The sequence below is a fragment of the Aquarana catesbeiana genome, linkage group LG10 (assembly GCF_042186555.1).
Source record: "Aquarana catesbeiana isolate 2022-GZ linkage group LG10, ASM4218655v1, whole genome shotgun sequence".
NCBI lineage: Eukaryota > Metazoa > Chordata > Amphibia > Anura > Ranidae > Aquarana > Aquarana catesbeiana.
The window spans coordinates 164,383,290-164,527,468 of record NC_133333.1 but is presented as its reverse complement, the minus strand read 5'-3'; the positions used below and the strand labels follow the sequence as shown (position 1 = coordinate 164,527,468).

Genomic DNA, 144,179 nt, shown 5'->3' with positions numbered 1-144,179 from the left:
GAAAGGCACTTGAACACAAGCGATTTTGGATCGAGGGTAGATTCACAGCGAGATCCCAATGTGAATGGGCCCTAATCCCTAGTCGTAAGTCAAAAGTGAAAATAGACTGTTCATAATTCTAATTTTATCCCAAAAATAATAATAACATAAAAGACAGATACCACCCCAGATGGGACTCGAACCCACAATCCCTGGCTTAGGAGGCCAGTGCCTTATCCATTAGGCCACTGGGGCACGTGGTTATACTGAATGATAAAACAGTCTGTAGTATATCGCCGTGCACTGAATGTTACAACCACTGGAGAACTCTAATTTTTTCTGTTTATATCACCTTAAAAATATATTATACTGTATCACCCTCTGGATTTATTTTGGATGAATTCTATTATTACAGCAGTAATAACGTACAATATATACTACAATGAAAATAGATAATCGCAAACTATAAAGAACGCTTGGCACCTCTTTGTTCTCACAATTGTAGGCACAACATTCACTAACCAGCTGGTAGCGTGGCCGAGCGGTCTAAGGCGCTGGATTTAGGCTCCAGTCTCTCTGGAGGCGTGGGTTCGAATCCCACCGCTGCCAAGGAATCTTTTACCCGATAAAGTGTGTGTCCTTCTTAGTGAAAGAGCAAATGCCGGGCCATCAATTCTTCAGACAAGCTATAGTGAGTAACTATGGGGCAAAGCAGAATATTGACAACATTTTTTTTTACCTAAGAGAATGATATTTGGGAAGGAATTAAGATTACATCACACAGAAGTCATGACTTATGACAGAGCAATTACTTAAAATGCACTTAAAGGGCTTGTAAACCTTTGTGTTTTTTTGAGTAAGTATTTTGGCCACCACTGAGTGGTAAAGACAGTTACCTAGGGCCATGGGTGAACAGGCAAGTAATCAGGCCACCACTAAAAGCCAGAAACAGGTAGCGATGGCTCTGGATGAACTGGCAAGTGTTCGGGCCACCACTGAAAGTTGGAAGCAGGTAATGAGGGCTGTAGGGAAACCGTTAAGTATTTGGGCCTCCACTGTCAGTCGAAGGCATGTAGTGAGGGTCATGGGTGAACAGCTACATTTTGGGGCTGCCTGACACCTCACCCCTCAGTGATCAGACTGTACTTTGTAACTTTGTAGCAAGTCACAAGGTGGGAGGCTGCAGCAGATTTGTATCAGACATTTGTAAAGACAGACAATAATTGCACAGGTGCGGATTTACAAGACTTTGTCACCTCTGCTTCTGCTTCAGTTTCTAAAAAAAAATGAAATAACTATATAAACAGCAGGGCTGCACCCTATATATATCCTGCATAATAATAAAAATAATCAGATCAGCTTTAACTGTCACTCCCAGGTCTTTTCAGGCTGCATTGTCTATTAAGTCGCTATTATTGCTCCCTCCTTTATGGCCACAGCCTGTTATGAAACCTTTAACATGCCATGTGACAATAAAATTATCATAAATGAGCAAACTAACTTCATAAAAAATGTCCGCACACCCACACCCACTCTATGATTACACCCAGGTAGATACAAAGTGTTCCTGATGGGCTGTGCTATTTGCATGAGAGGTGAATGAACCCAAGGACATTGAAGTACTCATACCTCCCAACATTTTGAGATGGGAATGAGGAACACCTACTAGCAAACGTATGTAGGCATAGGACACACCCCTTGTCACACTCCCTTAAAGGAGATATAACCATAAAAAAGGTTAATTAAATCCACAAGGGCTTTTTTTTCCCCACTACTATTCCTTTATATCGGCTTTTAAAATTTACAAATGCAGCAATTTATAATTTGTATGAAAGGTTTAACACTGGGAGACACTTTTTGAAAGATAAAAAGTGCATTTTATATACAACTATATAAATCAGACCAAAATGAGGGGGAAAGAGGGACAGAGGGACATTGCTCAAAATCAGGGACAGTCCCTCGAAATCAGGGACAGTTGGGAGCTATGAAGTACTGAGTTTTTCTTTTCTACACCATTATTTATTTATTTATTTAGCCTGATAGTGGTTTCCTTTATCTTCCCCTCCAGGGGGTTCTTCCATTATTCTAGTCTAGGAGTTCTTAACCATTTTACGATTACAGGGCACAATTGGATTGCCCAATATGTCCCCTTACCCCCTTTACCAGACTGTCCAAATCACCATTATTATCACCAGTCTTATTGGGTACAAGAATAACTTAACAAATTGTCAATAACTTTACATATGGATAGCTAGGAACAGAACAGCTGAAAGAATTTCATATTGTGTCTGTGTCTGTGCCTGCTGTACCATGTATCTGTATGAATAAATATCCGGTTCTCTTTGTATTGCTGGCTTTGTGTGAAATCCCTGGTTCCTGGTTCCCCAGTCCCCCTGCTTTCTTATTGAAAACTGACCACATTAGGCAGGAGAACACGGCGTGGTCAGTTTTCTAGCTGCACTGTCTGTTCTTCTCCCATGATCAAATTTGCATGCCTCCCAACTGTCCCTGATTTTGAGGGACTGTCCATGATTTGGAACAAAGTCCCCCCAAAAAAACCCCATCAATTGCAGCCTCACTATGCCATCAATCGCAGCCACTGTGCCATCAATCGCAGCCACTGTGCCCATCAAATGCAGCCACTGTGGCATCAAATGCAGCCACTGTGCCATCAAATGCAACCACTGTGCCAATCAAATGCCACCACTGTGCCCATCAAATGCAGCCACTGTGCCCATCAAATGCAGCCACTGTGCCCATCAAACGCAGCCACTGTGCCCATCAAACGCCGCCACTGTGCCCATCAAATGCCGCCACTGTGCCCATCAATTGCCGCCACTGTGCCCATCACCCCTTTTCGGGTGCCGGGCGCCTGAATTACAGTGGCAGGGTTTTTTTTTTTTTTTTTGAAGCACCATAGGCTCTAATAGGCGTCAAAAAAGGTGACCTGCGAGCGCCATGCTGGGCGCTCGCAGGTCACTCAGCTGTGTTAGAAAAGCGAATGAATATTCACTTTCCTAACACTAAACCTCCCCTCCGCCAATCAGGTGCTCGGATCTGTTACCTGTCACCTGATTGGCTGAAACGACAGGCGCTGTGATTGGACGCCTATCAGGTGTCCAATCATAGCAGAGGACAGGAAGAGAGGATGGAAGAAGACATTGAGGAGCTGTCCCACCGCCACAGAAACGGTAAATGGGCAAAGGGTAAATACAGACTGCGGGTGGGGGGGCACACTGGCAGCATTTGATATGGCACAGTGGGAGCATTTGATATGGCACAGTGGGAGCATTTGATGGGCAAAGTGAGGCTGCATTTGATGGGCAAAGTGAGGCTGCATTTGATGGGAACAGTGAGGCTGCATTTGATGGGGCACAGTGAGGCTGCATTTGATGGGGCACAGTGAGGCTGCATTTGATGGGGCACAGCGAGGCTGCATTTGATGGGGCACAGCGAAGCTGCATTTGATGGGCACAGTGAGGCTGCATTTGATGGGCACAGTGGCTGCATTTGATGGGCACAGTGGCTGCATATGACGGGCATGGTGGCTGCATTCGATGCTGCACAGTGGCTGCATTTGATGGGGCACAGTGGCAGCATTTGATATGGCACAGTGGCAGCATTTGATATGGCACAGTGGCTGCGTTTGATTGGCAAAGTGGCTGTGTTTGATGGTACAGTGGCTGCAATTGATTGTGTTCAGTGGCTGCGTTTCATGGCACAGTGGCTGCCTTTCATGGCACAGTGGCTGCGTTTGATGGCACAATGGCTGCGATTGATGGTACAGTGAGGCTGCAATTGATGGTCTTTTTTTTCAGAATTTTTCAGTTGGTTTGCGCTCCCCCAAACATTTTGGGCACCAGCGGCCACTGCTCACCGAGCACTTTATTAGGAAAACCTAAACATCCTCTTGTTCATGACATTATCTAATTAACTTATATAATCTAATAATAATGTGGTAGCAGCTTATTGTATAAATTATGCAGGAACGGGTCAGGAGTTTCAGTTGTATCTGAATCAAAAAAATATAAATGTAAAATATTACAGATGATTGGTCCTTGGCTGTGATGACTGCATTCGTTTTCTGTTTAACCACTTGCTAACTGGGCACTAGGGATGAGCACCAGAACCTGCGAACGGACCGAAAGTTCGTGCAAACTTTAGAACCCCATTAAAGTCTATGGGACTCGAACGTTCGAAATCAAAAATGCTAATTTTAAAGACTAATATGCAAGTTATTGTCCTAAAAAGGGTTTGGGGACCTGGGTCCTGCCCCAGGGGACTTGTATCAATGCAAAAAAAAGTTTTAAAAAGGCCGTGATTTTAATGATGCTTAAAGTGAAAAAAAAAGTGTGAAATATTACTTTAAATATCGTACCTGGGGGGTGTCTATAGTATGCCTGTAAAGTGGCGCATGTTTCCCGTGCTTACAAACAGTAGAACGGCATGGGTACCCCAGGCCCTATATACTCTGAACAGCAGTATACAGGCGGTGCAAACAAGACAGGGACTGTAGGTTTGTTGTTAAGTAGAATCTGTTTGTAATTTTGAACTTTTTGGAAAATATAGGGAAGGGTCATCACCCCTGTAACATTTGCTTTGCTGTCTGTGCACCTCTTCAAAAGATTTCACCTCACTTTCTGTCCCAATGACAAATGTTTTTTGAAAATTTGGGGTTTTTAGTGAAACAAGGATTGGTGATAAAGCATCAGTGAAGAGGAGACACGTTTTTCCCATATTAACTCTTACAGGAGAGAATTTCCCTTCCTGCGGGGTAGATTTCATCTCACTTCCTGTTGTCTCCTTCCGTTTGCAAGTAGGAGTGGTTTGTAAGTTGGATGTTTGAAAGTAGTACCTGTCCTATGCAGAAATTGGGGCCTTGTGTTGTGTGTTGTCATAACACTGTAAGCCCTCACAGTTACTCTTGGTGTTCGCAGGAACGGGCCGTGCTGTGAAATATTAGATCAAGAATTGTAATTACATGCCATTGTTGAAGAGTGGTAGAAAAATTGGGCCTTTGGTGGTGCCACAACACTGTAAGTTCTCATAGTTACTCTTGGTGGGTGCTGAAACGGGCCCTGCTGTGAAATATTAGATCAAGAATTGTAATTACATGCACCTGTTGAACAGTGGCAGAAAAATTGGGCCTTTGGTGGTGGTGGTGTTGCCACAACACTGTAAGCCCTCACAGTTACTCTTGGTGGGCGCAGGAATGGGCCCTGCTGTGAAATATTAGATCAAGAATTGTAATTACATGTCCCTGTTGAACAGGGGCAGAAAAATTGGGCCTTAGGCACTGGTATCACAACACTGCAACCCCTCATTGATGCTATAGTTGGAGTGCAGGAATGAGCCTTGCTGCAAAGTATTGCATCAAAAATTGTACTTATACGCCCCTGTTAAACAGGGGATGAAAAATTGGGCCTTGGGCACTGGTGCTGGTGCCACAACACTGCATCCCCCTCACAGATATACTAAGTTGGAGCACAGGAATGAGCCCTGCTGCACAGTATTGCATCAAAAATTGTAATTGCACGCTCCTGTTAAACAGGGGCAGAAAAATTGCCACAACACTGCAACCCCTCACAGATGCTATAGTTGGAGCGCAGGAATGAGCCTTGCTGCGAAGTATTGCATCAAAAATTGTAATTATATGCCCCTGTTAAACAGGGGCAGAAAAATTGGGCCTTGAGCACTGGTGCTGGTGCCACAACACTGCAATCCATCACAAATACTATAGTTGGAGCGCGGGAATGAGCCCTGCTGCAAAGTATTGCATCAAAAATTGTAATTACAAGCCCCTGTTAAACAGGGGCAGAAAAACTGGGCCTTGGCCACTGGTGGCGGTGCCCAGAACCAAAAATGTTCTTACAAGCTATCAGCATGAAAATTGAGGTGGAAGAGGATTGTCACTCAGCATAACAGGATAGTCACTCAGCATCAGCACAGGCAGTCTCACATTAAAAAAAAAAATCAATCGGTTACATCAGCATCAGGTGCTTGGTAGCTGGTGATCCAAGACTGATTCATTTTTATGAAGGTCAGCCGATCGAGTGATTCAGAGGACAGGCGCACCCTGTGTGATCGGTTACAAAGCCTCCAGCAGCACTGAATGTGCGTTCCGAAAGAACACTGGATGCAGGACAGGCCAGTAGCTCAACTGCATACTGTGCAAGCTCTGGCCAGTGATCCATCCTCAAGACCCAGTAATCCAGATGATTTTCGGTGGGAAAGGTGTCCAAGTAATCCTGCACCATGTGAATGAGACGTTGCAGGATCAGGGACGCCATGCAGCGTAGGTTTGCTGAGGCATTCGATCCAGAGTCCTCTGGGTCACTAAGGACGACATGATTCGCAGCCACCTCCTCCCAGCCACATACAAGTCCATGGGTTTCTTCGGACTGTAAATGATCTCTTGAAGACTGCTGCTGATGCTGAGTTCCAGGCTCCACCTCCATGCTGACACAATCCTCCTCCTCCTCTTCCTGTGTGATCCGCGGGCATGCAGGAACACTGTCTGGATAAAGGGGGCCTTGAGAGGTAAGGAAGTCCTCCTCTTCCTCCCTCTGTTCTGCCTCAAGTGCCCTGTCCATTACTCCATGCAGTATGGGCTCCAACAGGTGGACAAGAGGGACAGTGTCACTGAAGCATGCACTGTCACTGCTCACCCTTCTCGTGGCCTCCTCAAATGGTGACAGGACAGTGCATGCATCCATGATCATAGCCCACTGGCATGGGGAAAAAAAACAAACTCCCCTGACCTTGTCCTGGTGCCATAGTTGCATAGGTACTCATTAATGGCCCTCTGCTGCGTGTGCAGCCATTGCAGCATGGCCAACGTTGAGTTCCACCTGGTGGGCATGTCACAGATTAGGCGGTTCTTGGGCAGGTTAAATTCCTTTTGGAGGTCAGCCGAGCACTGGCATTATATGACCCGCAAAACATCCTGTAAGCCTGGGTACCTGCCCAAGAACCGCTGCACCACCAAGTTAAGGACGTGAGCCAAACAGGGCACATGGGTCAGTTGTCGCTGTCGGAGGGAGGAGAGGAGGTTGGTGCCATTGTCGCAAACCACCATACCTGGCTTAAGCTGGCGTGGCGTCAACCACCTCTGAACCTGCCCCTACAGAGCTGACAGAATCTCTGCCCCAGTGTGGCTCCTGTCCCCCAAGCACACCAGCTCAAGCACCGCATGGCATCTTTTTGCCTGCATGCTTGCGTAGCCCCTTGAAAGCCTGCGGAGCACCGCTGGTTCAGAGGACAAATCAGCACAGGAAGAGGCCATGGAGGAAGAAGAAGAGGAGGGGGTGGAGGAGAGAGGTGTGGCAGAATCACCACTAGTAGAATTTTGGAGGCGTGGTGGCGGAACAACCTCCAACACTACTGCACCCTGTCCTGCATCCTTCCCAGTTGCCAGAAGAGTCACCCAGTGCGTGGTGAAAGATAGGTAACGTCCCTGTCCATGCCTGCTGGACCATGAGTCAGCGGTGATATGCACCTGACCGCCCTGTTCAGCGAGGTCAAGACATTGCCTTCCACATGCCGGTAGAGCCGGAATGGGGCAGAGTCTACCAACTGAAAAGGCAGCAATTGAAGTGCTAGCAATTTAGCCAAGCTAGCATTCAACCGCTGGGCATGTGGATGGGCGGGGTGCGAACGTCTTTCGGCGGTGCAGCAGCTGGGGCAGGGAAATTTGCCTGGTACACTCTGACGTGGGTGTACTGATAGCAGATTGCCCGCAAGTACTTGGCTGTGACACACCTAATTCTGCATCTTCATTCCTCTCAGTGCAGGTTTCAGAGAGTACTGAAGGTATAATGGGGTTGGAGATCCCAGCTGATGAGGAGCAAGGAGAGGTCCGCTTTGTTTGTGGGTCTTTTAGGTACGCTTGCCAATGAACTGCATGGCAGGTTGACATATGTCTGGTCAAGAATGCGGTGCCCAAGCGGGTGATGTTTTGGCCACGCTTGAGACATATGTTGCAAATAGCAGAGGTGGGATCTGATGCACTCATCTGCAAAAGGGCCCACACCAAAGATCTTTTGGAATAACGTGCAGAGACAGCAGTGCCCTGCACATGCAGAGCTCTGTGGTGCGATGCAGTCAGTGTGCTGCCCTTAAGCTGGCCCCTGGAGGGCATCCTGCCTCTTTGGAGATGTGCCTCCTCCTCCTCCTCTCTCCTATCAGGCACCCACATGGAGTCAGTGACTTCCTCCCCTCCCTCCTCATCACTGGAGCAAAGCTGGCAGTATACTGCAGCTAGGGGAACATGACTGCCAGATTGCTGTCCTTCTTGGGCATCCCCTCTCTCTGGGCTCACGTTACTGCCTTCCTCTAGCTGGGTACCATCATCGGAGCCTTCAAAACGCTGGGCATCCTCCTGGAGCATGTACCCAACACTGTGGTCAAACAGTTCGGGGGACTTCTCAGGAGGACATGGTGGGGCTAGGGAAGGAGTGACTGATAACATTGAGCCGAAAGGAAGAGGCCGCGTTGGCAGCTGCTTTGCCATACAAAGTACCCTGAGCCTGGGTGAGAGAGGATGAGGAGGATGAGGACGGCTTGGTCATCCACTCTACCAAGTCTTCGGTATGTTGCGGCTCAACAAGGCCAGCTGCCGAAAAAACGGACAAGCATGTCCCATGGCCATGTGCTGATGAGGATGCACCGTCTCCACGACCAGCACTGTTGCCTCTAGACACAGAGCCTCTTTTATTGGCTTGTGCCTGTCTGCCTTTCCTTGTTGGCCTTCCAGACATACTAATGGCCTGCAGTGAGATGTAGCTGCACAAAGCTGGGATGTATATATATATACTGATACTGCAGCTAGCAGAATCAACTGCCTGCCTGTAGTATTATTAGTATGAGAACACCAGCAATTGTCTTCAGGTAGCTTTAGGTGCACACTGTGCAGAGGACGCAGTGCACTAACTGTAAATACTGCAGCTGCCTGCCTGTGGTACTAATAGGATCAGAAGAACACCATCAATTTTCTTCAGGTAGCTTTAGGTGCATACTGTGCAGAGGACGCAGTACACTAACTGTGAATACTGCAGCTGCCTGCAGTACTAATAGGATCAGAAGAACACCACCAATTTTCTTCAGGTAGCTTTAGGTGCACACTGTGCAGAGGACGCACTACACTAACTTGTAAATACTGCAGCTGCCTGCAGTACTAATAGGATCAGAAGAACACCACCAATTTTCTTCAGGTATCTTTAGGTGCACACTGTGCAGAGGACGCACTACACTAACTGTAAATACTGCAGCTGCCTGGCTGTAGTACTAATAGGATCAGAAGAACACCATCCTATTTTCTTCAGGTAGCTTTAGGTGCACACTGTGCAGAAGACACACTACACTAACTTGTAAATGCTGCACCTGCCTGCAGTACTAATAGGATCAGAAGAACACCACCAATTTTCTTCAGGTAGCTTTAGGTTCACACTGTGCAGAGGACACAGTACACTAAATGTAAATACTGCAGCTGCCTGCCTGTGGTATTAATAGGATCAGAGCAACAGCAATTGTCTTCAGGTAGATTTAGGTGCACACTGTGCAGTGGATGCAGTACACTAACTGTAAATACTGCAGCTGCCTGCCTGTGGTACTAATAGGATCAGAAGAACACCACCAATTTCCTTCAGGTAGCTTTAGGTGCACACTGTGCAGAGGACACAGTACGCTAACTGTAAATACTGTAGCTACCTGCCTGTGGTATTAATAGGATCAGAACAACAGCAATTGTCTTCAGGTAGCTTTAGGTGCACACTGTGCAGAGGACACAGTACACTAACTGTAAATACTGTAGCTGCCTGCCTGTGGTATTAATAGGATCAGAACAACAGCAATTGTCTTCAGGTAGCTTTAGGTGCACACTGTGCAGAGGACGCAGTACACTAACTGTAAATACTGCAGCTGCCTGCCTGTGGTACTAATAGGATCAGAAGAACACCACCAATTTTCTACAGGTAGCTTTAGGTGCACACTGTGCAGAGGACACAGTACACTAACTGTAAATACTGTAGCTGCCTGCCTGTGGTATTAATAGGATCAGAACAACAGCAATTTTCTTCAGGTAGCTTTAGGTGCACACTGTGAAGAGGCCGCACTACACTAACTGTAAATACTGTAGCTGCCTGCGGTACTAATAGGATCAGAAGAACACCACCAATTTTCTTCAGGTAGCTTTAGGTGCACACTGTGCAGAGGATGCACTACACTAACTGTAAATACTGCAGCTGCCTGCCTGTGGTACTAATAGGATCAGAAGAACAGCAATTGTCTTCCGTTAGCTTTAGGTGCACGCTGTGCAGAGGACACAGTACATTCCTGCGCTTCAGATGATTTTCGGTGGGAAAGGTGTCCAAGTAATCCTGCACCATGTGAATGAGACGTTGCAGGATCAGGGACGCCATGCAGCGTAGGTTTGCTGAGGCATTCGATCCAGAGTCCTCTGGGTCACTAAGGACGACATGATCCGCAGCCACCTCCTCCCAGCCACATACAAGTCCATGGGTTTCTTCGGACTGTAAATGATCTCTTGAAGACTGCTGCTGATGCTGTGTTCCAGGCTCCACCTCCATGCTGACACAATCCTCCTCCTCCTCTTCCTGTGTGATCCGCGGGCATGCAGGAACACTGTCTGGATAAAGGGGGCCTTGAGAGGTAAGGAAGTCCTCCTCTTCCTCCCTCTGTTCTGCCTCAAGTGCCCTGTCCATTACTCCATGCAGTATGGGCTCCAACAGGTGGACAAGAGGGGCAGTGTCACTGAAGCATGCACTGTCACTGCTCACCCTTCTCGTGGCCTCCTCAAATGGTGACAGGACAGTGCATGCATCCATGATCATAGCCCACTGGCGTGGGGAAAAAAAACAAACTCCCCTGATCTTGTCCTGGTGCCATAGTTGCATAGGTACTCATTAATGGCCCTCTGCTGCGTGTGCAGCCATTGCAGCATGGCCAACGTTGAGTTCCACCTGGTAGGCATGTCACAGATTAGGCGGTTCTTGGGTAGGTTAAATTCCTTTTGGAGGTCAGCCGAGCACTGGCATTATATGACCCGTGAAACATCCTGTAAGCCTGGGTACCTGCCCAAGAACCGCTGCACCACCAAGTTAAGGACGTGAGCCAAACAGGGCACATGGGTCAGTTTTCGCTGTCGGAGGGAGGAGAGGAGGTTGGTGCCATTGTCGCAAACCACCATACCTGGCTTAAGCTGGTGTGGCATCAACCACCTCTGAACCTGCCCCTACAGAGCTGACAGAATCTCTGCCCCAGTGCGGCTCCTGTCCCCCAAGCACACCAGCTCAAGCACCGCATGGCATCTTTTTGCCTGCATGCTTGCGTAGCCCCTTGAAAGCCTGCGGAGCACCGCTGGTTCAGGGGACAAATCAGCACAGGAAGAGGCCATGGAGGAAGAAGAAGAGGAGGGGGTGGAGGAGAGAGGTGTGGCAGAATCACCACTAGTAGAATTTTGGAGGCGTGGTGGCGGAACAACCTCCAACACTACTGCACCCTGTCCTACATCCTTCCCAGTTGCCAGAAGAGTCACCCAGTGCGTGGTGAAAGATAGGTAACGTCCCTGTCCATGCCTGCTGGACCATGAGTCAGCGGTGATATGCACCTGTTCAGCGAGGTCAAGACATTGCCTTCCACATGCCGGTAGAGCCGGAATCGCCTTCCGTGAGAAAAAGTGGCGTTTGGGAACCTGCCACTGAGGAACCGCATATTCCACAAACTCACGGAAGGGGGCAGAGTCTACCAACTGAAAAGGCAGCAATTGAAGTGCTAGCAATTTAGCCAAGCTAGCATTCAACCGCTGGGCATGTGGATGGGCGGGGTGCGAACGTCTTTCAGCGGTGCAGCAGCTGGGGCAGGGAAATTTGCCTGGTACAATCTGATGTGGGTGTACTGATAGCAGATTGCCCGCAAGTACTTGGCTGTGACACACCTAATTCTGCATCTTCATTCCTCTCAGTGCAGGTTTCAGAGAGGACTGAAGGTATAATGGGGTTGGAGATCCCAGCTGATGAGGTCAAGGAGAGGTCCGCTTTGTTTGTGGGTCTTTTAGGTACGCTTGCCAATGAACTGCATGGCAGGTTGACATATGTCTGGTCAAGAATGCGGTGCCCAAGCGGGTGATGTTTTGACCACATGAGATACGCTTGAGACATATGTTGCAAATAGCAGAGGTGGGATCTGATGCACTCATCTCCAAAAGGGCCCACACCACAGCAGTGCCCTGCACATGCGGAGCTCTGTGGTGCGATGCAGTCAGTGTGCTGCCCTTAAGCTGGCCCCTGGAGGGCATCCTGCCTCTTTGGAGATGTGGCTCCTCCTCCTCCTCTCTCCTATCAGGCACCCACATGGAGTCAGTGACTTCCTCCCCTCCCTCCTCATCACTGGAGCAAAGCTGGCAGTATACTGCAGCTAGGGGAACATGACTGCCAGATTGCTGTCCTTCTTGGGCATCCCCTCTCTCTGGGCTCACGTTACTGCCTTCCTCTAGCTGGGTACCATCATCGGAGCCTTCAAAACGCTGGGCATCCTCCTGGAGCATGTACCCAACACTGTGGTCAAACAGTTCGGGGGACTTCTCAGGAGGACATGGTGGGGCTAGGGAAGGAGTGACTGATAACATTGAGCCGAAAGGAAGAGGCCGCGTTGGCAGCTGCTTTGCCATACAAAGTACCCTGAGCCTGGGTGAGAGAGGATGAGGAGGATGAGGACGGCTTGGTCATCCACTCTACCAAGTCTTCGGTATGTTGCGGCTCAACAAGGCCAGCTGCCGAAAAAAAGGACAAGCGTGTCCCACGGCCATGTGCTGATGAGGATGCACCGTCTCCACGACCAGCACTGTTGCCTCTAGACACAGAGCCTCTTTTATTGGCTTGTGCCTGTCTGCCTTTCCCTGTTGGCCTTCCAGACATACTAATGGCCTGCAGTGAGATGTAGCTGCACAAAGCTGGGATGTATATATATATATATATATATACTGATACTGCAGCTAGCAGAATCAACTGCCTGCCTGTAGTATTATTAGTATGAGAACACCAGCAATTGTCTTCAGGTAGCTTTAGGTGCACACTGTGCAGAGGACGCAGTGCACTAACTGTAAATACTGCAGCTGCCTGCCTGTGGTACTAATAGGATCAGAAGAACACCATCAATTTTCTTCAGGTAGCTTTAGGTGCATACTGTGCAGAGGACGCAGTACACTAACTGTAAATACTGCAGCTGCCTGCAGTACTAATAGGATCAGAAGAACACCACCAATTTTCTTCAGGTAGCTTTAGGTGCACACTGTGCAGAGGACGCACTACACTAACCTGTAAATACTGCAGCTGCCTGCAGTACTAATAGGATCAGAAGAACACCACCATTTTTCTTCAGGGATCTTTAGGTGCACACTGTGCAGAGGACGCACTACACTAACTGTAAATACTGCAGCTGCCTGGCTGTAGTACTAATAGGATCAGAAGAACACCATCCTATTTTCTTCAGGTAGCTTTAGGTGCACACTGTGCAGAAGACACACTACACTAACTTGTAAATACTGCAGCTGCCTGCAGTACTAATAGGATCAGAAGAACACCACCAATTTTCTTCAGGTAGCTTTAGGTTCACACTGTGCAGAGGACACAGTACACTAAATGTAAATACTGCAGCTGCCTGCCTGTGGTATTAATAGGATCAGAGCAACAGCAATTGTCTTCAGGTAGATTTAGGTGCACACTGTGCAGTGGACGCAGTACACTAACTGTAAATACTGCAGCTGCCTGCCTGTGGTACTAATAGGATCAGAAGAACACCATCAATTTTTTTCAGGTAGCTTTAGGTGCACACTGTGCAGAGGACACAGTACGCTAACTGTAAATACTGTAGCTACCTGCCTGTGGTATTAATAGGATCAGAACAACAGCAATTGTCTTCAGGTAGCTAATAGGATCAGAAGAACACCATCAATTTTTTTCAGGTAGCTTTAGGTGCACACTGTGCAGAGGACACAGTACACTAACTGTAAATACTGTAGCTGCCTGCCTGTGGTACTAATAGGATCAGAAGAACAGCAATTGTCTTCCATTAGCTTTAGGTGCACACTGTGCAGAGGACACAGTACACTAACTGTAAATACTGCAGCTGCCTGCCTGTGGTACTAAGAGGATCAGAAGAACACCACCAATTTTCTACAGGTAGCTTTAGGTGCACACTGTGCAGAGGACACAGTACACTAACTGTAAATACTGTAGCTGCCTACCTGTGGTATTAATAGGATCAGAACAACAGCAATTTTCTTCAGGTAGCTTTAGGTGCACACTGTGAAGAGGCCGCACTACACTAACTGTAAATACTGTAGCTGCCTGCGGTACTAATAGGATCAGAAGAACACCACCAATTTTCTTCAGGTAGCTTTAGGTGCACACTGTGCAGAGGACGCTCTACACTAACTGTAAATACTGCAGCTGCCTGCCTGTGGTACTAATAGGATCAAAAGAACAGCAATTGTCTTCCGTTAGCTTTAGTTGCACACTGTGCAGAGGACACAGTACACTAACTGTAAATACTGCAGCTGCCTGCCTGTGGTACTAATAGGATCAGAAGAACACCACCAATTTTCTACAGGTAGCTTTAGGTGCACACTGTGCAGAGGACACAGTACACTAACTGTAAATACTGCAGCTGCCTGCGGTACTAATAGGATCACAAGAACACCACCAATTTTCTTCAGGTAGCTTTAGGTGCACACTGTGCAGAGGACGCGCTACACTAACTTGTAAATACTGCAGCTGCCTGCGGTACTAATAGGATCACAAGAACACCACCAATTTTCTTCAGGTAGCTTTAGGTGCACACTGTGCAGAGGACGCGCTACACTAACTTGAAAATACTGCAGCTGCCTGCGGTACTAATAGGTTTAGAAGAATATCACCAGTTTTCATCAGGTAGCTTTAGGTGCACACTGTGCAGAGGATGCACTACACTAAATAAATACTGCAGCTGCCTGCGGTACTAATAGGATCAGAAGAACACCACCAATTTTCTTCAGGTAGCTTTAGGTGCACACTGTGCAGAGGACGCACTACACTAACGGTAAATACTGCAGCTGCCTGCAGTACTGATAGGATCAGAAGAACACCACCAATGTTCTTCAGATAGCTTTAGGTGTACACTGTGCAGAGGATGCACTACACTAACTTGTAAATACTGCAGTTGCCTGCAGTACTAACAGGATATGAAGAACACCACCAATTTTCTTCAGGTAGCTTTAGGTGCACACTGTGCAGAGGACGCACTACACTAATTTGTAAATACTGCAGCTGCGTGCGGTACTAATAGGATCAGAAGAACACCACCAATTTTCTTCAGGTAGCTTTAGGTGCACACTGTGTAAAGGACGCAGTACACTAACTGTAAATACTGCAGCTGCCTGCGGTACTAATAGGATCAGAAGAACACCACCAATTTTCTTCAGGCAGCTTTAGGTAGACACTGTGCAGAGGACGCACTACACTAACTGTAAATACTGCAGCTGCCTGCAGTATAAATAGGATCAGATGAACACCACCTAGCTTTAGGTGTGCAGAGGATGCACTACACTAACTGTAAATACTGTAGCTAATAGGACTAATGGGATCAGAAGAACACCAGCAATTTTTTTCAGGTAGCTGTAAATACTGTAAAAACAAAACAACCCATAATGTTCGAAATTCGAGGAACGGTCGAAAATGAAATGTTTGAGTCGAACATGGGTTCGACTCGAACTCAAAGCTCATCCCTACTGGGCACTTAAACTCCCTTCCTGCCCAGACCGAGTTTCAGCTTTCAGCGCTCTCACACTTGACATATGACAATCGCACGGTCATGCAACAATGTACCATATGACATTTTTATCCTTTTTATCCCACAAATAGAGTTTTCTTTTGGTGGTATTTAATCACTTCTGAGTTTTTTATTTTTTGCTAAAAAAAAACAAAAAGAGACCAAAAACTTCGAAAAAATACCAAAACAGTTTCATAGTTTATATAAAATTTTTCAAACAGGTAATTTTTCTCCTTCATTGATGTGCGCTGATGAGGCTGCACTGATGGGTACTGATAGGTTGCACTGATAGGCACTGATGAGGCTGCACTAAGAGGTGGCACTGATGGGCACTGATAGGTGGTACTGATTGGCAATAATAGGCACTGGTAGGTGACACTGATAGGCAGCACTGATAGATGGCACTAATAATGAGGCACTGATGGGCATTGATTGCCCAGCACTGATGGGCAATGATAGATGGCACTGGTGGGTACTGATAGGCAGCACTGGTAGGTGGCACTGGTGGGCACAGATGAGGCGACGGTGGATATTCGTGTGCGGGAATGATGTCCCTCTGACAGAAGCGGATGATCGGCTTTTCTTTTCTCCTCACGCTGTCAGCGTGAGAAAAAAAAAAGCCGATTATGATCTTTGTTTACATCACGTGATCAGCTGAGTCTCATTGACTCGCTGATCACATAGCGCGCTCATGCATTTGAGGACGTATATGGATGCCCTGCCGGCAATTCAGGCCCGCGCTGTAGCCGTTTTTTGGGTATAGCGCAGGCAGGAAGAGGTTAAAGCCTTTTCTCCTACATGTTCACCTGGTGAATCTGCCAGTAGCCTCCTACACTCCTCTTCTTTATAATATAGGGGGTGGTGTTCTTCACTCCAGAACAATGTGACTGGTAAGAGTGCCGCAGAGGTAGAGAGCAAAAGAAGGGACCAAAGAGATGTGATGTCCATTGTTAGGTTTCACTTACTCTTCATTACTCACATCAAAATTGTGATCTCAGTGATTTTTGACCACAGTGTGTTGGTGCTAGACAGGTTGGTTTGAGTATTTCTATATCTGCTGACCTGCTGGTCAATAATCACAATTTTTATTAACAGCCGTCTCCAGAGCAGTGGTTTCCAAACTGAGGCCCTTTGAGGCCCTTTGCTTGCCTTTGTTTGGCTCTTGGGACACTTTTGCTCCAGCTGACACCAATGACAAGGCATTATTCCTCCCACTGACACCATTGATAAAGCACTATTCCTCCTACTGATACCAATGATGGGGCATATGTTTACTCCCACTGACGCCAAGGCATTTTCTACTCCCACTGTCCACAGTCCAGCCCTACTGTCAGGTCACCTTGAGGCTAGGTGACAGATGCACTCTGTAGGAGTCAGAAGTGCACCGCTAGGTAGTGGACCCTAGGACTGACTGCTGCGGATTGAACCCTGGGAGGTTCAGGAAGCAGGTCTACTGGATCACTGACACAGATCCCACTGGGAGCTAGAGCATAGATTCCCCAGGGCGCGGAGTCTAAGAGCCAGCAGGTGTTCACCAGAGCCTCCAGTGGTGAGGATGGACTGCGCTGCAGTCTGGCTCCAGGTCGCGGCCCCCAGGGTCTCACAGCTCACGCTCACGGTAGACTACAGGAGAAGAGGAAGGAGGCAGCAGGCTGGAACAACAAGGAAAGTAAGGGACAAGCCAAGGTTGGGGCCACAAGCAGACAAGGACAACAGTGTTCACACTAAGGTTCAGGGTCACAGGCAAACAGGGATGGTCGGGGACATGCCAAAGGTCAGGGTCACGAGCAGACAGGAATAGTTAAGAACAGGCCAAAGTCGGTAACTTAAATCAGATGTAGGAAACACAGCTAGTACACACGAAAGCTAACACACAATGGTTGATCAGCACTGCTGGCTTGCAGTGCACAGGTTAATATAGGGTTCACTGATAGGGCCTTGGGTGGGGCCATGCTTAGAGGAGAGGTTATAAAACCAGTCAGGTGAGAGGCAGCTGGTCTTTAGAGATGAACACATGGAGACAGGTAAGCTGACAGAAAACTCTATTCCATAACCATAACACCTACAAAGTCTGAAGGACAGTAAACTTGCCCTTTGTTTACAAAGTTCGGAGACCCCTGGTCTAGAGCATTGGTGGTCAACCTGGTAAATGCAGAGGGCCTCAAATGTGGTCCTGACATGTGCAAAGGGCCACACAATAGAATTTCTAGTTAAATTACAGACAAACTGCAGGGAGGTAAAGAAACAGAAATAAAAGTGTGTAAAGGTGCTCTGCTAGAAATTGTCTATGCGCCATTTTTAGTGCATTATGATGCATTGGCACCCCATTCATTTTGAAAAAGTGACCTTAAAGCCCAAATCATCAACTCAACATTTTTGTAAATATTTTATTATATCTTTTCATGTGACAACACTGAAGAAATTACACTTTGCTATAATGCAAAGTAGTGCGTGTACAGCTTATATAACAGTAAACATTTTCTGTCCCCTCAAAATAACTCAACACACAGCCATTAATTTCTAAATTGCTGGCAACAAAAGTGAGTACACCCCTAAGTGGAAATGTCCAAATTGGGCCCAATTAGCCATTTTCCCTCCCCGGTGTCATGTTACTTGTTAGTGTTATAGGGTCTCAAGTGTGAATGGGTAGCAGGTGTGTTAAATTTTGTGTTATCACTCTCACTCTCTCATACTGGTCACTAGAAGTTCAACATGGCACCTGATGGCAAAGAACTCTCTGAGGATCTGAAAAAAAGAACTGTTGCTCTACATAAAGATGGCCCAGGGTATAAGAAGATTGCCAAGACCCTGAAACTGAGCTGCAGAATGGTGGCCAAGACCATACAGCGGTTTAACAGGACAGGTTCCACTCGGAACAGGCCTCACCATGGTCGACCAAAGAAGTTGAATGCACATGCTCAGCGTCATATCCAGAGTTTGTCTTTGGTAAATAGACATATGAGTGCTGCCAGCATTGCTGCAGATTTTGAAGGGGTGGGGGGGCCAGCCTGTTAGTGCTTAGACCATAGGCTGCACACTGCATCAAATTGGTCTGCATGGCTGTCGTCCCAGAAGGAAGCCTCTTCTAAAGATAATGCACAAGAAAGCCCGCAAACAGTTTTCTGAAGACAAGCAGACTAAGGACATGGATTAATGGAACCATGTCCTGTGGTCTGATAAGACCAAGATAAACTTATTTGATTCAGATGGTGTCAAGCGTGTGTGGCGGCAACCAAGTGAGGAGTACAAAGACAAGTGTGTCTTGCCTAGAGTCAAGCATGTTGGTGGGAGTGTCATGATCTGGGGCTACATGAGTGCTGCTGGCACTGGGGAGCTACAGTTCATTGAGGGAACCATGAATGCCAACAATGTACTGTGGCATACTTAAGCAGAGCAATGACCCCTCCCTTCAGAGACTGGGCCGCAGGGCAATATTCAAACATGATAACGACCCCAAACACACCTCGCAGACGACCACTGCCTTGCTAAAGAAGCTGAGGGTATAGGTGATGAACTGGCCAAGCATGTCTCCAGACCTAAACCCTATTGAACATCTGTGAGGCATCCTCAAATAGACAGTGGAGGAGCCATTTTCGCAGCCATTAATGTCTAAACCGCTGGCAATAAAAGTGAGTACACACCTAAGTGAAAATGTCCAAATTGGGCCCAAAGTGTCAATATTTTGTGTGGCCACCATTATTTTCCAGCACTAAATAAATAAAAACCCTTCGTGGTACTGTGATATGTTCAAAAAATAAATAAATAATCACTAAACAAATATATCCACCGCAAATCTGTGGTGAAAAATAAAGTGCAGTATATTGCAATAAAGATGTAGTGAATACTGTCTGCAGCAAAATCTAATAGTGTCCACATCACACATTGAATATAATATAAACCAATAATGATCTTGCGCAACAGAAAAAACACACTCAATAAAGGATATAACCTAAAATCCAAATATAAATGATAAGTGAATAATAATAAATCAATAATAAATTAATAGTAAATAAAGAAAGTGATCTGAGACATCCAAAATGAATAAAATAATAAAGAAGTCCATATAGTGATGTATTAATCCTCTTCTAATCAGGCATCTCTCTCTATGGTAATTATCTAAAAATAATGTTGTCATAAATACACTAGGTTGCCCGCAAATCTTTGTGACTAAAAGAAGAGATATATGCAATCCAAAAAAGGAGCTCACAGAACTCTCACCTCCAATCCTTAGATCGTCAGCATAAAAATTATTGGATGATTTTTCCTCCTATTCCAATAACCGCCACCAGGGTGTCCTCTGTCCCAATATAGGTTATACCTATACGGATGTTCCGTATCCGGGTCTATACACCTCCGTGATAATGCACTCACAAAGAGGGGGTGGGGGAAGGAAAGAGACCTCCGATAGTGTAGTATGTCAAAATAATCAACTATTTATTAAATAAAGTGAATTGGACTCTTACATAAATAACAAGGTTTAAAAGCAAAAATTGTAACAATGTGACGTTATCTCGCCGTTCTCACGTCACTTCCGGTATTCGAATAACATCCACTTCCGGCCACTCCCTAGGCGTTACGTCATCCACGTGACTTCGTGACTACGAACAACATAAAACCATCCAGTGAGTGTCAGTTCTGTGTTTAGCGATGCCTTGTTGTTGAGAGTGGTCAGAGGAGAGTGGCCAGACTGGCTTTTGCTGACACAAAGGCTATGGTAATTCAAAGTCAAGTCAAGTCAATTTCTGCATTTTTACTTAATGTTCAATGATGTACATAATCCCACTGTTCTGAAATGTACAGATAATAAGAACATTTCCAGGTACATTCTGTGCAAATTTACTTAGATGCCATAGCACCACCATCCTTGTGTCAATAAAGAAGCTTAAATATGAAACGGTCTTGTAAATATTAATTTTTCTATTAACCATTGTATAACAGATTTAATATCCTTCCATCACTGCCGGCCAACCCCATACTCCAAACCCCATAACATTACCCGTTAAAGGAGACCACACCAAGTTGGAGTAAATATTGGCTGTAGCAGCCTCTTTTATTAACCAATTAAATTTAAAATTAACATAATCGTAAAACATCTGTTACAAAAAACCCATTAGTCATACTAGCGTTGGTCTTTGCAGGAACCCCAAAATACCATCTGTTTAATACTGCACTGTGGTACCTTTCAAATAGGATAATAGGTTTCTAGCCAACATGCTGGCTCGGAGACAACCCACTGACCGCAGTGCACCCGTTAATTAACTTCCAGCTAAACCACTGTTAACTGGAATACCACCATCGGGACCCATACCACCAATGGGTCCCGAACGTCTTCATTCACCCGCTAAGACCAACACCCACCACAGCGCCCAAGGGAAAAACCTTACCTTTGGGTGCCCCTCCACACCCTCAATGCTCTCTGGATGCCATCCTGCAACCCCGGGGGTACACATAGCAATCCCCACCGGATTGAAGTGTACCCCATCACCCTGAAGGTATCTCCAAGTATCCACCTCCAGCTCTAAGTGCCTGATAGCCAGCCCCCCATTCCGAACCACAAATTTGTGGTTCGGAAAAAACATCCCTGTTAACCTTTTTACTAGCCTTATTAAGCCTCTCTACCGATCTGGCCAATTGCCAAGGCGTCCGAGTGATGATATCGGACCACACAATAATCATCTCCGGGAAGGCCATGCAGAATCGCTGGAAATCTAATTTGATATCCCGCGTTATGTCCAACATGGACCTCACCCCCAAATCATTACCACCTATGTGTAGCACCAAAACATCCGGCGGCCTATCCAGTCGCTCAAAGCTATGTACTTCTGGCACCATCCTACTTCATAGCATGCCCGATACTCCCAACCAACGGACACAAGCTTCTTGTCTAGAAATACACAATTTTCTCCGCTCCAGCCTAACATCTGATCTTTTGGCCCCCAAAACACGTACGAGTGGCCCAATATCCAGACCAGGCCTGGCACTCCACCTGAAAGAGAAGAAAAACACACCACAAATAACATCAACAGGCAGTACAATCATATCCACCCAAACATGCCCCATAAGCTTCCCCTCCTCTTTACTCAACCAAAAGCTGAGGACGAACATACAGCTATGCGATTCCCACCTACCAATACGCTTGACCGCTTAAGCATCCAACTCACACCTTGCAGCCTCCGTAGCCACACCTATAAGGAAGGAATGAGATGAAAATTCTTTTTCCTCCAAACCTAGCTCCCTTAAACATTTCCGGAAAACAGAAATTAATTGGAATCTGGACAATGGGGACCCGTGGGCATGTATCCAAAATGACCCCGCCAAATCCGGGCGCACCTCTAGAAACCCCTTTACAGCCCCCGCCGGACATAATGGTGAACCCGGTAATGAAAAGACTTGAACCTTCCTCCCCTTGCCCACCTGACCTGTTTTGGATCTGCGCAGAACTAGGGATACCCTATTCTCCCTGCAGTTGACCTCCTGGGCCAACATACCCGCTTGTACCTTCTTGGACGGGCTAACCAATTCGCCGATCCTGAAAGCACCAAAAAATGCCAGGGAGAAAGCTGCCTGGAACAAAGAAGCCTCGTAGGCCGATGAACATAAACCAACCAACTGGGCTAAAACCCTCCGCAGGATCTCAAACGACACAGGGCGCCTAGAGTCCCTGCGCTTACGACAGCGCTGATACCCCTTCAATGCTTGCCTCACACAAAAATCCTTAGTGAAGTCCTGGCAACCCTGCAATTTGAATAGAAACGCCAAACCTGCTAGTTTTTTCTCCAATCCAGACACTGACACCCCGTTTTCAAGGTTCTGCAAGACAAAGTACAGAACTAGCAATCGCACTTCCGGGCCCTCCTGGTCCACCTCGGCCTGATGCACCAATGACAGCCATTCTTTGCCACACTTTACTGTATGTGGCCCACGTCGCCTCACTTACTGACCTTCTGATCCATCCGGAGACCACCCCAAGGCAATCTTCCACAGCCAGTCGGGACAAGGAACCCAGCGTTGTTCCGCTGCTGGCGCCAACTCCCGGAAACTGTCCCACTGAAAGCGAGACAAAGTGTCAGCTATGATGTTCTAAACTCCCGGAAGCTGAACTGCATGAATAAAAACATTTAACTGCAGACATCTCAAAACCAAGTGTTGGAACCTTGCACAATCCCAAAATACTCTGAATCTCCTCCTTAAGGGCAACCAGCTTGTCCTCCGGCAAGCGGCACTTCATGGTGCTGGAGTCCAACACAATGCCCAAGAAACTAAGGACTGTGGTCAGCCCCTCCGTCTTATCCAGGGCTAAGGGGATACCAAAATGATCAGCTATGTGTTCCAACGTAGTCAGTAGCACCGCGCAGATCCTTGAGGAGGCCAGGCTCAAACAAAGGAAGTCATCCAAGTAATGGATGATAGAATTCACTTCAGATACATCACGAACCAGCCACGCCACAAAAGAGCTGAACTGCTCAAATAAAGCACAGGAGATCGAGCATCCCATGGGACGGCAGCGATCAACGTAGAACTCCTCGTTCCAATGACATCCTAGCAACCGAAAGCTATCTGGGTGAACTGGAAGCAGTCTAAAAGCCGACTCAATATCGGATTTGGCCATCAGCGCCCCCTGCCCGTAATGTCGCACCCAGGACACAGCCGCATTGAAGGAAGTGTAGCTTACTGCACACATCCCCGAGTCAATTGCATCATTGACCGCCCCCCCCTTCGGGAAGGAAAGGTGGTGAACGGGCCTAAATTTATTGTACTCCTTCAGCACGACCCTCAAGGGAGAGAAAACCAAATCCGCTGAAGGTAGTGAAGGGAAAGGGCCACACATGCAGCCCAATGCAACTTCCTTCCGTAGTTTCTCAGAAACCACTTCCGAATGTTGCACGGCCAAGCACAAATTACGTGACAATCGAGGCACCTCGGGCCAACGCACAAGGTATACTAAATCCCTCCGAGAAACGCATGTCCAATAACCGTGCCACCTCCTTGTCAGGGTATCTACGGAGGAAAGGCCGCATCCTTTCCACCCTCACTGGCGTCGTCCCTTTTGTTAGCAGACTCCCCCGCACGACCCTTCCCTTGCTTGAAGCAGCAGGACAAAGGGTGGGCACCTATGCAACCTGCTTGCTTGTACCGGCAAGCCCCACCAAACTTGCACAAACCCTTGTTGTACAGACCCCTTTCCTTTTTCCAGCCAATTGTCCAGGGGTAGAAGCTCCCCCTTGAAAAAAATGATTTGGGGCCCGTGCTGAGGTCATAAGTCGCATCCACAAACTAATGTCCTTGTGACAACGCTGTATCCTGGCCTAGGCCGACAAGGCCCAGACCTAGGGCAGCACTTTGCAGGGGGGCAGCACGGAAAGAGTCCCTGCCAGATTGCGCTACACTGTTAGTGTTGCGCCATTCTTATGGGGCGGACTGGGCTGAGAGGCAAATTAGTCTAGGACCCCCATAAATCTAGCACCGCTTCTAATTTTGACTGTCCTATCACCCTGGACCACAAACCTTCCTCACTGTGCTATATGTTTTGTGCTGCACGATTGACATGGTTATATCTTCTTAGTCCTCTTCAAAAAATTATCAGAAATTTGGGCTTAAATTAGAACTACAGGCAACACTTTTTTTTCATTTTGGATAGAATAAGGGAGGGTTATAGCCCCTGTCAGTTAATTTTTTTACCTTCCCTGTCCCATTGCACAGATTTCCCTTCACTTCCTGCCCCATAGCCAAACAGGAAGTGAGAGGAAATCTATGCAAATTAATGGAATACATTGCCCCCCTCCTCAGGCCCTCAGAAAATGTGTCCCCACTCGAAAATTTCTTAAACAGCAAAGGGTGTGGCCTTGACAGGAAGGGGTGGGTCATATTTAAATTAGAGGGTGCACGAGTTTAGTCACGCCTAGGGCAGCACAAAACCTAAATACACTACTGCCTTGTGGTCCCACCTCAAGGACAGGCATATCGCCCTCCACTACCGGAACTGCTCGTCGTACCTCAGCCAGACCGTGCCCCCGTAGATTCTGTAGGCCTCTCCAATGCCGTCGAGGTAACAGAAGAGTGCCGAACAGTGTTCGCGGTTCTTTTCCCCAATCTCGCTCGTCATAATGGCGAAAGCCTGTAACCAGTTAGGGAAAGTCCATGGGATCAGTCTGTACCACCTCTTCTCCTTGTCCTTCTTCTTGGTCTCCTCTGGCTTGACCCTATCCAGATTGAACTTTTCCAGCAGCAGTAGTGAGAACAGTTCCATATACTCACCTTTCCAAATTTTTTCACGGACCTCCGGTTTAAGGTGCGCTCTCAAAACTCACATACACCTCACATGTTGCCGAGTCAGCCAATCGAATGGCCTCCTGTTTGCTAGCGGCCTCCCCCGCCACCCCATCCTTCTCCCTCGCTGCCGTCTTACCTGCTGACGCAGACTGCCCCTGCACCGCGATCTCCACAATGGCGGGGGTAGCTCCCCTAGACCCCGAGCCCCTGTTGCCACCTCCTCCCACCTGCAGAACCCAGGCCGCCAACGGGCTAACTTGTGCACTCATCCCTAGTTCAAACTGCTTGACCAATTCCTTCAGCCCAACCAGGAACCCTTGCAATCCCATATCTGCCCAGGCAGCAGCATGACCGCGGACCAAACTAGCCTGGGGGGACCCTGCGGGCAAACTCGCCCACCTGTCTGACCCTTACCTCTGTGACCTAGGCCCACCCCTAAGAACCACCTCCTCTTCACCCTCAGACTGCCCAGAATTAGAAAAGTTTAAAATGGATTTACCAGGCTGCCTAGGAAGGGTTCCACCAGCCGAAGGTCCCGCCTCCATCGCTGCCGACCAATCTCTGGGGCTCCTCCTCCTCTTCTGACACTGACAGTTTGCCTTCTGACCTTTACACCAACATCCTGTCACCATTGAACAAGAGCCCTCCAGGGGAAGCGTCCCTGGATGCCAAGGAACTGCACAGCAGCTGGCCCCGCCTCCTGGTGCCAGATCCATCCACTTGTCAACTTGCGTCGCCTTGCCCGGTCCAGGGGGGCTCTCGGCGTTTTTTTTTCCTGCCTCTATCCACGGTGCAGTACACTGTGGCTGCCTCCTGGCGAGTTTGTAGCCATCGGCCTTGGCAGCGGAGGGCCCGACGGCCGCGACTGGACGATTCCCCACTGAGGCCCCACCCCTGCTGACTCATCGCCAGGGGTGAAGCCCACGCGCTCCTTCTCCTGCTGATGGGCTGGCCTTGAGGCTGCTCTGGTGCTCCCGGAGCACCCGCCCGCCGAGCTCTGTCTATGGGGGATTCCTCCCGGGACTCCCCCCCGGGAGCACAGCAGAACGCTTCGCGGGGGGGTCCTGAGGGGGCACTAACGGGACTCCCTGTGTGACACTGAGCTCTGAGGGAGGAGTCCAGGGAGAAGCACTCCACATGCCTGGACCTCCGAGCTCGCAAGGACTCTCGCCCCTCCGGTATCATCACTCGAGGCCTGCTTGCCCAGCACCGGTGCTATCTGTACCTGAAGCCATCCAGCTCCCCTGGCCACAGCCTTAGACCGCAGCTGAGCCAGAAGCTGCTCCACTTTGGCCATATCACCTGAATCTTGCTCCTGCACACTGTGGTGAAGCTGGGGAGGGGCCAGCTTATTTTATTAACTCTGTCCCCTCCTCCCCCACGGCTCTCACAATCGAGTGAGCCCTCTTATTTTATGTACCCTGTTTCCCCGGTCATGTCAGCCCTCTGCTATTTTTATTTTATTATTTTTTGCTTTGGTGTTCTCTTATTATCAAGCGGGAAGTACACACCTCTGAAGTGGAATTTTAATTGGGTAAGATAGGTATGATATAGCACTAATCATAAAGTCAGTATGAACCAAAACAAACTGTTACTGGTTATCTTGCTCAAATTCTGGGTCATTGCAAGGACACGTTCAAAAATTTTTTTGTTATACTTAGAGACATTGCAGTCAAAAGAAAGGCAAAACCCTTTTTTCAGGCCAACAAAATCACAATTAAATGAAAGACAAAACCAGAGAAAACTCCCAGCTCAACTCACCAACCAGTCTGCTTACCAACCGAATGAACCTGTTTAACAGTCTGAGGTTTAGTTAGCACACATTTGCAAATGCATGCGTAAGCTGCAAGGCCTCTTCACGGCACCCTGTGTATTGCTTGTAGTCCTAACACTACTAAATTTATGAGTGTCTCCACAGTGGGAGCACATGCATTCTAATGGATAGAGAATGGGTAGGGGGGCCTGGAGGTGGGCCTGTAGGTAGCCCAGTGCTCCTTAAAGGCCTCGCAATTAAAGACCCCCATCGAGACTGAGCAATTGGTCACTGAGCTGAGGCAGAGCTAAACTAACTGATTTCACTGTTTCTGAAAACAGTTACATTTAAGGCATGCCATGAATGATGACTGTCACAGTTGCTTGTGCTCTCAACCGAACTGTCAAGGCATCAAATGACTGGTAATAAAATTGATTTCATGGGCAGCACCATAGTTGTTTCTGGATGTGTTGAAGGGGAGATTTTAATTTTTTTTATATATGACATTATTTTTACATTTATTTTAAAGGCTAACACATAATGACAAGGCGGCGTGTAAGCAGGTAGTGGTTACTGCTACCCCAGCAGGAAGTTAGGTGTTAACTTTAATTCCCGTAAAGTGAGGGGAAAGGAGGGATGTTAGGAAATGTTAGCACTTTATCTTGGACTGTCGATTGTCTCTGTCATTACGTTAATTCATTCTTCAGGTAAAAAGTTTGAAGCATTGCCTGGACTGAATTTACTAAAGCGATGCAATGTAAGTAAGCAACACAAACAGTCTACAGCTTGGGTCACTAGATACACTGGGTTATGAAGACAGAGGTACAAGGAGTTAATACAGTGTGAAGTTCCAAATGGTTACCAAGGGTAATGAAGGTTTCTCTAGCAGCCTGTCATTAAGCAAGTACGTGTGACAGGTGAGATAGTCTCTAGCAGTGAGAGAGGTGTTGTTGGCACTCCTTCTGCCACGATCCATCTCCCATAGTAATGGGAGCAGATCTGCACCACCGGGGCTCTCATCCTGTACACAGTTGCAGAAGAAGAAGAGTTAAAGCGGAGTTCCACCTAAAAATGGAACTTCCGCTTTAAGTGCTGGTGACCCCCCTGACATGCCACATTTGGCATGTCAGGGGGTCACCAGCATGCCACATTTGGCACACTTTTTGTAGCTGCTGACTTTTAAATGGGTGGAACTCTGCTTTAAGTGCACGAATGAAGTATGCGCTAGGTGCAAGGTGGGACCCCATACCTCTGCTGGGAGTGAAGTAGCGGTGATACGCTGGACAGGTGGAGAGGTCAAGAGCTACAACAGGCACTCCCTCAGAAACTGAATTTGCTGAGATTTAGGCTGAGTTCACACTTAAGAATGCAACGGCTCACAGCAGGAGTCCGGTACGTCCCCATTTATCGTTTCAGGTCCGAATTCAGCCCAAAATTTGGGCCATGCAATTCGCACCAGGGCCACTGCAGAGATGTATGAACCGGCTCCATAGACAGCCGGTCACAATCTCCTGCTATGCAAATTGGATGCGGGTAAACCCGAATCCAATTCGCAACAGTGTTAATCCAGCCTTAAAGTGGTTGTAAACCCTTACATATACCCAGTGATGTGACTGGCCTCAGGTGATACACAGAGATGAAACAAGTCCTCTAGAAGTCCAGAATTTATAGGCTTGTCTGAACTTTGAGAAAAAAGGGGGCGGAGAGCTGAAATTAAGCTCTGCAGAGTTCAGTGAGGGGAGCTCTGAAAGCTGATTGGAGGGAAGGGACACCCCCCCCCTTTGCACAGTGCACAGCAACAGCTGGGGATCCTGACTCTGACACCTTTTTTGTCTTGGTGTCAGGAAAATTTGTCAAAAGTGTATGTTAACAGCAGAAGAATGAAGCAGCAAACAGAAATGACACTTAGTACTCTTACATAGGCGTGTGCAGGGGGGTGTGCTGGGTGTGCCTGGGCACACCCTAATCACCCTTTGCAGCGCAGATTCCCCCTGCTATTTCACCAAAGCTTCTAAAAAATTGTAAAAAATAATAAAAAATATAAATAAAATTGTAAAAAATAATACATAAACAAAATAATAAAATTAAAAACGACTGACACTGTCCACTGATACCATATATATATATATATATATATATATATATATATATATATATATATATATATATATAGGCACGCATGTGTGTTTGCGTTTTGGGGTGCACACCCTAATGCAATATGTACTCTTAATTGAGACAACTACACACTATAGAGGGATATGCTTTGTTCATATTTCATGCCTGAGATTTAAACCACTTTAAAGAAAGAGCTGGAAGCGACCAGAAGCAGATCTGGTAGCAGTTCTTTGAGTTGCTAAGCTTCCTGAAGGGCGCAATGGAAAAAAGATCGTAAATGTAACATTCACAAAATTTGTGAAAATCCTGTTTTCACAAATATACTGATACTGGAATGTTTCATTTAGTTTTTAGAAAAAATATTCTATTATGGAGTCACGTAAAGAATAAAGAATAGCATGCTACTGCTTATGCTTAGTTCCTAATGTGCCCGCTTCAGAAATGTTGTACATGATTATAAAACATAATCCATTCTTACTTGCAAAACTGTATCCAACATCTCAGAGAATCAGGAAAATGATTATGTTTAAGAGATTGAGACAGTGGAGGGAGATGACTAAAGAGATGATGAGCTAAACGTAGAGTTGCCACCTCATCCCTTTAAACCCGAACACATATTAATTACACAGGTTCTGAGGCTAATTGAATGCAGGTAAGACTCTAAGTGAGTTTAGCTTCCACCTTAATCAGCCACAGAACCTGTTTAATTAATATGTGTCGGGTTTAAAGGGATGAGATGGCAATCCTAGCTAAATGGCCAGCAGTTTCCAATGGTGGACCAGTCTTAGCCAGGGGGCTTTTGCATCTCCATGAGTGAAGGACTGCAGATTCCAGTGACATCCATGTCATGCATTCACAGCTACATTCTCAATAATCTTTAAATTAAATACAAGTCCAGTCTGCTTACTTGGAAGAGGGACTCAGACTCAACTGTTCACCCTTGTAGCTGCATCACCACACTTGTAGTCCATCGATTCCTGGCATTTAATCCTTGTGATGAAGTCGGAGCCCCACTGCAGGGGTTCATTTTGTGGTGCCTGGAGTTGGACTTTTAATAAAGCCACTGTGTAAAAACGAATCCTTTAAATTGCCCTTAGACATTTACTGTCTATGGTCCTTATCTTGCAGACACATACACATGGAAAACTATAGTATCTTAGGATCAAACAACGACAAAAATTCAGATGTAATATTAATAGACGGGTTTTGATCAAGTGAAATGTCCTGAGTATTAATTCTAATATTTTATTCCCAAAGCTTGTTCTCAGAGACCTTCAATTTTGCGACCAACAACTTTGCAATCAGCTAGAAGGAAAAGAGACCGGAGAACCAAGAAGTTCTGGATGTGGCAATACTTTCATTTATGGATGAGATGTGGGCATTCCGGATGAGAGAACTCCAATCATGAGGATCCACATTTGGATTCAACTTTTCAAGTAACCCATAAAAAGTTAAATTTGTCTTGGCTGAGATACCCAAACACAGGATGATGGATGTTCAGCTGGCGCTTTACAATTTTTTTTTTTAATCCAGAAAACAGTTTTTATTTGAATACATACAGTCCAAAAATCAGCAGTAGTCCTTATTCACTACATACAGAATCCAATATCTATATGGAACATTACATATTTATAGCAGCCACCATCATCATAGAGCACACAACTTAGATCCATAAACCGCCTAATGCGGCGTACACACGACCGGACTTTACGGCATACTTGGTTCTGTGGACCGGAGTCTGTCGGACAATTCGATCGTGTGTGGGTTCCAGCTGACTTTTTTTCCCCAAAAATTCGATGGACCTAGAAATGAAACATGTTTCAAATCTTTTCGACGGACTCAAGTCCGGTCGAAAAGTCAGCTCGTTTGTATGCTAGTCCGACTGAAAAAAACGATGCTAGGGCAGCTATTGGCTACTGGCTATGAACTTCCTTGTTTTAGTCTGGTCGTACGAATCCATCGGACTTTGGTTTATCGTGTGTAGGCAAGTCCGTTCATTTGGAAAGTCCGTCATAAAGTCCGTTGAAAAGTCTGCCGTAAAGTCCGCTTGTGTGTACGAGGCATTACAGTGCAACAGAAGTGTAAGTGACTTTGCCTCCTACTCATATTCCATCTTCTATACATCAAAATGTCAACATTATCCCACGTTCAATACCAGAATTCTGTCCATAATCAGACCCGGTACCTGCAATCACGGGCCCCATAGGGCTCCATAGTTTCTCACATTACACAGTTACACAGTTACTAAGGTTGAATAAAAACACCAGTCCATCCAGTTCAACCTGAGTGAGCACCCACAATTGTCCCCATCCCTGCACATTGCATCCCATCAAGATGCCCATCCACTATATTATTATTTTTTATATATTTAAGGTACCCATGTAGTGCCATCAATCTATGCAGAGCTCCACACACACCCACACTGGTCCCCACCCCCAAGGGGTCTGCAATCCAAGGTCCCCAACTCACACCCATAAACCAGGGCCAATTTTTTGGACAGAAGCCAATAAACCTACCAGCATGTCTTTGGAGTGTGGGAGGAAACCGGAGTGCCCAGAGGAAACCCACGCAGGCATAGGGAGAACATGCAAACTCCAGGCAGGTAGTGTCGTGGTTGGGATTCAAACCACTGACCCCATTGCTGCGAGGTGAGAGTGCTAACCACTACACCACTGTGCTGCCACAGTGTAACTGTAACATTTTCTAGTGCACCCCCTATGCTGGTAAATGACTTTTTCCATTCTCATTGTATTTCCCACTGCAGCGATCCATTTTCTGACCGTGGGAGGGGATTCAGATTTCCAATGTAGCATTATCAGTTTACGGACCAGAAAGAGGCTCTGGTGTGATGTTCCCTTTCAAACTCCTCTAAAAGGTTCAGCAGACAGTGTTTGGGGTCTAGCAGGACTGACACCCAGAACACTGTATTCAGGGCATCAGTCACTCCCTTCCAGTATACATGTAGTTTGGGGCAGCGCCATAGCATATGTATCAGGTCCCCATGATCCCGCTTGCAATCTTTAATAAGATTCACTTTACCCACAACTGACATACACAAAAAGCTCCAGGTTTTTACCCGTGATCAGAATCTTATCAGGAGGGGAGAGATATTTAGCTGACTGTACTCCCTAATTCGTGGGGTCACCCATATCCCAATATTCAAAAGAGGTAGCTATTGGGATGTCCCTCACTAATTCCCCATGCTGCAAATGTTCCTCGTCTATTGGCATCAGTGCGGACTTGGTCCAGTTAACTTTTAGGCCGGAGAACTTCCCAAAACGAACGATGGTATCCATCGTTTCCTTCAGGGATTGTTTCGTATCACCCAGCAGAATCATCGTATCGTCTGCATGCAGCATCACTTTCTCCGGTCTATCTCTGTAGCAGAAGCCAGTGATACTCGGGTTGTCCCTAACCCGAATCGCCAGTGGCTCTATCACCAGGGCAAACAGCAGTGGTGATAAAGGACACCCCTGTCTGGTGCCCCATCCCAGAGCAAAGGGTAGTGACAATCTACCTCTCTTATAGCTGCCTGGGGGCAGTAATACAGCAAGCGCACCCAAGAGATATATACCTCTACAAAGCCAAAATGTCTCAACACCTCTCAAAGGTATGGCTACTCTACACTGTCAAAGGCTTTCTTAGCATCCCGCCTGGTCTGGATGTAATGACCTTGTTTAGCCTAAGGGCCATCTCTTTAGCTAATATCCGATTGTAATAGTGATATTGGCCTATATGAGGCCAGTTCTACTGGGTCCTTACCAGATTTTAGTATCAACACTATGTTGGCCTTAGACATAGAGGGCGGCAGGGCGTTTTGTTCCCTAAGTGCATTGAACCCCCTTAGTAATCGGGGCAGCAGTAATTCTAAGTAGTGTTTGTAAATCTCCATGGGGACATGGGGAAACCATCTCCCCCCAGAGCTTTACAATTGGGAAAAGCTGCAACCGCCGCCTGTAGTTCCTCCAGCATGAACAGAGAGTCGAGTTCTCTACTTTGAGACACAGTGAGACATGAAAATGTTATCTCAGAAAGGTAGTTTGTCAATTCCTCAGGATCGTACTCCGAGGCCGGAAGATATAATGTCTCATAGTATTCCGCCAGTGCCTGTAGTATGAGATCTGGGGAGTGGACAAGGCGCCCGATATTGTTATTTATTGCTCCAATAACCAGAGATCTTTGTTCTGAGTTGGCAGTTCTAGCTAGGAGACGGCCTGTTGTCTCCCCCTCCTCGAAAAATGCTGTTTTTGAGAAAAATCAACAGCTTGTTCAAAAGCTGCCAAAGTTGAACATCCTCTTCCTGTGTTTATTGTAGAGGATCTTGCACAGGGATCAATAAGCCAATATTCCCCTGACCAACCACTTTCTCCCCCAAATCCATCTTTATCCCATGAATCACAACATTATCTGGAGAGGCAGTGGAAGTAAGGAGAGACAGAGTGAGTATATGCGCATGGTGCAGGTACAGACAACCACATGCAGCAGGTCTCTCTTAAAGTTAGCGGTGAGCTTAAGTCTTCAGCCTTGCCCTGGGAGGTCTCCAGTGTGTCAGTCAGGAGGAGTGGAAAGAAGAATCAGCCAGGTGGGATGATGAAGTGGCAGCCAGGTGGGCTAGCATTTCTGAAAGGAATTGAGCTGGGATCAGAGTCTACAGGGAAGCAGAAGGTGTTGCAGGAAGCAGTTTACTCCACATGTGCTACTTTTCCAAGAGACGAAGAGTTCCCAACCTTTAAGGGGCTGTTGCTAAGCTAACAAAAAAGACTGTTAGTTCCCAAAGACGTGAACCCAGCGGAGCTGTACAAAGGATCAAGATATTGTCCAGAAGGATCAAGTGGAAGCTGTAAATAGGGAGGAAGGTGTGCCTGGTTCTGTTGTTATTGTCAAGTTGGGCACCCATAATTCCTAACCCCATCCACGTTATTATCCTCTAATAAAACAAGCTCAAAGATTGTTTCCTGTGTCTGGATGCAAGAAGGAAATACTATGTGACTGGCTGTGTAGCAGTGGGGAATCCTGACATTTGCAACTGCTATGGGGGTAGTGCCACACAGATATGCTGAGGTGCAGAGCCGGTACAAGGCTGGGCGGAAGGGGCGGATGCCCTGGGCAGTACAATTTATTGGGGGCGGGGGGGAGCGCAGCGAAGTGAAGAGCCTCCTCTGCTGACAACAATGCTGCTGCGGCGTTAGGCTCTGGCCAGGAATGGTTCAACATTTTGTGTGTGCTCCACGGCCAGGCAGTGGAGAGAGAGGATAGAGCGTGGCTGTGATTAGGGAGGAGGCGGGGCCAGCGCTGTGTTGTCCGGGGTAGGAGAGGGGCAGGAGATTCCAGCAGCCGGAGCAAAATGTTTCCCGCTGCTCCGGAGACACAGATTGCGCTCCCCCCGGCTGTCACCCCCCACCACTGGAGTGCTCAGCGGAGCAGTCCCCGCACACCTGGAGGAGGCATCTGGCATGACGGGAAGAGGAAGGTCCCGCAGAGGAGGCCCCACAAGCGCTGTATGGAGCTGATTGAAAGGGAAGTAGGAAAGAAGAGGTGTCCGGACTGGGCCGCCCCTCTCTGGGGCTGTCAATCAGTGCGGGGGGGGGAGGGGGGTCTGGGGCTCCAGCTGCAGGAGAGGCACAGCTACCACCATGCCACAACCTCTTTCTGCAGCCAGCGACCACCAACACGAGAAAGAGCCAGCACCCCCCCCCCAGCATCCCTCAGCCACAGACTGGCCTTTATATCCACCCCCTGTCCGATCCCATCCATTCCCCTCCCTTCCTCCTGATCATCAGTGTCACTAACAGTAAGGACAGCTCAGTCCCAGTGTGCCCAACTGTGATTGGCAGCCCTCGACCCCTCCCTCCGCCCTGTCCTTACCCCCACCTATGCGGGACCCCACTGCAGGGGGGGGTTGGGAGGTCCGCATCCTGCGCTAGCACTGCCTGCTGATTGGCTTCCGCTGCCTCTTAAAAACGGGGGGAGCGCAATTTGCCATCTTTGCCCTGGCCACCAAATGGCCTTGTCCCAGCACCGCTGAGGTGTTTCTTCAGGCTGACAGTAAGGCCCAGTACAGGAGAAGCTTACTTTACCTTTACAGAATTACAGGACTTAGCTAAATGGGTCACAGAAGCTTATCCAGGAGGTTTTTTATAGCAGCTCCGGTGACCGGTGAATACTTCTGTGCTGTAGCAGTGTCCCTGTGCTTTCCTTCCTCATGCAGGAACCTTCTTCTGATGCAATATTACTCTCACTAGCTAGTGGGTTCCTTTCCCTAGCCTATCCACTTGCAGAATGTACGCACCCTGGCAGAATCCCCTATTTAGAGGAGCTGCCCCATCCAAAATGGCCACAGAAGGCCACCTGCTGCAAGTGAGAATTACACCTGTGCATTCCTGTGCCTGTAAAACATGGTCCTGCATGGGGCATGTATAAAAAACACCCCGTGTGAACGAGGCCTAATAATGTGATCTGTTACAAAGTTTTCCAAAGGAAATTATTAACTCTGCACCTATGGTAGAAGTATAGAAGCAAGGAGACTATTCTCCTCAAAGATCTCCAAAGCAGAAAACAGGGAAGATGGACTATCTTGGTACCTTGGACAGATTACACATCAAGTAAAACGTATGAATTTTATTGATACAGAAATTACCGGTAAGTTAAAAACAAGGTATCCAGATACATGTTACAATAAGGGGTTTACAAAATGATAGACAAAGTCATATAATGTGACAATACACGTTACACTGATGCTGAGTATACTCCTAGATGGAACATAGAAGGTATAGTAAGTCGACAGTGCACGAACAACCTTTACATGTTTCGTGGAAATGTTACCACTTCTTCAGGAAAAACAGTATTAGATTAAATCTGAAGGTGAAATTACAAATTATAAATAGTGACAAGCAAAAAAAAAGATATAATATATAATCTAAAACATAAGAGAAATAAGCGGGGGAATAAAGAACTGCTGTCGCTTACCAATGGGGACCAACACGAGGGCCAAGGGCAGAACAGCGGTATCACCAACATTCCCCTACGGTGGACATGGGGGACAGAATGGTGGATGGATATGCTAGGGCTGAGTAGCCACTGGGAAAGAAATTATATATTTGTAAAAAACATTGTCCATATATACGGATAGAAAGAGCTGACAATTTGGGTACGGGGGGGGGTGTTGGGGTAGAGGAGGAAAGGAAGAAGGAAAAAAGGGGGGAACTCTGCACCTATGGTGGATAAATAATAATAAATTACTAATGCAGCTGCTAAACACCTATCCCCTTCCTAGTTTGGAAACTAGAAGTATTACACATATACTCAAGGGGTGCAGCACTAAATATTTAAAAAAAATCAATAATAAAAGTGCACTCTTGTAAAAAGAATAAATAAATCAACAAATAATTCTTAATGTGACAAATGCTTAAATCTATGCTGTGAAACACTCATGTGAATATACAATTACATTAAAGATACAGTCCAATAAAGTGCTCTTAATGTGGTATTTAGTGATATGTCCCTTTCAGCAAGCACCTAAGATTACTTTTTTGTTCCCAACACATTTTGTCAATGAGACATCTTCAGGGATCAACATCCCATTGACAAAAAGTGTTGGGCGGGGCCATGCCTGTAACGTCCCTTCTGGTCCGTGGAGCACACAGCCATCTTGGCCCAGGCAAGTAGCGGGATTTACACATACAAGGCAATTATGTTATCTCAGAAAGTAAGTGCGCTATTGTGGATGTTGTGATTCACTGAATACTAAAAAAAATATACATATATGTTTCAGTGGTGTCATGGAGAGAGAGGGAAGCTGGCTGTGAAAAAGGTGTTTGGAGGACTGAGGAACAAAGGAAGTTCTCAAAGAGGAACTGCAACCCTCTACCGTCTGTATTTGTAAATAGCTTTTATTTGTTAATTACCCCAGAGTTAGGTAGTTATAGACAGCTACTACCTGTCCCCTGCTAGCTGGGTCAGAAACCCCAGAAGAAGGCAGTGGAGAGAGATAGAGGAACTTAGCCACATGAACTTACACACACAGAGGCTGCTGCTGTATTTCACCAAGACTGGAGCAGAGACTATTAAAACATTTGTTCAAACCAAAAAAAAATCATGCTCCTTTAAAGCATGTTAAACAGCACAGTGCTTGTGATGGGTCACTTGGCCCACTGTACCACCTAAAAAACCTGGCTAATCCTAACAGTTTCTGCTCTCCCCTATGTAAACTGACCACGGTTTATCATGGCTGCTGAGCCCTGACACCGTGGTTAGTTTATGTGCCTCCATCATTCGCTGTTCCTCCTGTCCTCCTCTGTCCTCCTTCCCCTCCCTGTCTGTGAGCATCATGTCCATGCCCGCCCCCTCCCCTTCTGCTGCTCAAATTAGAGTACAATTTACATTAGCCTCTTGGTTGATGAATCTAATGTCCCCTGTGACTGTGCTTTATAAAAAATGTAGCTATATACCTGTTTACAGAGCGCAGATCGGCGATCATGTGACCCGCCGGCTCTCTCCTCTCGCAGGCAGAGCTGCCTCTCTCCCCCTCTCCTTCTCCCCTCCTGAATGACGTCAGCAGGGGATACTCTGCCCTGCCCACTTCAGTTGTCATGTGAGAGAGGAAAGAGCCGGTGGGTCACCTGATCACCGATCTATGCTCTGTAAACAAGTATATATCTGCTTTTTTTAAAGCACAGTCACAGGGGAACATTAGATTCATCAACCAAGAGGATAATGTAAATTGTACCCTGTGGGTTAACAAACACTTTAAGCAAGTATTCCTATGTAGCACCCTCTGTGTGTACAGTGTGGGACATTTAGTTGGGGTCCTCTGTAGGCAGAGGAGGCAGGATTCATTTGTTTATAGTTACCTGGCAAAGCTCCAAGGGCTAAGTCTCTGTTGCCTGGATTCTAGAACTGCTGGAGAGTTCTAGAACTTAGAGGTAGAGGGGCAGAGACGAAGCCTGAATATACCTGAGTGGGGATGGCCCAGAAGGTGGCAAGATAGCCCATAAATATTCTGGAGCATTCATGTGGGTCCAGTTGCCTGGAGGGGACCCCTGGGCACAATGAAGGAGCCAGAGGGAGAGAGAAGCAGCTGAAGCCTCACACCCTTCCAGCCTCCGCTAGGCTTAGCTGAAGCCATCCTGGGAGTCATTGGGGCCTGTCTAGCAAGAGTTATGTTCAGCAGTCACATGCGCCACAGGTTTCACCTAAGGGACTGAGTAAGTAGCTTCAACCATTACGCCCCAGAATCTATGGAGGAGAAGCAGCCAGGTGCAATACCCAGGTAGCTTTCTAACAAGGGGCAGCTACTCTAAACCTCTTACTTGGGGAACGTAAAGAGCAGCCAGGTGCATTGGCATTTTGTACGGAGATGGAGCACCTGTATTCAGTAATTGGAGACCTTTCTTTACCAGTTGAGCTGATATGATTTTTTCTACGGAAGGACAGCCTTGTGATTTTTGGTAGCCAGAGACAGTTTCAAGTTGCATTTAAGCTACAGTTATGGGCATCCCATACCATCCCATACCTATCCAAGTTCGTCCCCTAATAAACCAAAAACAAAACAAAGCACCGTGGACTAGTTTTTGACTGCTGAGTGAATGCCGGAAAATTCCTGTTGCCTGTCTGTGCATCTGAGGGGGAACCCAAAAATTCAGTGGCTTTTAAGGGGGTAGTGTTACACCTATGTTCTAATAGTTTAACTGCAGCTTCCCATAGCTTCTTCAGTGTGCATCTAAATCCTTGTGACAGACATATCTCTGTCCTATAGTTATTATCTCACATGCAGAGTGCCAGATAGCTAGGTCTACTCTACTGTATTTGTGTAGTGGTCACCCTCCAGTATAGTAGTAGGTAAACCTGTTTCTTTAAAAATAGGGTTTGTATGCAGCTTCTATTCTATAGCTAGTATTAGCTAATGGTTCAATAACCAGCATAGGCTAGAGCCGGGTTAGGCACCCGATGGCCACTTGGTAGTTAGAGATCAGGTTGCATGGCAGATTAGAAGCTACAAGAAAGTAAGGCGCAGAGTAGATTGTTACATAGTTACATAGTTACATAGTATGTGAGGTTGAAAAAAGACACAAGTCCATCAAGTCCAACCTATGTGTGTGATTATGTGTCAGTATTACATTACATATCCCTGTATGTTGCGGTCATTCAGGTGATTATCTAATAGTTTCTTGAAGCTATCAATGCTTCCCGCTGAGACCACCGCCTGTGGAAGGGAATTCCACATCCTTGCCGCTCTTACAGTAAAGAACCCTCTACGTAGTTTAAGGTTAAACCTCTTTTCTTCTAATTGTAATGAGTGGCCATGAGTCTTATTAAACTCTCTTCTGCGAAAAAGTTTTATCCCTATTGTGGGGTCACCAGTACAGTATTTGTAAATTGAAATCATATCCCCTCTCAAGCGTCTCTTCTCCAGAGAGAATTGTCTGACTCTGAATTTCATTACCCCACCACAGTATCTGCTGGTGAGAAGCTGTGTTCCAGGCTGATTAGGCAGTGGTTGCAGGATCTCCCCATCACCGCTGCTCTTGACTTAATGTCTCCTACACTGAGACGGACGCAGCATCACGATCATCCTCAGGGGACCCTGCAACTGAACTTTGCTGCAACGTTCATCTGGGGGTATTTTTATTCATTGATATATTTATAACTATATACACCCAAGTATATTTGCACATTTCCACCAGGACTCTTGTTGGGCCCTTTGCTGATAATACCTGTTGGATGTATGTCTTGGAATACCTAGACAGACAATAGCATTGGTAGATAATGTCAATTGCTTCCAATACCAGCCTAACTATTTTCATCTGTTAACAGAGATTACACATAAGCCTTATGTAACATCGGTTGTATGCTATATATAAGATCAAATTAGCATGTTGGTGATGTATCACTACACTATGCAAGAGTTGCTCCTCCTATTAAGTTTAGTAATAAAAACTGTGTAAATATACTGTAAAGTATTAGTTCCGCAAATAGAAGAAGGACATGGAGATGTTTGGTAAGTGTTGTTTGCTCTTTTCGTCAAGGTTATATTGTTTTGCTATTGGGAATGAAGAAAATCGTCAGTTTGCATTTAGAAAATTTCTGCAATTATTTCTTAAAATGTAACTGAAATTTTACCATTTTATTGAAGTGCTTTGTCAATGTGGAAAAATAAATTAAGGTGGTTTAAAGTTATTTGGTTGTTTTTATAGGTGCAATGGGCTTTATATGGCTCCTGATGAGCATATTTTACTTGTGTGTTTTTTTACATTTTGCATACTGAACCTTAGTGTTTTTTAAACATTTTCTTTTTTTTGATGTGTATACTTGTATATAAAATATGCATTTTTCGGTGAACACTGCAGCTAGATTCACACGTGTCCCCCCATCTGTTTTCTATTTAAATAAATGTAAACACATGAAAACATACATACACCTTAACACGTGTATTTACATTTTTTTTACATTTATTTTTTTTGTATACTTGTTTAGAAAAGTATTACTTCTGAATACACATTGAGGCTGGACTCACACGTATGTTTTCCCACTGATGCATTTTCTATATAAATCAATGGAAAAGCATCAAAATGCATCTCAACACATGCATTAAGACTTACGTTGTTGGGCATTTTCAACATGTGAACTACTATAATACTAAAGTCAATTAGTGCAACCACAATACACACACGTATCCTGTGCTCAAATTTATGAAATAAATATAATAATAATGCTGCCAGATGAAAATAAGTGAAATCACAACACTTATCAATACCATAAATCAGTGGTTCTCTACTCCGGTCCTCAAGACCCACTAACAGGCCAGATTTTAAGTATTAGCTTGGGGAGATGCAGACCAGAATACTGCAATTACCTGTCATGTATTTCAGTTATCTTGCAAACCTGGCCTGTTAGTGGGTCCCGAGGACAGGAGTTAAGAACCGCTGCCATAAATAGATAGAAAACAGTGCAACGCAGCAGAAATAAGTCTTTTGTACTGAATATCAACACCAAAATATACAAAAAAGTGCTATACACATCTAATACAAATTATAACGAGCAACAAATATGATAGTTCACACAGTGTGAATTAAAGTCCAAACAGTATATGCAATCACCATGTGATACTGTGATCCAAGTAATAGAAGTGCTCCGTGTTCTACCACCATACAAACAGGCCGCTCACCTCAAAGCCATGCATTGAATTACCCATGGCCATTGCATTACCTGAAGGTCAAAATAAGCAGTATTCCCCTCAGCGATAATAGCTCTGACAGACTCTTGGCAGATCCTCGCTCCTCTTTTCCCATAGGAAGGTACACAGGTTCTCAGGCACTCAGGAACACTTGATGTATATGGGAAGAATAGGGAAGCACACCAGATCTAATGCTCTGTTTAAAAGGTTTAATAAATAAAAGAAGAATATTGCACTTACAAAATAGAGCACTGATGCCAGTGCTAGCTCAAATCGAACACATATGTTGACTCTTGGCTCAATAGTAAGATGGCCATGAGATGACGTGAAACTCAAGGATCCTATACACATTATGTTCAAAGGCATGGACTTCTTCAGTACAACTCCTACTGAAGAAGTCTTTGCTTTTGGATGTAACACGTATAGGAACCTTGGGTGTGATGTGGAAATTTGAGGCCTATGATTTTTACCTTCAAATCATAATAAGCACCAATAAATGGACATACAATATGGTTTAAACAGTGTGTCAGAAAGCTGCCTGGACATTCTGAGAACAGCCGGCATCATAAAACAGCTCTGGTAAGTTATCTAGAGTTAAATGGAAAATCCCTCAAAGGGTTTTTTAGCAGCAAGTAGGTATTCCAATCAAAGTGACCATGACAGAGTATAAAAATGAAATTCTTTATTTATATTGGAGTAACAAAAGAAAGGGGTAAGGGGCATGATTTACATGGGAGTTGTAAAAAGCAATTCAGATCCTTACATATAAAATACATCTCGTAAGTATGGAAAAATCGCATATAAACTCAATACATATTAAAAATGCCATAAACGTATACAGAGTTTCACATGATATCATGTGAAATGAGATGTTTTTTATATGTAAGGATCTGAATTGCTTTTTACAACTCCCATGTAAATCATGCCCCTTATCCCTTTCTTTTGTTACTCCAATATAAATAAAGAATTTCATTTTTAAACTCTGTCATGATCACTTTGATTGGAATACCTACTTAGCTGCTAAAAAACCCTTTTTAGGGATTTTCCATTTAATTACACAAATTGGGGTGTGCAGCTCCAACTCATATATATGCGTTATCTATAGTTATCTAGAGTTAGTATCTAGGAAGCTCCACTAAACGACCTGTTTTTTAAGATGTGCCATAACTAAGACAATCCCTTGCCCAGAGGGAATCACTTGGGGGCTGTGAGGATGACCTTTAACTAGGAGTGGTAATGTTACCAATCATGTCTTACTTAAATGGGGTTGGGCAGAGAGGGGATATAGAAGCAATTTTATTTTATTTTATTTTTTTTCATTGATATAGAATATGTGATATAGAATATGTGAGAGGGGGTGTTTCTACCAGGAAGGAGTTAAGGAGAGGTGGACTTTTTTGAAAGTGTATATATTGGAACACAGATCACTGGCCTCTTAGCCTCATGGAAAACAAAGCATGGTCACGTAAGGTTTCTCTCTGTAATGTACCTTCTTCACATTCTTGGTGTGTAACTTCATCTTTTCTGTAACTTTTCCTGTCCTAAAATTTGTCCTGATATACTGATAGCATTTGTAGGTCCATTATAGTAATATTCCTATCTGTGTTACTTTGTATCATTGGTAACATTTTTGTTTTAAGGTTGTAGCATTTATGTTATAGTTGATAATATCAGATTAATACAAGTTTTTTTTCTGTACAATAGTAAGTTTAAATACATTTGATTGTTATTCTTTTCGCACAGTTATCATTCTTTTTACTTCTATCCATAATATCGGCAACCTCAGTGGTTGATTCTTATATAGATAAAAGGTTTTAATCACTTATTTTATGTATCATTAGGTGTATAAGTGAGGTAGGTAGAAATTGCCATTACAGATGGTGCCTCCTTGTGTGAGGAAGTTTAATGTTTGGATGAATGTCATTTCTTGTATGGAAGACAGAGCTGGTCTATACAGTCCTAACTCCAGAAACGCTAAGCGTTTTTTATGTCTTTTGTTTTCACATGTCTCCCATCTAAATACCCAGACTAACAAACTTCTCATAACTTTCCTTTTTACCTTTGGTCTATACTAATACTTTGATGAGACTGATTTTTGAATAAGTGTATATATAAAATGAAATTGTAAGTGCGAATGATGAGGGCTCCATTTGGACTCTTGGAGGCAGTGGAAAAGAATATGTGCCTCTCTGCAAAAAGCTATTTCAGTTGACCCTTTGAATGAGATTAGGCCAATCTTTGTGATTGAAACGCACCTGTGGGCATAGGGCTACGTTTTCACTGGTACAACTCCAAGGTCACACGATTGAGAGTGTGACTGAGGTGCGACTTTAGTGCGACTGTGGTGTAGCTTTGAATGCGACTTTGATCCAAATTTACACTCTGGGTCAGAGTTGCATCCGGAGTTGCATCAGGGTGATGCAGATACCTTTTCAGAGTTGCTGCAGCTTTGAGTCGCATAGATTGGAACGGGTGCTATTGAAATCAATGGGCTGTGACTTGTAATGCAACTTTATGTGTCCAAAGTCGCATGGCAAATTGCATCAGTGGAAAGGGAGACTAAATCACACTGAATTATCTTGGGTATGAATCTCTTTTCTTTGCAATTACTAACTGGGGATTGTAAGCTTTGTAATTAGACCTGGGAACACTGGCTATACTGTAACTGATACAAATTATATTGCAAATAAGTGTGCCTCAGTTGACTGCCTTCTGTACTCCAAGCAGGCATATATTTTCTTGATTATTCAAGTCTGCTTGAATCATTCTTGAGATAACAAAAGTAATAACCCTATGTTAAGTCATTTTTTAGAATACTTTGGAAAAGTCCACGGGGGAGATTAAACTAAAGAGTTCGAAAAAATCTCCAGGCTGTCTTGAAGGACTATCGTCACGAACAGGGAAAATATTGTTCTGACAAGTAGTGAAAAGCAGCAACGGTGACAGGGGTGGTACCTGTCAACCCAATCACTGGCCAGAGGGTTGCTACCTCTGAAGGAGCAACCTATAAAAGGTTGGGAAATCAGGTCAGGGTCCAAGTGTTTGTAAGTATGGGTAATAGAATTGCTTCAAAGAGGGGGTCTGAGTGGGGTGAACCCTACCATCTGACCCCAAGGGAAGAGATGATAGATAAATATGGGCCCTGGGTGTTAAAATATTTTCGTGATTGGGATTGTTGGATGGTGAAGAGGTTTTCTAAGGAAGGTACATTTAAACTTAAAGTATGGGAAGATCTGCACCGTGCTCACCACAAAAAGATGACACGGCCATATGAAAAAGATACTTGGAGTACATGGATGCATGGTTTTTACTATGGGATTTAAGGAAAAATCATTCCAAAGAAATAAATAAAATTGGGATGATTAAGGAGCAATTGTTATGCCGCGTACACACGGTCGGACTTTTCGGCTACAAAAGTCCGACGGACGCCGACGGACTAAGTCCGGTGGACAATCCGATCGTGTGTGGGCTTCCCCAGACTTTCGGCGGACTTTTCCAGCCGCAAATCTGACGGACTTTAGATTTGGAACATGCTTCAAATCTTTACGTCGTAACTCCGCCGGACCTGAAATCCGGTCGTCTGTATGCTAGTTTGGCGGACAAAAAAAACGATGCATGCTCAGAAGCAAAAACTAAACGGAAGCACTCGGTCTAGTAAAACTAGTGTTCGTATTGTAGGTAGCACATTCCTCACACTGCAAAGTCTGTGATCGTTGAATGCAGCGCATTTAATGTCTTCTTTAAAATAATGCTATAATAACAAAAATGTTTTGCTGTTCCTATTCACACAGAATTCTCCCAAACTGATTTCTGGATTGTTTTTCTCTTTGATCCCATGAATGATATAGTATTTTTTTGAAAAGCCATATCTCCATACTAATACAAATTTTTACACTTTTTATTTTTGGGGGAGTCATCTTTTATTGTAGATTTTATCCTGTTTTTTATTTATTATTGTCGAAATTATTTTATCTTTATCTAAATTGATTTTTTTTTGTGTGTTTGTAAAGTTACCACAAAGAACCATTTTTATTTTGATGTTTGTAGTACTTAAATTGAACACAAATACATTTTTCTTTTATTTATTTTTTGTTTTAATTTTGTTTGGTTTAAGTTACCACAAAGAACCATTTATTTTTGTATTTTGATTTTTTCTTTGTATATAAAGTTAACACAAAAGAACCTTTTTTGGTTATGTATATTTTATTTATTTATTTTTTTTTTAAGTTACCAATAGAACATTATATTTTTTTGGGGGTGTTTTTGCAACCTCAAGGAGATTGTTGTCCCTTGTTAATTTGACATTGTCTCTAGATCAATGATGTTAATTTAAACACATAAAGTCTTTTCATAAACTAAAATATCCATTTATTTATGGTAAAAAGAAAATAAAGAGGAAGTCAACACTGGAAAAAGTCTGTGGACAAGAAAATTGGGATCTTGAGGAGTCCATATAAGAGGGAGCACAATCTGGTCCAGGAATCACAGAGATCAACAGCAGCAGCAGATGATATAAATGTCCCCAGACTGTGGTACTACAACAGCCTGTGTCTTCTGTCAGACCAGACTGAACCCAGGTCATCACTTTCTTCTCTTCCCTGCAGCCTTCCCTCCACTCTGCCCTGCACCCTTCCCTGCACCCTTCCCTGCAGCCTTCCTTGGAGGCTGTGGCTCTGGTGGTTGAGTTGTGGCAGGAGGAGAAGGAGGAGGAGGAGGGGGGCTGCCTCATTTATTTGTGTGTTGGCAGTTAGCTCGCCGTTCAGCCCCTTGTGTATCATTTCTGCAAAAAGTTTTTCACAAATTAGGCATTGGCCCCACTCCATTTGAAGCAGCCTGCTGGCTAAATAGCACCCATAGGCCTCTTCAGCTTCGGGGGGGGCTCTTCAAAAAATTGGTGGCCTCTCGCATGAGGCGCAGGGATGCCTCCTGTGTCACCGTCCCCTTCCTGGTCCTTTTTTAGGAAGGCGGAGGGGAGCCACTTGGGATTGGGTCAGGCTCCTACTGGGCCCAGCCACCTCCTGCCTGACACTGGGTCCGGCCTCCTCCAGGATGACAATGGGTCCGGCCTCCTCCTGGCTGTCCCTGGGCCCGGCCTCCTCCTGGCGGTCCCTGGGCCCGGCCTCCTCCTGGCTGTCCCTAAACCCGGCCTCCTCCTGCCTGCCACTTTCCACACTTTCCTCCTGGCTGACCTCATCCTGTGTATAAAAAAAGGACAGTTTTAGTTGTTTGTTTTTGGTTCATCAATGACACACAATTTTCTTCTCATGACTTGAAAATTCAATGTTAAGACATCTATTACTAAAAGAGTCTAGAAATCAGACACCATAATTTTTTGAAGCAGGTGACAAACATATTTGGCCACTACTGTCAATTGATATGTATACATCATTTTTAGGCAAAAATTATTTTAATCAATTCTAACATCTAGTTAACATCATTAATATTAGGACAGTAAATATGTTTGAAAAAAATTTACCGGACTCCAGATGGTCACATCCGGTTCTTCCAGAATGGAAGACCCAGCTTGGTCCTCATCAGCCTCTGCTGGGGTGGAGGGAAGGGTGCATGGAAGAGTGCATGGAAGGGTGGAGGGAAGGGTGGAGGGAAGGGTTGAAAGTGATGCCCTGGCTTCAGTCTGGTCATCAAGAAAACATAGTTTATTGTAGTAGCACAGCCTGGGTACATATACATCATCTGCTGATGCTCCTGATCTCAGGGAATTCTGGATCTTGTTATGCTCCCTCTTATACATGTTCCTCAAGATCCCAATTTTCGATAACAACATCTCCATCGTTGCTTCTGGGATGTACGTCTGGACAAATGTCAGAAGTCTCTCCAGCGTTGACTTCCTTACATGTTTAAGATAATATTGAGGGTGTTTTATCACCCACAGATTCCTCATCTTTCTGTATTGATTGATAAAAGCCGTCACAAATTCAGGCTCCTTAAATTTAGCATTCATAATTTCTGTAAAAGATGAAGACACAAGACAAAAAACACTTATGTTTCTGCTAAACCCTCATCATCTTATCCCAACATAGGCCTCATCAATCTGTCAAGCCATATAGGCTGCTTGCTACAAAGTTTTTACAAAATTTCAAAATTTAAAATTACCTTCGTTTTCTAGCGTCCCGGTCCACTATCAACTACGCACAGAACGTACGTACGACACAATACGTAATAACGTTTTATACACTGGGCATGCGTAAAACTCCACCTGCTTTGCCCTCCCCTGATGTTCTTTTTCTTTATGCATATTCTCCGCCCCTTGTGTCTACGCACAGAACGTACGTACGACACATGCGTAATACCTCTCTTTATACACTGCGCATGCGTGAAACTCCGCCTGCGTCGCCCGCCCCTGACGTTCTAGTTTATCGAAGATTCTCCGCCCATTCTTTCTACGGTGCGTAGTGGGGTGAACAATGGCGGAGACACATCAGGTGTGTACTACCTCAGGTATCGACAAAAGCCCGGAGGCCGGAACTTCCCGATCTGGGAAGCAGAGATTAAAGGCCTCCAATATGTCCTTTAAAGAGATGGTGGAAATGGTGGCAATTCTGAGAAAAAATGACTATGATGGGAAGTATGGACCGTACGCCCGGCCTAATTTTAGAAAAGCAAAAATAATGGCGAAGGTGGTGAAGACATTACATCTTTCTTTTGAGGTACAGCGCTCAAATGATCAGATTAGGAAAAGATGGTCCGACCTCAAACTCCGGGAGCCGGATCAGTACAGACGGATCTGTAAAGTGCTGAAAAAAAGTAAGTACTTGTCGTGTGTTCATATTCTGTTTATTACCTTGTATACTGCTCCATGTGCTTTTCTTTAATGTATGAGTTTATATCGTTTGAAACGATCTTTTAATAAACCTTGTTACATATATACAGACCTATATCATTTTATTAATGTATCTATCTATATTTTATATCTCTCTCTCTATCTATATCTATCTATATATCTATATAGATATATAGAGATCTCTCTATCTCTATATATCTATATAGATATAGATACATATATAGATCTCTCTCTTTCTCTCTCTCTCTCTCTCTCTATATATATCTATATCTATATCTAGAGAGAGAGCGAGATCTATCTATCTATCTATCTATCTATCTATCTATCTATCTATCTATCTATCTATCTATCTATCTATCTCTATACCTATACCTATATATATATATATATATATATATATATATATATATATATATATATATATATCTAGATATGTCTTTAGAAATTTGAAAAAAGTATTAAACTAGGAACTCTACAAAAAAACAGACAATTTGTACACCACTTCACTACAAAGTTTTAAGATTACTATGTACTAAAATATCTGTGTGCTAAGTATATTTTTTGATTCATTCACATAGGGGAGAAAAGACAAAATGAACCCAGTCCCCCCCAACCGCAACACCATAATTGGGAAATCAGCTCAAGACCCACTGAGGATGTGGAGGAAGGATAGGTGGCCGACATGGGCACCCCACCAGGTGAGTGTCTGACACACCAGCTTACGGTAATCTATGTATGGCTGCATATTTTTTAAATAACATTTTATACTCTATTTTAGGTGATCTGGTTGTGCTTAAATCAAGCAACAGCGCCACCCCCGAGGATGTTTCGGAAGTATGCGACATGAGCACCCCACCAGGTCAGTGTCTGAGACACCAGCTTATGGTAAGGTAATCTATGTATGGCTGCATATTTCTAAACACATCTTTTTTTCATTCAATTTTAGGTCTGGGTGAACATTTTAGCACAGACAGTGCACAACGACTAATTGGTCAGATAATAGCCTGGAATGGGGAGATTTAATGCGGAATCGGCTGGATCGTAAGCAGCAGGAAATGAAGAACATGATCGATGTTTTGGGGAGAATCTAAATGCCCTTTTTCAACCAAAACAACATCGATCATGTTCTTCATTTCCTTGTTTGCTGACCCCATTCTGGGCCTTATCTTATCTCTTGTAAAAATTATATGCCTGTTTTCCAAAAAAAAACAAATTAAAAAAAAAAATAGAGGCCTGTTTAAAAAAAAATAAAAATAAAATAGAGGCCTGTTTAAAAAAACAAAACAAAAAAACAAACAAAAAATAGAGGGCTGTTTTAAATTTTTTTTTTTATGTGTTTCAATTTCTCTTTATTGAATTGTTTTAAAAAATATCAAATATATCGACATTTATACAACACATCATCAATGTTACAGAAACATGAAAGTTCCTACTACAAATATTCTATAATCCTTCCACCTCCTATATTCATTTATTCCTATCATCCATCCTATCTCATCTCATACCACGAAAATAAATAAATAAATAAATAAATAATTCTAATATCCCAGCCCCCCCCCCCCATAACCAGTTCCCTATTCATTCAGAGCCGAAACTCGTCCCATTTTTGCCATATTTCTGGCAATTTACTGATTACATATCCTTCTTCTCTTATCTGTTTTTCCATGTACTGAATTTCACTAATTTCACATATCCATTCTGCAATTGTTGGTCCTTTATCTTCCTTCCATTTACGAGCTATTATTGTTCTAGCCGCAGATGTCATTAAGTGCAAAATGCCTTTTCTGGTTTCTTTTTTTGAATCTCATGTTAGAGAGAATAAAGAGGTTTTTATATTTGGATTTACTATTGTTCCTGATACCTTCTGATATATCTCAAAAATCTTACACCAAAATTCCCTCACCTTCTGACAACCGAACCAAATATGTTCCATTGTACCTCTCTCCTTTTTACATCTCCAACAGGTCTCAGAGATTTCCTTGTTCATTTTATTTAATATTACTGGACTCCTATACCATCTCATCACAATCTTATAATTTCTCTCCTGATATTTACTTGCTATAGTCGATTTCTATATTATTTCAAAGATTTTTTTCCCATTCTTCATCTCCTAGTGAAAATCCCATATCTTTTTCCCATTTTTTCATGCTTAATATTTCTCTAGGGGAACCTTTAGGGAGTAGTAGGTCATATATCTTTGAAATTTTTTTAGTTGGATTCTTTTCCTCTACAAGTATTTTCTCGAATTTAGTTAATGGTTTATTTATCCTTAATAATTTCTTTTCTATATATGATTTTAATTGCTGGTATTGCAGCCAGTTATTTTTATACTCTACTCCTATCTCCTGCAAATTTGGCATTTTCCCATCCTCTAATACTTGTACCATCCTTATATCTTTATTCCTATACCACTTTATATATTTTGTAGCCTCCAAAGCTGGCGGGAACTCAGGATTGAAGAATAAGGGCGTCATAGCCCCAGTCCTAGTAGAAAGATTCCCCTTTTTAATTAAAGTGTCCCATACTTTTAATGTCATATTGACAAAAATTGTTAGTTCGCTTATTTTTGGTCTTAGATGGGGGCTTATGCATGGAAGGAATTTCATTTGTGAACCTACAATCTCTTCTTCTAGTCTGACCCATTGTTTTGTCTCTTTATTATGGAACCTATCAACAATCCTGGACTATGATGCTGCTTGTAGATATTTAACAAAATCTGGTAGTGCCATGCCTCTATTTTTCCTCTTTCTTTCTTAATATTTCTCTCCTAATACGGGGAGTTTTGTGAGCCCAGATGAAGCTCACTACAGCTTTTCTTAACTCCATCAGGAGTCTTTTAGGGGGAGCTAGAGGAATTGTTTGAAAAACATATAATAATTTTGGAAGTAAATCCATTTTAATTATATTAATTCTAGCCGTCCAAGATCGAGCTAACTTATCATATTTCTGTAAAAGCTTGATTAATTTCCGAATTGTCTCATCATAGTTCAACTCCTGTATCATTTCCAAATCTTTCGGGATCATTATTCCTAGATACCTAATTGCTTTTTGTTTCCATTTAAACAGAAAATCTTTTTGCATCAGTGAGTATGTTTGTTCTATTACCGATAAATTTAATATCTCAGATTTATCGTAGTTAACTTTAAAGTTGCTTATTTCCCCAAATCTCTTAAATTCCTTTATTAAATTTGGAACTGTAATAATGGGATTTGTTACGTATATTAACAAGTCATCCGCATATACCGCAGTTTTGTATTCCTTATCTCTGATTTTAATTCCTTTGATATCTTTATTATTCCTTATTGCCGTGACTAGATGTTCCATTACCAGTATATACAGCAGTGGGGAAAGAGGACACCCTTGCCGAGTTCCATTTGATATTTTTATATATTCTGATAAAATGCCATTTGTCCTCACTTTTGCTCTTGAGTTGGAGTATAATGCAACAATTCTATTAAACATTTTTGGACCCATGCCTATTTGTATTAATGCTTCCTTTAAGAACCGCCATACGACTCTGTCAAATGCCTTTTCTGCATCCACTGTCAGAAGGCATGTCTGGATGGCGGTTCTTTGAACATATTCTACCAGTGTACATGTTTTTATGATATTATCCTTAGTTTCTCTTCCCTTCATAAATTCCGTCTGATCTAAATCAATACAGTTAGGTAAAATAGGTGTTAATCTATTTGCAATCATTTTTGAGTATAATCTTATATCTATATTGGTCAGGGAGATTGGTCGATAATTTTTGCACAGTGTATGATCTTTATCTGGCTTTGGAATTAATATAATGTGGGCTTCTGTACTTTGTGGTGTAAATATTTGTATATTAGATATAGAGTTATAGGTTTTCTTAAAGATTGGAATAATTAGGTTTTGAAATTTATTGTAAAATCTGGCAGTGTATCCATCAGGACCTGGGCTTTTCCCTAGGGCCAGCCCAGCGATAGCTTGTTGAATCTCCTCTGTAGATATTTCCCTCTCCAGATCTTCAGTTGTTTCTCTAGAGAACCTAGGTAGTGCTGTCTCTTCTATGTATTTATTTATCTTCTCGCAATCCTCGTCCCTTTCCCTATTATCTTGATTTAATCTAATATTATACAATTTGGAATAATAAGTATGAAATGATTTTGATATCTCCTTAGGATCATAAGTCAGTTCACCATTAGCTTTTAAGATTTTTACAATAGATGTCTGGGATTGTTGATCCTTACGGATGATACGCGTGCGAGGGGCTTTGTGACGTCAGTACAGCCACCCATCTGGTTCGATTTTTATGCTTTATACTCCTGCACTGGGAATCAGTGCTATCTTTGTGAGTAATATTTCTTTTATTCAATAAATTATATATTTTGCATATGGAGAGCACTATGTCCTGTCATTTTGTTTTTTAACATGACATATATCTAGCGATGAGATTGTTCTTGGGATACTGCAAGTGGACCTCCGTCTCCATAATTTACCCTGTGGAAGGGAATGCATGAGTGACCTTGCTGTTAGCGCAGAAGGTCTACTCAATAAGGTGAGCAGCCTAAAACCTGGTGGAGGTACACAGTGGTGGTGATACACGAATGCATATTTTATCATATCACTGCACCCTTTCTTACCAACTGAGGGATTCCCTTTCTACAAGTGGGCAGTTATTTATCGCCTCAGATTAAGATATTTTTGGGACTTTGCCACATACGTTTTTTTTTTTATATATATATACATTTCATGCGTATATGTTTTATTGAGTGCTGCACTGCTATATTTTGTGAATTAACTAATAATAACTGAACTATTACTAACTATTAAATTATAGGTATTGTAATTTCCTTTCAAATTTGGCTGTTAGTGAACGTAACAAATACAAATTTATCTGAAGTTACGAATTATCCGAATGCCGTATCCAAACGAATGGAACGTAATGAATTAATAATAATAAATATCAATAAAAATAATAAAAACTTTTTATTATTATTATTATTTATTATTAATTTGTTTCGTTCCATTTGTTTAGATGCGGCATTTGTTATTTCGGATAATTCGTAACTTCGGATAAATTCATATTCGTTACGTTCACTAACAGCCAAATTTGAAAGGAAATTACAATACCTATAATTTAATAGTTATTTACTATTTCAGATTTTCTAATTTTCGGGTTTTTGGATTTTCTAATTTCGAATTTCCAAATTTCAGAATTTTCTAATTTCTGAATGTACGAATGTATGAATGTACGAATATTTGAATTTCCTAATTTACGAATATATGAATTTACAAACTTATGAATTTACGAATGTGCGAATGTACGAATTTACGAATGTATAAATTTACTAATTGCGATCATAATGAATGACCTGAAAAAAACAAAAACGAATGTAACGAAAACAAACACATTTTTTGGCAGTGCACATGTCTACAAAACAGATGTTATGGATTTAAGAAGCACAGGTCATTATAGAAAACATGGTGATATCTGTGATGTCTAGGGTTCATCTTTAACCTAGCTAATTGTGTGAGTGTGTGTGGAATATGGAATATATGTTGTGTCGTCTAACTCTGAGGTCTGTTGTTTTAACTGCTGAGAACCCACCCAAATGACCCCGCCCCCCTTCTTTCTGAAAAGGTTGGTGAGAGTGTAAAGCGAACTGTATTGATATGCAAATTACCTGAGCCAAGATAAATATCTGTAATAGTGAATTGAAATGTGTATTTACTAAAATGTGTTTTCCAGAGAGACAGTTCTGGAGAGGTTCGGTATTATGATTTGTAGATAAATGGTACCGCTAAAAGGTTTATTACGAGTTGCTAATTGTTTTCTTACCATGGTGAATACATTATTTTTTGGGGGGAATTAATGGTATACCATAAAACAAAAATCCATATGGTAGTAATTAAAGTTGAGCTCAACAATTTTTGGCATTTTAAAAAAAGTGCACTGTTCCAAAACAAATAAGAAAGACTTTCTTTATGGAATGCAATATAATGTATATTTATGTTTCATATGCTAACGTCTCATTACTAAACTTTATTGGTGTTTTATCCCTCAGATTCAATAATTGGGTTTATGGCTGAAGTCTGCAATCCCCTATTACCAGTGACAATATGACTGGTCATCTCCAGTCTCACTGATTAAGTTGATTAAGACAGCAGTGCTTATAAATCTGTCAATGTGATGGCGTTTATTGGTAACAGTGTTTTGGTATTATCCAGTTTGAATTTGATCTGTCATAGATCTGTTACATATCTGTTTCCTATTCCCAGAGATTAGTCATGTTGATACTTGAATTTAACTTGTAATATTGGGGCTTATTTAGCTTCAATGTAGAGCTTACCAGTGAGCTGAGTCTACGCCAGATATGCAGTTTAAGGGCCTTTTTGGCCCATGTTTATTGAAGTAAAAGAAAAAACAGTCCATCCAGGATTCCAACGCAGGGGTTTCAACTTCAAAGCAATAATGAAATAACAAATGGAAAATACAGAGCCACCTGGCTCTCTGGTCAGCACTGCTGTTCAGGTGTTGACCTTGGTCCTCTTGACCCTGCAACTGTGTCCCTGTTTGGTACCCACTCTGTACCTCTGGTAACACTCTTACCGCTTCCTTGCTGCTTCAGCCCACCGGCTTGGGCCCTCCCTCTGCTCTGTCAGACTCCCTTGCTAGCCTGGACTCCTCGGGAGGGTGGAGCCCAGAACCCTGGTCCTGGCTCTGTTATAAGCCGAGGACCCACCTGCACAATCAACAAGGCAGACTCCTGGCTGTTCCCAAAACCCAGTCACAGGATTGGAGATTCCATCCCACCCAGATCGCTATGAAATCTACAGGTGCACAACTGGATTTTACCAAGCACTGAGGAAACTGATAAAAGATTTTCCTCCAAATTAAATAATCCTCCTGGAGCCTCTCAACCTGCCTATTTGAGAATTCTGGGCGACAATCACTAGGACAGGGATCCGTACTGTCACAAATTAAGGGTCTGCTATTACATGTTATCTCACAGGACTTGTGTTTAAGACTGCTTCACCCCCCACTGCTGTTATTGTAATTAGTTACACGCCCAGCCAGTGCTTACTTTTCAAGTTTGGCTCATTGCCTCAGGCTAATGTATGTTAATGTCCCTAGCAGTCTCTCTGTGTGTCCAAGTGTATTTCAAGCCTGCTTCCTGCCCAGTGTGACCATGCAACTCTATTTTCTCCTAGAGTTTCCTGTTTGTCTGTTTTTACATGGCTATTTGTAACCAATTGTCTAATGTGTCTTTGGCGTATCTGTCACTAATAGCTGTGTGTTTCAAGGCTAACGGGTGAGCTTGAATTGTACTCCCTACTGTTCAGTGATTCCTCAGTGCTGCAATGGATTTTTCTTTGTCTGTTGGCCAGTTGTGTCTGGTAGCAACAGTTCTTCCAGCTGGATACACATTATACAATTTTTGTTGTTCAATTTCCTTTAGATTTGCCTTCAGATGTGTAGTACGAGGGCCCGCCTAATTGCATATAAGTTGAGAGTGTATAGGTCTGGATTTGTGTTGTATAGTTTTGGGTGAGTCTAAAGAAGAGTTGTGCAGGAAGATTGTGTGGGGCGTTATCAGCTTCTGGCTGTTCCAAGGCCCCTCACTTTGGTTATATGTGTGGGCATGCTGTATTCTCCTCAGTTAATACCCATAGGTGTCCTTCCTGTTCTAGACTCATTGTGTACCCTAACTAGTTGTTTGTATCCTGCATGCCAGTAAGCCCAGCACCCCAAGACTACACTATGCCCCTGCCATTCATGCAAGTCCTGTCTGAACAGTGTAAGCAGTATGTTATGGGTGAAGGATAAAATTGTCTGATTACCGGATTGATAAAGGAGGGAAAAGGTGTGCAGCCTCTACAAAGAATCAAGTGTACCTGTTGGCAGGTGGTTTTCAATCGGGGTATTCAGACTATTTCCCATACTTAGGATAAAGAGAGGCTTAATGGAGACTGCCTTTTGAGCTGGAGGCTGGTCACTGGGTACCATAAACACTATGGAGCTGGAGATAATGCGGAACACATTGGGAGGTCTTGTGCTACATATCAGGGAAGGGGTTAGGAAATCCAACTTGCTCTGTTCAGCATCCAGGACCTTGGAGAAGTGACTGACTCTCTCAGTTGGACAATTTCCACTTTGCAAAAACAGGCAGGTGGGGGTAGTATCCAAGCTGACTATGAGTTGTATAGATTGGTGGATGACTTAGTTCCAGGGTTGGCAAAATTTAACTTGTACTATTCTCATCCCTAATGGCAGGGACGGAACATTGTGCATATATCATGGTCAATTTGGGTACTATCATATCAGACTCTACTGTGTTACACCCTGGAGTCCTTCTTGTTCTGATGGTCTGAGTCTGGACAGCCTCAGATGACTGGTACTGATGGGTGTTGGAGAAAGGAAGGTATTGTGCTATGTTTAGGGAAAAGGACAGAATCATGAAACAGCAATGCTGGCACAGGAAGGGGTCATGTCTAATGGATGCTGAGGTAGTGTGTGTCCCAACTGGTCCTAAACAAAGTTAAAAATACTTGAGGCCAGGGTACTGGTGCTGGTGTCACATGTCTAATGATGCACTGTTTTCAGCATCAGGTTAAATTGTACTCAGCAGGGTGCACTACCATCTCCTCTTGCCCTTGGCATGGATATAGCAGGAACACTGGGTTGTACCCCGATTACCCCTGAAGAAAGGCTTTCATATCAAACCTGACACCCCCTTACACCTACATGTAACTTCCCTTGGGATTTGGGGAGGAGTTAAAAGTAGGGTAGTCAATAGGATTTAAATAGTGCCAACAGTTTGTGTAGGGTGTGACTAGAAAGGCCCTGTTCTAGGGGTTTATAATCTAAGGGGAGGGGGTGGTACAAAAAGTAATAGCTGATGGGAATTATCTGAGATGGAGGCGGCTGAGACAGGTAGATGCGGGGTAGGCTTCCTGAGAAAAAAAAGTTTTTAGGGACCACCTAGGTGTGAAAAGGGTAGGGCCTGGCTGGACATATTGAGGTGGGGAGTTCCAGAGGTTCTGGAGCAGTCCTGAGGTTGAGCATGGGAGGAGGTAACAAGGGAGCTGGAAAACAGGATGTCTTAGGAGGAGCGAAGTGGATGATTTGAGTGATATCTCAAGATCGAAAGAGGTTAATCCAAATATCTAAAACGAAGGTTTCTTAATGGGAAAAGTTTATTCAGGTACCGTCCGAGGGCCACAGCTTTAGTAAACTCCACCCTGTTGCTGTCCTGATGTGGGTAACTATTAAGAGACCAACGTAGGGGATTGTGTGCATTTAAAAGAGGACCCTAGAACTATATTTTTATTTTGTTGTTTTGAGGAAAAGCCTCAAAAAAAAAAAAAAAATAAATAAAGTGTAGTTGGGTTTGACTAAATTCTAAACGTTTTTGGCAACCATTGTTTTATTCTCTTTTTAATTTTTTTTGTACCCGACCTGTACATTTTTAGTGACAGTGATCCAGTGATCATCTATTTTTATTTATTTATTTTTTTTCTCTTTATTATTTTTTTTTCTAAGTTGCTGCTGCTGCAACAGCTGCAATATGGGTTGAAGCAGCATTAAACCTGTGTTTATTTTTTTCTTATTTTATCTTTTCTACTTTCTTTGTTTCATATTCTTATCTTTAATTACTTTAAGTAATGGTACCAGTCCATTAGCTAATAATGTTCTTCTATATCTTTAAAGGTAAGGCTCCATGCACATTGTAGCTCCTCCCCACTGTAGCCCGTTCTGAACGTCGGATTGCTGGCAGGAAAACACTGCTTTAAAAACGTGATTTTAACAGCGTTTTGCATTGCCGTCAATGCACGTTTAGCAGCGCTAGCTTTTAACCATGTTTCTCTGCCTCTATTCAAAATTAATGGTTCCCTATGGGAGCCCATTGATTTGAATAGAAGTTGCACCGCAAGTCGGATCATCATGATCCGACTTGCGGTGCGACTTGTGTGCTGAGGATGAAGGGGAACCCTTACATAGTTACATAGCTACATAGTAGGTGAGGTTGAAAAAAGACACAAGTCCATCAAGTCCAACCTATGTGTGTGATTATGTGTCAGTATTACATTATATATCCCTGTATGTTGCAGTCATTCAGGTGCTTATCTAATAGTTTCTTGAAGCTATCAATGCTCCCCGCTGAGACCACTGCCTGTGGAAGGGAATTCCACATCCTTGCCGCTCTTACAGTAAAGAACCCTCTACGTAGTTTAAGGCTAAACCTCTTTTCTTCTAATTTTAATGAGTGGCCACGAGTCTTGTTAAACTCTCTTCTGCGAAAAAGTTTTATCCCTATTGTGGGGTCACCAGTTTGTATATTGAAATCATATCCCCTCTCACGCGTCTCTTCTCCAGAGAGAATAAGTTCAGTGCTCGCAACCTTTCCTCATAACTAAGATCCTCCAGACCCTTTATTAGCTTTGTTGCCCTTCTTTGTACTCGCTCCATTTCCAGTACATCCTTCCTGAGGACTGGTGCCCAGAACTGGACAGCATGCTCCAGGTGCGGCCGGACCTTGCCAAAATGAAAAAAAAATTGACGTGGGGTTCCCCCCCTCTGGTATGGATTTTAAGGGGAACCCCCTATGCCGAAAAAACAGCGTGGGGTTCCCCCCAAATCCAAACCAGACCCTTATCTGAGCACGCAGCCTGGCCAATCAGGAATGGGGGTGGGGACGAGCGAGCGCCCCCCTCCTGAACCGTACCAGGCCGCATGCCCTCAACATGGGGGGGGAGGGTGCTTTGGGGCAAAGCACCTTGTCCCCATGTTGATGAGGACAAGGGCCTCTTCCCGACAACCCTTGCCATTGGTTGTCGGGGTCTGTGGGTGGGGGGCTTATCGGAATCCGGGATGGTACCCCTACCCACTCACCTAGGGAAAAAGTGTCAATAACAAAAAAGCACCCTACACGGATTTTTAAAGTAATTTATTAGGCAGCTCCGGGGGTCTTCTTCCGACTTCTGGGGTCTCTCCGGCGTCTTCTCCCGCTCTCCGGTTCTTCTGCCGGGCTCCTCCGCTATCTTCTGCCACTCTTTTGCTAGCGGTGGCCCAGACTTCGGCGTCGTCTTCTCCCCTCTTCTCTTCATCCGATGTTGACACGACGCTCTCTTCAGCTGTAATGCTCTCTAAGCGCTCCGCAATGGACTTATATAGGCGGTGAGCCCGCTCCCTTATAACGTCACAGTCCCTGGGCATGCAGGGACTGTGAGGTCATAAGGGTCACCGGGTGATGTTGACCACGTCCAAGGGTTGTCCTCATCAACATGGGGACAAGGTGCTTTGGGGCAGGGGGGGGGCCGCAGGGCGCCCCCCTGCCCCAAAGCACCCACCCCCCCATGTTGAGGGCATGCGGCCTGGTACGGTTCAGGAGGGGGGGCGCTCGCTCGTCCCCACCCCCATTCCTGATCGGCCGGGCTGCGTGCTCGGATAAGGGTCTGGTATGGATTTGGGGGGGAACCCCATGCTGTTTTTTCGGCATAGGGGTTCCCCTTAAAATCCATACCAGACCGAAGGGCTTGGTATTGTCTGAGGGGGGAACCCCCATCAATTTTTTTTTCATTTTGGCAAGGGTTCCCCTTCATCCTTAGCACACAAGTCGCACCACAAGTCGGATCATGATTATCCGACTTGCAGTGCGACTTCTATTCAAATCAATGGGCTCCCATAGGGAACCATTGATTTTGAATAGAGGCAGAAACGCCGAACGAGGCTTAATGCTCTTTTTACAGCGTTAACCCTCCTTTAACACCTTTTACCGGTGTCTGGCATTTCCAGTACTGCTTTTGAACGTAAATTTCTGGCATTCAGAAAAAAGCCCATAAACTCCACTGCTCATTAAAGCTAAAAAATGTCCATGTGTGCATGGACACATAGGCTAACACAGAGTGGAGTTTATGGGCTTTTAAAAAAACGCCCAAACGCCAATAAACTGCAGTTTATCAGCTCCAGTGTGCATGGAGCCTTAATGTGTTCATCTTCTGGAACTTTTGTTTGAATATCAGAGATGAGCTGTGAATTGTAAGGCTTTACCATTTCTGCCTGACTCAGTTTTTAAAGAGTCCAGTGGATCCTATATAATGGTTTCCTGAAACATACAAGTACCATATTTCACAAAGTATGCCTGGACATCCAGGTCTTATGTCTCATTGTAATTCAACATCTCCCAGTCTGTCTACTGCTTTAACTTGAGCCCCGTGAGCAGGTGTGGTATACCAAGGGACCTGGCAATAGCATGCAGTGTTGACTAACCCTACCTTCAAGGGCTCTAGTGGATACTGGTTGTGGCTCGGACCAGGGCTGGACTGGGACAAAAATGTGGCCCTGGACTTCATCCAGACCGGCCCAGGGCACAACACATCAGGGCACGGTACATCAGGCCACATCAGGGTACAGAGCCCAGGACATCAGGGCACAAGGCACATCAGGGCACAAGGCACATCAGGGCACAAGGCACATCAGGGCACAGCACATCAGGGTACAGCACATCAGGGTACAGGGCACAGCACATCAGGGTACAGAGCCCAGTACATCAGCGTACAGTGCACAACATATCAGGGTACAGTGCCCAGTACATCAGCGTACAGGGCACAACATATCAGGGTACAGTGCCCAGTACATCAGCGTACAGGGCACAACATATCAGGGTACAGGGCCCAGCACATCAGCGTACAGGGCACAACATATCAGGGTACAGTGCACAGCACATCAGGGTACAGAGCCCAGCACATCAGCTAATAGGGCACAACACATCAGGGCACAGTACATCAGGGTATAGCACATCAGGACACAGCACATCAGGGCACAGAACATCAGAGCACACGACATTGAGGCACAGCACACCGGGGCACAGGACATCAGGGCACAAGACATCAGGGCAAAGCACATCGGGGCACAAGGCACATCAGGGCATAGGACATCGGGACACAGCACATCAGGGCACATAGCACATCAGGGCGCATCAGGGCACATAGCACATCAGGGCACGTGGCACATCAGGGTACGGGGCACATGGCACATCAGGGCACATGGCACATCAGGGCACGGGGCACATCAGGGCACGGGGCACATCAGGACACATGGCACATCATGGCACATCAGGGCACATGGCACATCAGGGCACGGGGCACATCAGGCCACATGGCACATCAGGGCACATTATGGCACATCAGGGCACGGGGCACATCAGGGCACATTATGGCACATCAGGGCACATGATGGGGCACATGGCACATTATGGTGCACATCGCACCTCAGGGCATGGGGCACATCAGGCCACATGGTACATCAGGGCACATAGCACATCAGGGCACGGGGCACATGGCACATCAGGGCACATGATGGGGCACATGGCACATCAGGCCACATGGCACATTAGGGCACGGGGCACATGGCACATCAGGGCACATTATGGCACATCAGGGCACATGATGGGGCACATCAGGGCACATGATGGGGCACATCAGGGCACATTATGGGGCACATCAGGCTACATGGCACATTAGGGCACGTGGCACATCGGGGCACATCAGGGCATGGGGCACATCAGGGCTCGGGGCACATGATGGGGCACATAGCACATCAGGGCACATGATGGGGCACATAGCACATCGGGGCACATAGCACATCGGGGCACATGATGGGGCACATAGCACATCGGGGCACATGATGGGGAACATAGCACATCGGGGCACATGATGGGGAACATAGCACATCGGGGCACATGATGGGGCACATAGCACATCGGGGCACATGATGGGGAACATAGCACATCGGGGCACATGATGGGGCACATAGCACATCAGGGCACATGATGGGGCACATAGCACATCGGGGCACATGATGGGGAACATAGCACATCGGGGCACATGATGGGGCACATAGCACATCGGGGCACATGATGGGGCACATAGCACATCGGGGCACATGATGGGGCACATAGCACATCAGGGCACATGATGGGGAACATAGCACATGGAGGCACATGATGGGGCACATGATGGGGTGATGGGGCACATAGCACATGGGGGCACATGATGGGGCACATAGCGGGGCACATGATGGGGCACATAGCGGGGCACATAGCACATCATCAGGGCACATTGTGGGGTCTTACTAGCCAGCATGCAGAGTAGCGCAGGGAGCTTCTGTAGTAATAAGTTCTCTCTCGTGTCATCACGCTGTTCTCCGGCGGCCCCGCCCCCTCCTCTCTTCTTGTCTATACCAGATGATCCTACAAGCCAATTGGTATAGACGAGAAGAGAGGAGGGGGCGGGGCCGCCGGAGAACAGCATGATGACACGAGAGAGAACTTATTACTACAGAAGCTCCCTGCGCTACTCTGCATGCTGGCTAATCTCGATCTACCCGTCAGGCGCCAGCTGTTGACGGTTGACGGGTAGATCGCCGCGCACCGCAGATGCGCCTGAAAGTGAAAGTGGCCCAGACTGAGCCATCGGCCCACCGGGAATCTCCCGGTAGTCCCGATGGCCAGTCCATCCCTGGCTCGGACTTCGTACCCTGTAAGGATCCCATTTTACTTGTCCACATTACACCCCTTATAAGTATTTAGCCTTAATCGCCACACCGCTGCTCCTGTCTGGCATTCCTCCAATAACTGTACACTGACATTCTCCTTTCTTGTTTGTATTCATGCACAACTGTCTGGCGGCCTGCCCTACCATCACCTGAAGAAGCAACAAAAACCACCATGCCATATCTTGAGACAAATGGACAATGACTAGACTGTCCTTGACTTTCCATCACCATGCTGAACAGTGCCGTCTCGCGGTCCGATCCAATCTTTGCAAACATCACACAGCATTCCCAAGTTATGGGACTAAAAGATGCCAGGATCCCGCCATCAATGTTGGAGTTCGGCTGTGATTGTGACTCGTTAGTATTACAACGTTTCAGGTGTGAATGGAAAGCAGGTGTGTTAAATTTGGTGTTATCGCTCTCACTCTCTCATACTGGTCACTGGAAGTTCAACATGGCACCTCATGGCAAAGACCTCTCTGAGGATCTAAAAAAAAGAATTGTTGCTCTAAATAAAGATGGCCTAGGCTATAAGAAGATTGTCAAGACCCTGAAACTGAGCTGCAGCATGGTGGCCAAGACCATACAATGCTTTAACAGGATAGGTTCCACTCAGAACAGGCCTCGCCATGATCGACCAAAGAAGTTGAGTGCACATGCTCAGCGTCATATCCAGAAGTTGTCTGTGGGAAAGACAGTGTAGACGTATAAGTGCTGCCAGCATTGCTGCAGAGGTTGAAGGGGTGGGGGGTCAGCCTGTCAGTGCTCAGACCATACGCCGCACACTGCATCAATTTGGTCTGCATGGCTGACGTCCAAGAAAGAAGCCTCTTCTAGAGATGATGCACAAGTAAGCCTGCAGACAGTTTTCTGAAGACAAGCAGACTAAGGACATGGATTAGTGGAACCATGTCCTGTGGTCTGATGGGACTAAGATAAACTTATTTGGTTCAGATGGTGTCAAGCGTGTGTGACAGCAACCAGGTAAGGAGTACAAAGACAAGTGTGTCTTGCCTACAGTCAAGCATGGTGGTGGGAGTGTCATGGTCTGGGGCTGCATGAGTGCTGTCGGCACTGGGGGGGGGGCTACAGTTCATTGAGAGAACCATGAATGCCAACATGTACTATAACATACTGAAGCAGAGCATGATCCCCTTCCTTCAGAGACTGGGCCGCAGGGCAGTATTCCAACATGATAACGATCCCAAACACACCTCCAAGACGGCCACTGCCTTTCTAAAGAAGCTGAGGGTAAAGGTGATGGACTGGCCAAGCATGTCTCCAGACCTAAACCCTATTGGGCATCTGTGGGGCATCCTCAAACAGAAGGGGGAGGAGTGCAAGGTCTCTAACATACACCAGCTCCATGATGTTGTGTTGGGGGATTGGAAGAGGACTCCAGGGACAAACTGTGAAGCTCTGGACACTTTGGGCCCAATTTGGACATTTTCACTTAGGGGTGTACTCACTTTTGTTGCCTGCAGTTTAGACATTAATGGCTGTGTGTTGGGTTATTTTGAGAGGACAGCAAATTTACACTGTTATACAAGCTGTACACACACTACTTTTACACTACTACAAGTTTGTAGCAAAGTGCCATTTCTTCAGTGTTGTCACATGAAAATATATAATAAAATATTTACAAAAATGTGAGGGTTGTACTCACTTTTGTGAGATACTGTAAGAATAGGTCCAGTCCCCCAGGCAGACCTATTGTATGTGGGATAGACTCCCTTTACACTTGGTTGGGAGAATATATTGATATCTTTTTGCAGCCTATAGCCACTAGGGGCAAAGCATACCTAAAGGATAGTAAGGACCTTATTATTGGATTAGCGGAATGGTGATAGGAGAATGTACGTTGTTGGTCACCGTGGATTTTGAATCTCTATATACCAACATTGTACAGAAGGATGCCCTTAATGCCGCTTCAAGGGCGTTGAAGAAATATTGTGACCTCAAAACCCCCCCAAAAAAATTCCTAGTGGAAGCCTTAGAAATGGCAATGACTAACAATTTCTTCTGGCATGCAGGGATTTTTTTAACCAAATAAAAGGAGTGGCTATGGGGGTTAAATATACACCCAGTATTCCTAATATTTTTTTAAACAAGTGGGAGGAGGAATGTATTTTTTCTGACCAGTGGCCCCAAATTCAAATGTACCAAAGGTACATAGATGATATTTTCATTGTGTGAGAGGGTCCAAAGGAAGAGTTGGATGGTTTTCTAGTCTATATTTATAACAATAAATACTAAAGAGGAATGTAATAATAAACCTGCGCAGTGGAAATAAGTATGAGTATAAAATTCAAAATGGATTGGAACTGCTGCCCCCCAGCATGCAGTCACCATGTAAGGTGGAGACAGCTAGATTGAATAATTTGAGGGATGGGAGTGGCGCTGTTCCTCTTAGTACCCTGCGGTGTCATATTAGTATCTTGTGTTCACCTCTCTTAAAGTAAGTAAAACTAGTAATTGTGATAAAATAAAAATGTGGAATAAAAATAGGACAAAAATGCATTCAATATGTAGCTAATTAGGTCATATATACCTCTCTTTGAAAGTAAAACTAGTAATTGTGATAAAATAAAAATAGGACAAAAATGCATTCAATATGTAGCTAATTAGGTCATATATACCATACTGCTTATCATGTATAGGATAATCGCAAATGCGCACAGCCAGGAAAGGGTGAGGGAAGTGGGAAAAAAGGGGTTGGAGGGGAAAGAGGTGAAAATAAGGAATGGTTGTTTAAATGTTCAACTTTGAGTGCAAAATCATTTGATTAAAGTGCACACATGCAAAAAACATAAATATAAAAGTATTTCTTTAACACAAAATTTTCCGTGCAGTATTCGTGTTCTTAGTTCTCTTGGTGATAATATTGCAAAGAAGTGCTGTTTAAATCCAGTGCTCTTAATGTGCGGACACTCACCAGCTTTCTTCACCCCTGCTGGGGTATCAGACAGTCACAGTCTATGCCACTGTGCGGCAATTTCTGGCAGCCTCAGGATCGTGATGTATCAGATAAAAAGAGAAGGGGTGCCCATAGTGTAAGACCGTTTTAAAAAGAGTTTATTTAAACAAGCAGAGCGGTACTCACAATTTAAAAGCGCATAATAAGCAAAAGAGACAAAGTATTCCGGTTAACCATCAGCTGTTCTATGTTGTTTGGGAAGCACAGATTAGGCCACGCCCTACGCGTTTCGTCATTGGACATCTACGGGAGCGTGACCTCTGCTGTGCCTCCCACCTTTAAATAGCGTGCGGTGTCCCTTCCTCATCAGTGTAATTGGCATCCATTTTGCCTGTGTTTTTGCGGACCGAAGTCCGTCGGCGACCATTTTGTCTGTGATATTGCAGACCGGAGACCAATTCTACACAGCATGTTCCGCAATTATGCAAATGGACCCCCGTTCGTCGGCGGCCATTTTACCTGTGTCTCTACGGACATAAGTCCGTGCGGTGCTGTATACCTGGAGATCTTATGTTGAGAGGGACACCTTTCCTTATATTTTCACTTCCTGCCTTAGTGTCACCACAGTTTGGTGTCTAAGTGTGGTTACCCATTGTTTTATTAAGGGCCGTATAGTCAGAGATCCCGCACACTATAACCAGGTGATTCCACTGTCATACGTAACCACATTAAAACCAGTGATATTAAAAACTTGCAAAAAGATACAAATATATGTAAACTCTTAAAAAGGGATACAATGATCCCTAAAAAGGAGGGAGAAAATTATAAACTATAATGATAACAAGATAGTAGATGAGTATAATTGTAATATATATCATTATATCATCCTAAAACATTTTTTTAAAGTACACTAAAAATACTAAAAATATATATGCATACGTTATCGTATATATAAAGAGGGAAATACGTAGGTTTTACTATATATACAAAAGGGGAAGTGTGTGAGTGTTTACATGTCGACCTATATTTATTTGTAAGTCTATTCATGTGATGTATATTTATTTGGTACGAGTTGGTCTGTTTATGCTAGCTAGAAGGGTAATGCCAAAAGCCAGTTATCTTCCATGGGTAAAGTACAGATCCCCTAGTGGAGGTGCACCTATACCTCTATATGTCTAGATGAAATGTATATATCCAAAATAGCTTATGCCTTTTTTGTCCCTACATGACTGAGATATACTAAATGACGTATTCCTGATTTTGGCTGCAAACAATGGTTCAGATAGTTGGGCCGGGCTACATGTTCATGATCTCAATAATGGACATTTTAATGTATCCGGATATATTGTCAGGAAATGCCAATAACAGGTACTAGTACAAAAAATAGAAATAAAATTCAAAGTGGAACCTTAACTGGAGATTCATGTGTGGTGGTGTATACTTGGAAGCTTGTATGTACTCACCCCCTGTTGTGTGATGTGTTGCTATAGTGACATATCCAGACTTATTGCATCAGGTCAACTGTAATACCAGTATAATCCCCATGATTATTTCCTTGTTGAATGGGAGTGGAGTAAAACATATGGTGTCAGGTGGGGTGGTATGTACCTAAATCTTGCATGTATAGCCCCTTGCCGTATGTCTCCTTAGTACAATAACTGGCCACAGCTATTACTTTGGGTCGGATGTAATGATAATATAAACCCTGTTATTGTCTCTTCCCTGCCCTCTTATGGTTTCCTAGTGATTACTATATTTGCAATCTCAAAAGTTGGTAAGAAAGCAGTTTAAGTCAAGGTCTATATTCATTCCCATAGGTTGGAGGGTGTCCAACTGGAATATCCACTTGGTTTCGTTTTGTGAAACCTTGATTTTTTTTGTTTTCACCCCTCCAGTGCCCCTTAATTTTGTCAATCGCGTAGAATGTCATACATGTTGGGTCTCTATTGTGATGGTCTCTAAAGTGCCTAGAAACACTGTGTTTGTTGAACCCATTTTTAATATTTGTGATATGCTCTCTAATTCTGACATGTAGCTGTCTTGTTGTTCTTCCCACGTACTGTTTACGGCATGGGCACTCTAGTACGTAGGTGACATGAGTATTATTGCAAGTTATTAGTTCTCTGATAGTAAACTCCTTTCCATTGGATGTCGACCTGAAGTTGGTTATTTTCCTGTTGGTTTTTTTTTTACTAGTCCTACAAGGTTTCCACACTTATAGAACCCTTTTAGTTTGTTTCCTATTTTTATCTGTCTTGGGGAGTCTAGTGCGTTATGTACCAATTTGTTCCTGAGAGTTGGGGCCTTTCTATAAATGATTGTACTCCTTGTACTCTTTGGGGGCTGTAGTTTCCCCTGTATGGAGACCGTCTGCCCCTGAACGCTGGGGGCCTTCCCCTGTATTCCCTGGGAAAAAAACCTCGTCTGTTTTTTTTTAATCAATAGGTTCGTGGAAAAAGGGTATAAAAGGAAGGACTTACTAACATTAAAACGGAAAGTCGAAAATATGGACAGGAAGACATAGAAGGAACAAGGAACCAACAAAGGAAAGCAATGAATAAAAAATTGGATCTAGCCTTCCTAACAGGGTACAATAGACAATATAAAAATGTGGAAACCATAATAAAAAAACATTGGCCTATTTTACAATCGGATAAAGTCCTAAATTCTGTATTACCGAAGAAACCTATCTTCATTTATAGAAAGGCCCCAACTCTCAGGAACAAATTGGTACATAGCGCACTAGACCCCCCAAGACAGATAAAAATAGGAAACAACCTAAAAGAGTTCTATAAGTGTGGAAACTGCCTACCATGTAGGACTAGTAAGAAAACCAACAGGAAAATAACAAAACTTCAGGTCGACATCCAATGGAAAGGAGTTTACTATCAGAGAACTAATAACTTGCAATAATACTCATGTCACCTACGTACTAGAGTGCCCATGCCGTAAACAGTACGTGGGAAGAACAAGACAGCTAAATGTCAGAATTAGAGAGCATATCACAAATATTAAAAATGGGTTCAACAAACACAGTGTTTCTAGGCACTTTAGAGACCATCACATTAGAGACCCAACGTGTATGACGTTCTACGCGATTGACAAAATTAAGGGGCACTGGAGGGGGTGAAAACAAAAAAATCAAGGTTTCACAAAATGAAACCAAGTGGATATTCCAGTTGGACACCCTCCAACCTATGGGAATGAATATAGACCTCGACTTAAACTGCTTTCTTACCAACCTTTGAGATTGCAAATATAGTAATCACTAGTAAACCATAAGAGGGCAGGGAAGAGACAATAACGGGGTTTATATTATCATTACATCCGACCCAAAGTAATAGCTGTGGCCAGTTATTGTACTAGGGAGACATACGGCAAGGGGCTATACATGCAAGATTTAGGTACATACCACCCCACCTGACACCATATGTTTTACTCCACTCCCATTCAACAAGGAAATAATCATGGGGATTATACAGTTGACCCGATGCAATAAGTCTAGATATGTCACTATAGCAACACACCACACAGGGGGTGAGTGCATACAAGCTTCCAAGTATACACCACCACACATGAATCTCCAGTTAAGGTTCCACTTTGAATTTTATTTCCATTTTTTGTACTAGTACCTGTTATTGGCATCTCCTGACAATATATCCGGATACATTAAAATGTCCATTATTGAGATCATGAACATGTAGCCCCGGCCCAACTATTTGAACCATTGTTTGCAGCCAAAATCAGCAATACTTCATTTAGTATATCTCAGTCATGTAGGGACAAAAAAGGCATAAGCTATTTTGGATATATACATTTCATCTAGACATATAGAGGTGCACCTCCACTAAGGGATCTGTACTTTACCCATGGAAGATAACTGGCTTTTGGCATTACCCTTCTAGCTAGCATAAACAGACCAACTCGTACCAAATAAATATACATCACATGAATAGACTTACAAATAAATATAGGTCGACATGTAAACACTCACACACTTCCCCTTTTGTATATATAGTAAAACCTACATATTTCCCTTTTTATATATACGATAACGTATGCATATATATTTTTAGTGTACTTTAAAAAAATGTTTTAGGATGATATAATGATATATATTACAATTATACTCATCTACCACATAAACATAAGGAGATGTCTGCTTGTGAGTAACTAAGACATGTCGTAGATGTATGTCATGTATATTTGTTGCATAAACATACAGCCCATTATATATAGGTTCTCACTTTGAACAAACAACTGGGGGGGGGGGTTGATACCCCCCATATCTTTCCTCCTAAAAAAGAATTTTTAAAAAAATGTCCTATTCCTCTTTTTTATATTTTGCATACATTTTATATATATTTTTATAGATATAATTTCTTATTCTTGGATTTTTCTTTTTCTTGTTATCATTATAGTTTATAATTTTCTCCCTCTTTTTTGGGGATCATTTTATTCCTTTTTAAGAGTTTACATATATTTGTATCTTTTTGCAAGTTGTTAATATCACTGGTTTTAATGTGGCTACGTATGGCAGTGGAATCACCTGGTTATAGCGTGCGGGATCTCTGACTATACGGCCCTTAATAAAACAATGGGTAACCACTCCCTCTCAATATAAGATCTCCAGGTATACAGCACCGCACGGACTTATGTCCGTAGAGACACAGGTAAAATGGCCGCCGATGAACGGGGGTCCATTTGCATAATTGCGGAACATGCTGTGTAGAATTGGTCTCCGGTCTGCAATATCACAGACAAAATGGCCGCCGACGGACTTCGGTACGCAGAAAACACAGGCAAAATGGATGCCAATTACACTGATGAGGAAGGGACACCGCACGCTATTTAAAGGTGGGAGGCACAGCAGAGGTCACGCTCCCGTAGACGTCCAATGACGAAACGTGTAGGGCGTGGCCTAATCTGTGCTTCCTAAACAACATAGAACAGCTGATGGTTAACCGGAATACTTTGTCTCTTTTGCTTATTATGCGCTTTTAAGCTTTTAAATTGTGAGTACCGCTCTGCTTGTTTAAATAAACTCTTTTTAAAACGGTCTTACACTATGGGCACCCCTTCTCTTTTTATCTGATACATCACGATCCTGAGGCTGCCAGAAATTGCCGCACAGTGGCATAGACTGTGACTGTCTGATACCCCAGCAGGGGTGAAGAAAGCTGGTGAGTGTCCGCACATTAAGAGCTCTGGATTTAAACAGCACTTCTTTGCAAATATTATCACCAAGAGAACTAAGAGCACGAAAACTGCACGGAAAATTTTGTGTTAAAGAAAGACTTTTATATTTGTTTTTTGCATGTGTGCACATTAATCGAATGATTTTGCACTCAAAGTTGAACATTTAAACAACCATCCCTTATTTTCACCTCTTTCCCCTCCAACCCCTTTTTTCCCACTTCCCTCACCCTTCCCCCCCCCCCCCTCCCCCTCCCTCCTCCACCCTCCTCCACCCTTTCCTGGTTGTGCGCATTTGCGATTATCCTATACATGATAAGCACTATGGTATATATGACCTAATTAGCTACATATTGAATGCATTTTGTCCTATTTTTATTCCACATTTTTATTTTATCACAATTACTAGTTTTACTTTCAAAGAGAGGTATATATGACCTAATTAGCTACATATTGAATGCATTTTTGTCCTATTTTTATTCCACATTTTTATTTTATCACAATTACTAGTTTTACTTTCAAAGAGAGGTGAACACAAGACACTAATAGGACACCACAGGGTACTAAGAGGAACAGCGCCACTCCCATCCCTCAAATTTTTCAAATACTAAATAAAGTTTACCAGTACCTGGCATCAATCGTGCATCCAGTTTTTGGATCTCGAGATCTTTAGAATGGGTTCTGGTTTGAAGAACCGGATCCATTATTAATAGATTCATAGAAAAAGGGTACAATAAAAGAAAAAAGGGAGATTACGAGAGAACAAGTTAAATTGATCGCCTTACCCTTTTGAGACCAAAAGCCAGGGACTCAGCAGGTGACCAATTCAATCTGGCATTTTTTTCAGGTTTTAATCTCCAATATAAAGAGGTGGAAAGGATAAAGGAAAGGATAATTAAAACCTAGTGGCCAATATTACAAAAAAGACCAAACCCCTAGAAACAGACAACAAACCTAAATTTATTTAAAGAAGAGCCCCAGGGTTATGCAATATGTTGGCTAAAAATGTCATTCTGTCCCCCCAAGAAACCCACCACTTTTTTGGACCGCACTGTGTTCTATAAATGTAAGAGATGCAAAGTATGCAGACTTACTAAGGACAAAACTGGGAAAGCCACCAGCTTTCCATCAGTGGTCACAGGTGGGGAATATGACATTAGGCAGTTTATCACCTGCGACACTAGATATGTCACTTACCTGCTCATGTGTCCATGCAATTTCCAATATGTTGGCAGGACCACTAGAACTATGGCCAAAAGAGTGGGAGAACATATAGATAATATAAAAAATGGGTTCAAACACCACAGTGTATCTAAACACTTCAGGTTGATGCACAATAAGGACCCAACCTTACTCATGTTCTGGGGCATTGATAGGGTTTGCCAGTATTGGGGAGGAACTGACATGACCAAAAATGTGTCGCAAATGGAAACATAGTGGATATAGATTTCAATCTCTCCAGCCTTTGGGATTCAACATTGATATTGATTTAAAATGTTTTTTAACTGATTATTGCTTGCAATAATATATCTGTTTTTAGCGAGATTGGGTTTTTTAGATTAGAGCCCTGGTTCCTCAGGGTTTTTATCTTAATACCTATTTTTTAGTTTAATGTACTTTCAGAAGTTTTTTTATTGTTATTATATAAACAGTTTTTGTGTATTATATTAATTAAAAAAAAAAAAAAAAAACTTTTTCTGATCTGTTAGTATAGGCATGGTTGTATTGGCAATTTCGGCCATATGGATTTTCACCACTAGATGGTGCTGTCCTAATGGTTTCCTTCATATAGAAGATTAGAGGCATGGTTGTTTTTTTTTTTTTTTTCGGTCATTTGGATATTTACCACTAGATGGTGCTGTCCAAATTGGTTCTTTCATATAGAAGATTAGAGACATGGTTGTATTGGTTATTTCAGCAATTTGTATATTCACCACTAGATGGTGCTGTCCTATTTCCTTCAAGCCGTAATACACCCATCTGACCTTACTCAGCTCTAAATTTCATCCATGCACCCAAATAGTTCATTTATCACTGTTGAGGTGATGGTTGACTATAAATAAATTTATGTTTATTCATTGATCCCTTTGTAAGGTTGGCTATTTATGTGCAGTGTGGGCAGCGTGTGTGCGTCGATGCTTCCTAGAGGCAGATTCTTCAGACCATTTTGGAGGAGCACCACCAATAGCAGCCTTTCTATTCACATAAAAGCAAGCAGGAAGTGGTGTGACATCACTTCCTGAAGAGCCATTCATAGCGAAACATATGTTGGAGCGGAGGATCCATAATTTCCGGGTCCATATTTGATACCCCACACCAGGCTTTGTGCCTCCGGAGTGAGATGTGGAACGCACGCTATCCTCAGGGATCAACTGACTCACACGCTGTTTACACCAAGTGCCAGGCCAGGCACTATCACTATGTTCTCATTAATGTGCACATTTGAGTTTGATCCAGTATTTTCTTTGTGCCAGTTTTTTTTTTTTTTTTATATGAACAAGTTTGTATGGTGGTAGAACACAGAGTTATCTGGATTACAGTATCACATGGTGATTGCATATATTTTTTTGGACTTTAATTTACACTATTTGTGAACTATCATACATCTGGTGTCGCCAGCGGAGCCCTCCTTACATCAGGTGTCCCCAGCGGAGCCCCTCCTTACATCTGGTGTCCCCAGCGGAGCCCTCCTTACATCAGGTGTCCCCAGCGGAGCCCTCCTTACACCAGGTGTCCCCAGGGCCCCTCCTTACATCAGGTGTCCCAAGGGCTCCGGTTACCTGGAGTAGTATAACACAAGACGGGGGAAAGTGAAAAGAGAAGTGCCACGCTCTCCAGCCTCCTCCGTGCTCCTCTCCCGCCATAACCACAAACTTGAATGTGTCACCCAGCCGAGGGGTGGAACACAAGCCCCTTCTTCATACACAGCGCTGCTACACAGGAAAACTTACCCAGACCATGTCAGCTTCTGGGTTACATTAACGTCATGTTACCCTCTTTACTGAAGACTTCCCCTCTGCCTGGAACCGCCCCCTAAAGGTCACGGCATGCTGGGGGGGCAGTGTGGTGTATCAGGGTGGGAGGGGCTGCAGGGAATAGGTGGGGTTTAACTGGGTGAGAGGGGCTGGGCGGGATGAAGGCACACAGTGGGTTTTGTGTTACAAGGACAATTTCTATTGTGAGCCACCCGGCCGGCTCCGCCTCTTGCCTTGGTCTTTGGTAAAAACATTGTCTCCGCCGGCCGCGGACCTCTAGTGGAGGCGGTGGGGAGCCGTGGAAAATCTGGAAAAAAAGAATTTCGGGAGATTTCCCGGGAAGTGCTAAAATCGGGAAAAAGGTCCAAATCCCAGGAATGTCCTGGGAAATTCAGGACAGTTGGTAAGTATGATTTAGTACAAGAGACTTATATCTGCTGCACTGCACAGTTTTCTATTCATTTTTATGTGTTGACACATGCATTGAAATGCATTTTGATGTATTTCAATGAAAATGTATCAGTGAAGATGGTACATGATACCTGCAAAAATAGCTTCTTATGTCCCAGCTGCCTCCCCAAAAAAATCACATATGATGGACACATCCGTAAGTTAGGTGGTTTTGGATTAGCGTATATAACTTTATACTCTCTTATTCAGACCAGCCTCAAAAAATCAGTCTGCAAAACCTTATTAGGTCGACCAATAGAGGAGGTACTGAGACAAACTGAAAAAACAAATCTCATTTATATTCCTGGCTGATAGGATAGCAATCGCCAGATCATGGATGGAGGTCTTCATCTATCCCATTCACACTGATAAACACAGTTATTGTGGCTCACGATGAAAAAAACCCAAAAAAAAAAACCCAATAGCACTGTATGCTGGACTTACGGGATGGATGAAGAGGTGGGGAACACCCAGTGCTGGGACAAAGTCATCTGGTGCCCAGGGTGAAAATGGTAAACTGCACCCCCCCACCATGACCCATTTATTATAAATGAGTTAATAGATGTTTCAAATCTTGGCCTGTTCATCGGGGACAGGCCTGGATTCGATCCATGTATGGCCAGGCTGATGGCTCAACTTGGGTTCAACCAGCATGTCAGATTTCTAGCATGCGATTATTGCCAGTAGCTATAGCTGCTAACAATATTCACTATGTTCACCCGGGAAGGAAATGCTCCCGCACACCCATTCTGAGAGAATGCAATAGCTCTGTGGGAAGGAGACACCCATCAACATTGCCTGTGTTGATGGGGATATCAAGTGATTTTACATTATCTATGGCCTGCCTTGGTGTCTTTTCAAGTCAAGAAAATATTTAAAACAATACAAATTAAATTAGAATGAATTATTTAAATCTAGAGTTCACACACACATTTTAACTGGATATTTTTTTTTAGAGAAACTGAACAAAGTGCTTTGAAATGATAATGGAGCAAATGTTACCAACTTTATATTTACCATACAAACATAGCCTAGATGGCAGTATCTATAATAACCCCCAGCATTGGTGCCCGTTTACACAAAAATAACTCCCAGTGTTGGTGTCAATAGCAGCAATATTAACCCCCAGCATCAGTGCTAGTTTCTACTATATTAACCCCCAGCATTGGTGCCAGATTCGCACCAATGCTGACGGTTATTATTGCACAGTTTCTGTATTAATAACCTCCAGTATTGGTACCAGTTTCTGCATTAATAACCTCCAGTATTGGTGCCAGTTTACTCAACAAGAACCTCCAGTATTGGTGCCAGTTTACTCAATAATAAAATCCAGTCTGGTGCCAGTTTCCGCAATAATAACCTCCAGTATCGGTGCCAGTTTAGTCAATAATACCTCCAGTATTGGTGCCAGTTTCTGCAATAATAACCTCTAGTATTGGCAGGGCCGGATTAACATAGGGGCTGGTGGAGCTGCAGCTCCAGGCCCCTCCCTCAATATAGGCCCATGGAAGTGGCTTCTGAATATCTGTGTGCCTTGCTGAAGGAAGAGGAGCCCTCTGTGCTCACATGGAGGAGACAAGAGTCAGTGCAGCCGAGTCCTGTCTCTGCCGATGCCTCCTGACTCCTATCACAGGATCTGTTCACTCACACAGATCCTCCATGTCTGGGGGAGGGGCGCTGATGTCCTAACCAGCAGGAGCCCGGGAGGAAGGACATCTCTCATGCTGTTGTTGAGATAAGGTCAGTACATTTGTTAGGGAGGTGTTTTATTGTGCTAGGGGAAAGACTGCTGCTTCCCCCCATGTAATGTGCTCTCTTGTACCCAGTGCCCACCATGTCATGTGCATTGCAGTGCCCCCATGTAATGTGCTGTGCCCACTATGTCATGTCATGTGCATTGCAGTGCCCCCATGTAATGTGCTGTGCCCACCATGTCATGTGCATTGCAGTGCCCCCATGTAATGTGCTGTACATTGCAGTGCCCACCATGTAATGTTCAGTGCCCTCCATGTAATGTGCTGTGCCATGCAGTGATCCCACCAAGTAATGTACAGTGCCCACCATGTAATGTGATTTGCCATGCAGTGCCCACCATGTCATGTGCTGTGCCCACCCTGCCATGTGCTGTGCCCAGCATGTAGTGTGTTGTACCCACTGTGCAATGTGCTGGGCTGTTCAGCAGTGCCCACCATGTCATGTGCAGTTCCTAACATGTAATGCGCAGTTGCATTGCCCACCATGAAATGTGCTATGCCATGCAGTGCCCACCATGTAATGTGTTGTGCCATTCAGTGCCCACCATGTAATGCGCTGTGCCCACCACGTCATGTGCTGTGCCATGCAGTGCCCACCATGTAATGCGCTGTACCTACCATGTAATGTGCTGTGCCATGCAGTGCCAACCGTGTCATGTGCAGTGCCCACCATGTAAATTACTGTGCAGTGCCCACCCTGTCGTGCTGTGTTGTGCCTACCATGTCATGTGCTGCGCCATGCAGTGCTTACCATGTAATGTGCTGTACCCAGCATGTAATGTGCTGTACATTGTCCACCATGGCATGTGCCGTGCAGTACCCAAAATGGAATGCTCTATGCAGGGCTCACCATGTCATGTGCGGTGTCCACCAATTAATGTGCTGTGCTCACAATGTAATGTGCTGTGCTGTGTCATGCAGTGCCCACCATATCATGTGGTGTCATGCAGTGCCCACCTTGTCATGTGCTGTGAAGTGCCCACCATGCCATGTGCAGTACCCACCATATAATATGCTGTGCCCACCATATAATGTGCTGTGCAGTGCCCACTTGTAATGTGCAGTGCCCACTATGTAATGTGCTCAGCTGTGCCCGCCATGTCATGTGCTGTGCCCACCATATAAGGTCCTGTGCCCACCGTGTGCATGTGCTGTGTTGTGCCCACCATGCAGTGTGCTGTGTAGTGCAGTACCAACCATGTCATGTGCTTGCCAACCATATAATGTACTGTGCCTACCTTGTAATGTGCTGTATTGGGCAGTGCCAACAGTGTAATGTGCTGTGCCCACCATATAATGTACTGTGCCTACCTTGTAATGTGCTGTATTGGGCAGTGCCAACAGTGTAATGTGCTGTGCCCGCCATGTAATGTGCTGTGCTTCGCCCATCATTAAATGTGCTGTATCCATGTATCCACCATGTAATGTACTGTGCTCCCCCCCCCCCCCGTGTAATGTACTATGCTGTGCGCCCCACAGACTCACCCCCTCACTCTCACCCCCCCTCTCTCTCTCTCTCTCATCCCCTCTCTTTCAGCCCCCTATCTCGCTATCACCCCCCCCCCCTCTCTCTCCCTCTCACACCCCTCTCTCTCTTTATTTTAATTCAACAAAAAATTGTTTGCGTTTTCATTTTATTTATTTTCATAAAAAGGCCCACCAAAATCCTTAGCACCAGGCCCACGTTGCTCTTAATCTGGCCCTGAGTATTGGTACCAATTTACTCAACCTCCAGTATTGGTGCCAGTTTCCGCAATAATAACCTCCAATATTGGTGCCAGTTTCCGCAGATAACTGTGACAAACCCAACCGGGACAGGGGCTTTTGAAGGGGACTGCAGCGTAGCCTTTTGCCTACTATGGGCCCTGGAATTTGAGGGGGCTATATTCATTGGAAGGTGTGTGCCTGGGGGACCTTTGGAGTAGTTTTTCTACAAATTTAAGTCCATTTCTCCCCGAAACACACAGACTCTGAGAACTGGAAGACCCGGATACAGATTTGGGGCCTCTGTGTTTTGTTGGGGTATAGAATCAACAGCCCAAACCAGCATTGACTGCTTCAATCCCCTCCTAGACTCAGCGATTCAAAGCAGAAGTTTATAATCGGCTCAAAACAACCTAATACTGGGGTCTCCTGCTATTATATATGTAATTTTGTTATTAAGGTTCTATGTGTTTACTGTTATAATGTGTACCTGTGTTTGCCTATCCTGTGTGAAGTATCTTTCTCTCATTGTGTAATTTCCCCATTGTTTGCCTCCTCGGTGTGCATTACCATTGTTAATTGAGTAACCTATTGTTTCTGTCTGTTTGCTAATCCTCCTGGAGATTCCTACAAGATATGATTAGACTTGTGTAAACTTTACCTCGTTACATAACCATTGTGGGATGTTTACCCCAATGTGTAATATTTTTATTATTAATTTATTAATATTTTTTTTTTACTTATGTGGTGACTGCTCTAGTTTTGAAGTGTATAAAAACCTGTATTTCTGTTCAATGAAGTTATTCCTTTGGTTTTACCTCAATATTTTGTCTGCGTATGATGCTTGGGGGTAAAGAGCTGATACTAGCTATCAGTCTGCTGGAAGGGTTTGGATGGCAGGAGGGGTGCCAGGCGGTCCATCACATTTGGTGGCAGCGGTGGGATGCTTCTTGCAGTCTGGGACATCCAAATCATCAACCTGATCCAAGGCCTGGTTAGCAGAGGAGGAGAGGTACAAATACCAGCTGCCATGGAAGAGGAATTTGGAAGGAAGCTGCGAGAGGTGTGCATGCAGCACAGGGGACCAGTGCCAGTGCAGGTCCTGCTGGGATGGTATGATTCCATCCGCTGGCAACTCTGAAAGAAAGAGCTAGACCACAAGCAGTGCCGCCAGGGAAAAATTCTTCCCTCCATCCAGGGAAGGTACTGGTTGCAGTATGAAGTGTAGGTGCTGTTATTGGGGGAACAGCCGCACGAGGAGTGGACGGCTGAGTTAAGCAGGCTGGCCTTTGCAGAGATGGACAAGAGCTATAGAGCCCTCCACTAGTATGTAGCCCAAGTGTGCCCGTGGACAGCAGACAACAGCCCAATGGAAGGCTTTGGCTACTGTGGCCTGGAGCTGTTGTACTGGAGGCTGTCGGAGGACCCTGACTTCAGAAGCAATCTGGAGTGGCATTTTGAGGAAATCGTGGGTTAAAGAGACCGGGTGCTGAACATCTCAGAAGTGCTCAAGGCACAGGAAGATTTGGAGGTTCTAGCCATTCAGGAATGGGAGCTGGAGATTGCCTACCGGCGGATGTTAGACTCTGCTCAGCAGCTGAGCAAGGCTCCCCTTGTCTGAGACTATGGGGAAGTACCAGCCGACAGCTCTGAAATCCCGGCTGAAGTGTCAGAAATGGGGCATAGTAACAGTATGCTTTGCCCACCTCCACCCACAGCTATGAAAGCGGAGCTCTTATGGTGGATGCAGCAAGTGTTGACCCATGTTGACAAACCTGTTTCTGCACAGATTGAGCTTGGATGGAGGAATGTTCCCAGGATTAAGGTAAAAAATGTTTCAGTATGTGTATCGCCCCCTCACACTCACCTTCCCTTATATCTACCTGAGCTCGATCTTGATCCAACTTTGTGCCCATTTGTACCGGCTCTCTCCTCTTTTTCCCATTTTAGTAACAGTAAACTAAAGGCTGGATAAGCAATCTATAGTAATTGTGTAAACATGCTACAATCATATACCAACAAGTGCCAAGCCATATGAGAATGTGTTGTAGAGCCAATTGTAGGAGGTGAACGATTATATCCCATGTGGTGTTGAAACAGGGAGAGACAGGCACACCTGATGACCCAAATGCCATTTGGCTTCTTTTTTTAAAAAATTGTCCCATAAGTTTTTAAAAAAAAATCTCAGCTGCAATAAGCATGTTCTACTGGTATTGTACCCCACAGCATTTTTTTTGTCATAAATTGTCATGCAACCCAGAAAACTGAGTATATGGTGAGTGCAAGGGGTCATGAATCCACCCCCTGGTGGGGCGCCAACAGAGTGCCCTACACTCACAGCGTAAGGATACATCATCGAGGACCATCTATCGCTAAGATATGAGGAGAAAGAGGACCCTGCTCATCATATGGCTATCCTGAAGACATCTGGAAAAGAGAAGTAATTTTCAAAATAGAGCATAGCATACACAAGGGAAGCCTCTGGGGTGGAGGGAGGGCAAATGGGGGGCAGAGCCTGGAACTGGGCTTTAACAGTGACATGGCTAAACTGTGGAGAATTTTAATCCTTATAACTATATTTACTTTTAATTTCAAATATATGAAGAAAAAGTCTTTACTGATCTTCAGTGTAAGCCAAATGAACCGAGTCAATTTTTCTTATAGCTGAATACCAGCAAACAATGTTCATTTTAGTTTTGTATAGAGTGGGGAAGGGTTAGAAACACATTTAGTATTTGTTGATAGCCCCTTTGGAAAGATTTTGTATAACTTCCTGTCCAGATACCTGTCAGTAAGGAAATCTTAAACTGGCCACAGATGGTTCCTCCATTCACACAAATGTATGGAGGCATCCCTCCTGCCAAAACATTGTATTCTGACAGTGGGACTCTCCACTGTCGGAATACACAGATCAGTGACTGCAGCCATTGATCACCAATACTTTTTCAGCATTACTGCTTGACAGAAGTTAATCTAACGACTACTTCTGCTGAACAGGGACGGCCACACATGGATTTACATTCGTCTAGTCCCTTCTGAACTTAATACATTTTGATTAATCTATGGCCAAATTTTTTGACAGCAATTCAGACAACAATACAATCCTGACAGATGTCCCAACCCATCGCCAGTCTACTAATGAACTGAATGATGTGTAAGAGATTTGCCTCATTTTCTGTCCTAATGACACAACAGGAAGTGAAGGGGATCTCTGCTTGAGGCCCCATTCGCACCTGAGCGTTTTGTAGCTTGAAGCCTGAAGCTACAAAATGCTGGAGGAGAAAAAAATAATTCTCTATGGAGATGGTACACATCTCCACTCCAAAACGCTTGAAGCCAGAAGCCCCAAAATGCCTGAAGCTCAAACATGTTCTGGAACTTTTTTTTAGGCAGATTACAGGCGTTTTTCTGCTTTATATATTGGTGATCTTTTGACCTGTGTAAAATTGCGCGACTTTCTGCCAGAAAACGCTACGCTCAGATGTGAAAGGGGCCTAATATATGATCCAAAAATCGGACGAAAAATACTGCTTTCGACTCGATCGTATGATAATCGGATCCTTAGTACAGAGCTTTCGAGAGCCAATCACAACAATTCATCCGATTATTCGATCGGACAGGCACGAAAATTTTTCTCGTACAATACCAGTTTGTATGATTTTCATTTAGTCAGTACAGTTGTCATCCGAAAAAACAATACAAATACATTACATCACTTCCGAAAATTAATTTTTTTTTTTTTTCTGTCCGAGAATTTTCGTGACTTTAGTAAACTATTCAATTTCTACTTGCGATTATTAAGCGAAAAAAGTCGGACGATCTGTTGTCTGATTTTCAGATCGTGCGTACAGGCCATAAGGGATACAGATAACCTTAAGCCCGGGTTCACACTAGCGCGATCTCTGCAGGTGCTGATCACATGCGATCTCTGAGCAATGCGAGGTCAGCCATACAGTTGCATGGCTGAACTCGCATTGGATTCACACAGAAAATAGTGCAGGGACTTGTTTTTCAACGCACTAAAATTGGATCGAATGGGTGTTCTCAGGTATGCGATCCAATTCTTGTGCGCGTTCACACTGCGATATGTGGACTAAACTAGGGGTGTCATTAATTTTGTTAGTGACACCCACAGCAGTTCGCAGAAGGCAGTGTGAACTGCCTGCGGGAGAGGAGCAATGTGGGAACCGGCTGGTTCCCGCATCACATCAGTGTGAACCCAGGGTTAAAGGCCCCTTTCACACTACTGCAACTTCAAAGTCGCGCAATTTTACTGCTATTTCAGGGAATGTCTGTTTTACTGGCATCAAAGTCGGACCAAAGTAGTGCAGGAACTACTTAGAAGTCGGAACGACTTGAAGTCCTACTAATATGAATGGTTTTCATTGGAAATCCTGGGGAATGACCTGTCATACTACTTTGCAGTATCAAATCGTGGGACAAGTTGTACAAGTGTGAAAGGGGCCTAAGGCTGGGTTCACACCGCAGCACAGAGTGGCACACAGCAGGGGTCCAGTGCATCACCGTTCACCATTTCAGGTCCGATTTTCATAAAAAATTTTTGGCTGAATTCAGACCTGAAACTAACTAGAAGACACACAGGACTCCTGTGCAATTCACACCGGATCCACTCCGGAGATGTGTGAACCGGCTCCATAGAGATGTCAGGCACAATCTCCTGACATGCAAAGTAGATTTGGAGAAATCCGCATCAAATTCGCAATAGTGTGAACCAAGACAAAAAGGCTTCAAACGCTTTCCAACTCTAACCAAATGTAAAATAAGGTTTATGGAATGATTGTAATATATATATCTATATATCTATATCTATATATACACATACGTTATTTCTCATACTGTATTTCGTCCATGAGATAAAAAAGTTAGGGCAGTACAGTGACAGTATATGGCAGGTTAGGGCAGTACAGTGACAGTATACGGCAGGCTAGTTCAGTATGCAGTGACAGTATACGGCAGGTTAGTTCAGTATGCAGTGACAGTATACGGCAGGCTCGTTCAGTATGTAGTGACAGCATACAGGAGGTTAGTTCTGTATGCAGTGACGGTATACGGCAGGTTAGTTCAGTATGCAGTGACAGTATACGGCAGGCTCGTTCAGTATGTAGTGACAGTATACGGCAGGTTAGCATAGCTCCCAACTGTCCCTGATTTTGAGGGACTGTCCCTGATTTGGAGCAATGTCCCTCTGTCCCTCATTCCTCCTCATTTGTCCCTCATTTTGATCTGATCTATATAGTTGTATATAAAATGCACTTTTATCTATCAAAAAGTGTTTTCCAGCGCTAAACCTTTCATCTGATTTCTAAATTGATGCATTTGTAAATCCAAAAGCCAATATAAAAGAATAATAATGGTAAAAAAAAGCACTTGTGCGTTTAACAAATCTTGTTTTTTTGTACAATTCTGCTTTAAGGGGGCGTGGCAAGGGGTGTGTCCTATGCCTGCATACTTTTGCTGATAGGTGTCCCTCATTCCCATGTCAAAAAGTTGGGAGGTGTGAGGTTAGGGCAGTGTAGGGTGAAATAGTGACATGTTAGGTCTGTATGTAGTGACAATGTGCTGAGTCACTTACAGCATGGCAGGTGATGGAGATTCCCAGGCAGCTGTGCTCTCTCCTCCTCTTTTTTCTTTATCTGCAGGATCAGCCTGAGGGGAGGAGTCTGTAGGAGTGGAGGAGGCAGCCACACCCCGACCCCGCCCACCAACTGCGGCTGCATCAGGAGATAGTGAACATCCCTGAAGGACAGCCTAAGCTGATTAGACAACAGGGGAGTGTTACAGACAGCCTCCTTCACACCGCTGGACTCTCTGCTATCCCGATCGACTTTTTACAAACTGCAAGGAAAGGGAAGGTGCAGCCGGCCCTCCCATGGACCTAGTGCCTGCTCATTAACCACTTGAGCCCCGGACCATTATGCTGCCTAAAGACCAGAGGTCTTTTTCCAATTTGGCACTGCGTCGCTTTAACTTTTAATTGCGCGATCATGCAATGCTGTACCCAAACGAAATTTGCGTCCTTTTCTTCCCACAAATAGAGCTTTCTTTTGATGGTATTTGATCACCTCTGCAGTTTTTATTTTTTGCGCTACAAACGGAAAAAGACCGAAAATTTTGAAAAAAAATGATATTTTCTACTTTTTGTTATAAAAAAAATCCAATAAACTCAATTTTAGTCATACATTTAGGCCAAAATGTATTCGGCCACATGTCTTTGGTAAAAAAAATGTCAATAAGCGTATATTTATTGGTTTGCGCAAAAGTTATAGCGTCTACAAACTAGGGTACATTTTCTGGAATTTACACAGCTTTTAGTTTATGACTGCCTATGTCATTTCTTGAGGTGCTAAAATGGCAGGGCAGTACAAAACCCCCACAAATGACCCCATTTTGGAAAGTAGACACCCCAAGGAAATTGCTGATAGGCATGTTGAACCCATTGAATATTTATTTTTTTTGTCCCAAGTGATTGAATAATGACAAAAAAAAAAAAAAAAAAAATATTTACAAAAAGTTGTCACTAAATGATATATTGCTCACACAGGCCATGGGCCTATGTGGAATTGCACCCCAAAATACATTCAGCTGCTTCTCCTGAGTAAGGGGATACCACATGTGTGGGACTTTTTGGGAGCCTAGGCGCGTACGGGACCCCGAAAACCAATCACCGCCTTCAGGATTTCTAAGGGTGTAAATTTTTGATTTCACTCTTCACTGCCTATCACAGTTTCGGAGGCCATAAAATGCCCAGGTGGCACAAACCCCCCCCAAATGACCCCATTTTGGAAAGTAGACACCCCAAGCTATTTGCTGAGAGGCATATTGAGTCCATGGAATATTTTATATTTTGACACAAGTTGCGGGAATGTGACACTTTTTTTTTTTTTTTTGCACAAAGTTGTCACTAAATGATATATTGCTCACACAGGCCATGGGCATATGTGGAATTGCACCCCAAAATACATTTAGCTGCTTCTCCTGAGTATGGGGATACCACATGTGTGGGACTTTTTGGGAGCCTAGCCGCGTACGGGGCCCCGAAAACCAATCACCGCCTTCAGGATTTCTAAGGGCGTGAATTTTTGATTTTACTCTTCACTGCCTATCACCGTTTCGGAGGCCATGGAATGCCCAGGTGGCACAAAACCCCCCCAAATGACCCCATTTTGGAAAGTAGACACCCCAAGCTATTTGCTGAGAGGCATGGTGAGTATTTTGCAGCTCTCATTTGTTTTTGAAAATGAAGAAAGACAAGAAAAAACATTTTTTTTTTTCTTTTTTCAAATTTCAAAACTTTGTGACAAAAAGTGAGGTCTGCAAAATATTCACTATACCTCTCAGCAAATAGCTTTGGGTGTCTACTTTCCAAAATGGGGTCATTTGGGGGGGTTTTGTTCCACCTGGGCTTTCCATGGCCTCCGAAACTGTGATAGGCAGTGAAGAGTGAAATCAAAAATTCACGCCCTTAGAAAGCCTGAAGGCGGTGCTTGGTTTCCGGGTCCCGTACGCGGCTAGGCTCCCAAAAAGTCTCACACATGTGGTATCCCCGTACTCAGGAGAAGCAGCAGAATGTATTTTGGGGTGTAATTTCACATATTCCCATGGCATGTTTGAGCAATATATCATTTAGTGACAACTTTGTGCAAAAAAAAAAAAAAAAAAAAAAATTTGTCTCTTTCCCGCAACTTGTGTCGCAATATAAAATATTCCATGGACTCGACATGCCTCTCAGCAAATAGCTTGGGGTGTCTACTTTCCAAAATGGGGTCATTTGGGGGGGTTTGAACTGTCCTGGCATTTTATGCACAACATTTAGAAGCGTATGTCACACATCACCCACTCTTCTAACCACTTGAAGACAAAGCCCTTTCTGACACTTATTGTTTACATGAAAAAGTTATTTTTTTTTGCAAGAAAATAACTTTGAACCCCCAAACATTATATATTTTTTTTAAAGCAAATGCCCTACAGATTAAAATGGTGGGTGTTTCATTTTTTTTTTTCGCACAGTATTTGCGCAGCGATTTTTCAAACGCATTTTTTGGGGAAAAAACACACTTTTTTAAATTTTAATGCACTAAAACACACTATATTGCCCAAATGTTTCATGAAATAAAAAAGATGATCTTAGGCCGAGTACATGGATACCAAACATGACATGCTTTACAATTGCGCACAAACGTGCAGTGGCAACAAAATAAATACATTTTTAAAAGCCTTTAAAAGCCTTTACAGGTTACCACTTTAGATTTACAGAGGAGGTCTACTGCTAAAATTACTGCCCTCGATCTGACCTTCGCGGTGATACCTCACATGCATGGTGCAATTGCTGTTTACGTTTGACGACAGACCGCCGCTTGCGTTCGCCTTAGCGCAAGAGCAGGGGGCGACAGGGGTGCTTTTTTTTTTTTTTTTTTTTTTTCTTTCTTTATTATTTTTTTGCTTTTTTATCTTATTTTTAAACTGTTCCTTTCATTTTTTTTTTTTTTTTATCATTTTTATTGTTATCTCGGGGAATGTAAATATCCCCTATGATAGCAATAGGTAGTGACAGGTACTCTTTTTTGAAAAAATTGGGGTCTATTAGACCCTAGATCTCTCCTCTGCCCTCAAAGCATCTGACCACACCAAGATCGGTGTGATAAAATGCTTCCCCAATTTCCCAATGGCGCTATTTACATCCGGCGAAATCTAAGTCATAAAATGCTCGTAGCTTCCGGTTTCTTAGGCCATAGAGATGTTTGGAGCCACTCTGGTCTCTGATCAGCTCTATGGTCAGCTGGCTGAATCACCGGCTGCATTCTCAGGTTCCCTGTTGAGACAGGAGAGCCAGAGAAAAACACGGAAGACGGTGGGGGGGGGGCATACACGGCTTGTAAAGGCAGTCTAGAGGCTAATTAGCCGCTAGGATTGCTTTTACATGAAAGCCGACCGCTGGCTGAAAAGAATGATACCAAGATGATACCTAAACCTGCAGGCATCATTCTGGTATAACCACTCAAAGTCGTGAATGGCGTACCTGAAGACAAAAAAATGGTTAACAATAAAGCACAGTAAACAGTAAAGTATAAATAATTACATACCTGAAAAACAAACATGATAAAACATAATAACAATAAAACATTGCAGAATAGAATACAGTAAAAAAGAGCAGAACAATAGAGAGAGAGAATAGAGAGAGAGAACAATAAAACGACAACAATTTTTATTTTATTTTGTATATATTTTTTTTTTTACACTTTTTTTGTAACTAACTTTTATAACGGTAACCGGTTCCAGGTTCGGGTCTCTCAAAATGCGATGGCATCTTGGGAGACCCTGTGAAAGTGTGCCTAGTCTGTGCAATGCTGTACCCTACGCTAATACTCAACTAGTGAATGGTAGCGTTCAAAACATTCACCAATGCAAAGACCAGGATTGTCAGGACAGGAGGGACAATGATAGCGGGTGTCACGCCTATATCCGCGCTTGCTGCAGACACAACATCTTTTTTGGGGGTTCGTTGGGTAGGGGTACTCGGGAGGACATAAAGAAAATGCCTCTCATGCAGCCGACTGCATTTGATTGGGGATGTGAATGGGGGAAGTACGGGCGCTGCAGAAGTGGTGGGTTCCCAATTAGGATTGGCGAATGCAGCAGGAAGGGCACTATGGGCACGACGGGCCTGTGTTTGTCTTCTTGGTGGCAGCGGGACACTACTTGTGCTTGCCACCTCACCAGCTTGAACTGCACTTATGGGACTCGCCACGTCACCAAGTGTTACTGCAGTGCTGGTTTGACTACGACCGGGGTGTACTAGGCCGCTGGTGCTTGCCAGTTCACCAAAACGCTACAAAAAAAACTGTTAGCGATCGCAGGGATCAGGCCTGACTCTGCGAACGCTGCAGTTATGCGTTTAGTGTTTTGTAAGTGACAGTGATCGATCGATACTGCACTTGGGTGGGCTGGGCTGGGCTGGGCGGAGGGGCAAAACGCAGGTGCTAGCAGGTATCTGGGCTGATCCCGCTAACACTGCGTTTTTGGGAACCCTAAACTGCTGGAGACGCTAGTATAGATCTGATCGGATCAGATATTGATCCGATCAGATACTATACCACTAAGGGAGGTGTATGGTGTGTGCGTGGGTGTTAGCGGTACTGGCACTAACCTGACGCTGCCTGGGGCTGGTGCTTGCTAGTTCACCAAAACGCTACCAAAAAAACTGTTAGCGATCGCAGGGATCAGGCCTGACTCTGCGAACGCTGCAGTTATGCATTTAGTGTTTTGTAAGTGACAGTGATCGATCGATACTGCACTTGGGTGGGCTGGGCCGGGCCGGGCGGAGGGGCAAAACGCAGGTGCTAGCAGGTATCTGGGCTGATCCCGCTAACACTGCGTTTTTGGGAACCCTAAACTGCTGGGGACGCCAGTATAGATCTGATCGGATCAGATATTGATCCGTTCAGATACTATACCACTAAGGGAGGTGTACGGTGCGTGCGTGGGTGTTAGCGGTACTGGCGCTAACCTGACGCTGCCTGGGGCTGGTGCTTGCCAGTTCACCAAAATGCTACCAAAAAAACTGTTAGCGATCGCAGGGATCAGGCCTGACTCTGCGAACGCTGCAGTTATGCGTTTAGTGCCTTGTAAGTGACAGTGATCGATCGATACTGCACTTGGGTGGGCTGGGCGGAGGGGCAAAACGCAGGTGCTAGCAGGTATCTGGGCTGATCCCGCTAACACTGCGTTTTTGGGAACCCTAAACTGCTGGGGACGCTAGTATAGATCTGATCGGATCAGATATTGATCCGTTCAGATACTATACCACTAAGGGAGGCGCATGCTGCGTGCGTGGGTGTTAGCGGTACTGGCGCTAATCTGACGCTGCCTGGGGCGACGCATATCACCGCCGGGCGATCGGGGGGCTAAACCTTTATTCGGTAATAAACGGTGGGTGCCCTGACACTATAAAAAATAAACGAACTAACCAGCGTCACCCGTAACGGTTATACGGTGATCAGTGGTGAAAGGGTTAACTAGGGGGCAATCAAGGGGTTAAAACATTTATTAGATAGTATATGGGGGTCCCTGTCGCTATAAAATGCTGACGGCGAACCTAAATATTTACCTCACTAACTAGCGTCACCAGCGACACTAATACAGCGATCAGAAAAATGATCGCTTAGCAACACTGGTGACAGGGGGTGATCAAGGGGTTAAAACTTTATTAGGGGGGGTTAGGGGGGTATCCTAGACCTAAAGGGGGGTAATACTCACTGTTCCAACACTGTAACTGTCACAAACTGACACCAATGCAGTAATCAGAAAAAAAAAACAAAAAACTGCTGGTGTCAGTTTGTGACAGGGAGGGGGGGGGGGTGATTGGGGGGCGATCGGGGTGTTTTGTATGCCTGGCATGTTCTACTGTGTTGTGTAGTATTGGTGCACTCACATTGATGTCTTCTCTCCTCTCCTCGCAACGGAATACCGAGCCGAGGAGAGATGACATCATTTCCTTTGCTGCTGTTTAGCATACAGCAGCAAAGGAAGTGATCTGATTGGCCGGCGGCGATCGCGAGGGGGGGGCCACGAACGGATGGCCTCCCCCTCATCTCCGATCGCCGGGGGACCAAACGGGACCGCCTCGGGCGGCGGGGGGGGGTCCGATGGGACCCCCCACCCGCGGGAGGCAAATCACGTACATGTACGTGATTTTGCCTGCCCGTGCCGCCTTGCCGACGTAAATCGGCGTGAGGCGGTCCTTAAGTGGTTAAAGTGATTGTAAGGGTTAGTTTAAAAAAAAAATAACAAACATGTCATACTAACCTTCACTGTGCAGCTCACTTTGCACAGAGTGGCCCCAAACCTGCTCTTCTGGGGTCCCTCGGTGGCTCTCGAGGCTCCTCCCCACATCAGATAACCCCCTAGGAGAAGCGCTCTCCCGGGGGGGTTACCTTGCAGGAACGCTCCCGAGTCCAGCATTTGGCGTCCATAGAGGCCGAATGCAGGACTCCCCCCCCCCCCCCCCCCCAGTGCCCGCGTCATTGGATTTGATTGAGAGCAGCGGGAGCCAAAGGCTTTGCTGCTATCAATCTATCCAATCAAGAGCCGAGAACCCCGGGCAGAGAGACAGCTCGTCCCTGTGGGTCAAGTTCCAGGGCTCAGGTAAGTAAAACGGGGAGGGGGGGGGGGGGCTGGGGGCCAGTCACTGCCAGGTGTTTTTTCACCTTAATGCATAGGATGCATTAAGGTGAAAAAAACACGTAGGTTTACAACCCCTTTAAGGGTATTGTACTGGCTTAAAAGTGGCCCTGCCTGATGCCGCCCCTGCAATCCGGGGAACGATTTGTTTCGGGGAGAGTGTCCTCAGTCCGGGGACTGTGCCCGGAAATCGGACGTCTGGTCACCCTAATCTAAAAGATTAAGAATAAGCTAGCACACACCTAGACTATAAATACTGGCATGTTGTTTCTTTGTATCTCAAAGCTCATAATCTGTTCCTCTGCTGTTTTTGCCTAATAAAAATTCTTTGCTAATCACATTTAATTGCAAGGTATGTATTGTTTTGTGCTGGCCATATTGCCATTGGATCAGAACTAAAAATACATAACATAATGCCCGAATGTTTAGGGCTTTTGGATTATAGTATACGTGCTCAACTGCACTGTGACCTCGGTTAATCTCAAACGTCCAAAGAGGATACATTGCTTTGAAGTAACTTTTCCAATGCCCCCAGTGGTCCAGTAACTACCAGAATTGAGATTACTACATGTTTTCATAAATCCTCAATTCCTCTAGACCTTGTAAAAAATACACTTAACTGGATCATGGTGAATGGTAGGTTGATGAGCATATTGAAAAATACACAATTTAAATTTGAAGGGGATAAATGAGTTTAATATATCTCATCATTTGGAGCCTTATGCCCTGTACACACGATCGGACATTGAACGAACATTCCGACAACAAAATCCATCTGATTTTTTCCGACTGATTATGGGCCAAACTTGTCTTGCATACACACGGTAGTACAAAGTTGTCAGAAAATCCGATCTTTCTGAACGGTGACGTAAAACACGTACGTCGGGACAGTAGCCAATAAACCGGGCAGTAGCCAATAGCTTTCGTCTCTTAATTTTTTCTGAGCATGCGTGACACTTTGTGCGATTTGTGTACACACGATCGGAATTTAAACGATTGGATTTTGTTGTCGGAAAATTTTATATCCAGCTCTCAAACTTTGTGTGTCGGAAATTCCGATGGAAAAAGTCCGATGGAGCCCACACACGATCGGAATTTCCGACAACACAATCCGATTGCACTTTCTCCATCGGAAAATCCGACCGTGTTTACAAGGTATTAGTGTGGAGGTCTTTCGCCTTATTTTTTTTCCTATTTCTTCTTTCTGTATTTATGATACCTGTATTGTTTGCCAGTTTTAGGTAATTGAACAGTATGTTTTGAGAAAGCTCCATATGTAATATGATATAGTTCTATTCCCCAGTCTGGGTTCCATTGACAGATAATGACCAAAGATATGATAGAGTTTATGGGAGTATACCAATTGGAAGTCCATTTTGCCTCCTGTGTTTAAGGATTGTTGCTATGGTTAAGGCTCTGTTCACATATGTGTGGCCGCGACTCACAGCATGGGGTCCGGTGTGTCCCTGTTTACCAATTCCGGGGTGTGAATTTTTGCCTGAATTTGCACCTGAATCAGACCAGAAGAAGCACAAGACCCTTCTTCTTCATGCGGACTGCAGCCACTCTGGAGCTGTGTGAATCGGCTCCATTGAGAGCTGGTCACATTCTCCTGTCATGCGAATTCCCACATCCAACTTGCATATGTGTGAACCCAGCCTCAAGCATTCAATAAAACTAGACAGTGACATGTCTCATTTTATATGTGTGGACATGGTAGAGCTGACTAACATGATAATTATTTTTATATGGACCTTGTTAAAATTAGTAAAAAAATACTTTTAACAATAAATATATAAATAACAGCACTACAGAGAACCCCAATGAGCATTTTTTTAAATGTATTTATTTTTTTACTTTTCTCAGGTATATCATTCTCATGATGGGACATAGTGGGGGAACTGACCAGAATATGTCTATAAAGATAATAAAACAGACTTCTACCAGACTTATCTATCAATTATCCGAACAAAAATATAGTTTTTAATATTGTTAAAGTGGAAGTTAACTTCCATCACTGACTCTTACCTATACCTGACCGGCAGCTCCCACGCGCATGCGCAGGATTGATGTCATCGCGGCTCTGGCCAATCACAGAACCTAGTGAGGATGGAAGCAGCCACCAGCTCTGACATCTCGGTGCAGGACGGCTTCGTTTTAAGGTAAGTTTAACATAATGTGCTAGTCTGCAATGCAGACTAGCACATTATGGCTTTACCTTGCAGGGTAGAAAAGAAAAACATCCAGTGGTTTACAACTGCTTTAACGTGGGAAGTCACTCTCTGCACTCATGGCAAGTAAGATAACAGCGTGAGCAGTCAAGGGAGTGACATTCATACACATAAAAGAGGGCGTGATGTTGACCACGCCCTCTTATGACATCACAGTCCCAGCATGCCCCAGGACTGTGACGTCATAAGGGGGCGGGGTCACCGCCTATATAAGTCATTGCGGATCGCTCACACAGCATTACAGCAGGAGAGAGTGTCGTGTCAACATCTGAAGAAGAAAAGAGGGAAGAAGACGACGCAGAAGTCCGGGCCACCGCTAGCAAAAGAGCAGCAGAAGATAGCGGAAGAACCAGACACCATGAGAAGAGGTCGAACACCGAGAGAAGAGGCTGGAGAGTGGGTGAAGAACCGGATACTGGGAGAAGAGGCTGGAGAGAGCGGCGAAGTTGGAAGAAGACCCCTGAAGTCGGAAGAAGACCCCCAGAGCTGTCTAATAAATTACTTTAAAAACCTATGTAGTGTGTTTTTTTTATTGACAATTTTTCCCTAGGTGAATGGGTAGGGGTATGATGTACCCCATACTAATTCACATAGGGTGGGGGGCCAGGATCTGGGGGCCCCCTTATTCAAGGGGGCTCCCAGATTCTGATAAGCCCCCCGCCCGCAGACCCCGACAACCAACGGCCAGGGTTGTCAGAAAGAGGCCCTTGTCCCCCTCCCCCAAAGCACCCACCCCCCCATGTTGAGGGCATGCGGTCTGATAGGGTTCAGGAGGGGGGGCGCTCGTTTGTCCCCACTCCCTTTCCTGACCAGCCGGGGGCTGCATGCTCGGATAAGGGCTGGTATGGATTTTGGGGGGACCCCCACGCTGTTTTTTAGGCATAGGGGGTTCCCCTTAAAATCCATACCAGACCTAAGGGCCTGGTATGCCCCGCAACGGGGCTCGCAAGGTGTCAATCTCGCCGATAAAAGAGGGTGAGATTGACTTCCTTTTCTAGTCCCGTTGTACCCTAGTCATGTTCAAAATGAACGGACTTGTTCGTGTGTGGGCAAGTCAGTTTATTCGGAAAGTCCGTCGTAACTCTGTCGGGAAGACCGGCGGACATAGTCTGCCGGAAAGTCCGGTCGTGTGTAGGCAAGTCCATCCATAGTCTGGTCGTGTGTAGGCAAGTCCGTTCGTAAAAAAAAGTCAGTTGGAAGTCTGTCAAAAGTCCGTCGGAAAGTCCGTCAGACCAGTCCGGTCGGAAAGTCCGCCCGTGTGTACGCCCCATAAGGGTACTTTCACACTGGGGCGCTGCTAGCGGTAAAGCGTGGCTAGTCTTAGCTGCACTTTTCGGCCGCGGGGCGCTTTTAACTACCGCTAGTGGCAGAGGAAAAACTTAAAAGCGCTCACATTGTGGCGCTGCCAAAGCACTTTGCAGGCGATTCGGCAGCGCTGCCCATTCATTTCAATGGGCAGGGCATTTCGGGAGCAGTGTATACAGTGCTCCCAAACTTCCCCAAAGATGCTGCTTGCAGAACTTTTTTTCCCGTTCTGGAAGCGCACCGCTCCAGTGTGAAAGCAGGGAGGCATGAGAGGCGCTATTTTTAGTGCTAAAACGCCTGAAAAAAACCTCAGTGTGAAAGTACCTTACAGCTGTGCTGCATTATTAGAAGCAGTTGTCAGAGAAACTTCGTATTGTTGAGCATGGTGGCTGAGCCATGAGTTTAATGTCTACAGTAATTTGTAATCGTTTTGTTCCCTCAGTATTTCTCAGCCTGCTGATTTGGGCTGGAGTATATGGTCAAAACAGCAAAGATTCAAACTTGTTGGAAGAGTGTCTTCAGGATCCTGAGTATGAAGAGATGATGGATATTGCCGTACATGGATTGCCTTCTGTTCCAAAATCTAACCAGAAACACATTGTAATTGTTGGCGCCGGGATGTCCGGATTATCAGCGGCCAAAGTATTACAGGACGCCGGTCACAGAGTAAGTTGATGAATTTGTCAGAAAGTACTCATAGATATTGGTAGTAACTTCTTTCCATGCAGTTGCAATATACTGTACCTTGGTAATGTACGATAAGGTTTGGAAACCCTGGCATGTCTGTAAATGTACTGAGTGCTGTTAGGACCTCAACATGAATGTGCAGACATAGCCAAAATGTTTTTTTTTTAATAGACAAAGGAAAGGTTAAAGTAGAACTAAACCTTCACATCAAAGCACATGTGTCAGTGTATCTTAGAATAGCTAAGCTTACTGCATGAAAATTTGTGCATGATGAGCTTCATAAACTGTATTATATGCACCGGTTATTGTGCTCTGCCTCCTCAATCTGCTCAACCACCATTGCCAAACTTCCAGTCTGAAGCTTGAGTAATGCATATATAATTATGGTCATGCATTTTGTTTTTGTTAACCACTTCCAACAAGCCCACCGTCGTTATACGATGGTACTTTGAAGGAGGATATCGTTCTTATGGCAGCAGCTAGCTGCCATAACCCCGGTATCCTCTTCTTCAGTGAGCAGTCCGGTTTAAGATAAAAGTGGTCTCTGTGGCGAGATCACTTTTATTGGTGACAGGAGAGCGGCCCCACCCCTCCCGTCGCGATCCGGTGCCCTCCGCTGCTTACCGGAGCCGTCGGAAGCGATCCTTCTTGTGGCCTGACATGGAGACGAGTGAGGGGAGGATGGCCCCCATCCGTCTCCATTGGCCCCCACCCGTCAAAAGGTCACTTCTGCCCATAGCTCTTGAAGGGCCATTTTTTTTCATTTTTTTAACCAGTTGCCGACCGCCGCACGACGATGTACGTCAGCAGAATGGCATGGGCAGGCAAAAGGACTTACAGGTACGTCCTTGCCTGCCCAAGGGTGGGGGGTCCAATCGGACTCCCCCCCCGGTGCCTGCGGCGGTCGGATTCAGGTCAGGGGCGATCAAAGGTGAGGGGAAGGCCACTCATTCGTGGCTCCCCCTTGAGATCGCTCCTAGCCAATGACGGGCTTCCTCGGCTTATGTAATGTAAACAGAAGCGGAGGAAGTGATGTCACTCTCCTCGAGCCGGTCTTTTCGTTCCGGCGCCGAGGAGAGAAGACATCCAAGTAAGTTTGCACCAACACTACACTAACAGTAGAACACGCAGGCACACTTGTCACCCCCCCCATCACCCCCTGATCACCCCCCTGTACCCCCTGTCACACTGACACCAAAAGCAGTTTTTTTTTTTCTGATTATTGAATTGGTGTCAGTTTGTGACAGTTATAAGTGTTAGGGCAGTTAGGGTTAGCCCCCTTTAGGTCTAGGGTACCCCCCTAATAAAGTTTTAACCCCGTGATCACCCCCCCGTCGCCAGTGTCACTAAGCGATCGTTTTTCTGATTGCTGTATTAGTGACACAGGTGACGCTAGTTAGGGAGGTAAGTATATAGGTTCGCCGTCAGTGTTTTATAGCGACAGGGAACCCTATATACTACCTACTAAAGGTTTTAACCCCCTGATTGCCCCCTAGTTAACCCTTTCACCAGTGATCACCATATAATTGTTATGGGTGACGCTGGTTAGTTAGTTTATTATAGTTTATTATAGTTTATTATAGTTTTAGGGCACCCGCCGTTTATTACCTTATAAAGGTTTAACCCCCTGATCGCCCGGCGGTGATATAAGTTACGTTTTTAGGGTCAGATAAGGTCTGCGTCGCCCCAGGCAGCGTCAGGTTAGCGCCAGTACCGCTAAAACCAACGCACGCAGCATACACCTCCCTTAGTGCTATAGTATCTGAATGGATCGATATCTGATCCGATCAGATCTATACTCCCCAGCAGTTTAGGGTCCCCCAAAAAAACGCAGTGTTAGCGGGACCAGCCCAGATACCTGCTAGCACCTGCCTTTTGCCCCTCGGCCCAGACCAGCCCACCCAAGTGCAGTATCGATCGATAACTGTCACTTACAAAACACTTACATAACTGCAGCGTTCGCAGAGTCAGGCCTGATCCCTGCGATCGCTAACAGTTTTTTGGTAGCGTTTTGATACAGTCGCTGACAGTCAGGAGCTTTTTTGCCTGTGAGTCTCACTAGTGTACCCCTAAATTTAAAGCCCAAAATGGCAAATCGAAGGTACACTAGTGAAGAGGCCTACACATTTCTGAGCATGACAGATAGTGAAGAGGAAGTCACTCATCTGTCAGATTCAGGCTCAGGCTATGACAGATAGCTCTGACGACGGAGTTGTGGTCCCTGCTAAGGTCAGGCGTACCAGACCCCAATCTTCTTCTTCTGTCCTTTAAGTGCAAGAACCGCAGGTCCCTCGTATGGAGCAGAGAAGTACTAGCGCCGCTATTCCTTCTGGTGAACTGGCAAGCACCAGCAGCCTAGTACACCCTGGTCGTACATCCAGCACTGCAGTATCACGTGGTGACATGGCGAGTCCCATAAGTGCAATTCAAGCTGGTGAGGTGGCAAGCACTAGTAGTGTCCCGCTGCCACCAAGAAGACGAACTCAGGCCCGTCATGCCCATAGTGCCCTTCCTGCTGCATTCGCCAATCCGAATTGGGTACCCACCACTTCTGCAGCACCCGTACTGCCCCCCATTCACTGGCCAACCCGGAATTCAGGTGGAAACAGTTGATTTTACGCCACTGGATTTTTATTCACCGAAGATCTCTATGGATCTATTGTGGACCAAAGCAATTTATACGCTGGTCAACACATCGCCGCTAATCCCCAGTCCTCCCAATTACGGTCTCCGAATTTAAGCTCTTTCTGGGCCTTTCCCTCAACATGGGCATAAATAAAAATAGTGAGTTGCGGTCATATTGGTCCACTGACCCAATTTACCATATGCCCGTGTTCTCTGCTTCCATGGCCAGGGCACGATACAAGCAGATTTTGCGGTTCATGCACTTCAACAACAAGGAACTCTGTCGTCCTCGTGGAGACCCTGAATACGATCGGCTCTACAAAATTCGGCCCCTCGTAAACCATTTCAACCAGCGTTTTGCAGACTTGTTTACTCCCCATCAAGTTGTCTGCGTTGATGAGTCCCTGATTAAATTTTCTGGCCGCTTGTCATTCAAACAGTATCTTCCCAGCAAGCGTGCCAGATACGGGGTCAAGATGTATAAGCTCTGTGACAGGGCCACAGGCTATACATGTAGTTTTATGGTTTACGAGGGCAAAGATAGTCACGTAGAGCCGACAAACTGCCCTGACTACATAGGAAGCGCTGGCAAGATAGTGTGGGACTTGGTGTCACCCTTATTCGGAAAGGGGTACCATTTATATGTGGACAATTATTACACGAGCGTGCCACTTTTTAGTCACCTTTTTTGATCATCAAATTGGAGCATGTGGCACCGTGCGACCTAATCGCCGGGGCTTTCCCCAGCGGCTTGTAGATTCCCGTCTTAGGCTGGGGGAGAGAGCCTGCTTGCAGTGTAATAATTTGCTCGCTATGAAGTGGAGGGACAATAAGAATGTTTTCGTTCTTACCTCCCTTCATGCAGACACGACGGTCCAAATTACTACGGCGACTGGTGTTGTGGAGAAACCCCTCTGTGTCCACGAATATAACCAAAATATGGGAGGGGTGGACCTCAACGACCAGTTGTTGGCGCCGTACCTAATTGCCTGTAAGGCCAGACGCTGGTACAAAAAAGTGTCTGTATACTTATTTCAATTGGCTTTGCTGAACGCTCATGTGCTATACAGAGCTTCAGGATGGACTGGATCCTTCCTTAAATTCCAGGAAGAGATTGTCAGAGCCCTTCTGTATCCAGACGGTGCTCCACCTCACCTTCCCCAACCAAATGCAGTAAGCCGGCTGCATGAGAGGCATTTTCCTTATGTCCTCCAGAGTACCCCTACCCAACGAGCCCCCCCAAAGAAAATGTCGTGTCTGCAGAAAGCGCGGATTTAGGCGTGACACCCGGTATTATTGTCCCTCCTGTCCTGGCAATCCTGGTCTTTGCATTGGTGAATGTTTTGAGCGCTACCATACACTAGTTGAGTTTTAGCGTAGGGTACAGCATTGCACAGACTAGGACACACTTTCACAGGGTCTCCCAAGATGCCTTCGCATTTTGAGAGACCCAAACCTGGAACCGTTACAGTTTTAAAAGTTACAGTTGTAAAAAAAAAAAAAAAAAAACACAAAAAAAAAATAAAATAAAAAAAAAACAAAAATAGTTGTCGTTTTATTGTTCTCTCTCTCTCTATTTTCTCTCTATTGTTCTGCTCTTTTTTACTGTATTCTATTCTGCAATGTTTTATTGTTATCTTTTATCATGTTTGCTTTTCAGGTATGTAATTTTTTTATAGTTTACTGTGTTTTAGCCATTTTTTTGTTTTCAGGTACGCCATTCAGCTGCAGTGCGGATTTATTTATCTTGACAGCAACAGCGTTTGCTCCCACGATACATAAAGCCGTGACTCCAGCGCTGTCGGAGGTGATTTCACCACCACAGTTAAAAAAAAAGAGCATATATGCCGAAGCATGGGGGCAGCAGGGGCGGAGGAGCGATTTGCTCCTAACTTTTGTGGGAGGATGCCCCCATGCTTCGGCATATATATATTTTAGGTAGGCACAGGTTGCGTTAAATGTTTTATTTGTTACTATGTTTTTTTTTTTTTTTGTATTTGCTTTGCAGGTATGGTAAGTATTACTGTTATACTGTAATGTTACTTTGTTTTTTGTTAACCATCATTTGCTTAGCAGGTACGCCATTCAGTTGCAGCGCGGATTTATTTATCTTGACAGCAACAGCGTTTGCTCCCACGATACATAAAGTCGTGACTCCAGCGCTGTCGGAGGTGATTTCACCACCACAGTTACATACTTCAGCATATATGCCGAAGCGTGGGGGCAGCAGTGGGTGGAGGAGCGATTTGCTCCTGCCTTTTGCGGGAGGATGCCCCCATGCTTCGGCATATATAAACGGTGCATGTATGCCCATCATTAGAAGTGGGTGGATGAAGGGAGGTATTCTAATGGTGGGCATACCCACCGATCAATATCTTTTTTTTCGTTCAGCCCACAGGCTGCATGAAAAAAAAGTTTACAATATATGCCCAACAAGGACCAGCAACGTACTGGTATGTTGCTGGACTTTGAGTGGTTATACCAGAATGATGCCTGCAGGTTTAGGTATCATCTTGGTATCATTCTTTTCAGCCAGCGGTCGGCTTTCATGTAAAAGCAATCCTAGTGGCTAATTAGCCTCTAGACTGCTTTTACAAGCAGTGGGAGGGAATGCCCCCCGCCACCGTCTTCCATTTTTTTCTCTGGCTCTCCTGTCGCAACAGGGAACCTGAGAATGCAGCCAGTGATTCAGCCAGCTGACCATAGAGCTGATCAGAGACCAGAATGGCTCCAAACATCTCTATGGTCTAAGAAACCGGAAGCTATGAGCATTTCATGACTTAGATTTTGCTGGATGTAAACAGCGCCATTGGGAAATTGGGAAAGCATTTTATCACACCGATCTTGGTGTAGTCAGATGCTTTGAGGGCAGAGGAGAGATCTAGGGTCTAATAGACCCCAATTTTTTTCAAAAAAGAATACCTGCCACTACCTATTGCTATCATAGGGGATATTTACATTCCCTGAGATAACAATAAAAATGATTAAAAAAAAAAATAAAAATGAAAGGAACAGTTTAAAGATAAGATATCGCGCAAAGGCAAACGCAAGCGTCGGTCTGGCGTCAAATGTAAACAGCAATTGGAGGGGGCGTGGCCAACTGCCGAGCAAGATGGACGTGTAGTGACACAGCTCCTGCACCGACCGGATTATACACCGACATCCCCGCTATTCTGGTATACTCCAGCGACTGCTCAGATCATCAGAGCATTGGATTCCTCCCTTACATCATCCGTGATGAACCGCAAACGGAAAGAATACCGTCAGCCTAAGAAACTGACAGATTACTACACACAGCCGAAAATCCAAGATGGCGCCCGCGGCCCTGAATGCAGGAATTCGGCGGCCTACACAGATCTTCCTGATGAGGATGAACTGCAAATAACCCCACATCCTCACTCTCCTGATGCCTCACCATCATCCCCTGCTTCATCGGCCGGTAACAGCCCTGCAAAAGCGCGGATGCGCTTGGATGAAGAATCTGCAACATCTGAGGTGAGCCTTGAGTCTGACACAGCCCCAGCTCATCCATCCCCCATAGCAGCCTTCCCTACCACAAACCAGCCTGTACTAGATACCACAATGAAGGAGATGCTCATCTCCCTTCAGAGCTCCCTTCACAATGACATTTCCAATATGTTCTCCAGATTCTCCTCACAAATGAACCATATGGGGCAGAAAATACACATGGTAGAGAAGCAGATGGGAGACATGACCGAAACGGTAAATGATCTAGTAGACGCCCATGATCATACACGCGACGAACAGCAATGGATGAGGGCCAAAATGGCGGACCTCGAGGACAGGTCCCGCCGTAACAATGTAAAGATCAGAGGGATCCCTGAATCTATACTACCGCATGATTTAAACGCATATGCGAGGAAATTAATTTCCACGCTCCTGCCAGATCTCACCCCCATGGAAACCATAATCGATCGCATCCATCGCCTCCCTAAACCCCTACATCTCCCGGCTGAAGTCCCACGTGATACCCTGATGAGAATTCACTTTTTTCACGCTAAAGACCAACTTCTGTTCAAATCAAGACACCTGGAACAGCTACCTGCCCCGTACACTAATCTACAACTATACGCTGACCTCTCACAGCACACCCGCCAGTTACGGAGACAACTAAATACTATTACCAAACCACTCAACAACCACAAGATCCCCTATCAATGGGGCTTCCCTACCAAGATCATAGTCACTAAGAATGGAACCAAGCATAACATCTCCACAGTGGAGGAAGGCCTCAAATTACTCCACATATGGGGAATTATCCCGGACCCACCCAACTCAGCTCAACTAAACCGCAGAGGAAACTCTCCGCATCCCAACGATAACCGTCACTCCGGTAAGCACTAACCTATACCTGAATAGTGGGATCGCACATGACCCACTTTATCTCATCTCCGGTCGGATGCCTTGCTCGTTGCAAATTGTTCCACGAACTTGCACCCCACAACAACACAGCAGTACCAGTTTTAATTAACTGCTGTCAGTTCTTACGTTTTGTTTACCCTTTTTTCCTAACTCACTTTATTTTCTCCTCACCCTAAAGTTTCCTTTAACCAACATCTCTTCTCTCCTGAGAGCGCACGAAAGAAAAAAGGATACGAGTACCACGACCACCAGATCTTTCTACATAGAAGAACCCAACTCCTAACTGTGAGTAAAAACTTACCACATATTCTACCCTACACCACCCTCCAAGATGCCCAAATTCCTCTCGCTAAATGCCAAAGGTCTAAACCATCCGGTTAAAAGAGCTTCCTTATGGAAGACAGCCCAAAAATCTTCATGTGACATCATCTGTGTACAAGAAACACACTTTAAAAAATCTGCAATGCCACACTGCAATAACAAATCCTTCCCCAATATCTACCATGCTCCAGGCCCCACTAAGAAAAACGGAGTTCTAATTGCATTCAAACACACAATCAATTTTACGCTCCATAACAGCTTAATTGATGAAGATGGCAGATATTTGGCCCTAGATTGTACCTTGGATAATGCTAGATACACTATTGTAACGGTGTATGCGCCCAACACTAATCAAATTAGATTCCTCTCTAAGTTGATGCCCAAACTCGCCAAATTTCGCCAAGGAAACCTCATAATCTGCGGTGATTTCAACATAGTTCCGGACAATACCCTAGATACCTCCTCTCGCAAAACTAGAATTACTTCACCTATGGGACAGTTCCTACGAAACAATGACCTATATGATGTTTGGAGATGCCACCACCCCACTGAGAGAGACTACTCCTTCTTTTCCCATCGACACAACTCATACACCAGAATCGACTACTTCCTAGTCGACAAGTGGACCCTGCCAAAAATTTCTGAATCATCTTTAGATACGATAACGTGGTCTGACCACGCACCAGTATCTATAACCCTTGAGTCATTGCCTACTTCCTCACGTACGAAGTTATGGAGAGCCAACGCTTCAATTATTCAATCACCCGAACACTCAATTACTATCCGTAAACACCTAGAAGAATTTTTTGAGCTGAATCAAGGATCAACATCAAGCAACACTATTTTATGGAACGCTCATAAAGCGGTCATCCGAGGAATCCTTATTCAAATAGGAGCTAGAGAGAAGAGAAGGAGATCACAGCGTCTTGACACCATCACCTCCCAAATTAAAACAACAGAGGCCCAAAACCAAATCAACCCTGATCCTGCCCTTAGAGAAAAACTTGTACTTCTTAGACAAGAATTAAGAAACTTACTACTAGACACATATGAAAAAAACCAGAAAAGATTTAAGGCTAACCACTACTCCACTGGGAATAAGGCAGGGAAAGCCATGGCAGTCAGAATCAAAGGTCATCATATTAAAAGCAAGATATCTCACCTCTACCATCCCTCCACAGGACAAAAAGTGATAGACCCCCAAGCCATAGCAGAAGCGTTTAGCCATTATTACGAAACACTCTATAATCTAAAAAATGACTCCACTATTAGTCAACCTTGCTCAAAAGATATAGAAAACTTCTTGACGGAAATTAATCTCCCCAAAGTTTCCTCAGAGCAACTAACGATACTTAATGCTCCATTCTCCCCATTAGAAGTGTTAGATACCATCACAGCCCTACCATCCAACAAATCCCCAGGACCAGACGGTCTCACTGGAGAGTATTATAAAGAATTCCGTACAATTCTAGCCCCTTTTTTGGCCCAAATGTGCAACGACGCTGCCTCCTCCTCTTCTCTCCCACAGGAAATGTTAAATGCCTTAATCATTACATTGCCGAAGCCAGGCAAGGACCCTACCTCACCGCAAAACTTTAGACCCATATCGCTACTGAACATTGACACAAAAATTTATGCAAAACTCATAGCAGCCAGATTAGTAAATATTATGCCCTCACTGATCCACCCTGACCAATCCGGGTTCACAAAAGGTAGGCAAACGTTTGATGCAACCCGTAGAATCATTAATATAATCCACCATGCTGAGTCTGAGCGAACGCCTTCTCTGCTTCTGTCACTAGATGCAGAGAAGGCGTTTGATAGAGTCAATTGGATCTATCTCCAAGCTACACTCCTTAAATTCGGCCTCCAAGGTCCCATTTTTTCCGCTATAATGGCCTTATATTCAAAACCTTCAGCCCAGGTTTATACCTCTGAGATGCTATCTAAACCATTTCCAATTTCTAATGGCACTCGTCAGGGCTGCCCCTTATCACCCATAATCTTCAACTTAATGATGGAACCACTGGCTGAACATATTAGAATAAACAAATCCATAACAGGATTCAAAATTGGTAAATTAGAACACAAGATCAACCTGTTTGCTGACGACGTCATCATAATGGTAACCAACCCTATATCCTCCCTGGCTTCGATACAATCTGTACTACAAAAATTTAGTACCATTTCTTACTATAAGGTAAATGAAAATAAGTCATATATTCTGGACCTAGGTCTAGATGCCATAACCAGCAACCTTCTACGAAACTTCTATACATATCCATGGGCAGATACAGGTATATCATATCTAGGAATCACACTTACTAAATGCACCAGAAACCTCTTCACCAACTACACCGAACTGAAAATGATGCTTATTAAAGAAACCTCCAAACTTTCAAAATTTGAATTTTCATGGACTGGTAGGCTAGCAGCCTTTAAAATGCTCATACTCCCTAGATTGCTCTACACATTCCGCACTCTTCCTATTCCACTTACCAATACATACATCAAATCTCTACAATCAATTTTACACCACTACATTTGGCAAAGTAAGAAGCCTAGATGTAGTCATCTCAAAACTACTAAACATAAACTGGCGGGTGGCCTGGGATACGTAGATATTAAAGATTATTATTTAGCTACCGTTCTATCTCAAATGAAGGAATGGGTAAGCACGCACACTACTACATTATGGGGAAACATTGAATACAACATGACTCCAGGGCCCAACCTTAAATACTGGTTATTCAGCACTACAACCAAACGCCCAAATCTTCGATTATATTCGCCAACCATACAAGCTTCGGTTAGGGCTTGGACAATACTACACTCCGCGAAATGGTCCCAATTACCAACCAAAAGCATTCCAATACCTATCCAAACCCTACAATTACTGTCACCTGATCTGAATATTCCCAAATGGATAACAGACCAAAACCCTCATACCACAGACCTCAGAGCTAAGATACTGCATAAACCCTTTACCCAATTACAATCTCAATACCAAGCACCCCCCACAGACTTCTTTAGTTGTACCAGAATTCAACAATGCCTATCGGCTCACCCACGATTAGAAGGAGAATTACCACTCAAAATGTGGAACTACTACTTCTCCAATAACACACCTACCAAAGGCACCTCACTAATATACTCTACTCTGCAGGAAAAAACAGTATTCCTAAAATCTAAACCATACACAGACTGGGAAAAAGAATTGCATCTACAGTTCTCAGAACAACAATGGCAAAAGGCAATTCAATCCACATACAAATCCACTAGCTGCACCTCTCTATGGGAATTAATGCATAAAATACACCTAAGATGGTACCTAACGCCACAGAGAATGGCCAAATTTCATCCACAATCCTCATCCAAATGTTGGAGAGAATGTGACCACATAGGTACCTTATCTCACATTCTATGGTCGTGTCCAGTCTTAAAAACCCTCTGGCAAGAGGTGGAATACATTATACAAGACATCTGTCACCTTCCCATCAAACTCACACCACAACTGGCCATACTGAACTTGAACACTGAACTATTACCACCACCTTTTAGACTTGTAATCACACACATACTTCTAGCTACTAGGTTACTCATAACTAGAAGATGGAAAACAAACTTACCCCCAACATTGACAGAAGTCATAACACTAGTTCACTCCCACTTCGCATATGAACTAATTATTTCAAAGGGAAAACCCTCTTATGGAAAAATTCACAAACTATGGCACCCCTGGTCACATTGGTACGCACAAAAACTTACCTGATAATTTTTTTTTGATACTACTTACACATACTCGATCCACATTGTTCTCTTCACTCAATATATGACAATGCTCTCTACCCTCATCCACTACTCTTCCTGTCCCCTTCCCTCACCCACCCACCCTTTTTTCTTCTTTCTATTATTTATCCCCAACTACCTTACTCTCTACTCTCTCTACTACACGTTACATACAGTTCCGTACAAGTACGTTTAGCTCTCATAATTATACTCAAGTTTGATAAGTACTCTAGACAAGATACGTTCCAACACATTCCTACACTTGAAGTTATACAACCTAAACTTCTGAGTTATTAACTTCCTTTCGTACGAATGGTTAATGATATTCTAAGTTGTTAAACGATTACTGTTTAAAATGTCTTTACACCATGGGAATGAAGGTTACCACAACCACCCATGCTACAGCATGAGCCCATACGGGGTACATGGGGATAATAATCCACACACCTTATCTTACCTTCAACACCTGTTATAGTTCTATTATTCTCACCACAATTGACGAATGATTACTGATATGTAATTTTCTCAACTGTATGTAATCAGAATGTGATTTTTGACAATGTCTGTTCACTCTTTCATTTAAATCTTCAATAAAAATGATTGAAACAAAAAAAAAAAAAAAAAAAAAAAAAAAAAAAAAAAAATGTAAACAGCAATTGCACCATGCATGTGAGGTATCACCGCGAAGGTCAGATCGAGGGCAGTAATTTTAGCAGTAGACCTCCTCTGTAAATCTAAAGTGGTAACCTATAAAGGCTTTTAAAGGCTTTTAAAATGTATTTAGTTTGTCGCCACTGCACGTTTGTGTGCAATTTTAAAGCATGTCATATTTGGTATCCATGTACTCGGCCTAAGATCATCTTTTTTATTTCATCAAACATTTGGGCAATATAGTGTGTTTTAGTGCATTAAAATTTAAAAAAGTGTGTTTTTCCCAAAAAAATGCGTTTGAAAAATCGCTGCGCAAATACTGTGTGAAAAAAAAAATGAAACACCCACCATTTTAATCTGTAGGGCATTTGCTTTAAAAAAATATATAATGTTTGGGGGTTCAAAGTAATTTTCTTGCAAAAAAAATAATTTTTTCATGTAAACAAAAAGTGTCAGAAAGGGCTTTGTCTTCAGGTGGTTAGAAGAGTGGGTGATGTGTGACATAAGCTTCTAAATGTTGTGCATAAAATGCCAGGACAGTTCAAAACCCCCCAAATGACCCCATTTTGGAAAGTAGAAACCCCAAGCTATTTGCTGAGAGGCATGTCGAGTCCATGGAATATTTTATATTGTGACACAAGTTGCGGGAAAAAGACACATTTTTTTTTTGCACAAAGTTGTCACTAAATGATATATTGCTCAAACATGCCATGGGAATATGTGAAATTACACCCCAAAATACATTCTGTTGCCTCTCCTGAGTACGGGGATACCACATGTTTAGGACTTTTTGGGAGCCTAGGCGTGTATGGGACCCCGAAAACCAAGCACCGTCTTCAGGCTTTCTAAGGGCGTAAATTTTTGATTTCACTCTTCACTGCCTATCACAGTTTTGGAGGCCATGGAATGCCCAGATGGCACAACCCCCCCCCCCAAATGACCCCATTTTGGAAAATAGACACCCCAAGCTATTTGCTGAGAGGTATAGTGAGTATTTTGCAGACCTCGCTTTTTGTCACAAACTTTTGAAAATTGAAAAAAGAAAAAAAAAAACAAAATTTTTCTTGTCTTTCTTCATTTTCAAAAACAAATGAGACCTGCAAAATACTCACCATGCCTCTCAGCAAATAGCTTGGGGTGTCTACTTTCCAAAATGGGGTCATTTTGGGGGGTTTTGTGCTATCTTGGCATTTTATGGCCTTCGAAACTGTGATAGGTAGTGAGGAGTGAAAACAAAAATTTACGCCCTTAGAAATCCTGAAGGCGGTGATTGGATTTTGGGGCCCCGTATGAAGCTAGGCTCCCAAAAAGTCCCACACATGTGGTATTCCCGTGCTCAGGAGAAGCAGCAAAATGTATTTTGGGGTGTAATTCCACATATGCCCATGGCATGTTTGAGCAATATATCATTTAGTGAAAACTTTGTGCAAAAAAAAAAAAAATTATCACTTTCCCGCAACTTGTGTCAAAATATAAAATTTTCCATGGACTCAACTTGCCTCTCAGCAAATAGCTTGGGGTGTCAACTTTCCAAAATGGGGTCATTTTGGGGGGGTTTGTGCCATCTGCGCATTTTATGGCCTTCAAAACTGTGATAGGTAGTGAGGAGTGAAATCAAAACTTTACGCCCTTAGAAATCCTGAAGGCGGTGCTTGGATTTTAGGGCCCCGTACGTGGCTAGGCTCCCAAAAAGTCCCACACATGTGGTATCCCTGTACTCAGGAGAATCAGCAGAATGTATTTTGGGGTGCAATTCCACATATGCCCATGGCCTGTGTGAGCAATATATCATTTAGTGTCAACTTTTTGTAATTTTTTTTTTTTTTTGTCATTATTCAATCACTTGGGACAAAAAAAAATATTCAATGGGCTCAACATGCCTCTCAGCAATTTCCTTGGGGTGTCTACTTTCCAAAATGGGGTCATTTGGGGGGGTTTTGTACTGCCCTGCCATTTTAGCACCTCAAGAAATGACATAGGCAGTCATAAACTAAAAGCTGTGTAAATTCCAGAAAAATATACCCTAGTTTGTAGACGCTATAACTTTTGCGCAAACCAATAAATATACACTTATTGACATTTTTTTTACCAAAGACATGTGGCTGAATACATTTTGCCCTAAATGTATGACTAAAATTGAGTTTATTGGATTTTTTTTATAACAAAAAGTAGAAAATATCATTTTTTTTCAAAATTTTCGGTCTTTTTCCGTTTATAGCGCAAAAAATAAAAACGGCAGAGGTGATCAAATACCATCAAAAGAAAGCTCTATTTATGGGAAGAAAAGGACGCAAATTTTGTTTGGGTACAGCATTGCATGACTGCGCAATTGGCAGTTAAAGCGACGCAGTGCCAAATTGTAAAAAGTGCTCTGGTCAGGAAGGGGGTAAATCCTTCCGGGGCTGAAGTGGTTAAATGACATTTTTTTTTAATTGCATTTTAGTGTAAATATGAGATCTGAGGTCTTTTTGACCCCAGATCCCATATTTAAGAGGTCCTGTCATGCTTTTTTTTTCTATTACAAGGGATGTTTACATTCCTTGTAATAGGAATAAAAGTGACACATTTAAAAAAAAAAAAAAAAACAGTGTAAAAATAAAAAATAAAAGGTAAAATAAATAAGAATAATTAAAAAAAAATGTAAATGTGCCCCGTCCCGACGAGCTTGCGTGCAGAAGCGAACTCATATGTGAATAGCACCCGCATATGAAAACGGTGTTCCAACCACACATGTGAGGTATCGCCACAATCAGTAGAGTGAGAACAATAATTCTAGCCCTAGACCTCCTCTGTAACTTAAAACATGCAACCTGTAGAATTTTTAAAACGTCGGTAAGTTTGTCGCCATTCCACGAGTGGGCGCAATTTTGAAGTGTGACATGTTGGGTATCAATTTACTTGGCGTGACATTATCTTTCACAATATAAAAAAAAATGGGCTAATTTTACTGTTGTCTTATTTTTTTATTTCAAAAAAGTGTATTTTTTCCCAAAAAAGTGTGCTTGTAAGACCGCTGCGCAAATATGGTGTGACAGAAAGTATTGCAACGACCGCCATTTTATTCTCTAGGGTGTTAGAAAAAAAAATGTATACTGTTTGGGGGTTCTATGTAGTTTTCCAGCAAATAAAACTGTTTTTAACTTGTAAACAGGGATGAGCCGAACACCACCCTGTTCGGCTCGCACCAGAACATGCGAACAGGCAAAAAATTTGTTCGAACACGCAAACACCATTAAAGTCTATGGGACTCGAACATGAATAATCATAAGTGCTAATTTTAAAGGCTTATATGCAAGTTATTGTCATAAAAAGTGTTTGGGGACCTGGGTCCTGCCCCAGGGGACATGGATCAATGCAAAAAAAAGTTTTAAAACGGCCATTTTTTCAGGAGCAGTGATTTTAATAATGCTTAAAGTGAAACAATAAAAGTGTAATATTCCTTTAAATTTCATACCTGGGGGGTGTCTATAGTATGCCTGTAAAGAGGCGTATGTTTCCCGTATTTAGAACAGCAAAATTACATTTCAAAGGAAAAAAAGTAATTTAAAAGTACTCGCGGCTATTAATGCATTGCCGGTCCGACAATACACATAACAGCTCATTGATAAAAACGGCATGGGAATTCCCCGAACCAAAATTTAAAAAGAAAAAATGGCGTGGGGGTCCCCGTAAATTCCATACTGTCATGGTTATGCAATAGAGTTTCTTTGTCAGGCCACCTGTCTCCATGTATTCCTCTCTAGAGACCAGCTGCCTCTCACCTGACTGCTTTTGTAACCTCTCCTCTAAGCATGGCCCCACCCCAGGCCCTATCAGGAAACCCTATATTAACCTGTGCACTGCAAGCCAGCAGTGCTGATCAACCATTGTGTGTTAGCCTCCGTGTGTACTTGCTGTGTTGCATACGTCTGATTCCTGTTACCGACTTTGGCCTGTTCTTAACTATTCCTGTCTGCTCGTGACCCTGACCTTTGGCCTGTCCCCGACCATCCCTGTTTGCCTGTGACCCTGAACCTTGGCGTGTACTCTGTTGTCCTTGGCTTGCTCCTTACTTCCTTGTTGTTCCAGCCTGCTGCCTCCTTCCTCTTCTCCCGTAGTCTACCGTGAGCGTGAGCTGTGAGACCCTGGGGGCCGTGACCTGGAGCCAGACTGCAGTGCAGTCCATCCTTACCACTAAAGGCTCTGGTGAACACCTGCTGGCTCTTAGACTCCGTGCCCTGGGGAATCTATGCTCTAGCTCCCAGTGGGATCTGTGTCAGTGATCCAGTAGACCGGCTTCCTGAACCTCCCAGGGTTCAATCCGCAGCAGTCAGTCCTAGGGTCCACTACCTAGAGGTGCACTTCTGACTTCTACAGAGTGCATCTGTCACCTAGCCTCAAGGTGACCTGACAGTTTGATCAGCCATGGACCCGGCTGATGTGCCGCTACCCGCAGATGATCCGTTGCAGGGCTTAGTTCGCAGACTTGAGACCCAGGAATCGCATCAGACCCAAGTGATGCGATTCCTTCAGGATTTGGCATCCTGTTTTGAACAGGTTCAGGCCTCATTAGGACCCCCGGTTCAACAACCTCAACCGCTATCTGCTGCTGCACCTATCGCATCAGTCGCAGCCACACATTCATTACAGCTGCCAGCTCCGGCCCATTTCTCTGGGGACTCCAAGGCTTGCAGGGGGTTCCTTAGCCAGTGCACGATTCATTTTGAACTTCAGCCCCAAAACTTCCTGTCCGATCGGGCGAAAGTAGCCTATATTATATCCCTTCTGTCCGGCGAGGCGCTAGCTTGGGCTGCCCCTCTGTGGGAACTGAATGATCCAGTGGTTTCTAGCCTGTCTGATTTCTTGAAACTTTTTCGGAATATCTTCGAGGAACCGGGTCGTGTCTCCTCAGCGGCTAGCGCTCTTTTACGTCTCCGTCAAGAGTCCACTTCTGTGGGACAGTATGCTGTTCAGTTCCGTATCCTCGCAGCTGAATTGAGCTGGAATAATGAGGCCCTAGTTGCAACCTTTTTACATGGCCGCTCTGATAGAGTGAAGGATGAATTAGCAGGAAGATCCCTTCCTGCTGATCTGGATGGTGTTATCACCTTGTGTAACCAGATCGATATTCGCTTTCAGGAGAGGGCCCTGGAAAAAAGACGCCAGCACTCCCCGTTCCTTAGGCAGCTTGAGCTCCCAGTCCCTTCTCTTCGATCCGAGGAGCACCCCCTGCCCGCTGAGGAACCTATGCAGCTGGGCTGGACCAAGTTGTCTCCTGAAGAACGCGCTAGGCGCAGAACTCTGGGCCTGTGCCTCTACTGTGGGGCCAATGGTCATTTTCGTGACACTTGTTCTCTTCGTCCGAAAAAACAATCGGGGCTAATACATCTGGAAGGTGGAGTATTAGACCCTGAAGTATCACCTTCACCTTCTCGTCTTCTTCTTTCTGTGTTTTCATGTCGGAGCTTCCTCTCGTTCGATCTCGGCACATCTGGATTCCGGAGCCGCTGGCAATTTCATGGACTGGGGAACTGTGTCTTCCATGAGACTTATCCTTTTGCCCCTTACAACGCCATTGGTGGTCTTGGCGATTGATGGCACTGTTCTCCCAGGGGGCCCTATCCGCTTCCAGACCCTGCCTGTTAAGATGTCAGTAGGGACACTCCACCAGGAGTGGATATCCTTCCTTGTCTTACCTAAGGCTTCGTCTCCTATCATATTAGGTCTTCCTTGGTTACGGCTCCATTCTCCACATGTTGACTGGACTGCTGGACAGATCTTGACTTTGGGTTCCTCCTCCTGCCTACTCAAGGTTACCCCAAAAGAGAATTCTCCTGTTGCCACCATCCCAGTATCTTTTGCTCTTCCCGCTGCGTATAGCGATTTCTGGAATGTCTCCTGCAATAGTCGAGCTGAGGCACTCTCTGGGTCGTGTGGCACTCTGGATGAGGAGCCTACCTGTGAACCTGAGCCGATCAGTCACTCCAGTTTGCATGGTCATTTCCCTTTGCCTGTCCCTGGACCCCCTTGGACACACACCCAGGCTGACTCGTCCACCAGTTCCACAGTCACTACGCCCTGTGATGCAATTCTGGTGGTCACTGCACCTGGCAATGCTGTTCAGTCAGCCTCTGCACCAGTCCAGCCTATGCCCAGTGAGCTTCCTGCTTCTTGTTCAGGACCTTCTGTAACCTGGCCTCACCCTACTGCCACTACGTCCGTTCCAACCTGTTTAAGAGGCTCAATCCATCCTTTGGATAGACTGCCTCATTCGGCCAGGTGGGGTTTTTAATCTTTTGTTCAGGGCTCTCTGCATTCTGTTTGTGTTTCAGCTACCCAGCTTAACTCTTTTGACACGTCACCTTTTAACCAACCTGACCTCAGGGATCCACTGACCTCTACCCAGTCTGATGGTCCTGTCTTGGATGTCCAGCACATCTTTAAGGGTCTGGGGGACCCTGCTCAGACTTCTGATGGTCTTCTCGTGCCCTTACTCATTTCTAAAAAGCCTTTAGTCCTCAATAAGTCCTTTTGTCCTCTCCTTACCTCAGTTCCGGTCTCTGAGGATAATCTAAAGTACGAGGTTAGTCAAGTTTTGGATTCCCGGATCCGTAAAGGCATTCTTCGGTACCTCGTACATTGGAAAGGGTTTGGTCCTGAGGAGAGGTCTTGGATCACTGCATCTGAGGTCTTTGCTCCTCGTCTATTGAGAAGGTTCCATCTGGAGTTTCCCTTTAAGCCTCGGCACAGGCGGGGGAGGGGGAGGTCTCATAAGAGGGGGGGTACTGTCATGGTTATGCAATAGAGTTTCTTTGTCAGGCCACCTGTCTCCATGTATTCCTCTCTAGAGACCAGCTGCCTCTCACCTGACTGCTTTAGTAACCTCTCCTCTAAGCATGGCCCCACCCCAGGCCCTATCAGAAAACTCTATATTAACCTGTGCACTGCAAGCCAGCAGTGCTGATCAACCATTGTGTGTTAGCCTCCGTGTGTACTTGCTGTGTTTCCTACGTCTGATTCCTGATACCGACTTTGGCCTGTTCTTAACTATTCCTGTCTGCTCGTGACCCTGACCTTTGGCGTGTCCCCGACCATCCCTGTTTGCCTGTGACCCTGAACCTTGGCGTGTACTCTGTTGTCCTTGTCTGCTTGTGGCCCCGACCTTGGCTTGTCCCTTACTTCCTTGTTGTTCCAGCCTGCTGCCTCCTTCCTCTTCTCCTGTAGTCTACCGTGAGCTGTGAGACCCTGGGGGCCGCGACCTGGAGCCAGACTGCAGCGCAGTCCATCCTTACCACTGAACACCTGCTGGCTCTTAGACTCCGCGCCCTGGGGAATCTATGCTCTAGCTCCCAGTGGGATCTGTCAGTGATCCAGTAGACCTGCTTCCTGAACCTCCCAGGGTTCAATCCGCAGCAGTCAGTCCTAGGGTCCACTACCTAGCAGTGCACTTCTGACTCCTACAGAGTGCATCTGTCACCTAGCCTCAAGGTGACCTGACACATACCAGGCCCTTCAGGTCTGGTATGGATATTAAGGGGAACCCCGGCCAAAATTAAAAAAAAAAATGGCATGGGGGTCCCCCTATATTCCATACCAGGCCCTTCAGGTCTGGTATGGATTTTAATGGGAACCCCGCGCCAAAATTTAAAAAAAAAAAAATGGCGTGGGGTCCCCTCAAAAATCCATACCAGACCCTTATCCAAGCACGCAACCTGGCAGGCCGCAGGAAAAAAGGGGGGACGAGAGAGCGCCCCCCCTCCTGAACTGTACCAGGCCACATGCCCTCAACATTGGGAGGGTGCTTTGGGGTCCCCCCCAAAGCACCTTGTCCCCATGTTGATGAAGACAAGGGCCTCATCCCCACAACCCTTGCACGGTGGTTGTGGGGGTCTGCGGGCGGGGGGCTTATCGGAATCTGGAAGCCCTCTTTAACAAGGGGACCCCCAGATCCCACCCCACCCCTGTGTGAAATGGTAAGGGGGTACCATTTCACAAAAAAACTGTCAAAAATGTTAAAAATGACAAGAGACAGTTTTTGACAATTCCTTTATTTAAATGCTTCTTCTTTCTTCTATCTTCTTTCTTCTATCTTCCTTCGGTCTCTTCCTCCTTCTTCTTCCTCCGATCCTCTGCTTCTTGCTCTGGTGTTCTCGTCCGGCATCTTCCTCCGCGGCATCTTCTTCCCTTCTACTTGCTCGGGCCGCTCCGCATCCATGATGGGAGGCTCCCGCTGTGTGACGCTTCTCATCTTCTGACGGTTCTTAAATAATGGAGGGCGGGGCCCCCCTCTGACGCACGGGTACTTCCCCGAGGCATTCCTCGTGATGTCAGAGGGGGCGGGGTCACCCGTTAGGTACCCCCTTACAATTTCACACGGGGCGGCGGGATCTGGGGGTCCCCTTGTTAAAAGGGCTTCCAGATTCCGATAAGCCCCCCGCCCGCAGACCCCCACAACCACCGGGCAAGGGTTGTGGGAATGAGGCCCTTGTCCTCATCAACATTGGGACAAGGTGCTTTGGGGGGACCCCAAAGCACCCTCCCAATGTTGAGCGCATGTGGCCTGGTACGGTTCAGGAGGGGGGCCCGCTCTCGTCCCCCCTCTTTTCCTGTGGCCTGCCAGGTTGCGTGCTTAGATAAGGGTCTGGTATGGATTTTTGGGGGGATCCCACGCCATTTTTTTTTAATTATGGCGCGGGGTTCCCCTTAAAATCCATACCAGACCTGAAGGGTCTGGTATAGATTTTGAGGGGGACCCCACGCCATTTTTTTTTAAATTTTGGCTGGGGTTCCCCTTAATATCCATACCAGACCTAAAGGGCCTGGTATGGAATTTAGGGGGACCCCCCCGCCATTTTTTTTTTTTTTTTAATTTTAGTTCGGGGTTCCCCTGTGGGGAATTCCCATGCCGTTTTTATCAATGAACTTTTATGTGTATTGTCGGACCGGCAATTCATTAATAGCCGCGAGTAGTTTTATATGACTTTTTTTCCTTTGAAATGTCATTTTGCTGTCAAACTGTTCTAAACACAGGAAACATGCGCCCCTTTACAGGCATACTATAGACACCCCCCAGGTACGAAATCGAACTCGAAGCTCATCCCTACTTGAAAACAACAAATCTCAGAAAGAGGCTCGGTCCTTAAGTGGTTAAAAAGCGTTACATAACAAACTTGATCAAAAGCAGTATTAAACCCCAAACCAAAAATGTATTATATTGCAGCTTACCAATAATTAGGTGTGGTGACTGCATTCGTTTTCTTTTTGTTTAGTTTTTTTTTTTCCCCTCTGTTTTCATCTGGAGATCTAGCCAGTAATACACCTCATAGACCCTAACTCTGGATGAAGGGGCACAGGGGACACCTTAATGCCTGGTACACACTACAAGTCTGACAGCTCTGATCAGAGCCGCTGTACTATGGCCTTGCCAGAACACTCCCATCCTGCCAATGGCAGAGAGTGCTGATTGGGAGTCAATTGGCTGCTGGTTTTCCAGCACGCTCATCCGACAGAAGCCATTCAAACGGCCAGCTTCTGTCAGACATACACATGGGCCGAATGTCGACTGGTTTAATAACCCTGACATTCGGCCCATGTATATGGGGCTTTAGACAGCAGCATTGCCCGTCTGAGGGGAGGAGAGTGTTAGGCTGGCCATACATGGATTGAAATTTGTTCGGTTCATTGGGGACTGGCTGAATTTTGACCCATGTATGGGTAGGGTAGTTGTATAAAAGTCAAACTGCTGATCAGATTTTTGACGCTCAGTCAACACTGATCAGTGTATTCTGATGGCTGGGAAGTCTCCTGCTGTCAGAATGCATAAGCTCAGTGGGGAGTATCGAGTGTTTGGATGGCGGGAATCGAGTCAGATTTTTTTGGTTAACCTCCTTGTTGAATGAAAAAAATGAATAATCATTGGCTGCTTTATATCTACTAGCAGATCTAGATGCACTAACAAATTGATGCCAAACTCCAGCTAATGCCGCTTACACACGATCGGAATTTCGGCCCGCAAAAGTCCGATAAAAGCTAACGTAGCTAAACACGCATTAACGCCAATGCAAAAAGCTACTAAAAGCACATATTTACAGCTGCTTTTTCCTGGCATTGGTAGTGGCTTTGCAGCTTGTTTTTTTTTAATGCCTTGTACGCATAAGGTCTAAAAAAAGAAAATAATTGCAGCCATCACATCTAAGAATTGCCAAGCTGCAACATAATAAATGTTTGCCTTTGGGTTTATTATTGCTGCGCAGTTGGCATAAGACATTGGAGACAAGAGAAGACAGACATGTCTACATTTTTCAAGGTGTAAATTTCAACTCCATGACATACAGTAGTTCATAAAAGTATAGTGTATTATACATACATTTTCAGTCATATTTGGTCTTTGTCAAGTAAAGAAAGCTTAAAGTGATATTAAAGCCCCCAAAAAAATAAACATGTTATACATACTTGCTCTGTGTAATTGCTTTGCACAGAGCAGCCCCGATCCTCTTCTTCTCAGGTCCCCCGCCAGCGCTCCTGGCCTCTCCCTCCTGTCAAGTGCTCCCAGAGCTAGCAGCTTGCAATAGGGACACATCAAGCAGGCTTGTTCCTGATCTGCCGCTCTGCGTGCCTATTCACACACAGAGCCGTGACTCTGTGTGTGCTTTAAATACATAAGGGGTCCATATAGTGAACTTGGTGTGGAGTTATTAAGGTCATCACAGAGGACAAGGGAGCACTCTTTACGTCTGGAGGAAAAGAGATTTAATCTACAAATATGCAAAGGTTTCTTCACATTAAGAGCTGTAAAAATGTGGAATAGACTCCCTCAAGAGCTGTTTCTGGCCAGCTCAGTAGCTTGCTTTAAAAAGGGACTGGATTATTTCCTAAATGTACATAATATAACTGGATACTAACATTTATAGGTAAAGTTGATCCAGGGAATATCGTTGCCTCTCAAAGGATCAGGAAGGATTTTTTTCCCCTGCTGGAGCAAATTGGATCATGCTTTGCTGGGGTTTTTTTGCCTTCCTCTGGATCAACTGTTTGTATAGGATTGTGTATATGGGAATGTATAATTTTTTTTAATATATTTTTTTCACTTTTATAGACCAAACTAGATGGACTTGTGTCCTTTTTTTTCAACCTGACTAACTATGTAACCTGTGTTGTGAACATTGAAATTGAATTTCTCCACAATGCCCATAGATATCTGAGCCCCATTCCAATTCAGCGATGTGCACGAGAGCCTCAGCTCTCCCTGGTCTCTCCCTCATTGTCTGAGACAGCAGCAATAGTCATTGGATCCTGCTACTGTCAATCACAGCCAGTGAGCCAATGAGGAGAGAGTGGGGCCAAGCTGTGCTCCGTGTGTGAATGGACACACAGAGCAGTGGCTCAGGAGGCGAGCCAGCTCGGGTGTCCCCATAGTAAGCTGCTTGCTGTGGGGGCACTCGAAAGGAGGGAGGAGCCAAGAGTGCCAGTGGGGGACCTGAGATAAGGAGGATTGGGGCTGCTTTGTGTAAAACCACTGCACAGAGCAGGCAAGTATGACATATTATTTAAAAAAAAAAAATACAAACAAAAAAAAAGTTAATATAACTTTAAAAACATTCTAGTTTTGGATAAAGTAGCGGGGGTCAGAACTCTTGTCATGTGTTATTGCTGTCTGTGTTCCACGCTGGGGGGGAATTACTATTGGCTAGACAGAGATGAGAAATCTAAAATTGTAGTTGCTACCAGACCAGGAGGTGATCTATCAAAAAGGACACCTGTTCTATAGGCATCTATCTAAGGAGGGGATTTATCGTCATGTCCTGGTGTGTCTCTGGCAAAGGACAATCTCTGCAACAGAACGTAGCAATAAAAACCATGGCACATATTTTAACCTTTCTGCACTGTATCAAAAACGAAAAGGTTTCATTAACAGAGAATTTCTTTCAAAATTTTCCCTTAGTTTTGGATAGAGTAGAAAAAGTTTAGAACATCTGCCAGATTGTTATTGCTGTTGGTGTCTCTGTTGGGCACTTCTTTAGTTGGCAGTTGCAAGTCTCTTTAAGGTGGACACCAGTAACAATAAAAACCCAACAGATATTTCACTCTTTCTCACTCTATCCAAAGCTTGCCCTAATGTTTCGGTTTAATCGATTGACCTTTTATACTTCAGGTCACAGTGCTGGAGGCCAGTAACCGCATAGGAGGTCGTGTACTGACCTATAGAGATCAGGATGGCTTGTACGGAGAACTGGGACCCATGCGTATTCCTCCATCTCACAGGTATCTATAAAAAGGTCTTTTATATTGATAAATAAAAGATTTTATTTTACATATGAAGTTCATCTTTGTACTTTCTCATAATTAAAAGCTAAGGCTGCCAATTCCTAGAGGATTTTCACATTAACACTCACACTATATAATGTTCCACTCTATCAATAACATACCTCCCAACATTTTGAGATGGGAATGAGGGACACCTACTAGAAAACGTATGTAGGCATAGGACACGCCCCCTACCATACCCCCTTAAAGGAGAATTAACAAAAAAAGTTTACCGTATTTATCGGCGTATAACAACACGCACCGGCGTATAACACGCACCCCAATTTAGGAGAGAATTTTAAGGAAAAAAAAAATTTAGGAGGGAAGTTGAAGGGAAAAAAAACTTACATTTAAATGCCCATCATTGCAGCCTTCTCAGTGCAGCCTTGCCCCAGTGCAGCCATGTAAGTGCAGCCTTGTCAGTGCAGCATTGCCCCAGTGCAGCCATGTCAGTGCAGCCTTGTTAGTGCAGCCTTGCCCCAGTGCAGCCATGTCAGTGCAGCCATGTCAGTGCAGCCTTGCCCCAGTGCAGCCATGTCAGTGCAGCCATGTCAGTGCAGCCTTGCCCCAGTGCAGCCATGTCAGTGCAGCCTTGTCAGTGCAGCCTTCCCCAGTGTCCATTGCAGCCTTATCCCAGTGCAGCCTTGCTCCAGTGCAGCCTTGCCCCAGTGCAGCCTTGCCGCTCGCAGTTTGATCCCCTGCGATCCTGAGCTTCAAAATCGCCGACCGCGTTTTGAAAATGGCGCGCCGGCGCCGAAATACACAGAGCTGGTCCTTGGCTCTTCACGGCGGCTCTCGTTCACTTTCGGCTCCACTCGTAGTCCCGCCCGTGATTTTCCCCTGATTTTAAGGGGAAAAAAGTGCGTGTTATACGCCGATAAATACGGTAATTAAATCCACAAGGGCTTTTTTTATCACTACTATTCCTTTTATATTGCCTCTTAAAGTTTACAAATGCAGCAATTTAGAATTTGGATGAAAGGTGTAGTACTAGGAAACACTTTTTGAAAGATAAATAGTGCATTTTAATATACAACTATATGGATCAGACCAAAATGAGGGGGAAAGAGGGACAGAAGGACATTGCTCTAAATCAGGGACAGTTGGGAGCTCTGCAATAAGTGCAGAGGGTCCAGTTCTTTCCCAGAAAGCTTTATCAACCTTATTGTGTGAAATTTGTAAAACGTGCATTTGTTCATTTTTACAGGCTTATACAGGAATTAATTCGTCAGTTTCAATTGCAAATTAACCCTTTTATCATATCTAATGACAACACTGTATTTATGTTCAATAACATAAGACAACTGCAAAAGGATGTTGCTAAGATGCCAAACCTGTTTGGGTTTGCATTGACCCCTGAGGAAGAAGAAATATCTGTTGATGTGCTATATTCTAAAGTGGCATTCAAGGTAATCACATTGTTTCAGAATATACTATGTCCGAAGTACTGGTACACAGTCATTGATAGCAGGGAGCTGCTGGCCATACCTAGGGGTTTTGGAGGATCCTTAGGTGAAGAGATGACAGGAGTACAGTGTAAATCCAGGATAAAATAGAACAGGAGAGCAGGTGTACGATCAGAGCAGTCAGATAGGAGTATTGTATACTGCTTGCATTGCCAGCTAGTGACAAATGGATCTCATCAGAGTACAAGGACCAGAAACCCCAGCTCTTCACCATAGTTACATAGTTAGTCAGGTTGAAAAAAGTCCATCTAGTTCAACAAATAAAAGGGAGAAAAAAAAATCATACAATCCCATATACGCAATCCTATATCCACAGTTGATCCAGAGGAAGGCAAAAAACCCCAGCAAAGCATGATCCAATTTCCTCCAGAAGGGGAAAAAATTCCCTTCTTGATCCCCCGCAATCGGATATTCCCTGAATCAACTTTACTTATAAATGTTAGTACCCAGTTATATTATGTATATTTAGGAAAGAATCCAGGCCTTTTTTAAAGCAATCTACTGAGCTTGCCTGAACCACCTCCGGAAGGGAGTCATTTTCACAGCTCTAATGCCTCGTACACATGATCGCATATCCCGACAACAAAATCCATGTTTTTTTTTTCCGACGGATGTTGGCTCAAACTTGTCTTGCATACACACGGTCACACAAAGTTGGTCTGAATTTGCGAACGTCAAGAACGCGGTGACGTACAACGCGTATGATGGGACTAGAAAGAGGATGTTCAATACCAAGTGCGCCACCCTTTGGGATCCTTCCGCTAATCTCGTGTTAGTAGAAGTTTGGTGACAGACGATTTGCGCTTTTCAGCCTCCTGCTTTTCCGATCGTTACTGCTCTTCAGTTTGTGCTTGTGGGTTTGTATTTCTATCACATATTTGATTTTCAGTGCGTTCTTGTCCGCTCGTATCTGATTTTCAGCTTTGGCCTTTGTTTTTCAGTGCTTTCTGTTAGTTCGTTCTGACCAGCCGACCGTTTTGAAGCCATGAGGACTCTCACCTCGGACCAGAGGGTTTATAACTACCGTCTGGCCAGAGCCAGAAGAGTGGTGGAGAACACTTTTGGGATAATGGCCAGCCGGTTCCGCCTATTCCTTAAGCCAATCAACATGGCGGAATATAAAACGAAGCATATAATCCTTGCATGCTGCATTCTACAAAACTATTTAAGGAGAAATTCAATGAACTATGTAGCCTCAGTTGGGCCTGAGGCCGGACTTCAACAAGAAACCCTAATGGCGCTTGAAGCTGGCCGTACTGGCTTGCCTTCCCAAGGCGCCCGCAAAGTAAGACAGAAGTATGTCGAGTACTTTGCAGGTGGGGGGCCATTGATATGCCAGAAACTGTTTAAGAAACATTTTATCCTAAATTTTTGAACTTAAACTAAAAGAAGATTTCCTTTGATTTACTGCCTGGGTATCTTTTAGCTGTCTCCTAGGTTCTCCAATGGGCTTTACTTTTTGGACATTTTCTTCAATAGTGCAAATGTAATTTATTTGATACATGAGGTGACAATCTCTTCTTCAGCAAAATATTATTATGTTGTGGGTCTGCTACACACACACACACACCTTGTTTTTGTTGTTAATGTATGTAATGCATTACTGACAAAATATTCATAATTTTCAGCACCATGAATGAATTTTGTGGAGTCACGAAAATGGTGTGATTGTGGCAAATTAGAAAGCACTGTGGGTGTTATTTACTAAAAGGAAATTCCACTTTGCACTCCAAGCGCACATAAAACTGCACTGAAACTGCACTTGTAGTGTAAAGTGGATTTGCCTTTAGTAACTAACCCCCATTGTCACTGTAAACACCAACTTACTACAAAAATTGCTATTGAGCATTGAAAGAAGAAGCCACACATTGTTGAGTAGAAAACATTTTACTCAAAGCACATTCACATGTGCGTTAGAAAAGGGTTTTTGAACAAACCAACATCTTTGGTGTATATTTTTTCTTTCACATTGTAAATATCCTTTTTTTGGTTAAAGAGGCATGTTTCAAAGCATAACATGCACAACTCAGGAACTTACAAAGTTCAACTTTGATAAAGTGAAGGCAATATCAGACATTAGAATGTCCAAACTGTGTTGATATTTCCTTCATCAGATGGGGTGATGTCACCCCTGTAAAAGCCACATTTTGAAGGTGCACACAAATTGGGATTCAAACTGGGGATTTCCCTCCTGATCCCATGCCTAATGTCAACATGTGCTAGCTCCCATCATGGGGGATCAATGGACATGTTTTGGGGGTGCAACCCCTTCCTCTCACCTAATTGAGTTGGGAGGAAAGTGCGTACATTGATATCCCGTGATGGCAGATAGCACATGTTGACACACTGTGCGCATCTTCAAAATTTGGCTTTTAAAATACTTTAAAAGTTTTTTTTAAATTAAAAAATACACGAGAAAACGGTCCAATTTTTGTGTGTTTTAGATTCTGCCTAAAACATCAATGATGTTCTTCATTTTTTTTTGAACATCATTGATGTTTTCCTTTATATTTTCTAAATCACGATTGCACCCCATTCCCTCTGGGCACTTTCACTGGTGAAATTAGATTCTTCTTCCACAACATGCACATCACCTAAAATAAAAAAAACACACCATGTATTATAAATATGCAAGAATAGATCTCTTACCTGAATCTGTGGTCTCAGACACTCACCTGTTGAGGTGACAATTTCGCCCACTTCATAAACCTCTCCCTCCTCATCCTGTGCTTGTGGTGTGGGGATTTCCCCTTCTTTAGGAGGTGGAGGGTCCCTGGTGTCCTCAGATGTCTCGAGTCTTTTCTCCCCTATGTAAATAAAAAATAGGTATACTTGGCACACAGATATTGGAGGGCAGAAATAGGAATATGAAACATTGCTTGGAAGTGTCATACAATTGTCTGTTTTGGCAGAGTTCCAAGCTGAAGAACACTTTATTTCTTTTCTAAAGCTGGAATACGTCCCTTTTTTGTTAATGTATCACACATGTAGACACCCCTATAGTATCCACTGGAGCACCTGTGTGGGACACCCTAAAAAGTTTGTTCTGGTGTCCCACACTAGTGCTCCTGCGTCCAGATATGTAAACAGCTGCTGAGTGTCCTCTCCTTACACTGAATCAAATTTGCATTTCATTATAGTTACAAACCCATCTAGACAACAAACGTATTTTAATACAAATAGGCATGAACAAATGTAGTCAACCTGCATCTGCTAAAAACATCTTATAAGTGGGCGAACGAACAATGTTTCCTACTACTGAGTACTGTGCCCATGAACATGAAAGTTGCCATTTTAAAATGTACAACAGTAAAGAAAAGCACATGGAGCAGCACGAACGTTAAGAAGAATAGGAACACACAACAAAATACTTTATGCAGCACTCTCTTGATTCTTCTGTACTGATCGTGCACCCTCAATTTGAGGTCTGACCATTGTTTCCTCAGTTGATCCTTGGATCTTCGTACCCCAAAATTCCTGTGCAGACTCACAACTTTAGGCATGATCTTGGTCTTTCTCACATTTGGGTTTGGGTACGGTTCATACTTCCCATCATAGTCGGCCCTCCTGAAGATGTCCACCGTCTCCACCATCTCTATAAAGGCCATAATTGAGACCTTCAATCTCCTCCGGGATCGGGAGGTTTGGGGCTCAGGCCTTTTGTCTTTGCACCTGTTGTCTCTCCACCATGTGCTCTCCCACTGCGCCGAAAGACAAGGGGCGGGGAATAGACTATAAAAAACGCCAGAGGCGGGCGGAGTTTCATGCATGCGCAGTATATATAAAGCGTAAAAAGCGTCGTAAGGATGATCTGTGAGCGGAGGACAAAGTAACGGAAGCGACGATCGTTATAACGAAGGTACAATTTTAAGTTGGTGCATCAGTGGCCTATACTGCTTATAATAAAGGAAGGATTCCACGCTCACAGACCCAGGCTTGCAGCCCCCCCTTTATTATATAAACAACCTCCCTGGGTGAAATATATTAGGCAGGTTTATAGGTGGGGGTGAGTGGCGCTACCTGTATTGGGTGCCTATATGTTTCTACTACGTGTGTAGGAAAGTTGATAAATTAACATAAAAAGTATATAATTAAATAAACCAAATTCCAGAAATAGAATATGTGCTACTTTAAATTAGTGTGCCATACCGGTGTGTGCAACTAAGTAAATCCTTATTATGAAAACCTTAAAGAACACCCACATTAGTGGTATACGATCCAAGAATTATATAAATATCAAGTGAAGAACATCCCCCCTGGTTAGGTAAAGGGGTTAAATAAATCAGTGGTTAAAAACCTACTTTACATATGCTGTGCTCATTAGCAATTGGTACCATGTGTCCAATACATTTATTACCACATACGGCGTACTTTGACAACGTCGATGATGAAACGCGTAAGGCGGAGCTACGTACCTACGTCACGCGCGGAAGTCGGAGAGACTGTGGAGCGCAGCTGAGGCGCATGCTGCCTGGCTGTTAGATTATATCCATGAGATCCTCTCTAGGCTTGACCTACCCAATCTAGTGTGATAGTCTGACTCCTCTTAGGAGCCCGACTTTTTTAATTTAGTTGATTTTTTTAATTTCGTTTATTTTATGTATATTGATCGCTGTAACCAGCAATTTTTAATAAAAACCACTTCAATACGTTATCACACTATGGGAGCCCTGTCTCTTTCATATGAGGTGAACCCGGAGTTCTGAAGGTGTTATTGCTATTGGAGAAAATACCCCCAGGAGATACTTCACTGGAACCACAGACGGTACCGAACGCCGGAGAATACATGCTGATTACCCCTGCAGGGGTGCATGGAGCTGGTGAATGGGGAACCTTGAGGGGGAGCACCGGAGTCACTGGATATCAACTGTAACAGTCACAAAAGTCACTTCTCACAGAATACCTGAACCTGATGGAAATATATGGAACTTTTTAAATTGGAACTTTCACAAATGGATTTTTGGTTTTTGATTTTTGAGTTTTTGATCAACAATTTTTATTTTCTATTTATCACCAATACACTGGTTTCACATTCAGTGTGGGTTTAACAATAATGTATCTCACACGTTTTTAGTAGCCACAGCTTTTTAATAATATTAAGTTGGTTTTGCAACGTTTATGCACTGCATTTAGATTGTACCCAACTGTTCAGTTGGTTACTGCTGAGCGTATGTGGTAATAAATGTATTGGACACATGGTACCAATTGCTAATGAGCACAGCATATGTAAAGTAGGTTTTTAACCACGGATTTATTTAACCCCTTTACCTAACCAGGGGGGATGTTCTTCACTTGATATTTATATAATTCTTGGATCGTATACCACTAATGTGGGTGTTCTTTAAGGTTTTCATAATAAGGATTCACTTAGTTGCACACATCGGTATGGCACACTAATTTAAAGTAGCACATATTCTATTTTTGGAATTTGGTTTATTTAATTATATACTTTTTATGTTAATTTATCAACTTTCCTACACACGTAGTAGAAACATATAGGCACCCAATACAGGTAGCGCCACTCACCCCCACCTATACTGCTTATAGATTGAGGCCTATATTGGGTCAAGATTAGGAGAGTTTCGCCTGACATTAGGGTTTGTCTTGTGTTGTGTCTTGCAGAGAAAATGGATCTATTCAATGATGAGGACTTTATCCCCATATTCACTGATGTGTATAGTTAGCTGCCCTGTCTGTGACAGGTAAACCACCCCTTTTATAACAATAAACCAAAGAGGAAGGCAGCGCTGGATCAATTGCTGGAATTTGTGAATCTGGTGATCCCCACGGCAGACATCTCCTATTTGAAGGCCCTAATTGGTGGCATGAGGAGCACTTATAATAGGGAGCACAAGAAGGTACAGGATTCCCAGAGATCAGGAGCTGCAGCAGATGACATTTATGTACCAGGCTGTGGTACTATGAGAGACTGCATTTTCTGCCAGGCCACACTGAACCCAGGCCAGCACTCTCCAGTCTTACTTCCAGGCTTCCTTCCCCCCCCAGCTGAGGCTTCCGACGGCCAACCTGGGCCTTCCAGGCAGCAACATGTGGAGGAGCCCAGCTTGAGTCAGATATAGCATTCTTCAAAATATTTCTGTTTGTCAAATTATTGATGTTAAATATATGTTAGTTTGGATAACTAATTTCTGATTTCACAAAGTGTTTTACATATCAATAGACAGTAGTGACCACAAATGATTGGCACAAGAATGAAAAATGCTGGGGTCAGAATGATAGTCTTTTCTATCTATTAACATTCAATTTGCAACAGTCATGAGCTGAACATTGTGTGTGATTGCTGAACCAAAAAGTAAAACTATGTCCCTTTTTCAGACACAGGAAAGCCTCAGCCAGGCCATGGAAAGTGGCAGCAAGGAGGTGGCCGGGCCCAGTAGCCTGCCTAAATCCCGGGTCCCTCCCCTTGGCCTTCCACAAAAAAGTGCCAGGAAGAGGAGTAACCTGAAGGAGGCAGCAATTGGCATATTTCTGAAGGCTACTGCGGCCCTCAAAAACCCCCCCAGTGTTCAAGAGGACTATACCTACATGACAGCCTGCAAAATGCTGGAAATGGAGGAGGGCCAATGCCTCTTATGTGAGCAAGTTATGTTACAAGCCCTAAATAAGGGGTTGAGGGGTGAACTCACAAGTCAAAGCCACGTTTGCGAGTTGAACCATGGTCCTCCTCCTGCTCCTCCTCCACCTCCTGTCACAACTCCAACACCAGAGCCACAGCCTGTAAGGAAACGTGTAAGGAAGACAAGAGAGTGATGGCCTAGGTTCAGTCTGGTCTGACAAAAGACGCAGGCTGTTGTAAGACCACAGCCTGGGGACAGATATGTCATCTGCTGCTGTTCCTGATCTCTTGGAGTCCTGGACCAGATTGTGCTCACTATTATAAAGACTCCTCAGGCCACCAATTTTGACTGTAAAATAATTGATGTGTGCCTTGGGGTACAAAGGCTTCGCAAATTTCACCAGTTTCTCCAGCGTTGCCTTCCTCTTTATTTTGTTATGACCCAGAATAAATGGCAAATTTCTTTTTCACAAATACTTGGCTATACGTTTTAGTTCAAAAAGTACAGTTTGTTTGTGAGTAGGCAGGTACATTTCAAAAATGTTACTTATACACATATTTTATTATGTTGTTGGGTTAAAATGGGTCTATGCCATGTTGGTGACCAGCATCAGCGTCCTAGGGTATTATCAATCCTTAATTTACCTTCTTATATCCTATTATGTCATTTTTAATCATTTCTACCATTTCATTATGCCTTATTACTGTTTGTATTATCAATTGGTTTCCAAGTGCTTTTTTACTGGGACCTTCTGCTTCCCCTTTATGTTCCCTAGCTGGAAGCCGATGCTTGGCCCTCCCCCTATGCTTCTCTGCGGCGACTCGGTGAGATCCCTGGCGGAGGGGTCGGTCTCTGAGATCAGGGCCGCCCCCCCCCCTCTTGCACTTGTCCTGGTAGGGACTTCGTCCCTGTCTGCCTAAGGGTAAGAGCGCATGTGCGTGGGCGCGATCTCCTCGCGCGCGCGCTGTGTGGGACCTCTGACCTTGTGACGTCATGCGCCGGCGCCGTCCGGCGTGTGGTTAGCGTCATTTGGTTGGGAGCTACATATAGCAGGCTCTGCCTGTTTGTTGACGGTCGGCTCTTGGTCCGGGGGATCGTGCATCATGGCCACAACTTTGTAAGTCAGAGGGGATTCTTTATCCTATTTTTTACTCTAGTCCTGTACCCCTGGGCACCAGCAGTGGTTATATCCTAACCTTGCCTTCCCCTCCAGATACTCCAGGCACGGGCAAATACGCTGTAATATGCCTCCGCCTGTTACCCGTTTTGCAAACTACCTCTTTTCTGGCCTGGCACGATACCGGCTCCGTTTTGAGTGCCTTGTCTGGCACCCCCATATGTTTACATCAGCACCAGGTATTATTGCCCTTATTCTTTCACACCCTACAATCTGCCTCCCTTCCCCTTCACTGCTACCACTCTTGGTTTCCCTTCTTCCCTTCTTCCTTCCTTCCTTCCTTCCTTTTTCCCTTCCCCTTTCCCCCTCCCCCCCCCCCTCCCCTCCTCTTCCCCCCCCCTTTCTTTCCCTTGTTCCCCTCCTTCCTATTTCTACCCTTTCCCCAGGTTCCTATTCTTTCTCACGCTTCACTCCCACTCCCGGTTTAATTTCATCACTTTTCTGCTTTCATTCACCCTCCCTCACCTTATCCAACACTATCCCACCTGCTTACCAGATTCTTTTATTGTTGCTTCACATTTCCATGCACTATTTTCACCTATTTTGTGCATTATGTAATTCACCCTATCACTCTGTACACTTTCACTTAAGTATCAATCCTCCTTACCATTTATATCACCGGCTCCCCTTGGCAATTTTACATATCCAACTACTTGATTATTACTTTTATTCTTATTATCCTCGTCATCTTTGCAGCTCCCCCGGGTCGCCGTGGGAGATTACCTTGGGTGGAGGAGCTCTGCGCTCGGGGTCTGTTGGGGCATGGGTAAGCAGACTTGTCCCTTCCCCCCCCCCCCAATTTCTATTACATTGTTTAATTCTGATGCTGCAACAACCTTATTATCAATTTTATATTTTTTCTGTGTAATCTCACTGTACCTTTTCTGAATTGTTAGGTTTAGACTGTTTAGTCAGAATTTGCCATCTTCAGATTCCCTCCTGAGGAAGCGGTTTTGTCTGCGAAACTAGTCGAGGAATATTTCTGAGATCAATTGTCTTACTGCAAACTCATGACCCCATTGTTTTGTAATTTGTATTCATCTTTTATTTTGCTTTAATGTATTACTTATGATTTGTCCTTTGCATCAATAAAATCGATTACACTTTTTACATTATTGGTATATTCTCTATATCGTTTTGTGTACTGTACCGCAATAGTCCAATACGCCCCCAATTTCTTGGTCGCCTGACTGGGGATCAGGCTCCCAATTTTGCTTATTTATTCATTCCTGGATGATGGTACATGTAACTTTGCTTACCTCATTATTTTACTACAGAGGCCACACTATTACCAAAAATACAAGGTCAAATTAACAAGGGACACCAACCTCCTTGAGGTTAAAAAATACAAGATAATAATGGTGTTGTGGTAACTTGACACACAAAACGAGAAATAATATTATGGAGAGCATTAGAAAAAAAAAGGCAGATCTTGATAAAAAAAAAAAAAAAAAAAACATTATTATGGAGATGTGACGAAAAAACAAAAATTAATATTATTCATGCAATCACGAGAAATAAAGAAATCAGTTTGTGAGAACTCTATGTGAATATGAGCAGCAAAACAACTTCATTCTTCTAGCATTCTAAAGGAGAAGAGAATGCGCTGCATTAAACTATTTAAAAAATTGTAGCGTGACAAATGTACTATCTCCATTACGAACGCTAGTTTTACCAGACCGATCGCTTCTGTCTTGTAATTTATATTGAGCATGCGTGGCACTTTGTGCGTTGGAATTGTGTACACACGATCGGAATTTACGCGAACGGATTTTGTTGTTGGAAAATTTGAGAACCAGATCTCAAATTTTGTGCAACAAATTTCTGACAAAAGGCTCCCATTGAACATTTTCTGTCGGAAAATCCGACCGTGTGTACGAGGCATAACTGTGAAAAAACCTTTCTGTATTTGGAGATGAAATCTTTTTTCCTCTAGATGTAAAGAGTGTCCCCTAGTCATCTGATGACCTTAAAGTGAATAACCCAACACCAAGTTCACTATATGGACCACCTATGTTTTTATACATGTTGATCATATCCCCCTTAATCTCCTCTTCTCAGGAGAGGATAAATTCAGTTCCTCTAATCTTTCCTTGTAGCTGAGCTCCTCCATGCCTCTTATCAGTTTGGTTGCCCTTCTCTGCACTTTGTCCAGTTTCCCGGTCTTTTTTTTGTGAATTGCTGTCCAAAACTGAACTGCAAATTCCAGATAAATGTATAAGTCTGTCCTCTTTGGAGTTGTATCATTATATATAAACTCTATAATGTTTATATGGACATATGTTTTTAATTATTATTATATTTCATTGCTGTTTTGATCTTTTATTTGCATATGGGGATTGTACGGGGATTCTGGTGGTACTATACCACTGGGTATTTCTGTATAAAATTTCAAGTATATGCCTAGCTAGACCAATGACGACACAGAAAGGAACAGGGTGCCAGTACAAAGCAGGCAGAGAAGAGCAGATGGAGTCATGACTAGGAGCAACAGCATACAAATACAAACAGACAGGAACAGGAGGAGAAGCTAATGCAGATGGATAAACAGGATCAAAAAATGATAAAACCTGACCTTCGAGGAAATGTAATATTCATTGTAACTTCTCACATTTTCTTTCTTTAGTTTGTAAGACACGTTGCTGGAGAAAACTGCTCTGAAATCTTGGAATCATTTGACAAAGTTTCCCTTCAGGTAAAATTATTAGGCCAAAACAATAACACTGAGAGCACAAATATCCATTGACTGTACACAGGGATCTCTCTAGATGTGTATTTTGCTTTCCATGTATGCAGGCATGAAATCAGCTGGGATAAAAACTGGGCAGTTATTTGCTACACTTACACAAGGGATGCTTTTAGCTGGTTGTGATGTCCAGTATTTCTGTTTTTTAAATTTAAAGCAAGGCGAGTCTTTAGAATGTGTGCAACAACATGGCTTGTGGACCTGTTAAATGTTTAACCACTTCAATACCGGGCACTTTTACCCCCTTCCTGCCCAGGCCAATTTTCAGTTTTTATTTTGAATGGCAATTGGACGGTCATGCAACTCTGTACCTATATGACATTTTTATCTTTTTTAGAGCTATCTTTTGCTGGTATTTAATCACCACTGGGTTTTTATTTTTTTTTGTTAAATAAACTAAAAAAGACCAAACATTTTGAAAAGTGTTTTTCTTCGTTTCTGTTATACAATTTTGCAAATAAATCTTTTTTCATAACTTTAGGCCAAAATGTATTCTGCTCCATTTTTTTTTGGTGAAAATAACCCAAATCAGTGTATAATATTTAGTCTATAGGAAAGTTATAGCATTATAGGTATATATATATATATATATATATATATATATATCTTAAAATCAATCAATCCTGATGTACTGATGGCCTGTCTAGTTTCTTGAGGCCTGAAAACACCAGGGCAGTACAAATATCCTCCAAATGACCCCTTTTTTGGAAAGTAGAAAGTCCAGTTATTTAGCAAGAGCAAGGCGAGTTTTTTGAAGTTGTAATTTTTTTTGTCACGATTTTTTAGAAAATTATGAAACTTAAAGGGGTTGTAAACCTTCTGTTTTTTTCACCTTAATGCATCCTATGCATTAAGGTGAAAAAATATCTGATAGTTACAGGCCCCCCAGCCCCCCGGTTTACTTACCTGAGCCCTCGAAAGTCCTGCGTTGAGAACGCGCTGGCTTCTTGGCTCTTCTCGGCCCAGACTTCTCGGCTCTTCATTGGATAGATTGGTAGCAGCACAGCCATTGGCTCGTGCTGCTGTCAATCAAAGCCAAATGACGCGGCCGTCGTGGGGTGGGCCCGAGACATACACTCTGTGTCTATGGACGCAGAGTGTATGAGACGGGAGTGCGCCCGCAAGGTAACCCCCTCGGGAGAGAGCTTCCCGAGGGGTTATCTATTGTGGGAAGGACCAGAGACAGCCGCCGTGGGACCCTAGAACAGCAGGATCGGGGCCACTCTGTGCAAAACGAACTGCACAGTGGAGGTAAGTATAACATGTTTGTTATTTAAAAAAAAAAAAAAACGAACCTATACTACCACTTTAACCGTTTGCCGGAGGGACAGTGCGCATCTCGTTCTGGAAGAACGTGATATGATCGCGCCCCAAAACGGGCACTATCGCGCGCCCACGGAGGTGTGCAGCACGTCAATCATGGCCTCGCCATGTTGCTAGGACACGGCGCAATCTTAATCTCTGTAAAGAGCCACTGCTCTTTAACCATGTGATCGGCTGTGTCCAATCACAGCTGGTCACATGTAAATATGGAAGTGCCGTGAATCGGCTCTCCTCGCCTTACACTGACAGAGTGTGGTGAGGAGTACCGATCAGTGGCATCTCCTCGCAGAGGAGACCTGGGCAGGTAATCAGGGCACTGATCATCAACATCCAGATTACAGGAAAGCCCTAGCAGTGCCCATCAGCGCCACCAATCAGTGCCCATCAGTGCCCATAAGTGATGCCAGTCAGCGCCTGCTCATCAGTGCTGCCCATCCGTGCCACCTATCAGTGCTTACCAGTGCCACCTATTAGTGCCCATCAGTGCGGCATATTAGTGCCTCCTCATCAGTGCCCATAAGAAAAAGATAAAAAAATAAATTTGGGTACAGTGTTGCATGACCGAAATTGTCATTCAAAGTGTGACAGCGCTGAAAACTGAAAAATGGCCTAGGCAGGAAGGGGGTGAAAGTGCCCAGTACTGAGGTGGTTAAAAAAATTTGAAAAAAATCACTTTTTTTTACATTCTGTCATCAGAGCAGTACAGTGTTATCATATAACTTTTCAACAATGAGTTTTTTCACACACTGTGACCAAAGCTATACAGTGTTACCATAGTAGCTCTGTACTATGGGGAAGTGATCAGGATTTCTTTTCTTCTTTTTTTTACAAATTATGATTGTTTATACCAGTGAGTTTTACTGTTATAAGCAACCATTTTTGCTTTATGAAACGGATTCATTAAGTGTGTTTTTTTGTGATTAGCTGTGATTGGTCATATCTAATCACATAGTACAGATGCACTGTGATTGACCCTGTCTCTACCATGTGATCACTGTGACCAATCACAGCTAGCAACACAATTGTACACAATGGATGGCATGAAAGGAAGCCATCAATTGTTTACAATTGTCATGTGATCTGTTGTGATTGGTCACAGCGATCACATGGTACCCCAGCAGCAGGTCGGTACACTAATCAGTCAAACGTCATATGACATCCACCCTGATCAACGAATGCCCCACCCGGCCGTTAATTTCCTATAGACCGGGCAGGAACTAGTTAAATCGTGCCAATTAAAGTAAAAATTGTGGAATAGCTGCAGCTCACCACGTGTAACCCTGTACATGAACTTTAAAGTTTAGTAAGTTCCTATCTTTGCAAAACCCTGATACTGTGTTGTTTTTTTAATTTTTTTTCTGCAATAGTCTATTCTGGCGGATGAAGGACATTTAAGTGCTGGTGCTATTAAGATGCTTGGAAACTTCATGAATACTAATAGTCAGCCCTACCTATCATTTATGGAAGCAGTTCTGGATATGTATATTTTTAAAACCCCAAGGTACAGTAAAAAAGTAAATGCATATATGTGCCATATTCCCTTTGTACAAATAATCTCTATATCTCTCTCTATCTCTATCTGCCCATGTGCTAGGGTAATAGACAAAGGGTTTTCAAAAATAGCATTGGAGAGGAGTGTGGACACTGCTATAGAGAACATGTACCAATGCAAAAAATAAAATTCCATTCATCTAGGAGCGTTTTATTTTTTAAAGCACTGACATTTACAAAGTAGAAATGTGTTTTAAATAGCTGGCAAATTACATTTCCCTCTTGGCTTTTTTTTCCAAAGGAAAATGGCCCCCAAACATCCCTCAAAACACATAGCAGACCCCTAAGATCCACAATGAAATGTCATTTGCTGGCAATTTAAACAGTATAACATATTTTATTTTTTTGTAAATGTCATAGAATGAAAAAAGCATACCAGGCCCTACTATGGAGTTTATGGGAAATTCCATCACAAAAAACAGGCACGTTGGCAAAGTACCCTGCTGGCAAAGCATCTCGTTGATGTCCCTATGTTAAGGACAAAAGCAAAAATATCCCACAGTACATGCACTGTCAACCATGTTGTCCAGGGATGTAGATCCGTGTCAATTACGATGCCTGCCAACTCGTTGAAACAAAGTAAAAATACCAGGCCACATGCCCTCACCATGCATGGCCCCATGCTAATGAGGCCAAGGGCCTCTTACCCTAGCCCAGTGGTTGTAGGGTCTGCAGGCGGGGGGGGGGGGGGGGGGTGTGTGAAACTTATAGGCATCTGGAAGTCCCCTTTAACAATAAGATGGCACCCAGATACCCCACCCGTATAAATGAGTAAGATGTACATACTCCTTCTCATTACTAAAAAAAAGTGTTATTAAACAAAGACACAATTTTTGACAAGTCCTTTCATAAAAAAAGAGAGAAAAATCACAGTGGTCACATGAAGGGGAGCCAGTCTCTCCAGTTCCATTATTAATAGAGACCGGGACCGGTCTTTGTCAGCTTAGTCATCATGCTTGGTGTGCTCAGGGAGTGAATTTTCAGTACAGAAACCTCGGCCACCCATTAATGCAAATGTGCAGCTTGTGGGCGTTTAAAGACCCCCCCTCTTTGGCGCCACCATATGCGTTATGCAGGTGGTAAAAGGTTAGATGGCTAAAATAATTATATTTATTGATGCATAGAAATATAGATAAGTATGACCTAATTCAAAAAAGATTCTGTTTCACCAGGTTAGATGAGATCACTGGAGGTTTCGATCAATTGCCCTTGGCCTTGGCCAAACATTTGGGAAATGTGATCAGATTGAAATCCACTGTAATTAAAGTCATGAGGAATGAAAAATCTGTGATCGTCTACTACCGTAAAGATAGGACCACTCCTCCCACCAGCATAATTGCAGACTATGTCATCATAACATCCACTGCAAAGGCAACCAAACGTATTAAGTTCAGTCCTCCTCTGTCCAATGAGAAGGATTTTGCATTAGGTAACATCTACTATGCAAGTGCCACAAAAATCTTATTGAGTTGCACTGAGAGGTTCTGGGAAAAGGATGGTATTGTTGGTGGGAGAAGTATCACCGATCGCCCATCGCGTTATATCTATTACCCAAGTCACAATTTCACCGAAGGAAGAGGGGTCCTCCTTGCGTCATACACTTTGACAGACGAGTCTTCGTTCTTCCTATCCCTCAGTGATGAAGAGTGCATTGACATTGTTTTTGAAGACTTGGCTGCCATCCACTTGAGATCAGAGAAAGAGCTCCGACGCCTTTGTCCTAAGGCTGTGGTGAAGAAGTGGAGCCTGGATCCATATGCCATGGGTGCATTCGCCCACTTCATCCCGTATCAGTATAGTAACTTGTATGAGTACCTGGCTCAACCTGAAGGCAGAATATATTTTGCTGGGGAACACACTTCAGCTCCCCATGGTTGGATTGATACAGCTATTAAAAGTGGCCTGAAGGCTGCAAGAGCTGTTCACAGAGATGCCAACACATTCCTCCACAGATAGTTTAGTTGAATATCAATATTTATTGGTTCTGGAAATACACATTCTATGTCAAGCAGTATACTTTATAAATTTAAAGAAAAAATGATTTTGGTGACAATTTAATATTATCGCCATTCTACATGACTAGACATCTGCGTATTCATTTTAGACCAAGTGCACCTGGGCATTTTCAAAAATGTTATCTTCAAGAGCACTATTTATTGGTTGAACTAGATGGACTTGTGTCTTTTTTCAATCTGACTAACTATGTAACTAGTTATGACTGGACTTATGCTAGAATCATAACCTTTATAAGGCCCCTTTCACACTGAGGCGGTTTTCAGGCGGTATTGCGCTAAAAATACCGCCTGCAAACCGCCCCTAAACAGCCTCCGCTGTTTGTTCAGTGTGAAAGCCCGAGGGCTTTCACACTGAAGCAGTGCGCTGGCAGGACGGTGAAAAAAGTCCTGCAAACCGCTTCTTTGGAGCGGTGAAGGAGTGGTGTATTCACCGCTCCTAAACCGCTCCTGCCCATTGAAATCAATGGGACAGCGCGGCTATACCGCTGCAATACCGCAGCTATAGCCGTGCTGTACGAGGGATTTTAACCCTTTTTCGTCCGCCAGCGGGGGTTAAAACCGCACCGCTAGCGGCCGAATACAGCTGCAAGAACGACGGTACAGCAGCGCTAAAACTAGCGCTGTTGTACCGCCGACGCCCCCACCGCCCCAGTGTGAAAGGGGCCTAAGTCTATTTATAAAATAATTTGCTGAATAAATATCAAAAGCATTTGGCCAGCCATCACAAATTCTCAAAGTATTTTGCCTAATATATTTATGTCCTACGTCCATCAGCTCCATCTAGTGGTCATAATGCAGCATTTTCCTGACATACCTCAATCAGGAAAATAATTAGGGCCACTAGAAGGAGCTGACGATCATAGAAAATAAACGTATTAGGAAAAATATGGTGAGAATTTGTGACGGCTAGGCGAAAGCTTGTAACATTTGCTCAGCAATTTTTTTTTTTTAAATAAATAGACCACTTAGTCTTAAATTGTTATACCTGTGCAGGTGTACCCACGATTCATTTATATGCCACCTTTATTAAATGTAATTTACTTGTTTGTGTCTAGCAGCTTGATTCAGAAGGTCAGAGATCACCCGAATTCTGACCATGGCTGGTTTCTCAAGAGCCACCTCACACACCACATACACTGACGGTCCTCTAAGACAAGCTGAAGAGCCAGGTACAGGCAAAAGTAAATAAAGCTAAATAGGGGCAAATATAATTCTTTGTATTTAAGTCTGCACATTTATACTAATTTAAGGCAAAAGTGTTTGATTTTTAGCATAAATCCCACCAGGACTAGTTTTTTTTTTTAATGGGATGAAGGGAACAGTAAACTACGTTTATAAACTAAATGTTGCAACGTTATCATTTTTGTAGTCTATATTGTTTTTTTTTTTCAAACTATCGTATATAAAAACTATATACTATGGTATACTGTATATGTGTTATATAATACCTACTGGAGAATGTTCCAATGTTCACAGTAGACCTTGTGTACTTCAATAAAGTGCTATCAATAAAATTCAGTGACAAAACTGCGTTTGCTGTGAGACGGATTCATTCAGCCACTTGGGCAATTACTGTGTACAGCTTTATAATAAGTAGCTTCACCATTTCTCAAAAGTTATGTAGGCATTCATAATGACTTGACTTTGGTCTTTGACTTTGACAGCGGCTGGTGCTCAAAATTGTTTGGGGGGCGCAAACTGAAATTTAGGTCAAACCTCACAGTGCCCATAATATGCAGCCTCACCGTGCCTCATGTGTGCCCATCATATGCAGCCTCACTGTGCATCATGTGTGCCCATCATATGCAGCCTCACTGTGCCTCATGTGTGCCCATCATATGCAGCCTCACTGTGCATCATGTGCAGCCTCACTGTGCCCATCATTTGCAGCCTGTACAGCATGGAGGGTATACAGTATGTGTAGATAGAGGAGGTGGATGGTATTTGTATATACAGGAAGGAAGATGGGTGTATATACACCCACCTTCCTTCCTGTATATAGAGACCTTCCTCCATCATCACTGACTGCAAATATACATCATCTGTCCTGTATACAGCTATATATACACAGTATTCCTTGCTCTGTTTCCTTCTATTGCATCCACACAGTGCGTGGTGGTAAACTGTAAGTGACCGCAAAGCACCGTCTACCATCCTCTGGACCCGCCAATTACAAAACAGCAATAGGAGGAATCATTGTAGAGTGGGAGTGTTCTGGCTTGTACCCTGAAGGCACTCTAAAGACAGCCCAATGGAGCTTCTCATCCGCAATCACCTGATTGCAACCACGTCAAGCTTCCCATAGACAGCTGTGCGGCATCTGTACACACTTAAAGGACCACTTTCTTTTTTTTTTCCATGACTAGCTTGGGGGGGAAGGGGCACCACTGGTTGACTCAGCATAGCATCTACCCAACTCACCTAAAAAGAGAGCAATATTGTTTTGTAGCCCTGAGGTCTCCTTCCTACACCCCATTTTCCTTGACCAATTCTGCTTGGGGAATTATTTACAGGACTCAATTTATATCTATGACGCAACTAGTTTTTTTTTGTATCTGTGCAATTGCCATTCGTAGACGATTACCATAGTTGTCAAATTATTTGTCTGCTATAAAAGCATAAACAGGAGTGCCCCTTTTTAAAGACAGACAGCAATGAGTGCTGCCCTTTCCACGCCAAAGCAACTTGACTGGCTACAACCCCTTATATCACATGATTCTATTGATTCCTGTTGCAGGCTAATTACTTGACTGGGACGAAGGGTGATGGTTACCAGCGGGTATTCCTAACAATATTTTCTGTCCTGCACAAGCATAGCAGGCAAACAGCCCATAGGCAGTACAGGGTTGACCCAGAATGACAAGCTCCGCTCCCTCTAGACCAGGGACGTCAAACTCATTTTCAACATGGACATGCAGTATGCTTGTATCTGGGGTGCGCTACGTGCACAGATCAGAATTCAGGATTACGCTACATACAGAGTGCAGAGTTCAGGATTATGCTATGTACTTGAATGCAGAGTTCAGGAGTGCATATCTGTATGTACAGAGTGCAGGGTGCAGGCGTGTGCTACGTACAAAGTTCCGGATTATGCTATGTACAGAATACAGAGTTCAGGAGTGCACTACTGTATGTACAGAGAGCAGTTCAAGGGGTGCTCTGTGTACAGAGTGCAGGGTTCAGAAGTGCGTTACATAAAGAGGGCAGAGTTAAGGGGTGCGCTAACACTGAGTGCAAGGTTCAGGAGTATGCTGTATACAAAGTGCATTGTTCAGGGGTGTTCTATGTGCAGTTCCAGGGGTGCCTATGCACAGAGTGCAGAGCTCATGGGTGGCAGTGGGGAGCGGAAGGCAAGAGCCAGAGGGGGCAAAATGGAGTTCCACCACGTTCTGACTACAAAACTGGGTGCAAGGGCCACATGACAAGGCCTGGTGGGCCTGATTCGGCCCATGGGCCTTGTGTTTAACATACCGTATATGCTCTAGACATATACCCCGTGTGTTAACCAGGACAGGGGTTTTCAGTGCAAATATCTTGGCATGATTAACTATTAAAGTATAATGAATGCAAAACGTTTTTAGTTTTAGTGAAAGTAAAAGAAAATCCCAAACTATGAGCTGTCACCAGAACAGGAATACAGGAAAAATCTTCCAACAGGGACACTAGTTCTGGTGACAAACAGGGATCCTCTTTCTTTTGAGGGATTTCCTCTTACTTCTTGTTTTGGCTATGGACAGGAAGTGAAGGGAAATCTTCTCAATGGAACACAGATGGCCAAAAAAAAAAAAAAGCTGGCAGAGCCTATAACCCTCCCTTACTCTATCCATGAAACAAGTTGAGCTGTGTAAATCTCAGGGCTGGATGAACAGAAATACAACTCGTCCTACAGATAAACATCTCCCATATTTCTTTGTTTGGCTGGAGTTTAGCTTTCATTGGTTATAATAATTCCCCTGGCCAAATTGTATAGGGAACAGTGAACTTGGGTAAGAGTTTAGCCTGTGATCTGGCAATATTACAACATACATACCTCCCAACTGTCCCGGATTTGCTAGGACTGTCCCGGGACTTGATGCAAGTCCCGGCCAGTGAAGGCTTTGTCCCGGAGTGGAGCCAAGTGCTGGAACAAGCCCCAGTGGCTTGTACGCAAGCACGCACCAGCGTGGGCACCAGTCACACCCACCCTGCGGCTTGTGACTGGTGTCCTGCATGCTGCAAGCATAGCTGTGCAAATACGACAGGTAGCTGGCAGTGGGAGATGCTGGCTGCCTCACAGGAGGAGGAGGAGGAGGAGGCAAGGAGGAGTTATGGCAGGGGCAGACTGGATGGCAATTGGCCCCCAGCCGCTCTGATGACTGGAAGAGCCTGAAGGAGGTAATGCAGAGCGGCGCTCTGTGAGTTGACAGCCAGCCTTCTCCTTCTCATGCTGGATGCTGGCTGGCGGTATGTGATGAGGGGGACACTGATGGTGGAGGACAGATAAGGGGATGCTGATGGTGGAGGACACTGATGGTGGGGGACAGTGTGGGACACTGATGGTGGGGGACACTGATGGTGGAAGACACTGATGACAGGAGACAGTTGAGAGGGGAGACTTATGGCAGGGTGACAGATGAGGAGGGACACTGATGCATACATCCCAACTGTCCCGGATTCGCCAGGACTGCCTTGGGACTTGATGCAAGTCCCGGTGAATTAAGGCTTTCTCCTGGAGTGTTGGCTCCAGTGGCTTGCCCGCGAGCATGCACTATCGCGGGCACCAGTAACATCCCACCCTGCAGCTTGTGCGGGGTGTCTGGTGTCCCACACACCGCATACATACAGTGCCTTGCAAAAGTATTCACCACCCTTGGCTTTTTACCTATTTTGTTACATTACAGCATTTGGTTCAATGTTTTTTAATCTGAATTATATGTGATGGATCAGAACACAATAGTCTAAGTTGGTGAAGTAAAATTAAAAAAAGTACATACATAAAACTATTTTTCAGAAATAAAAAACTGATAATTGGCATGTGGGTATGTATTCACCTCCTTTGTTATGAAGCCCGTAAAAAGCTCTAGTGCAACCAATTACCTTCAGAAGTCACATAATTAGTGAAATGATGTCCACCTGTGTGCAATATAAGTGTCACATGATCTGTCATTACATATACACACCTTTTTGAAAGGCCCCAGAGGCTGCAACACCTAAGCAAGAGGCACCACTAACCAAACACTGCCATGAAAACCAAGGAACTCTCCAAACAAGTAAGGGACAATGTTGTTGAGAAGTACAAGGCAGAGTTAGGTTATAAAAAAAATGTCCAAATCTTTGATGATCCCTAGGTGCACCATCAAATCCATCATAACCAAATGTAAAGAACACGGCACAACAGCAAACCTGCCAAAAGACGGCCGCACACCAAAACTCATGGACCGGGCAAGGAGGGCATGAATCAGAGAGGCAGCACAGAGACCTAAGGTAACCCTGGAGGAGCTGCAGAGTTCCACAGCAGAGACTGGAGTATCTGTACATAGGACAACAATAAGCTGTACACTCCATAGGGTTGGGCTTTATGGCAGAGTGGCCAGAAGAAAGCTATTGCTTTCAGCAAAAAACAAAATGGCACGTTTTTAAGTTTGCAAAAAGACATGTGGGAGGCTCCCAAAATGTATGGAGGAAGGTGCGCTCTGGTTTGATGAGACTAAAATTAAACTTTTTGGCCATCAAAGAAAACGCTATGTCTGGCGCAAACCCAACACATCACATCCCCCAAAGGACACCATCACAGTGAAACATGGTGGTGGCAGCATCATGCTGTGGGGATGTTTATCAGCAGTCGGGAATGGGAAACTGGTCAGAGTTGTGGGAAAGATGGATGGTGCTAAATACAGGGATATTCTTGAGCAAAACCTGTACCACTCCGTGTGTGATTTGAGGCTAGGACGGAGGTTCACCTTCCAGCAGAACAAACATACTGCTAAAACATCACTTGAGTGGTTTAAGGGGACACATGTAAATGTGTTGGAATGGCCTAGTCAAATCCCAGACCTCAATCCAATAGAAAATCTGTGGTAAGACTTAAAGATTGCTGTTTACAAGCGTAAACCTTCCAACTTGAAGGAGCTGGAGCAGTTTTGCAAGGGGGAATGGGCAAAAATCCCAATGGTAAGAAGTGACAAGCTCATAGAGATTTATCCAAAGCGACTTGGAGCTGTGATAGCCGCAACAGATGGCTCTACAAAGTATTGACTTTAGGGGGGTGAATAGTTATGCACACTTTTTCTGTTATTTTGTCCTATTTGTTGTTTGCTTCACAATAAAAAAAAAAAGAAAAAAAACACATCTTCAAAGTTGTGGCCATGTTCTGTAAATTAAATGATGCAAATCCTCAAACAATCCATGTTAATTCCAGGTTGTGAGGCAACAAAACACGAAAAATGCCAAGGGGGGTGAATACTTCTGCAAGGCACTGTAGCTTTGTGACAGGTAGCCAGTGGTGAGAGATGCCGGCTGCCTCACACATACACAGCAGCTTGTGACTGAATCCTCCTCCTTCTCGGCTGTAATGCTTTCCTGTACACAGGAGGGGGAGGTGGGGAGGAGTCATGGCAAGGGCAGACTGGGTGGCAATTGGCCCCTGACCGCTCATATGCCTGAAAGAGGCCCCAGACACCTGTGAAGCTCTGGACAGGACCCGCTGAGCTCATGTGACCAGCCAGCTGTCTCGCTATCTTCCCTCTCACATTCTTGTCCATGAGCACTCCCCACTGATGATCACTGGAGCTACCTGCTGAAAGGTACCTGGATGCAGTCTTGCCAACCTACCAGATTAAAATTTACTGACACAACACCCAAAATTTACTGGCACAGCCACGTTTTTACTGGCATTTCCAAAAGTTACAAAATTACAGTTTTCAGTGCAAATTTGAGTATTTAGGCTACAAACAAATACAATATGTAATTATCAATATCGATATGGTAAGTAAGTAGCTCAGGGACAGGACTCAGGAGGGTAAGAAATTAGAATGGATGGTGCAAACACATAAAATAGACTCATAGAGACACTGACAGCAGTGTGCAGCAGCACAGATGATGATGATGACATCTCACTGACACAACATGTCCCCTCTTGAGTCACAGTGACAGTCTCTCTCCAAGCCAAGTGGTCCCTCCTGTCCACTCTAGTCTAAACAGCACTGATGGTCCTGGTCCCACCCTGCCTTGCTCCCATACCGCAGACCCGCACACGAGGCTCTGGCCGCTCTGCTTGGCTCCATTGCACCATGACATCACACGACACGCTCAGGCACCGCTTCCGCCAGACCCGCCCGATCACACTGTAGCAGGCACTCAGATGGTCTCAGCCGGCTCCAGACCAAGCCGAGCGTCACAGCCATATTTTTTATTGGCAACCTTTTACTTTTACTGGCATTTACTGGCAGGAGAAATTTGCCTGTTTTTTACTGGCTGCCAGTAAAAAATACTGACGGTTGGCAACACTGCCTGGATGGGGATCCCATGTGATCAGGGTGAGAGAGGTAGTCATTGGGGAATGTACAGACTAAAAGGGGGGGAAGATTGGGGGAGGGTGTAAGGGTGAAGTGAGATAGACTTGGTTGGGGTGGGATTTTTGCTAGGAGAAAGAATGGGGGGGGGGATTTTGGTTAAGAGGAGTAATGGGGGGACCCCCTGTAACCTGCCCTATTGGCTCCATCTTCCATCCTGCTGACCCCTGTACTCTGCGCTACTGACTCCATCTTCCATCCTGTTAGCCCTCTGTACCAGAAACACTGGTGTAGAGTGTCAGGGCAGTGATACTGCATTATGTTGTAGTGCATCAGGGTATTTTTTTTTTTGGGAAAACATTTTTAATTAAATTTTGCAATAGCAAACGAAAAGAAACATATGGAACAGACCTCAGCACTAGGCCCTCAGTGTAACTCCAAAGCTGGAACATGAGCTTAGTAACAGCAAGTTCCAGTGCATATATACATTGAATGTAAGTCCTTATGTTATGCCCCCTTGTGGACTGCTAAGAATTACCTGATCATCTGCACGGCCATGACCAAGTGAACCTTCCAGCCCACCTGACACTCTGGGTTCAGACATCCTCGTAACACTCTGCAGCAAGAATCAAGCAACTCAGTAGTATTAGGTTCTGAAATATTTTACTTGAACCAAATAGAGGAAGATTTTTCACAGAAAGAGGTAATAAATCTGCTGAGCCGGTATAACAGGGCCAACTCAGCAAACAAATTCCCCCCAAGGACACAACAATGGTTCAGCAATGAATAATATTATATACATATATGTACACTATATTTAGATCCGAAGTCACCTCCTAGCGGATGTTTTAGTTAACTACTTATGTGGCTACTTTGAGAAAGATGTAATCTAGCCAGCCTATGCAATCCTAATGAAAGAGCAGGTCTACTGAAGCTAATATATAGGCTTTCCTATGAATAATGGCAAAAGAGTTCCACGTTGCATATCTGATGTTCTTCGCTAGCTAGTTGGAGCTTGTAAACTGTAGTCCGTTTGGTTGTAGATAAAGCAATAGGTTCCTAGTGGTGAAGAGCTAATAGTGTTCAAGCAATGCAGTAAAGTGTTCTTGGGGTAAAGAAGTCTTTGCATAGTGTTCTGTAATAGTGGCAATGAATAGGTAAAAGGTTGAGCAATTTGCCCTCTCACCAACGACCAAATCGATCCGAGGTCTTCTGGACAGGAACACGTGTAGCCAGGGCCGATCCTAGGATCAGAGACGCCTGGGTGCAGAAATTTTTCTGGCGCCCCCATATGGGCGTGGTTATCTTACTAACTCCTCCCCTTTACAAATCTTCTGTATGGCAACGACTCAAAACACAAAGATGCTCCCCTAATACCATGTACACACGGGCAGACTTTTCAGCATCAAACGTCCAACGGTCTTTCCAACGGACTTTCAACGGAGTTACGACGGACTTTCGGACGACCGGACTTGCCCACACACGAACGGACTAAAGTCCGTTGGTATGAACGTGATGACGTACGAAGGGACTAGAATAAGGAAGTTCATAGCCAGTAGCCAATAGCTGCCCTTGCATCCTTTTTTGTTCGTCGGACTAGCATACAGACGAACGTATTTTTCGACCGGACTCGAGTCCGTCGGAAAGATTTGAAACATGTTCCAAATCTAAAGTCCGTCTGATTTTCGACAGAAAAAGTCAGCTGAAGGTCCGATGAAGCCCAAACACAGTCGGATTGTCCGACAGATTCGTTCCGTCGGACCAGTCCGGTCGAAAAGTCCACCCGTGTGTACACGGCACAAGAAGTCTTCGTTACCCTGGGATCCTCCCATTATCTTTTAACAATAAAGAAAATACAGGAAGAGATTGGGACCTGGAGGGGGGTCTCTCTGATGAACACAGAGAGGCTTCTGTTAGAAAGAGCC

The 144,179-nt window shown here is 44.2% G+C and overlaps 1 protein-coding gene and 2 non-coding genes across 4 annotated transcripts; 2 read left to right on the top strand and 1 right to left on the bottom strand.

Annotated features, from left to right (window-relative positions):
• Positions 1 to 161: 161 nt before the first annotated feature.
• TRNAR-CCU (transfer RNA arginine (anticodon CCU)) lies at positions 162 to 234 on the bottom strand. Its single transcript has one exon. It is a non-coding gene; the product is annotated as a tRNA-Arg (tRNA).
• Positions 235 to 506: 272 nt separating this feature from the next.
• TRNAL-UAG (transfer RNA leucine (anticodon UAG)) lies at positions 507 to 588 on the top strand. Its single transcript has one exon. It is a non-coding gene; the product is annotated as a tRNA-Leu (tRNA).
• A 39,222-nt stretch (positions 589 to 39,810) lies between these two features.
• On the top strand, positions 39,811 to 136,278 carry LOC141110997 (L-amino-acid oxidase-like). 2 transcript variants are annotated; one of them, XM_073602881.1, is made up of 7 exons: positions 39,811 to 39,935; positions 93,613 to 93,836; positions 117,757 to 117,866; positions 119,116 to 119,317; positions 129,756 to 129,824; positions 132,566 to 132,699; positions 133,922 to 136,278. In XM_073602881.1, exons 1-7 carry the CDS (start codon positions 39,923 to 39,925, stop codon positions 134,703 to 134,705), a joined length of 1,536 nt encoding a protein of 511 aa, XP_073458982.1. In that variant the 5' UTR covers positions 39,811 to 39,922; the 3' UTR covers positions 134,706 to 136,278. The 2 variants fall into 2 exon arrangements, with proteins under 2 accessions (XP_073458982.1, XP_073458981.1); XM_073602880.1 differs by lacking the exon at positions 39,811 to 39,935 and adding an exon at positions 42,451 to 42,576.
• Positions 136,279 to 144,179: the final 7,901 nt, after the last annotated feature.

What these genes read in the sequence shown, in the direction of transcription:
- LOC141110997 (XM_073602880.1), top strand. Translation starts at nt 42,555, where the DNA reads ATGGAAAACAAAGCATGGTCAC. An exon ending in TACAGGACGCCGGTCACAGA is followed by an intron (nt 93,837 to 117,756) that starts GTAAGTTGATGA and finishes TTTATACTTCAG; the next exon opens with GTCACAGTGCTGGAGGCCAG. An exon ending in CGTATTCCTCCATCTCACAG is followed by an intron (nt 117,867 to 119,115) that starts GTATCTATAAAA and finishes TCATTTTTACAG; the next exon opens with GCTTATACAGGAATTAATTC.